The sequence below is a fragment of the Calidris pugnax genome, unplaced genomic scaffold (assembly GCF_001431845.1).
Source record: "Calidris pugnax isolate Ruff unplaced genomic scaffold, ASM143184v1 scaffold199, whole genome shotgun sequence".
NCBI lineage: Eukaryota > Metazoa > Chordata > Aves > Charadriiformes > Scolopacidae > Calidris > Calidris pugnax.
This window is the reverse complement of record NW_015090970.1, coordinates 185,149-318,165: the sequence shown is the minus strand read 5'-3', so window position 1 is coordinate 318,165 and position 133,017 is coordinate 185,149. Positions and strand designations below refer to the sequence as shown.

Below are 133,017 nucleotides of genomic sequence, written 5' to 3'. Positions count from 1 at the left end.
CTCCCTGGTCTCCTGCACGCTCAGCAATACTATTCCTGTCTCTCCCTGACGCTGATCACTCATCCCGCTCCCCAGTCTCTTATTTCTGGTCTATCCCTTTTTTGAGCTGACGTGACCGTCCCTCCTGTCGAGACACAAACCCCTCACGGAACAGAAATAAAAACCACCCGGCGCCGGGGAAGGTGAGTGACAAAGAGAATTGGAACAACAGCTGGGGACTAAGTGAATCTTTCCAAAAAACCCCGACTGATGCAGCAGGAAGCCAGTCAGAGACACAAACACAAAATGGAACCTCAGCACAAGAGTAAAGCTTATAGAAGCTGCAAAGACTTAACACCAACTCTGAGCCCACCCTGAGACTGCAGCAGCAGTGATGGTCCCACAACGGCTCCTCTTGGAAGGTCAAGAAACACGAGTGTCATTGCCCAGAAAACCCCATTACCATCACTGCCTTCCCATTTCCACTGCTTCCCTCCCTGCAAAGCTTCAAATACACGAGGAGAAACTTAAACGGAGTCTGGAGCAGCAGTAACCAACGTGCCCCCCTGCTCAGAGGGACAAGGTCAGGATGAGCACATGGGAAGAGGCAGCAGAGCCCTCCATCCTCACCCAACAATGGATGCACTGGGATGCACTGGAACGCTCTGGAGGATGAATCTGACACAGAAAAACCCATCTGAGGTGTCCTGATTCGGCCATTCCGAGAAACCCCCGCTGACAAGGAAGGGAACTGAGACCCCAGGAAATACCTCTGTGCTTCCCTGCAGCCAGAACAGGCAGAGACAACTGGTTTGGATGGGCCACAGGTGACCAAAAAACCCCTCAGTGTTCTGGGGGGAAAAAAGAAAAAGAAAGCCATTGCTCAGGGCTCAGCAGGGGCTGACTCAGACCGTCTGAGCCAAACTGCACTGGTCTTTGTGGTTTTAGATACCTAAGACACCTGCTCACAGCAGGAAAGCCACAAGGACCGTAAGCAAAGAGCAGATACAAGCTCCTAAGGGTGAAGAGGGATAAGGAGAACCTGCAGAGACCTGATTTTGGCTCCACAAAAGCCTCCTGGCTGGAACACTTGACTCAGCTCAGTGTAATTCACGCTGCAAAGCTTTTCAGATCGGTTTTATCAGACCCGATGACCCGTGGGGTCTGATGCTGGGGCTCTGCTTTAGGGCAGGACAACCTCAGCACCAGGAACACACTGAAAAACCCACCCCTAAGAGTCCCATTGACGCTGCCTTTTACTGGTGCTCATAAACTGCTGACTGGACATTCTGACTGGTTTCTGAAGGCGACGGAGCGCTGTGTCCCTGCTGTGATTGAGCAGAAATGACTCCAGGCTGTGGGACCTGCGTGGTCCACCCTGGCTGCACCCAGCATTTGCAAAGAGCAAATGAAATCCGAGTTTTTTTGCTACAAACTCAAGTCTTTCAGGGCTTGCTCTGCCAGAGAGCACCAGCCTGAGACCTGGCACACACTCACTTTCCTTTTATTTTAATTAAACACTAAGTGATGGTCCATTAATGCCCATTTTCAGCAGGGCAGTAGGAAAAGCTCTTGTTTCTTATTGATCCAAGGGTCTATTTTAATCTCTCTGTCTCGCTCTTCTTTTTCTTTAATATGAGCTCCAAGAGACAGCTCTGCAGCACGTTCAGCAGGGATGATGCACATGCTGGAAGGAGTAAATCATTGCAAGCAATATACTTACAGAAGAGGACTGTCACCAGGGCTCTAGATCTACACAGATATGATTCCTTACAGAGGATCAGGGTTAAAGCACAGAGGGAATCTCACCTGCAGAGCCCTCTATTATTAAAGGTGAGAGAGACATTGAGAAGGGAGACTAATCCATCCCTCCAGGACAGCCTACGGCCCGGGTTTCCTTACGGAGAGTGTCCAGGGTGTATTTCAGTGTTTGCTCCGAGGAGCAGTACCCACAGCAGCAGATTTGGCCAGGAGCAGCTCCAGCAGGATTCAGAGCTGACCCTGGTCCTACCACCCAGTGCCACCCCCTGCCCTGGGCAGGGACACCTCCCACCAGACCAGGTTGCTCCAAGCCCCCTCCAACCTGCCCTTGAACCCCTCCAGGGATGGGGCAGACACAGCTTCTCTGGGCAACCTGGGCCAGGCTCTCACCACCCTCACACCAAACAAGTTCTTCCCCACATCTCAGCTCCATCTCCCCTCTTTCAGGGTCAAACCCTTCCCCCTTGTCCTACGGCTCCCCTCCCTGATCAAGAGCAGGTGGATCTCAAGGCATTTCTGACATCATTTATATGCAAATCCTGCACCAACCCTTTTCACAGTTTAATAAATGCCTCCAAGCCCTCCTCCTGTCCCCTTCCTCTAACATAACTCTATTTCTGCTACATCCAAAGGTCAATCCTGAATTACTCTTTTTCTGCTCAAGCACAGCTGCTGGAAGGCCACCAAGCCCCAAGACCCCCTTGCCAGGGCCACCTGCAGACCCCAGACCACATCATGGCATGTCCCAACCCCTCCCTGCAGCTCCAGCCTGGTCACCTCAGTCCATGTCCCTCCCTCTCTCTGCAGGGGGACATCCTGCCAGGGCCACGAGGGGCACCTGGACCACCCCAGCCAACCTGGTGCTGCCACGTGAAGCTGTGGGTCCCAGCAGTGATGGGCCAGAGGGTCAGCTCAGAGCAGGGAGGATGGCACCGGGCAGAAGAAAGCCCTTCTCCAGGGCTTGGAGGGACCCAGCTCGTCCCAGTTCCCATTTCCACCACGCTGGGCAAAACCAGCTCGTTCATCAGTCTTAATTTGCAACGGCCTGGATGCCAGATCCCTCAGGGATGGGTTTGCAAAGCCCCTACGCCTCTGCACAAACCCAAACCAAGAGCCCCCTCCGTCCCCTGCAGCAGAACAAAGACTTTAAAGTAGATGTAACCATAATTTACATTCCAGAGGAAAAGGAAAAGCCTTTCTTGGTTTATAGAATTACCCAAGTGGCAAACCAGTTCCCAGGCCAGGAGAAATTCTTCATGTTGCAATGTGTTTTAATTATACCAAGAGAAGCAGTAACAGAATGAGAAATCAATTCCTTCTCCTAAATAAGATGGTTGCAAATTCCAAGTCAGTAACTGAACAGATGTAGAATTGAAATGGAAAAAGTAAATACCCTCGTAGGCGCCGAGAAAATTGTCTTACTGCTTCAACAAGTTCATCCACTGAGAAAGGGATATGTGGAGACTGCTCCCAGATCTCCTAAGAAGGAAACCACAACAAGTCCCATAACTTTTATTGTCACAACAGACACCTGGACGGACATGTCACTGCCCCATCTCTGTGCCCACAACCCCCCCCTCTCCTTTCCAGAGCAAATCCCACGTTGGAGCACAACGGAAGCCACAGCCCAAGAACTGTCACAGCTTTCCCTCCTCCTCTCTGAGCTTCCATCACTTCTGCAGGGTCCAAAGGAGAAGCCAACCCCTGGCTACCACCTTCTTCCACCGACTGCTCACATCCTTCCCGTTCTTGGCTCTGCCCTCAGCTTGGCCAACACCGACTCCCAGCACAACCGGAGCCATCCCAGGTCCATGGGGCTCTTCCCATAAAGCCAGACACCCCGTTGCCCTGGAGAGGAACCTCCATCACTAAAGAAACCCCCTTACACTGGCACGCTGACAGCACCACCCCACACCTTGGACTCCAAGGATGGTCCTTGGACCTCACTGCCCATCCTGACCTCCAAATCCATCCCTCCCGGGGCAGCAGGACAGTAACGCTTGGCTCACCCCGCACACACCGACCTCTCGGCTAAAGCAGGATGGGACCCAGCTCTGCCCACAGGGGAGACCCAAAAGACAAATCTGAGTTTGAATCTCAAATGTTGCTTTTGCTTTGACCTGTCATTTCTTGTTGGGGATGGTTCCAGAGGGATGGAGCAGCCTCGGGAAGGAGATGGCTTCATTCCTGACCAGCGTGGGAGCAAGGCTTTGTGGGGCACAGCCCCTCTGCTTTTACTGTTATTTAAAACATCTCTGGGTGGAAGGGGGAGCATGTATTTTAAAGTCACGTTTAGGATGTGGCAGATAAAGAATAGAGAATTATGAAGAAGCTGAAGATGACACCATCCTGGTGACCAGGGCATAACCAGGCAGCCACAAGTCGTTAAAACAAGGCGGCCATTACTTTAGACCTCACCCATGCACAGACGGTGTCTGCCTCTTGTGTTTGCATTAAATATTCACAATCAAATCAAATTACTAGATGGTTTCAAAGCCAGGGAGGTGGCTGGAGCCCGAAGAGCAGCGCTACATTCCACAGATCCACCCCATGCTCTCTCCAACCATTTAACGGACTCATCCCAACCCATCGTTAATCTGCCTGGTTTTCTGTCACCTCTTTATCTCTCTGTAGGTGACAACTCCAGATCCCTTTGCAATTTGCAGGGAGATCAACCCCCCACGCTGCCATCTCATCACCCCTTTATCTCTGGGAGGCCCCCGACGGGCACAATCCCCTTCCAGTCGTTAACGAGAGATTCCTGATTAAGAAAGTTGGGGGCTCCATCCATCTGGGTCCGTATATGGCGATACATACATCCACGGGGACGTGCAGATGGCAATCCTAGATTAATAGGTTACACAAGGGGTTTATCCCAGGCTTACTGAGGATAATAAACCCCTCTCAAAAAAAAAAAAAAAAAATCGTGGCCAAATGATTAAAACAAAAAGCCCCTCTTTTTCTTTAAATACATAACATTCTGCCTGAGCCGCATGTAAGGTGTTGTTCAGGAAATTGCTAAATGTTATTAATTCAGGTTTTGCTTCCACCAGACCCTCCTCCCAGCTCTTTCTGGCCAGGAGAGCCCAGCACTGCCCAGTAGAACCAGCAACGGCCCCACAGCACAGATGGGGACGGCACCCCGGTGTTTCTGTGGCCAAAGAACAACCCAGACTCATTCCAAATATACACATTTTGTCTTCTTTAGGGCAATAAATGCCCCGTTGAAGGCCGAGGAGGTGTCTTCCTATGTGTTAAGCCTCAGGAGAAGGAGGGTGGGGTGGCTCTGGTGCTGTCTCCTGGTCAGTGGAGGTGCCTGGAGGAGGCAGCACCAATGCCAATGGCTCCCATTCCATGGCCTGGGGACAACAGAGCTCCCAGGCTCCGCTTGAGCTCCTGAATTCCCAGGACTGACCATTAAAATACCTAGAAATCCCACTTTTAAAGACAGGGTGGGTAAAGAGGAGCTGTGAGACCATTCCAGAGCAGCTGGGATGGGACCGAGCAACTTCCTCCACTTCCCTCGGCCAAACCCAAACACCAACAAGGGACAGACACAGAAATCCAGTGGAAACACGCATTTGTGGTTCCTATTTTTAATTCAATCCCTTACAGCACCCTACCCCATTTCTGCCAGACACCAAAGGGACTTTTCTTAAGAAAACCTGACCATGGCTTCCTAACACCACTCATCACCGCACAACCGTATCAAGACACCTCAACAAGGCCAGATCTTTTGAAGGCATCTCCACCATGTTCCAAGCCCCACCAAGCTGTTATTCCAAACAGGACGGGCTGACACCTCCAGCGTTACTGTCAACATCTGGAAAAGCAGAAACACAAACAAGCGAGTCCTTCAAAAGGACATAGTGACACCAGGTTAAACAGCAGCAGAGACCTCCTGCTTGGTTTGTTAATCCATACAATCATTTTAAAATAGATAAAGCCAAAATAACATCTTCCATACCATTACATTTAACAGACAGAAGAGGACACAGCAGAGATTTATGTGTATTCTCCCAAAATGTGGGGGAGGAAGAGATGGTGAAGTTTCAGTATCACACACATCCATCTTCCCTTCCTCCCAAACACTACAATGAACTGAAGCTGGAGGAGCATTTGCCTCGGGGGTGAGGTGCAAATCCTTCCTACAGACCAGCCCGGAGCTGACAGTCGAGGCACACGGCAGCTCGCTGAACCACACAGCCAGAAATACAATGCAAATGGAAAAAAGAAATGCAAATGATAAAAAAAACCCCACTGTGTGCCCTGCAGATATTACCCAAGGGATATTTTTAGGAGAAGATGCTGAGGAGTTACCTCTGGAGAAGCAGTGCCAGCTTCCCATGAGCTGCAGGCAGGGTGAGGGGGGCTGTGCTCCTCCATCTCCTGGAGCCCCATTTTCCACCTGAGATTGCCCTGGGGGGTCCCTGGTTGCCATGTGGCCACCACCACCACCTCTGGGACAGAGCTAGATCTACATAAGCTTTTCCACCACCCCACCAAAACCCCATTACAGCTTCATGAAGCTGGTGCTCCGGCACTTCAAAATGCCTCAGGAGAAGATGGAGGGGGAAGAAGGGAGTGACACCAAAGTAAAGCGCGTTTGGAGGACTATTGCCAAGAAACAAACAGTACCTGGAGCTGCAGATCCACCACACAAACACGCCTGAGCTTCACCTGCTCCAGCTCACCTCCATCCATGGGGAAAAAGAAGCCTCTCCATGACGCTAAACCCCTGCCATGGTCCTGCCTGGCCACCCCTGCACCACCAAGTGAAGGACAAAGCAAGGACCTGGAGCAAAGCAGGAGCAGAAAGTGGCATCAGGTGTGTGATTGGGGCAGCAGAACAGCTGGGTGGGTCTAACGGCCCCTTCCTGGCCTCAAACAAAAGAATTAATGTGCTTCCCTGCTCTGAAAGAGAAAATCTGCTACAGCTGTCACACAAAAGAAAGGATCTTAAAAATGTTTAGGAACACAGTTCCCAGAAAACTGCACTTCCAAAATTAAAGGGAAACTGTTTGTTGACCCTCACATTCTCAGCTTTGGAGGCTGCTTTGTTCCAAAGATGCTCCTCAGGCTCCCAGACACTTTAACAACACTCACAGAAGTGTTTGTCTGGCAGGTGGAGATGTTCTGCTGTTCCCCAGGAAAGGAGGGACATTTCTGCTGAAGAACAGGGCTCAGAGGTGACGGGGCAATTACTGCAAACAATATTCATAACCAAGCTGAGAAAGTGCCAGAAGGGACTGATGAAATCCCATGGCCGTGGTGTGGCAGGAGGGGGTGTCTCCTTGTCCCCAAGGTCTGGTCGGCCAGGTTAAGCAGAGAGAAACCATCTGTGCCACCACCAAGGAAGGCAGGTGGGGCCTCATGACTCAGCAGATGATGCACCTCTGCTGGGAGTGGGGGCTGAGAGAGTTCAGCCTGGAGAAGAGAAGGCTCCAGGGAGACCTTGGAGCCCCTTCCAGTCCCTCAAAGGGTTCCAGGAAAGCTGGGGAGGGACTCTGGATCAGGGAGGGGAGCCCTAGGACGAGGGGGAAGGGTTTGACCCTGAAAGAGGGGAGATGGAGCTGAGATGTGGGGAAGAGCTTGTTTGGTGTGAGGGTGGTGAGAGCCTGGCCCAGGTTGGGCAGAGAAGCTGTGGCTGCCCCATCCCTGGAGGGGTTCAAGGGCAGGTTGGAGGGGGCTTGGAGCAACCTGGTGTGGTGGGAGGTGTCCCTGCCCAGGGCAGGGGGTTGGAATGAGATGATCTTTAAGGTCCCTTCCAATCTATACTATTCTATGATACGGGATTAGGTGAACTTGGGACAAGGTGTGTCCGAGAGAGCGGAGTTTCACCAGCGGAGGCAAAGCAGCCTTTAACCAAAACAATTGTAAAGAACGTGCTCACCTTTGGTGTGTTCCCTGCGGAGCAGAACGCTGTTCAGAGCACAGACACGTGCGTGGTTTTAGTATTTCCATGTGTTCAGCCCCCAGGGACCATTTGCAGACTCTCCCTGAGGGCTCGCTCAGCTCCGGGTGAGAGACAAACGGATCCAATGACTACGGCAGATCATCGGCGTTCCACAGGTATCATCTGGAAATAACAAATTTCACCTTTTTAAGCAAGAAAAAAAATGTTTCCACCATGTCTCGGCCTCAAACATCTCACTCCACACCTCCCAGTTCCACCCCATTGAATCCAACAACCTCCCCCCCTCCTGGGGGCTCTCAGACATGGACGGCAGGAGCAGTTTTTGCATTTGAGGACCTCACCTCTTAGCTACAGAGGAATTGTTTAGGTTGAAACCTAAAGATAAATCAAAACAAATTACTATTCCACCAGGAAAAGCTGATTCAAATTGCCGCACAATTTTTTATCTAAATAATGTCTAAATTCAAAAAAAGGGGGGGGGGAAACTAATTACATCTTTGTGTGGAAGATCATAAATCACATAATTACAATGGGAACCTCTGCATCTTTCCACCAGACTAAAAGCAGACTACACAAGTTCTTATCTCATTACTGTTTAATTAAGAATTATGTTTGAGCATCTTCTTTTTAATTATCACGGAGCCCAGATGACTTCTAATCTCTTTTTTTACCCAAAATGAGGGTGGGTGCGGTCCAAAATGGGCACTAATGAATTTACAGTTTATTCTTTTGGGAACTTTAATAAAATCACTCCACGTAGAAGATTAACACTGATAAAGTGAACTTCCAAAGAGAACATTTGGTTCCTTTCAATTACCATCACCCGACTGTCAGGAGCTCATAAGGAGGATGCTGAAGTGTTACTTTTTGGGGCAGGGATGAGAATTTTGAGGTAGGAGAGAAAAAATGGAATCCCTGCGAATCTCCCCAGAGCTCCAGGCCTGTGGCCATCCCTGCCCCCCGAGCACAGCCCCACGGGGGGCAGCAGCAGTGGGGGGAATTGGGGGGCAGCAGAAGCCCCCCTGCCTGCACATGGGCCCAGCTTCTTGCCCATTAGATGAAAAAAAATCAGATCCTCAAACAACACTTCATCCTGCACTCCAATCAAAAATCCTAATTAACATCCAAAGAGAAAAACCTCAGGATCCCTGTCTAGTTTTATTTTTTTTTTTGCTGGATAAATCCATTTATCAAAGCTGCAGGTGCTTCATGTCCATCTACACTAGACCAGGTACTCACAACAACCACGTCAGAGGCCGTGGGATTCCTCCAGCTCCTAAAAAACTCCAGTTCCCTCCTCTTAACATCAGGGAACAATTTTCTCCATAAAACACTTTCCCACCAGGAGTCTCTGTGCCCGGGGCCACCCTCAGCCCCGCCGAGGAGCAGCACCCCAGGTAAGGAGTTGCAAAGAGCACACCTAGATTATTTTTTTTTTAAACCAAACCCACCAGCGAACACCTTTTAATTCAATTGGTTGAATCGACACAGAGAGATTATTAGTTTTCAGTAAGATTTGATTCAATTAATTAGCCTGAAAATATCACCACAGCCAGGCAAGCAAAGAAAAACAGAGATAAATCCCTGCCATAGCGCTGCTTCATCTTTTAAAGGCAATTAACTCTTAGTTATTAGCTTTTAATTAGGGAATAATAATGACACCATTAATACAGTTTATTATACTTGTCAGCAGACAGCTGTTCCAAACAGATTTTATTATCAGATCTTGGCGGGTTTTGTCTGCGCCCGTGTCCGTGGGGGGGAGGCAGGTCCTTCTGCCCCCAGCCCCTTCCTGAGGAGGGACGTGGAGAAACCTCACCCCCCTCTGGACTCCAAAGCAGCCTTAGATAATGTGCAGGGATTTTACTTCTTTCTCTTTTTTTTTCTATTAAAAAAACCCATCTAAAATGGTTTCACTCTGGGAGCATTCTGGTGGTGGTGGGCTCCAGCCCTGGCTGATGGAGACATCAACTTTTCTATTAAAAAAACCCATCTAAAATGGTTTCACTCTGGGAGCATTCTGGTGGTGGTGGCTCCAGCCTCGACTGTGTTTGATGTCTCTCTGGTGGTGGTTCTCCTGCCCTTCCTGGGGGGGACACACGCTGGATGGGCACCAAGGTTGGTTCCACACCTCAGCTCAGAACATCTGAGAAGGCACCCGACTCGTGAAACATTCATTGTGCCAAAAAAACTCCCCTGTTTTCTTTCGTTTCCTTCTGAGCTTCTCCACCTCTTTATCCACCAGCGAACGTTTCCAGCCCAGCAGAGAAGATTTGGAAGCAAATAATCACTTTAAAGAAATTAAGCATTCCCAATAAGTTTACCCATTCATAATCTCATTTCATCCCACTGCCGGGCTCTGCGAGAAGGCAGCTGCGAAGGGGGGCAGAAATACCATGTAATACCCTTTCTTCTTGCCCCAAATTTACCCTGAAAAATGTAAACTTCAAATCATTCTGGAAGAGCAACCGCCGCCGCGCCAGCAGAGGGAAACTGCTGCCGGTTTTCATTGATGCTTTATGATTTCTTTGTCTTCTGCGTCACGAAAATAAAATATCCAGAAGGCTCATAATTACACGCGCTGCAAACGACATGTTCTCATTATTTTCACTGTCATCCCTTTTCACTGTGTCCCGGCCAGAGCTGCTGTATCTCCCCAACGGAGACTGCAAAGCCCTGAACTCTGCTTTATTATTCCTAGATCATAGACTCTTACTCCCAATGGGGTGTGCAGGATGCTGCTGTGATACAAAATACAAAAATATCATGCAAGAAATGTCCCTGATTTACTTTGGAGTTAATAAATCATGAAAACACTGAAATAAATAAAAATGTCGTGCTGGGTTCCACTACCTTGATTTTAAAGTTATTTTTTCCCTTGCTCTGGACTGGAGGAAGCCCCAGGGGAATCACCCAGAGCTTGGAGGAGCTCCTCAGCACCTTCCTCCTCCTCACCCACCACGGTGTGGTAAAGTCCCAAGGAAAGGAATTAACCTGGTGTTGGAATAAAGCAGCTGGAAGAATCTATTTGCAATTTTCTACGGGGAAGCAGAGAGCAGTTACATTGAAAGCAAGGCTGGGCGAAAGAAGAAACTTCCCCTCCTGAGAAGTGAGGAGGAGAGGGATGGGGGGGTCGTAACCATCCCCATCCAGCCCTAGGAGCCGAGGCAGAGGAGAGGGAGATGCTGTACCCACAGCAATGGCAGGATGAGGGTTGGTGGCATGGGGTGGCACGGGGACCAGCCCAGCCTGGCTCGCTCCCACCTCGGGGGGACCTCCCAGGACCTGGTTTAATTCCCATTTTCACCCCCGTGCTCACAGGGGTTTCGGTGCTGGGGGTGTCCTGCACATCCGTGTCCACACTCAGCTCCCAAACACCAGAGCTCCCCGGTCCCTCACACCGGTGTCAAAGCCTGAATATTTTAGGAGAAGCTGTTTTAGAGATTTTGGTGCAACTATAAAAACTTCTCAGCTGAGGGGGTTTTTTGTGCTCAGCTGTAGCCAGGCAGAGGTTGGAAAGAGGAAAACCAACAGAGAAATCGAATTTCATCAAACTTTGTCTCCCAGATCCATCTGACGCCTGGGATTACGAGATACTCCAATGCTGCTTTCCTCATACAGCAATAAACAGTTGAGATGAGGGTTGTAAGGGGACTGCAGTTGGTGCCCTGGTAGCACGAGCACTGCTGAGACCTTGTGGCAATTAGCCTTTAATTAAAAAGTACCACCATTTGAGGTTGCACAGCCGTGCCCGGAGGGCAGAGCTTCAGCCCAAGTCCCCTGAGGAGGACGGGTTCCTCTTGTTCTTCAGCGAGGAACATCCAAGAGTTGCCACCAAAAGGGATCCCCCAAGAGCTGGGGGGCAGGAGGGAATTAACCTCCCTGTGACCAGAGCTGTGCAGCATCTTCCTGTGGGTCCCACATTCCTTTCCCTTTCCCTTTGTGTCCCTCTCACCTTTCCCAGTGGGTCCCACGCACCTTCCCAGTGGTCCCAGGCTCAGCCTAGAAGAGGTCCCTGCCCTGTGGAGATCCAGGGGGTCCACGCACGGGTGGGTGTTCCCAGTGGGAACACAACACATCCACGGCAGGTGAATCTGTGGGGAGGAACAAATGACAGAGCAGTGAGTGTGTTTCCTTTCTCGATTCCAACGGGGGACACGGGAGGACAAGGTGGCTGTGGCCCCGGGACCAGCCTTGGGAGGGGAGCGACCCCCCGGTCCCCGCGTCAGTCTCGAGCCAGGGGATTAATTTCCAATTTTCCTGCTGCTCTTTATCAGAGAGGCAGCTCTGAAAGGCACAAATTTTCTCCCCCACAATGGACCTGTCACAATGACAATTATACTTAAGAGCGGCGGCTCAGCCGTGCCTTTGGGGCGGGGGGGGGCTGATTATGGCAGTAAATAGAAGCACATTAAAGAGGTGACGAGGCACTGACAGGCTGCATTCCCATTGGGAAAGGCCCGACCACGCTGTGGTCTCAACAAAAGACACCCAAGGGGACATTCCCTTTTATTGGGCTTTTCTTTTTTTGAGGGGGAGAGGCAGGAGCAGGAGGTTAAAAACCCTCTGGTCTGGGAGCAGGAGCAGCTGAGAGAGCCCAGGCTGCACAGGGAAGTGCGTAAGGAAAAACCCAGCGTGCCAGAGGAAATAGGTTAGTGCTTTGTTTCCCCTCTTTGCAGTCAATCACCTGCTGGAAGTGAAATATTGCAGCAATTCTAGCCCCGCGATAACGAGACAGGAGCTTTGGTCTCAGCACTTAAAGAGGAAAGCTTTTAAAAACATAAAACCAAGTCCAAAGCCAAGGGAAGCACCTACAAGTGTAAACAGCAGTGGGGTCGGGAGGCTGGATGTCAGGGTTCCCTTCCCAGCTTTATCACCCGCATTCCCATTGGGAAAGGCCCGACCACGCTGCGGTCTCGACAAAAGACACCCAAGGGGACGTTCCCTTTTATTGGGCTTTTTTTTTTTTTGAGGGGGAGAGGCAGGAGCAGGAGGTTAAAAACCCTCTGGTCTGGGAGCAGGAGCAGCTGAGAGAGCCCAGGCTGCACAGGGAAGTGCGTAAGGAAAAACCCAGCGTGCCAGAGGAAATAGGTTAGTGCTTTGTTTCCCCTCTTTGCAGTCAATCACCTGCTGGAAGTGAAATATTGCAGCAATTCTAGCCCCGCGATAACGAGACAGGAGCTTTGGTCTCAGCACTTAAAGAGGAAAGCTTTTAAAAACATAAAACCAAGTCCAAAGCCAAGGGAAGCACCTACAAGTGTAAACAGCAGTGGGGTCGGGAGGCTGGATGTCAGGGTTCCCTTCCCAGCTTTATCACCCTGTTTTTTGGGAAATCTCTGTGTGATTTTCAGATTAAAAAAAGGAGGTTCAGTGCAGGCACTGCAGCGAGGCCAGAGCTGGTGCCACCACGGAGACCCCACCACCCCAAACACCACCATGGGATGGGCTGGGGATGCATGTGAACACTGAGTTTTAGGCCCTCGGGTGTGAGCATCGACATCTCAATCCCAGCTATTAACGAGAGAGCCCAGGCTGCACAGGGAAGTGCGTAAGGAAAAACCCAGCGTGCCAGAGGAAATAGGTTAGTGCTTTGTTTCCCCTCTTTGCAGTCAATCACCTGCTGGAAGTGAAATATTGCAGCAATTCCAGCCCCGCGATAACGAGACAGGAGCTTTGGTCTCAGCACTTAAAGAGGAAAGCTTTTAAAAACATAAAACCAAGTCCAAAGCCAAGGGAAGCACCTACAAGTGTAAACAGCAGTGGGGTCGGGAGGCTGGATGTCAGGGTTCCCTTCCCAGCTTTATCACCCGTTTTTTGGGAAATCTCTGTGTGATTTTCAAATTAAAAAAAGGAGGTTCAGTGCAGCCACTGCAGCGAGGCCGGAGCTGCTGCCACCACGGAGACTCAGCCACCCCAAACACCACCATGGTGGGGCTGGAGATGCATGTGAACACTGGGTTTTAGGCCCTCGGGTGTGAGCATTGACATCTCAATCCCAGCTAGAAAAAAAAATAAAACCAACGAGGACATCTCTTACTACCAAGAAAAAACTGCAGAGAAATTAATTTGGGCAAAACAGACCAGGTCCCTGATTTGAGAATGTCACAGAAGTGAGAGAAATCAGAGGGTTTAACAAGGAGCCAATTGTCTACGCTCTGAAATAGTAAAAAAAAAAATGTTATGATGAATTGTTCCTATAAACCAGAAACATCCCCAAGCAGTGGGGTCTCACACCAACAGTTGCAGTTGGGCAGATTTTTCACTACACGCCGACAAAAATCTCACACTAATCACCCAGCGCGGGACACAAAGCTACTGGATTGCAGTGTTAATTCCATGTTATATCTGAATCCCAGATTAATCAGATGCACCACTTCTTCTTCAGCCCAGATATTCTCTAGTGACTCCAAGCTATTAAGATAAAAAAAAAAAAGGGGAAATAAACCTCAGCTCTAAGTGGAGACACGAGGAAACGGGACTGGCACAACAGCCCCTCTCCCCATTTCGTTGCTTCTCCACCTAGAAAATTGTCCAGTGACCCTTTTGTACCTACAATCAACTCGGATTTGATCTTCCTGGGCAGGCAGATGAATCCCTGCTATTCTAAACAGCAGCAGCATCTTGGCTTGTATCATGGGTAACTGACCATTCATTCCTAATCAAAGAAAATTTGCTGTGTTTTCGAGAGATGGCTCCGTTAAATGAAGCAGATGAGCAGTGGATCTGTCCATTTACTTATTTTTAAACCCTGATCTGGGGCACAGGGGAGGGGATCGCTCCCGCTTCGGAGACAGCTTGGCTACGAGCTCATTTGCTGGGGGATATTAGCAGCTGGCATCTGAAATGGCAAGGCGAGGGTATAGAGGTAAGCCAAAGTCAACGGGGCTGAAACACGGCCAAATTCTTATTTATTCCACAGGAAAAGTTGCTAAGCTGTGGCTGCTGTGTAATTCCCAACAATATTTGCACAGTGACCTTTACATTTCCCCTCTTGGAAACAAAAAAATTAATTGTTTTGCTCCTCTAATGCAGAATAAATAACTCGCAGTGATTTTCTATTGGCGTGCGAGTAAACCAAGCAGTTATCTCTTTCTGCTATCAAAGCTGCCAAATAATTCTAGTTCCATGTCTCCAACTCATTCCAGTCTTGCTATTTTGCCAAAGTTGCTTTGCTGGGGTGGTTCTTTGTGTGTGTGTGTGTCAGTGCAGTTGTTCATGAGACCAGAAGCAAGAGGGGTGACCCAAATGTGGGACCAGCAGTTGGAAACCCACAGGAATTCTTTCTGAGCGCTTCTCCTGGGATCTCAAATCATTTGTTCAGTCTTTATTCCTGTTGGCAAACTCAAGGAGCGCCAGCAGGTATCACAGAATCCCATGGGGTTGGAAGGGACCTCTGGAGATCATCTCCTCCAACCCCCTGCCAGAGCAGGTCCACCCAGAGCAGGTCCCACAGGAATGTGTCCAGGTGGGGTTTGAATGTCTCCAGAGAAGGAGACTCCACCACCTCTCTGGGCAGCCTCTGCCAGGGCTCTGCCACCCTCACAGCAAAGAAGTTCCTCCTCGTTTTAAGGTGGAACTACTTATGTTCAAGTTTGTGCCCATTCCCTCTTGTCCTGTCCCTGGGCACCACTGAGAAAAGACTGACCCCATCCTCCTGACACCCACCCTGTAAGCATTTATAGGTGTTGATCAGATCCCCCCTCAGCCTTCTCTTCTCCAGACTAAACAGACCCAAGTCCCTCAGCCTTTCCTCATCAGGGAGATGCTCCAGGCCCCTCATCATCTTTGTAGCCCTTTGTATCACCTGCATTAGGTGCTCTGAAGCAGAGACTGTTCAAATTTCACAGGGTTAAACTCATTGGCAAGGTCTCCTCATTAACCTGTAACAAGATCAAGGGACGAATTGTCCTCCCAACCCAAGAAACGGATGCCACAGGAACTAACGAGGGTCAGGAAAGCAAGTCAGGCTCTGTGTGTCCCAGGGAAGCAGCCACGAGGAGTCAGAGGAGGAGGAGGGTGGGAATAGCTGTGGGCAGGGGCTCTCACACCTACCTGGGGAGAGGGAGGGCTCCGGGGCTCGGCAGGTTCCCTGCAGACAGCGCTGCTCCTCGCTCTAATCCATCAAAGTACAATCCCGTGCCTGAAAAAGCTCTTCAACAACCCCGCGCTCCTTCCAACTTGGTCTTTGTGCAGGTCAGGACTTTGCAACCATTTAAATTATTTCAAAAAGGGTGTAAAAAGTTTATCAGCCCGCATTTAGCTATAGGCAGGGCAGGGAGAAGGAGCCCAAACAAGAAAAGGAAGGACTTGCCCACTGCAACACCAGCAGAGGAACAGGGAAGCAGCCACGAGGAGTCAGAGGAGGAGGAGGGTGGGAATAGCTGTGGGCAGGGGCTCTCACACCTACCTGGGGAGAGGGAGGGCTCCGGGGCTCGGCAGGTTCCCTGCAGACAGCGCTGCTCCTCGCTTCAATCCATCAAAGTACAATCCCGTGCCTGAAAAAGCTCTTCAACAACCCCGCGCTCCTTCCAACTTGGTCTTTGTGCAGGTCAGGACTTTGCAACCATTTAAATTATTTCAAAAAGGGTGTAAAAAGTTTATCAGCCCGCATTTAGCTATAGGCAGGGCAGGGAGAAGGAGCCCAAACAAGAAAAGGAAGAAGGACTTGCCCACTGCAGCACCAGCAGAAGATCCTACTGCAGGAAAGGCTTCACCTGATGCTGTGAAGAAAGTCAAGCCAGAAGGAGAATGGCCATAAGCAACGTGAGGATCTACCACCATGTTTCTCTGAGCCCTCAGTGGAATGGTGCCCACCACCACAGAGGACATGCCCCCATGAGAAATTCCACTCGTTGGCCTCAAATTGCTATTAAACTAAAACAGCAGGCCCAGGTTCAAAGCAAAGTTTAGTTTAAACCATAAGCTAAAACTCCCCGAGTAAACCAGTCCAACCACAACAAGGGCATTCTTCCAGAAGGGAATTGCACCTGTTTAATGAATAGTTTTATTAAACTGGTGCAATTTGTTCAAGCTGAAGGAGAACCACTGATGAAGAACTAATATGAACAGCGAGGGAAGAGGAAAAACGAAAAATCCCCACAGAATAACCTCAAGAAATAGAAGTTCTGCAAAACTGGCCAAAGCACAGATGTCTACAGCATGTGACAAGGTTTTTCCATCATCTGCTCTTTCCCTAAACTGAACAGTCGCAGAAATAAAGCAGAAAGGAAAGGCACAAGTACAGCAAAGCTCACTCCCTTGCCTGGAAGCCCATGATGTCCTCCCACGTACCAGCAGCGAAGCTGGAAGCCAGAAGGAGAGGCCACGAGTGGGGAAGCCACAAAACACCACGTGGCAACGTGCTGATGGAGATCTGCGCGGTGGAGATCTGCAGAAACCCATTTGCAAGAATTGTTTCAGTAGGACTAGAAGTTATCACAAGAAATCATCCAGAGTGAGGCAGACATCTACCCAAGCTTTTTTGGAAGTTGGGGTTGTCCAGTGAGTCCCACCACTCATTAGCCTCACCCCAGTCAACCCCCCTATTTTCAGTTTTCTAAATAATCTTGTTCTTTACAACGAAAAAAAAGGAATTATCTCCCCCATTTCTTCTCACCGAGCTCAGGATCCTTCTCCAACCAGACAAGGAGTTAATGAATCTCCATCCACTGCTCCCCTCTCCAGGCACACGGCCTCTGCTGGCCTCTGAGTCAGAATAAGCAGCCTGGTGATCCCCATCTTCTCATTGCTGCCAGCAATTATCACAAAATGACTTTATTGTGCATGTGACAGTTGGTGACACTGACTCAGGGAGTTTTATCAGCTTCTGTGCTACAGGTTTCAAAACATCTGCTCGCGGGAAGGCACCCTGCTGTTCTCCAGCCCGAGATCTGAGAAGCAACGAGGAGGAACCGCAGTCCTTCGCGCCAGACAAAGCATCACCTGTGGATGTCTGGTCCCTTCCGTGGCAACCAAGGTCTGCTACGGCCGAGCCCTACGCAAAGCAGGGCAAGAGGGATCACAGAATCACAGAATCACAGAGTCTTAGTGGTTGGAAGGGACCTCTGAGATCATCGAGTCCAACCACAAAAAAAAAAAAAACAAACCAAAAATCAAACCAAAACAGAACCAAATACAAAACACACCACACCAAACGCCCACCAAAAACACCTCACCCACCAACTAAACCCCACACTCAACACCTCACCATAAACCAATAACCTTGGGCACTAGAGCAGGCCCTGAAGAGCCATGTCTATACGTTTCTTAAATCCCTCCAGGGATGGTGACTCCACCACCTCCCTGGGCAGGCTGTTCCAGTGCCTGACCACCCTCTCAGTAAAGTAGTTCTTTCTAATATCTAATCTAAATCTCCCCTGCCCCAACTTCAGACCATTTCCTCTGGTCTTGTCGTTCGTCCTTTGGGAGAAGAGGCCAACCCCTGCCTCTCTACACCCTCCTTTCAGGGAGTTGTAGAGGGCAATGAGGTCTCCCCTCAGCCTCCTCTTCTCCAAACTCAACATGCCCAGTTCCCTCAGCCTCTCCTCATAGGACTTGTTCTCCAGGCCCCTCACCAGCTTGGTGGCTCTCCTCTGGACACGCTCCAGCCCTTCAATGTCCTTCCTGTAGTGAGGGGCCCAAAACTGAACACAGTACTCGAGGTGAGGCCTCACCAGTGAGGTGAGCTCTGTGACAGCAGGTCCCAGAGAAGGAACGTGCTGCACGGGGCCAGAGGAGGAGAAAGGGGTGGGACCCTCCAGAGGATGGAGCTGGCACAGGGAACATGGAAAAGCCAAAGGAGGAAACCCAACCATGCTTTAGCTCGGCTGCACGGGTTTGAGAGACACACACACGGACCTTCTCCAGGGACAAGAGAGAGGTGGGAAGAGGTTAATGAGTTGTCCTCATCTACAGCCTTTCATCCCTAGGCAACCTGGTCTAGTTGGGGGTGTCCCTGCTGACTGCGGGGGGGTCGGACTAGATCACAGAATCACAGAATCTTCTAGGTTGGAAGGGACCTTAAAGATCACCTTGTCCAACCATCAACCTCACTGACAAAAATAGACACCCACACAACAAACAAGGAGCATCATCACTAAACCAGACCTCCCAGCACTACATCAACCTGTCTTTTGAACACCTTCAGGGATGGGGCCTCAACCACCTCCCTGGGCAGCCCATTCCAAGGGCTGATAACCTAGATGACCTTGAAGGTCCCTTCCGACCCAGAAGATTCTATGATCCAGCCCCAAACCATACTCAGGCAAAGGAACGTGTCAGAAGCACCTCCAGCAGTTGAGGTGCTCCAAAAAGCACCGTCTCCCTGAGGGCTCCCTGGGCACAGCATCATTCCTATAACCCTACCCCATCTACATCCCAGAGCTGCAATCTCAGCCAGTCACTTGGGGAGGGGGGGTTGGGTGGCAACGTCTCTTCCACCCCACGAGGCTCTGCCAGAGCGAGGGAAGAGTCTGATCCCTGCCTTTTGATCACTGATCCAGGCAGTGACTTGGAAGGACGTTCTGTTTCTTAAGACTTATCTTTAAAATTATACTCGCTCTTATTCCAGCCCCGTAGCAGACCCTACATTCCAAGGTAAGCTCTGTGTGGGTGTAAATTCCAACTGACTTGGGATCAGCAGCTTCCTCCCACCGGTGCCATTCCTCAGATTACCTCAAGAAAAACTATTAAAACCGCAAAGGACTGGAAGTTGGAGATGTCTTTTCTTTCACATAATCTGCAGCATTAGCCTCATCCTGCACCGGCTGGAGAAAAGCATCAGGATGGGAAATGAAGGCGTTTAAACACGGGGTGGGGAAGATGCTATTTTAAGAGGTTCAATGTCAGCACGACCTCCAAGGGCTGGGAAGAAAGGTGACTGGAAGGCAACTGTGAGGCTACAAAGTGGACTCCAAAAAGGCAGGAGCAAACTGGTGATTTGAAAGAGAAAGGATTTTAGAGCCACCTCTGGCTCTTCAGCAACCACGGTTCTTGTGAACGAGTCGGTCAGAGCAAATCTCAGACCTCGGACAAAAACACACTGCAAGCTTGGTTCTTCATTTTGGTGCAACAACAGACCTTTTCTCCTGCACAGATAGCAGAGAGGAAGGACAGGACCACGCTCTTCTTCATCAGCCTCAGCTTCTCTTGGCTCAGTTTTACCAGCTCTACCAACCCGACCTGGGAGCCACCTTCTCCTGCGGTACAAAAGACTTTAAACTTAGAAATGAAGAGACTTCAACCCCCCAAAAAGTGTAATTCTGAAGTGCTCAACAGCCTTTAATTCATTATGAACCTAGAGGCAGAGAAAAAAAAAAATATGCAAAAAATACATCACATCCTTAATCTAGGGGGAGAAAAAAAGAAATTATTATTGGTATCGTACATAATCAGACACTTACAAATATATTTCACTGGAGGAAGGGGAGGGGAGGAATGTGCATTTCCTATTTCCTTTTCAATGCACAGAGGCCATGGACGTGGCCATTAGAGATAATCTGCACAAGTCATTCCTAAACCAAAAAAGAGGGATTTAAAAACCAAAACCAAAACCGGGGAACCCCTGCAACAAGGAAGGGCATTCTACAGTTCCAGGTTCACGTTTAAACATAACTCAGCATCTGAATATGGGGTGAGGAAACACACTTTTGTTTTTACAATATAAATAGTATTTTGAAAAGGTACTACATATGAATACAGTAATGGTGCTATTTCAGTCAGGATTTTAACATGCAGAGGAAATTCCCCGTTGCTCACAGCCACTCATCCCATCCCACCCTTCCCCTCCCACCTCCAAAAAAAATCCTCTGCTGTTTAAATTCTCTTTCAATTGTTTTAAATATTTCTCTTGTGGCCTGGCAACATTCTCATTTCTTTTATACAAGCAAGTTTTCTATTTCTATTAAATCATGTCTTAACCGACAGGAGACAGCTCTGTAGGAGTAACAACCGAGGCTTTTAAGAACCTTGCCAATTTTTTAAAACTTTTATTAGTCTCAGTTTGTTTTTATTCTTGGAGACATCTATTGAAAACGTCAAAAACTCCGAAATTAAAAAAAAAACAACCAAACCAACCCTGTTTCAAACATCTTACAAACACGCACGCGTGCACACACACACAGACACGCACGCCCCAAGAAAATAACCCGTAGCAGAGGCAGTAAGAAATCAAGGAGAACTCCAGTTCTCCCAAGGGAGAACAAAACCCAAAATGATAAAAAAAAAAAAGAAAAAAAAGATAGTTTTATTCTATCTCCACTCTTTCACTAGGACAGTTTAATACCCATCGAGTCTCTTAAGATGCTAATCTACCATCTGCTAGAGCACAAATCCTTCCCACTTATTCCCTTAAAGATCCAGCCACAGCCTTGCTTAAAAACCTCTCCGCAGAACAACGGCCGCCTTCCGCAGGGGCTTAAAAAAACCCAAAAAAACCAACTTAGAAAACTAAAAAAAAAATAAAAAAATTCTCTTTCTGTCCAGTAATTTCAGGGAATTAAGTGGGAAAGATTCTGTGCGGCGTCCTGGGCAGCTCTGCTCTCTCAGCCCAGCTTCTGCCCGGCCGAGGAGCGGAGGAGGCAGTGGGATGTGCCCCAGCCCAGCTCTGCTCTAGAGCCACCTTCTCCTTTCCCTCCCCCACAAAAAGGGATCGAGGTCCTCCAAAGAGAGCAGAAGACTTTCTAGTGACTTCAGCAGGGTTTGGGCTCAGGCTCTGTCACAAAACACTGCTCCATTAGCAGCTCTTCCACCGGAGGTGGTTTTTCGAGCGCTCAAGTGGGAGCTGCCCACTCAATACTCTAGGATTTGTTTTTGCCTTTAATGCTCGTTCAGTTCTCAGTGAACTGAGCCCAATCAAACGAAGGGCTTGAATTCCTCTTCCCCGGGAGTATCTCAAAGGCTCAGTCTTTACTTAAGTAAAGGATGTCACAACAATCAAAGACGTTTGGGGAATTTCTTCTTTAATAAGATAAAAGAAAAAAACATACAAACGCCTCCCAGGCTTCTGTCATGGAATGATTCTCACAACTGTAAGGAGCACAACTCAAAAAAAAAAAATAATAATAATAATTAAAAAACATAAAAAGGAGACAAAGAAAAGAAAAAGGTTCCTATGGGAGACATGCCAGAGAGCATCTACCAGAGAGCCAGAGTGATCCCTCCACGCTGCGGCGGGGAAGGGGGACGGCTCGTAAAGGAACTAACACAAGAAGCAGCAACAGAACACTTGCCAAAACCAGGTGGGGTATCAGAACTGAAAGCCATGCTGATTTTTTTAACTAGAAAGCAACTGTGATGGCAAAGATAGGGAAGGAAGACGACAAGAATGACCAAAAACTGGCCATTTCTTCCCTAAGTCTCTTCCTGGTGACATGGCAGAAACGCACACATCTATCACAGGTCTTTAAGAGAACTAACGGTAAGAAACATCCCAGCTACGAAACATTTCTTTCCCCATCTTCCCCAGCTTACAAAGATAGTGTTTCTTTACAAAAAAAAAAAAAAAAAAATAAGAACCCAGAACTTTCCAGGACATCTGCTCCTGTTCTCTCACTCCCCGCTGTAACACCAGTCACATTTCATCTGGGGAAGAGGGGGGAGGATTTTGTTTATTTTCTGGTTTAAAGCCATAATCTAGAAAAACGTTTTGTGGAAACTTTTGTTTTCCTATTTTTGTTTGCTTTTTTTTTTTAATAATGCTCATTTATAGAAAACTTCACAAAGGTGACGTCTATGTACAGAAAACACAATTCCAAAGGCTGCTTCAGTAGTCAATGTAATAGCACCTTTAAAGACAAAAAGAGTTTGACATATTTTTAAAAAGTCCTTTTGTCAACTGTTAACCCTTTCCAAGCCTCACCAAAAAAAAAGGAGCCAGCCACAAAGCTCTGTTAGGACAAACTCTTCCAAAGTCTCCACCTGAAACGCTGCCTAAAGGTTTCTCAAGCTCCCTACTCTATGGGTCAGCAAGGTCTGGCAAAGGAGAGGTAGCGTCGCAGCCAGACAGGGGTTTTCTTGCAGTTCAAACCAAGAGTAGACAAAAAGAATTCACAGCAGGCTATTGCACAAGGATGGTCTTCTCTTCCACAGAGACAGGGGTTTTCTTGCAGTTCAAACCAAGAGTAGACAAAAAGAATTCACAGCAGGCTATTGCACAAGGATGGTCTTCTCTTCCACAGTTTCCTGGTTGTTGTTTGTTTTTTTTTTTCCACAGGCTTGAAAAGGGTTAATTTAAATTTATTTTATTTTTTTTTTTTTAATTAATCCTGGTTAAAACATGTTGCTCTGAGTTCCAGGCTGGTACTGTGTCTGCAACAGGCTCTCCATAAAAGCCAAGTAATCTGGGTTTTGTCCGTATTCTTCGGGATTTCTTGAATTCCCCAGCCGGGGGCGTTTGGCTGGTCTCACCTCGTCTCCCGAAAATACATCTTCCTGAGGGGCCCCGGTGCTGAGGGACTGCAGGAGACACGAAAGAGCAATGGTTAGAGGGAGGAGAGGTACCAGGAGAACAGGGGAGCACACCCTGGAACAGGGCGAGCCAGTCAGCAACTCGCTTCAGAGCGTCGTTGTAGGAGAAGCCAACTCCAAAACATGCAAATTAAAAATTCTGGGCTTCTGAAACCAAACTGGAGGGAGAAACCCTTGAGTCGCCTTCCTTCTGATTCAGAATCTCTCTCACTTCAGCTCCTGCCTCGCCTGGTCTCTGTTTACTCCTACCCTCCTCTGCCTCTTCAGGTTATTCATTCCTAGGAGAAGGTACCGAGGAAACTGGGGCTTCCCTAACGCCTTTAAAAACCAGACCCAAAGAAAGCATTTGGGGATCACCATGTGCTCCTGGTCGTCCTGCTCTCACACTCTCAAATGAGATGCATTTCTTGGTAGAAATTATTCTCTCCTATGGCTTTGTTCCTTTGTTCTGCTGTTCTGCACTAAAGCTCCGGGAGCATCCTCTCCACCGAGCACGGACTAAGGCTTCTGGCAGCAGCCAGGACACGAGAAAAGCCAAAGCTTTCAACCAGACTTGAAACTTTTTTATTCACTTTCCAGCTGGAAATTCACTTTATTCACTTTCTCTGGAACTGTTACAAAGCCTGATGTCTCCGCTGCTGAGAATACATTTCCTTCCAACTCCTGCATTTCAGGGCTCCACTACATTGTCTGTATTATTAGATAAGCTTAAATAAACTGCTTGTGCAATTAAACAAACTATTGTGCACATCCTACAAATTAATTCTAGGGTGCTTCTTTGCCACTGTAAGTCTTTCAAGGATAACAAGGTAAATTATTAACCTCTAAAATTTATGCCATGAGGTCTTATTGAGATAAACAACCTCAAAGAAGATGGAGAAGCGCTTCAGAGCTACCTTACAGAAAGCATTTTATTAAGTGGCTTTTTGGGTAAAACCCTTGAAGATTTTTATGCAGCAGGAAACGACAGTTTCCTCTGAACTGTCATTGGTTCTCTTCCACGGACCTGCCCGTCACCAGGACATTTTTGACCCTGTGCATCTCACACTCCTGGTGTGGCCACGGGTTCACAGGGGCGGTGGATCCCAGGTTTAACGTGGCACTGCACTTCAAATATCCTTATTTGATATTTGGGAAGGATTTTGCCTTGTGAAAGAGACAGAAGCCCACAACCCTCTCCCAGGGTAACTCTGTGGACCGTGGTTGCCATAAGAAACTTTTAGAATGAAGAGGAAAACTGTATATTGTCCATTTGCGTAGAACCCAGTCTCATCATCTGTTTAAAGGAGATGGCTTTAAAGGTTAAAGCACCAGGTTTGAAAACACCCAGCAAGCCTGGAACTAAAAAAGCCAGGAAATAAATCCCTCATATTTTCTAGGCTCGGTAATTCCATTGTGTGCCATTAAAGACAGCCTGATCTTTTAGATTAAGAGCTTTATAGGTAAGAGCTATGTTCTAAATCTCCTATTTGGTGAGAAACAGGGGTTTCATCCATGTTGCTAATCGGTTCTCCAGAAACCACTTAGCTGTGGGCTGATTCACCTCCTCCTGATGAAAGGCAGCACTCAGACAGGACGGCAGGCCGTATAACTAAATTCATACGGTGTAAAATGAGATGAACATAATCTTTTAACCAGAGAAACCATAAGTCAGATCTGAACATGCGAAAGGGAAAAATCATTTCTACGCTTCTCAAGCGTTTACATCAAGGATTTCTTCTACTCTACATATTTTGTGAATGACGAGTGGTTTTACAGCCAGAGAAAGTGGAGGCTGCATTCACCTAATGCCTGGAGAACCCGCTCAGAGACCGCGAGTGCCGCGACCACAGCCACCCTGATACCCACCAGGCGAGACTTCACTCTCTTGGGAAGCTCTTCCTCCAAGGTATAAATATCCCCACGCTTTACCATCAGCTGGGAACCATCTTCAAACTCAACCTGTAGAGCAGGCAGAAGAGGAAATAAATATTTGCAGAACTTCTACAGTCCATTCCCCGACTGTGCCACGTATCGTGTCTTCATGGGAACGCCAAGGAAGAGTCAGGGGTCAGCTCAGAATCACAGAATCACATGGGGTTGGAAGAGACCTCTGGAGATCATCTCCTCCAACCCCCTGCCACAGCAGGGTCACCCAGAGCAGGTCCCACAGGAACGTGGCCAGGTGGGGTTTGAATGTCTCCAGAGAAGGAGACTCCACCACCTCCCTGGGCAGCCTCTGCCAGGGCTCTGCCACCCGCACAGCAAGGAAGTTCCTCTTCCTGTTTAGGTGGAACTTCCCATGTTCAAGTTTGTGCCCATTTCCTCTTGTCCTGTCCCTGGGCACCACTGAGAAAAGCCTGGCCCCATCCCCCTGACACCCAACCTTTAACTATTTAGAGGTGTTGATCAGAGCCCCCCTCAGTCTTCTCCAGACTAAAAAGCCCCAAGTCCCTCAGCTGTTCCTCATCAGAGAGATGCTCCAGGCCCCTCATCATCTTTGTAGCCCTTTGTTGTACCCTCTTCAGCAGTTCCCTGTCCTTCTTGAACCGGGAAGCCCAGAACTGGTCCCAGTGCTCCGGATGGGACCTCCCCAGGGCAGAGCAGAGGGGCAGGATGACCTCCCTCCACCTGCTGGCCGTGCTTTTCTTGATGCCCCCCAGGATGCCATTGGCCTTCTTGGCCACAAGGGCCCATTGCTGGCTCATGGGCATCCTGTTGGCCACCAGGACTCCCAGGTCTTTTTCCCATAGACGATCCCTGTCCTTGGCACTGCAGGTCTCTAGGATCCCTGTAGAATTGAGCTTTTTGAAAAGCCCTGAAGCATGTTAAGGATGCTGAACCCAAAAAGTGCTGCTCAGGCCCCCCTTGTCCTATCAGGCCCACGCCGGTCCACTCAGTGCTCCCGTGGATCCTAAAACATCTCTAATGCAGCTGGAGCTCCATGCCTGGGCTACACTCAAAGCACTAGAGATTTCTACTGATTTTTGATTCAAACCTGGAAAAAAAAGCAGCTTTTCACCTACAACAAAAGGCAGCCCTGTATTCAGGCAATATGGTAATACGCATTTCTTTCATCTTAAACAAAGCATTTTCACACGTCACAAGGAAACAACTCCAGCTACTAAAATACATTTGTATTTTAACAAGCAGAAACAGTCAGGCAGGTACAAAACCCGGTGGTGACTCCTTGCGTCAAACCTTTTTTGCTCTGATTGTGTCATGAATTATGCATCAGCTCTCACAGGAATGTTTATTCATGGAAACGTGCATCTAAAAATGTTAAAACTATTAAAAAGTTTTTAAAAGATTCTCCATTTCCTTTGCTCAAGACTTATTCTGGCTAACGCAGGAGGACATAGACCACGGCTTAATATGGGATGGCAGGTTCAGAATGGACAAATGCAGGAGAGGGAAAGCATCTGTGCTCAAACTCCTCCTGTGCCACCCGGGTCTTGCAGCCCATCATTTAAGTTCCAAATTAGCGATACGGGGTATATATCAGTACAAACACACATTGGAGTAAGTTAAAAGACAGTCATTTGAGCTCAATTTTAAAAAAAAAATATATACATCTAATCTTAGCACACAAAATACAGACTTAGAGATGCAAACTGGGGAGCTACTGCAAAATAAAGCAAGTTTCAAATGCAAAAGCTAATCCAGGCTGTCTTCCTGTGAACACACTTATTTCATAACAAAACTGTGTTTTTAAATATAATCCTATTCCAAAACAGATAAAAAGAGATGAACCAGAAGTACTGAAAAAGCATCTACGTAGGGAACCAACGTGGAAAGCTTTTCAGGCTGTTTTCCCCGTGGAGAAGAGCCTTCCATACAGACAACTGCATGATTTGAAAAACACAGACTCCTCACACATATTTTTCTGTCACGGGGCACTATCAGAGGAACAGCCTGTTTCAAATTATCCTACCTCTGAGAAATCAATGACAATTTCCTATCCTGTGATTAAAGAGGAAAGCGTGCATAACAATAGATCTTCATGGAACTATATATTGTACTTATTCCTAACCAGGGTCAGCTCAGACTGTGTCTCCTCTGAAGCAGTTAACACTCATTAGACACACCAAAAAGAGTGTTAACTGACAAGGAGGATTATTGTGCTTCACACACAGGTGTGAAACACTCCCTGTGGAAAGGACAGAAAGCAGAACCCCATTTCAAACTAATACAAGACATGGGACTTCCTCTGCCTTTTGACCTGGGGCATTAATTGCTTAAAAATAACAACTCTTTGTAAATTTCAGCATGTGTTTTTCAAAATGCTGTGCACAAAGTACGCTTCCCGAAGCACTATAATCTTCCAACTTCTTGCTACCATTTTAAAAGGATTTAATTCAATGAATGTACTGCATTTTATGAAACCTTCTGTGCTCAAGTCCTAACACTGTGTACCCAGGTTAAATCTTCCTTTACTGGCTATTACAACCTTCCACAAACAAAAATCCCAGATATGGAACAGACTCAAAGACCCCAAAAAAACCCCAAATGGCTGCTGTTTTTTCTCACCTTAAACCCAGAGATGATAAGAGTTTATGATACCAGAGATTGGAGGTTTCCAGTTCTTCCCACACGCTCCCACATGATGCTACTCCACAAAGCACCTTCCCATGACCAGAGGATTATTTTTTCCCCACCTTGAAGTAGTCTCCTGACCCAGAGGTACCCTAAATTCCTCTAAAAGTGTCGAGGAAAGTTGTAATTATTGACTCCTGGGGAACTGCAGATAACGAGCTCAGCCCCGGCCACAAGAGAGCAGTTTGAGTAGGTCACTTCTGACCCAAGTCAGATCTAAGCTACGAGGAAAAGGGCAAATTTATTTTATGTTTTAAAAGCAGATAGTCCAGACCTACATAGAATCATAGAATCATTGAGGTTGGAAGAGACCCTTGGGATCATCGAGTCCAACCATCTACTCTACTCTACAAAGTCCTCCCCTACACCATATCCCTCAGTACTGCATCTAAACGGCCCTTAAACACAGCCAGGGACGGTGACTCAACCACCATCCATGTTCTGCCACAGAAGATATTACCCTGATCCTACTGTATTCATTTCAGAAGGCAAATTCTCCCCTGATGACCAGAGCAGACACTCAAGACCAGTTCGCTATGCAACTGGGGCAACCATCAGACACACTGACATGAAGTCCGTGGGTCCTGTTCCATACTCACCTGGTAAATCTGACTGATCTGGGCTGCAATAAACTTGGCCTTGTAGACGATTCCGTCCGTCCACTGCAGCTGCACCAACTCGCCCTCGGGAGGGGGTCCCATCTGGATGCAGTCTCTGCTCTGAGGACACAGAGTGGAAGACATCAGCCAGTCAACGTGGGCAAAGCTCCCAACCAAAGAGATGCCTTAAAATCCCTGCTCAAGGAAGTTGCTACACAACACTATCACAAACTGTAAGGGATTTTCTGCATTTGTGATTAATTTCCGTCATCTCAAGCAAAGCCATTAACCAGTGAGAGAGCAGAAATAAACACCTGCACCTCCTTCTGGTGCCAGTACCCGCTTCTAGGAAATTTCTCATTACAAAACTTGAAGTATCAACAAATAAATATCAACAAAGCCAAGTGGGGCCCTTAAATCTGTTTCACACGGTGAATCACTGGCACAATCAGGAAGGGAACGCAGGAGCTGACGAGTCAGCCTCTTCCAGACATCCCTTCCATTAAGTGAATTCCCTATTTTGAAGCAGAAACGCTTACAGAGAACCACCCTCCCCCATGAATCACCCTTGCCGGTTGCAAAATAAGAGATTATTCAACCACAAAACAAATAAGATGCAACTTCAAACAAACATGGCTTTCTGTTAAGTCATCTGCGTACAGCAACATCCCATCTTTGTAAAGGACTGAAAAAATGAAATGAGATAATGTCATAAACAAGAAAAGTAAGGAAGAGCAGTGTTTTTCTATGCAAGCAGGAATTTTACCTTTTAAATTAATTTTTTTTTTTTAAGTTTTACTTTCCTGTTCTACCCCAAAGAGCGCAGAAGAGGAAAGCATGCACTATGCTTTGTACTCATCTCTAAGAGTAATAGTGTCCCCAGAGAGCTGCTTACAATAATGCTTTCTGGGTAAACGTTGTCACTGTATGAACCATCGTCAAAGTTCACTTCGTAGAAGGTCTGTGTAGTCATGCCAATGACTTTACATCTGTAGTAGAGTCCATTCCGGTTCTTTGTGATCACAGTCTGTCCGAGGGTCACTTCCCTTCGAAAGGGAATCTGTGTCGTGGAGAAAAGGGAATAATTCACAATTTGCCATCATAGAAGCTGCCCCAAAAATACAGGCACAGAGAAGCCATTCTCCACCAAAAAAAAGCCCCACAAAACAACCCAAAAAAACCCAACCCAAATCTAACAAAACCTACATTCTGGTTGGCTGCTTTGTGTTTGAAGCAAGTGATAGACACGACGTAGGGCCAGTCGTCGGGCTCCATGGGGACGCCGGCCGCGTGCGCGCAGGTGACGTGGAAGGAGGTGGAGCAGTGCTCGTAGGAGCACTGGATGCAGGCGCCCGACACCTTCTTCATCCGCTTCCGACAGTACACACATCTCTGAAAGGAAACGTGGGTCAGTGTTACACAGGCAGTCACAGGGGCTCTAACACACCCTACGGCACCACCACCCCACTGGGAGAGGTCTCTGTCACTGGTGTCCAGGGCCCAGGAGCCCCTGCAAGAACGGTGATGTTTTCTGCTGGAAGGACAAGCCCAGTTCCTCCAGAGTTGCCCATTTACTCCTGCCTGGACTCACTCGTAGTGCAGGAAACTACAGCAGATACTAATTTATCATCCCAAACTCAAATTGTACCTAAAGGGGCTACAGGAGAGATGGGGAGGGACTCTGGATCAGGGAGGGGAGCCATAGGACAAGGCGAAAGGGTTTGACACTGAAAGAGGGGATATTTAGATTAGATATTAGTAAGAAAATTTTCACTGTGAGGGTGGTGAGAGCCTGGCCCAGGTTGGCCAGAGAAGCTGTGGCTGCCCCATCCCTGGAGGGGTTCAAGGGCAGGTTGGAGGGGGCTTGGAGCAACGTGGTGTGGTGGGAGGTGTCCCTGCCCAGGGCAGGGGGTGGCACTGGGGGGGCTTTAAGGTCCCTTCCAACACAAACCAGTCTGTGATCCCATGATTCTATGGCACCAGTGGCTCAGCCCTCCAGACCCAGGCTGGGGACTGAAATCCAGTTTGTGCCTCTGTTCTCTTGGGGGGAGAGTAAGAGAAAGAGGGGGTGACACAAGCCACACACAGCAGTGTAATGAGGGAACAGCTACAACTCAACACTCCTCCTCCTCCTCAGACACACCAAACATCCCTGTGTTAATTCCAACCACAGCCGGGCCGTCACAGCTGCACTGCTAGAAAATAATGTTTTCCTTTTTTGAAAGAACAGAACACCAAGTAGCTGTGTAATAATTTGCTCTATTATATTTAATGGAACATTATACCTATTACCTCTAATAGAATATAATTTTATATAATGGAGCAAAAATATTGCATGTTTATTTTACACACAGAAATACATCAACCCGGCGTGCATGTCAGATTAGCTGCCAGAGTTCACTCAGTCACTGATTTGCAAATCGAGGAAATAAAAACATTGTACCAAACACCAGAATTAATGGGGGAAATAAAAAGTTATGAAATCTTTTTGGTATTTTTTTTAAACTTTTTAAAAGCGGATGCAGTTATGAGGCTAATCCAATCACTTTGGGGGGACAGGCAATCAACTACAATCCCAATCTAATCAAATTTAATTCGGACACTTGTGTAATATTCCCAGGGCACTATTTGGAAGCACCACTCTTAGCTTTTAATGTTTGAAGTCGAGGGAACGTGTCACTGAGCGATGGCAGCTGCTTCACCTTATCTGAGCCTTGGACAAGGCAAAGGGGGGGGAAAATTAATATCACACATGAGAAGAACACGCGTTTTACTTGTTAGAATGAATGGCTTGTATAAATAAAATCCTGAGAGATATTATATGCCCATGAATCTGACTATACAGCTATGTAATTTATTTATTGCAAAGGAATAACTTCCACATGTAAGGAGGAAGAGAGAAACAGTCACCGTTAGTGCCGTTTCCAAACCCCATTGCACTGTCCCTCCTGGTCCATCCACTCAGTGACACACGTCTCTCCTGCAGACACACTAAAAATGACAGATCCTTTTTCTTTCTGTAGTCTCTGATATCAAACAGAGCCTTTCTCCCCTTCCTTCGCTCCTCGTGGCCTCTCCTTTCCCTTGCTCCCGTGAAAGCACTGCTCGGGGTACACAACATTACAACATTACAGAAAACATGACCTAAATTTTAAGATCCGTATGAATTACTGCATCCCACGGGATTAGGAATGTAACATAAGCTGCCCGAGATCACACAATAAGCCAATACAACCCCCAGAAGTACAAAATACACTCTGCTTCCAGATCTGAGCTCTCTTAAAATTGTACCCTCAAAAATATGAGGAGTGGCATCACATCATAAACTGTCAGGTAAATGCAAAGTAAGATTTGCCACATTTCCACGTTGTATTCGTGTTACCACACCTAGGAGCCAGGGCCCCACTGCACTAACCACAACACACTGCCAAGACAAACAGAAGAGCAGTCCTTCTCCAAAGAGTGTTTCTCTTTTCCTTGGAAGGGAGATACATTTCTCCCCATTTCTGGGCAGCATCACCCCCCTCCCAGTGGGGCCGCCCCACGTGTGTATCAAATAAATCAAATTCACTTCCTCTGAACTAACTGAAGTCAGTATGTTTACACCAAAGATTAATTTGGCTTTTTTTACTTAAACTAACAAAAGCCAGGAAATTCAAAGCCAGAGCCTCAGTGTTGCCAGAATGTGGGGTTTTTTTTAGTATTTAATAAGCGATGCCTTTATCGCTCTGTAAACCATGTTCAAAAGCCAGATAAGCAGCACAGCAAAGTGCACAGCAGGAACAGGGCGCTGAAAGCAAGTCAATAGCAATGAGATCTCATTATTAAACTGTCAATAGCTAATTCTGCCGCCGGCGGGGCCAACCGCTGATATACAGGGTGCTCGATACTGCCTCCGGGGAGCATTCACCCTCCCCTATCAGGGATCTGCCTTTATTGATGCAAACGGGCTCCTTCCAAGGCAGAAGGAGCAGCATCACACCCCAGTGGCAAGAAAAACCCCCCATGCCAGGTGAAAGAGCTACACCAATGGAATATTCGGAGTAAATAAAATCAAAGGAGAAAGAAAAACGTGAGCTACAGCGAGACCGAAACGTAGAAGACGGTGGAAGGAGTGAAAATGTAGAAGATGTGGAAGTGTGGGAGATGGGATGGACGGAAGCACCGGTGCCAAGTGCTGTGCTAAAGCAGCACATGTAGATTTAAAGATATTTTCTGCATGAGGGGAGGCGGGAGGAAGGGAGAAGGTCTAAAGCACAGGAGAAAAATCTTCAGAATAAATGCCCACCGGAGAGTCAGGTCAGAGCGGAGCGTAAGGAATGGGCTGTCTCCTGCATGATGAACGCTGCAATTCATTTACTCCACTGAGGAATGACAGCTAATTATTCCAAATTTCCACGTCATAAATAATTTACGCGCGCAGGCCCGTAATACACCATTAATCAGGGAGCATGCAAACTGCATTCTTTAAAATGATGCAATACCCACAAATGGGCTGAAAAGCCTGTGCTTAAAAGGGGAGGCTGGTGCACGCTCAGAGAACAGGAGATACTTTTCAACAGATCATTGCAAGTCCTTCTTACCTCAGCTCTCTCACAGGAACTTCAACAGATCATTGCAAGTCCTTCTTACCTCAGCCCCCTCACAGGAACTTGAAATAATACAAACATATATATATATATATATCTAAATAAAGTAATCACAGATAACCCCAACCCCCTCTTTCCTTCATCAGCTTCATTGCTTCATTCATTCACTTCAGCTGTCCCCAACCTTCACATCATTCCTTCTCTCCTTTTCCGTATTTTCCAGTGACAAAGACCATCTCCCCAGTTTTCTCTGGTGCTGCATCAACCCCATCCCTGCCAAAGGCATCAGATCCAACAGCACCACCCTTCAGTCACCTTCAGTTCATCTCCTAAATGCAGCTGCTCACCTCCAAAAACCAGATACCACTTCAGCTCCTCCACTGACTCCTCACGTGGTCCATGAATTACATGCAAACTTCTATATAGAATCCTAAAACTCTCCACGATGGCTCATGAGTGTTTCTCCACATGATCTTACCCAACTTAAATCTCCTTTGTACTTCTTCACACACTCCTCCAATGCTATAAGCCACCACACCCTTTACATTCTGCCAGCCAAGTTAATATTTTTTTTAATCTTTACCTAGTTCATACCTATAAAACCTATTTCAATTTTAGTGCCAGATAATTTGTTTGCTTTCTTTCCTGTAGCAAATGCCACTCATAAAGCCACAATGTATGAGGTGACAAGACATGGATGGAGGGTGCATACGTACGTATGCACACACGCTCTAAAGGGGTTCACAAATATAGACCAACAGAGCAGAAAGATCTTTATAATCAGTGTAAATACAACACTATTTGCCTGATGACATTCTTGACCCCAGAGTAATTAGGCTGAAAGTCTACTTCTTACACCCCAGCAGCTGGGCTGGCTCTATAGGGCCACCAGGCATCTTACAGAGGCATCCCACTGCCACGGGCAACGCAAGACCAAGACCTGAATCTGTGTCCAAAGCTCCCTGGACCCAGCAACATGTCCTGCTGGCAGTGTCCTACAGCTCCTGGTGGAAATAAAACAGCATTACACCTCTAGAACAGTTCTGATGATGATGATGATGGAGTGTGCTTTCCAAGAGAAGTGCTTAAAGCCCATCTTTAGCAAGAATTGAGCTACAAGCCAGGCTCCTGCTAACTTTAAGGAGTAGATGCCTGTAAATCACATCATTAGACAGTGTAAGTCAAAGTACTTCATATAGAAACTCTTTACCTTTCCTCAGACATGAAGAAAATGTGAGGTGTGAAAGGAATACAGGGCTGAAGAGATAAAAAAAACCATGAAGTTTTGGTTCAGCTTTCCTCAGACATGAAGAAAATGTGAGGTGAAAGGAATACAGCGCTGAAGAGATCAACAAAACCATGGAGCTTTGGTTCAAGAAGAAAAGGGGAAGATGTTGTGGGTCTGTGCAGAGGCTGGGGATGGCTCCAGAGCAGAATGGAGCAACAGAGTTTTACACACATTATTGTCGCCCTGGCTCTCCAGAATGGTAAGGCAGGCACAGAAGAGTTAAAGAATTAAGTCATGTTTCCTTGTGAGGCTCCATTAAGCAATACAAGTGAGTCTTGTGTAAAAAGATTTTTAGTTCATCGTTACAAGTGTGGGTAATGAAGAGGATGCATGCTGGAAATGTCAGATGATCCATAAAGAACCACTGCTGCAAGATTTATCGCTCTCGCATCACACTGCTCCATCACTCCACCTGAATAATGAATGCTTTTTACGTTCACATTTGTGTACAAAACCCATTTGCACAACAGAGAAATAACTCTGGAAGCAGAGAGAGATTCTTCCTCATCTCTCACCGAGTGCCCACACAGTTAACGAACACATCAGCGCTCACCAATGCATCACCTTCCCCAGACCCACTCCCAACCATCTTCGGTCCGAAAAAAAGCAGCAAAAGCACAATTTATTTTGCATTAACACACTATAGTGATGGGGCATTAACTAACATTAAGATTAATTGCTCTGAGCTAATGAATCATCCATTACTAATCCCCTAGGATGAAGCTACGCAACTAAATAACACGCTGTAGCTGGACTTTTATTAAATTCCAGGCAGAGTCTCACCTTGCAGCCCTGGTCACAAAGAAATGTTGATTAATTTCTACAAGAGATTTCTTGATAGAAAAAGAGAAATATTGTAAAGAAAGATGAATCAAATTACAGATGAACACGGGTAGATTGAGATGAGATCTCGGGACGGAATTCTTTGCTGGGAGGGTGGTGAGAGCCTGGCCCAGGTTGGCCAGAGAAGCTGTGGCTGCCCCATCCCTGGAGGGGTTCAAGGGCAGGTTGGAGGGGGCTTGGAGCAACCTGGGCTGGTGGGAGGTGTCCCTGCCCAGGGCAGGGGGTTGGAATGAGATGATCTTTAAGGTCCCTTCCAACCCACACACCATTCTATGATTCTTTCTAGTTACCACATCTCTTCTTACTCCTGCCATGCAGGACTAATGAAGCTTTTGGGCAGTTCAGACCCGACTGCCAGGCAGGTGAGGGCCCCAGGCTCTGCCCAGGGTAAGAGCACACTCCTGGAGAGTAAAGACAGACCTGGTAATCACAACGTGTTTGTGTGTCAACGTACTGAGGCAGCACCTCAAAGACATCTGAATTTCACAGCTTCCTAGTGAAGTTGTTGGAAATAGAGTGATAACATCACCTCCAACCTCACCTACTTTACGATCCCACACACTTATTTTTCCCTCTAGTTAAAGCCTTTTTCTTTGGCTCTCGTTCACAAACATTCTCTAGAGGTAAAAGCCACCTACCAGTTTCCATCTCTGCTCGGGAATCGCGCTGATATCCACAGGATGACGCTCTATTACATTGAGAAAACGGGCCTCGGGCACAGCAATAGCACAGATTATATGGACCCACCTGGAAAAAAAAAAAGTTAAGAGAGAAATCAGTGCCTACCATTGTTTGAATTAAATACTCAAGAGGGCAGTTAACATTTCTCTGACTCCCTCAGTATCGAGGTATATTTATGGGTGTTGGCAGCCTTGGCAACATCACCGACTGGTTGTTAATCACCGTCGCACAAGGTAAATGTCTCTGCAACAAGAAGGATCAACCTGCTCGTGCATCTGATCTTGCACGATACTAAACATTCTCTGAAAAGACTTTTTTCTCTGAGAATGAACCAAATTTAAGAGCGTTCAGAGCCACATTACCGCTGCTACCGAAAAGCCTGGTGCAGGGTGTAAGACAGCAGAGTTATTCAAGCTCATCCTGCCAATTCAGTGAGGAGGAGTCACCTCCACAATGTCAAAACTACACTGGGCATCAAGACCAAATTCACAACACTAGAACATTAGGTGCAGTACAGAAGGACAAAACATCTAAGAACATCACTTACCGCCCATCAGTGGTCATCTGAAGAGCTCCTCCCCTGAGATTACAGAGGCAACATTCCTGTAGGAACAAAACTCCTTCAGAACTGGACCGAAAAGCTCTCTCAGACTCCCAAAACTTTCCCAAAACTGACACATCCGGGATGCAAAAGCAAACCCTCCCACCACCCATCTCTATTGAAGAATCTAATTAATTCCCACAGTAGGTGAGGTATAGGAACAAAACTCCTTCAGAACTGGACCGAAAAGCTCTCTCAGACTCCCAAAACTTTCCCAAAACTGACACATCCGGGATGCAAAAGCAAACCCTCCCACCACCCATCTCTATTGAAGAATCTAATTAATTCCCACAGTAGGTGAGGTAGATCCTTACCGCTGCCCACGCGTTGGCCGAGCACCGGGAGCAAGACCAGCTTTCATTCACCAAATCCGGACGTATTCCGTAACAGCCTGAAAGAAAAAAAACCAAATTGAGATCCTTGAGATTTGCTAACGTATCTGCAGTATCGACTTGCTGACTTGTCAATTCAGCAGCATCTTTGAAATCAGGTGTAGCACTTGAAGTCTAAAGTCTGGCTCAGAGAAAGGTCATAAGAAAAGTCATCCTTGGGAAGGGGATGAGGAATTTGGGACCAGAAGGTCTAAAAACAAACAAAACCACACAGAGGAAACCTTCAATATTTCCCCCCACCCTCTCTTTTGCAAGGATTACAACAGCAGTGCTTTGATTCTTCAGGCAAGAACTGGGCTCAAAAGTGATGCTACTACTGCTGGAATGAACCCACACATCAAAACAGCTCAGACCACCAAATTTTAGCACGACTGACCGAACCAGTCATCTTTGCTCAGTGGTATTATGAGGAAAGACAAACTCACTAATACTGCAAGGAAATTAAATACATGCATTTCCCATGTTTAACAGTATTTAATCTAATACTAATTTCTGGTTATACGAAGTGTTAGAAATATATGACTTTATAGAGCGTCAATGACTGCAATACGCAAGCACCAAATCCTCCCACGTACTTCTCCGCAGCACCAAAATAGCAAAGTGGTATTATACTCATTATAAAGACAGAGAAAGAAGACCAAAAAAAGCCCTTAAAATTCTGTAAAAGGCACTGAAGTTTGCCACTGAAGATAATAGGGACAAGACACACAAATACTTTGGAAAAATTGGATCTACGTGCTTCCCTCAAGCTTGCAAAGAGAGCCTGGAGCAAAAAAATTAAACATAGTGCAAGTTGCTGGGCAGCATCCTGCCTACACAGGGTTCATTCCATGACCTTCACCTATCCCAACAAAACTGAACCCAAAATTTCAGCTGGAGAGTCTCCAATTACTCAATTAAAAGAAGTTATTCAGAAAGCACCGAGATGGCCACAACAACCTGATTTATAAAAATCATCCACTTAAGCAGATAAACGCTATGTCAGAAGAAGTCAATAATATAGATCCAGAGCTGTCGGCCCCACCTGAAGTCTCTTTTCATCATACCACAAACCACGACAGCGGAGTCCGACCAGCCCAGGAAAGGGGCAGGGGCATCGAGTCTAAAACTGAGCTAGAAACTGAGCTGAAAGGGAACATAGACTCAAAAATGCTCAGAACGGCGTAGAACTGTCTGAAATTTCAGTATTGATTTCTTGGACCAGCCCAGGAAAGGGGCAGGGCATCGAGTCTAAAACTGAGCTGGAAACTGAGCTGAAAGGGAATATGGACTCAAAAATGCTCAGAACAGCATAGAACTGGCTGAAATTTCAGTATTGATTTCTTCCCTCAGGCCCAGAGGCAACTGGACTGTGGGATCTGAGGGGAGAAAGTCCAGACGAACACCAGATTGTCCTGAAACAGTGATTCTAATGGAACAAGAAAAGTACGCTCTTTTTATGGATTTTGTCAACGCCTTAAAAGCCCAGAAACCTTCACAAAAGCTTTCAGCTCGGCGCATCCTTGCTGCTGCCATAACCCAGCACAGCTGGGTGAGGGCCCCTCTCCACAACCAGGAGGCCTCCAACCAGTTTTACAGCGTGTTATCGGATTAACCAAAATATACCTCACCCCTCCAAACCCGAAATAAAAAAAGCAAATGGATTCTCCGCAGCAAAGTCAAAGGAATATCACAGTCTGGAAGCACAAGCAGAGACAAGGAAAGAACAAGAGGCTGGAGACCACACCAGACTAGATTTAGCTTCTACCCTACCCTCAAGGGTAGAGCACAGCAGAAATGGAAAGCTGAATTTCTGAGCCTGCAGGTGACCATCACCTTGGCCACATCCCTCTGTCCCTAAATACAATGTGGCCACTGAAACCATTTTGCTAGACTGGACTATTGAAGACAAATGGATGTACAAGATGCAGCATCTGGGTACAGCAGAGGGCTATGAAGACAATGAGAGGACCAGAACCTCTCTCTGATGAGGAACAGCTGAGGGACTTGGGGCTTTTTAGTCTGGAGAAGAGAAGACTGAGGGGGGATCTGATCAATACCTATAAATACTTAAAGGGTGGGTGTCAGGAGGATGGGGCCAGGCTTTTCTCAGTGGTGCCCAGGGACAGGACAAGAGGGAACGGGCACAAACTTGAACATGGGAAGCTCCATCTCAACATGAGGAGGAACTTCTTTCCTGTGAGGGAGGCAGAGCCCTGGAAGAGGCTGCCCAGAGAGGTGGTGGGGTCTCTGTCTCTGGAGAAATTCAAAACCTGCTTGGACATGACCTGTCCAACCTGCTCTGGGTGACCCTGCTCTGGCAGGGGGTTGGAGGAGATGATCTCCAGAGGTCCCTTCCAACCCCAAATCATTCTGTGATTCTGTGATCTCTGCTCTGATCGCTACAGAGATCACAATTTGTGGATTAAGAAAGCAATTTTATCCTCCTGCTCACTCTGTGGCACAGGCTCATTCTGGCCAGAAGTGCCCATCGCCGCGGATTCAGACCAGAACTAAAAGTTTCATTCCAGTTCTCCAGGAGGGACAGTCCCGCTGAGCCGCGCGCTGACCTGCCGACTAGAAAATTGGAACAACAGAAGTAATTCCAGCCGATGCAAGTCAAATAAGATTTCCCATCTGTCAAGATCAGAGAGCTGAACAGTAATTCGTCACATCCCCCAGTAGCAGTGCAAATGTTAACGAGATGCCGTCCAATCTCCAGCGAAGGTACACTCTGCCAGGATTAATCAGATCTGCTTTGAGATGTAACTATCAGGGAAACAAACAGACATATGTTCCCTTTGTAATCAAGTGCCGTTCCTACAAACAGGAACACGGGCACTAATAAAAAAATCTATCTCAGGAGCTACTCCCCCATCTCCGATGCACGCGAGAACAACACAGAGCAAGATTTGAACAAGCCAAAAGAGCGCGATCGGCTTCGTGATTTCTGCTTTAGACAAAAAAATGAAAGATAACAAAAAAAAGAGTCCTTTCTGTAGGACAGAAAAGAATCGGCCAACAAAATAAATGGTAAAAGGAATATTTGTATGTGTTTTTAAGATCAGTGACTGCCAAGATGGACTCGAATAAAAAGAGATATGAGTGCCAGAGAAGGAAAAAGTGGGAGTGACAGGTATAACCAGCACGTCAAGAAGGAATTCAAATATAGGCAATGTACAAAGAAATTTGTGAGATTCTCAATACCCAAACACTTTGGTGAAGGAGGAAACACTCACTAGCATGAACCTGCAGGCAGCACTTGGCACAGGATATCAAGGGACTGGTTCCATCCTCTCCAATGTAGGAATTTGAAGGAAGAGGCTCCGTGTTTTCTCCGCTCGAGGTAAAGCACATCTCCGGGATCAGAGGCTTGGTCTTTTGTCCGCACTTCGAAAGGTGGACAAAAGAGGTGGTCTCCCCGACAGAGACTGGGGCAGTTTCCTTATCCATCTGTAAGGACTTCAAAAGAAAATACCATCATATGAAATGGACTCTCCCCTGGTCATAGTTTTAACTTTAAAGTCACCCAACACCTGATACCAGACAATTTTAAATCCTGTCGTCTCCTCCCCCCGCCACTGCCTTTTGCTCCTCTCTCTCTTCCTTAGTCCTGCACTGGGATCTATAATTTATTCTGAAAGCTCAACAAAGCATTAGAATAATGAGAACTTTTCCCTGCTTTTCTTCTGTAAAAATCTAAATTCCTTAATTGCAGCTGTAAACACCAAGGAAAAAAAAAATAATTAATAAAAGCAAGACCTTCCCTCCCCCTCTGCCATCCTTTTTGGCATCTTTCCCTACTCTTTCTGCAAGAATTTCTCCAGAAGGGCATTTCAAGGTTTCTGGTAGCCAACCAGAGTTAAAACCAATGGATTAAACCAGCCCAGCTGCACCCAGTTCTCCTTACACCCATTATACACCAACACCCAGCTATCAGAACAGATATTTTATTTTCAGTCTCTATAATAAATCATGAGATTTTATTGAAGGGGGAGGTGGGTTCTGCTTTTCTCAGAAAAAGCTCCTGAGACATACATATATAGAGAGAGAGATATATATTTTTTTTTATATATTTATATATATATATGCATCTGCAGCACGTATTCCTAGTGGACACACAAAGCCAGATCTGGCTGTAGAAGGATGCAAGAACAAATCAATACACAACTGGGCAAATAACTAATTCATCTGATAAATCCTGCCTTTCTGCTCGTAACGTATCCCAAAGCATATTGGTGCTTTCCAAAAAATGATGTATGTGCTTACTCAGTAAATTTTTATTTTGCTGCTTGTTTGCATATCAGGATCAGGAATTACCTGGTTGTAGGGGTAGAAGAGGGTGCAGACAGCACAGTATGGCTCACTCAGGGCAGCAGCTGCGTTGAATTTTCTTTCAGCTGGGAAATTATGGACTTTATTCTTCCACTGGAGGGAAAGTAAAGATTTCAAAGCCTCCGGGTCGCTCATATCTTCCTCCCCAGAAAATGGAAATGTTTCTAGAAAGAAAAAAAACATTCCAAAACAAGGGACAGTCAGTAGAGGAGCAAGAGTCCGAAGAGAGCAGAGGCAAAACGCAGCAAGGCAGGGTTGAACAGCTAATGTTTCAGCAACAAATTCAATATATGAGAACATACAACTCATCTGTGGTTCTTCATATGCCTCAAATACTTCCTTTAATGGATATAACCAATTTATGGGTAGGACAGACAAGTTAGAAACACCCATCACCTAATGGAACTGGCCGTGAGGAAGAAGAAGGAAGAGAATCTGGATGTATTGCCCTCATAACTCTGACCACCTTCTGGGTGTGGAAACCTACAGCATCCTCTCAAAACGCCTGATGCAAGTGCAAGTTCCTCCCTCCAGCAGCCACATGCTCTGGAAGACGCACCTGCAGCTTGTGCTGGTTTGGTGAGCCCAGTTCCCAGTTCCCACTGGTCAGCAGCCAGTCTGTTCAGCCATCCCAGAGCACATCCAGTACCTGTTTCTGCAAACACAAGCCCTGGCCGTGAGACAGCCCAGGTTTCAGTGCTCATTTTGCTTTTCTGAGCTGCTTCACGGTTCCTTCCATCAAGCGGGCACCCCTAAGCCCTCCATTCGCATTCACCACCAGCTTCCCCTCTGCCAGAGCTCTGAGAGGTACCACTCCTGCTAATTAGTTTGCTAATTCTTTGTTTTTACAAAACCTTTAAAAGGCCCTTGGCATTTTATGATTAAACCACCGCAGACTCCATTAGTGTCAGTCCGGGGCTCCACGTACCATTCCTCATTAAGGAATTTTAAGTCACTACAAGCGTTAAAGACATTTTCCACGCCAGACTAAGTGGAAACCACTCATGTCATTGTCAATCTGCAAAGTTTCCAAAAGAGCAGCTTTGGCCAAGGGAACTCAGAAACATCTGAGTGGAACATTATCACCAGAGCTCAGCACATTAAACCCAACCGCTCGCTGCTTCACTGTTAATTACTGGAAACACGCCGTTAATGTTCTGCTCTCGACAAGCCCAAGCCTCCTCTCTATTCCTACCTCCCTTTTAAGATCTTCACACTCTTGGGTTACCAGAAATGCTAAAAAGAACTTGTAGTAAAACACTAATGGCTACGTTTACATCTCAGATTCTAAATGTTCCCCCCAACTAATCCAATATATATTTGCCAGAGAATGTGGGAAATGTTATAGAGTTTAAGGAATCAATCCTTTTTTTGAGATGATGAATGCTCTCTGTCAATCTCCGTCACGCTTCAGATGAGGGTTACTTCCTAAAAGGTGTCTTTTCTTCCTCTATTTTAATCTTGGTATCCAAAGGCTAACAATAACTCCTAACACCATGGCCTTTTCCCCAGCACTGCACAGGATCCTGCTGGGAAGGGAGAGAAGCAGAACAGCCAGGGGTGAGCAAGGATTTCCTTCTGTGGGGAAGGCACAGCCCATGACAGGAGGTGGTGGCCAGTTCCACCAGTATCCGCCCAGCACTGGGCCTCCTAACAAAACTGGTTTACAAGGATGTGTTCTACAATCAGAACTTCAGCTGCACATTCTTACACGTCCACACCTCGTGTAAAGCACAGGCAAAATTTAAAATATACCAGTGATCTCAGGTGTGCAGACTGACACTTTCAAGATGCCTCATTTTCAAAGCAGAGTCCAACCCTCACCTTTTGAAGAAATCAAGGACCTTTAACGACATTTTAAGACAGGAGCCAAAAAACAAACCACGTTTTCCTCCAAAGTTTAGCCAGAAGACAGGCAAGGATTTATGATACCAGTGAAATCAATGAAACCAGCACCATAATCCAGAGTGACAGATGGAGAGAAAAAAAGGGAATTTCGGTTGTGTGTTATCATCACCTTCGCTCATCCCAGGACGGATTGGAGGCGAGACACAGCACTGAGGATGGCTTCAACATTTCAAGCAAGTTATACACAAGCAGAAAAGGCTAACACTAACACAATGTGTCTCAGCTGAATCTTAGCACAGCATATGCATTCCCTTCATTTCCACGCTCCCTCTTCCTCGCGGCAGCCTCCAGACCATCCTTCCACATCAGCCCCGAAAAAGCGAGGAGCGCAGGGAGCTGCTGCTATTCCCTGGCGGGGAAGGGAAGAATCTGTTTGATCCCATTTTGCCCACCAGTGCTGTAAATCAGTCCCCAAGAAACACCAGCTTGCACAGAAAGTTGCTCCTGAGCCAGCCAAGTCCCCGTGCACCATCCAACAAGGCAAAACAGTGAAACGAATCCGTCTAATGAGGATCCTTCAGCACAAAGTTTGCTGCAAGGTCTCACACCAAAACATGAGAACTACTCTCAACGGCCTCTCAAAGCTTCTTTCCACATTACACATATGTGAGAACATCAAACGAAGCACCTCTGGTGAGGAAATTCTGTGGATGCACAGAATATCCCCTTCCTACACCAACTTTCTCTAAAACCAATGATATATTCTCTGAAGGAAAGCGAACACGAAAGACGTTGTCTTTTTGAATATAGAGTTGAAGGTTCCTTGAAAGCAGGGTATAAACCTTCTCACCACGGACTTTTCCATGTTCTGATGACTTTATAACGTGGGCATGTTGTGGTTTCACCCCAGCCAGCAGCTAGAACCACACAGTCACTCCTCACGCACCCTCTCCCCCCAAGAAGAGTGGGGGGAGAGGGAAAAAAGCAGGGGAAAGGGAGGGGAAAATACTTGTGGGTTGAGATAAAGACAGTTTAATAGAAATAAGAACAGAAAAGGAAAAATAACAGTAATAATAATGGCAATTCTCACCAGCCAGTGGATTGCCACCACCCCTGACCCACGGCCAGCCCCATTTATATACTGAGCAGGATGTCTATGGTATGGAATATTTCATTGGCCACTCCATCCTTTGGTCTACACTACTATGGGGAGCCGAAAAAAGTCCTTGAATAATGTAAATATCCCCTTTCACTGCAACCACCAGAAAGAAAATTAACTCTTTCCCAGCTGAAACCAGGACAGGGCAAGACCCAGAAGCAGTAAATTACACCACACAACAGAAGTGAGAAGTAAGAGCCTTCCTGGCCTTTTTTCCTTTTTTCCTAGAGTGTTATGGCATTCACAGTGACTGGAATGTGGGAAAAGAAAGAAAAAAAACCACAAAACAACCAGGATGTACAGTTAAGCACTGAGAGATTTTCTGCTTCTCATTTCTGGATCTGCCAAGAAAAGTTGGACCTCAACATTCCCAGGAATTCAAAAGCTCACCAAAAATTTACAATTAACTTTCTCTACACACATAGCAGCAGCCCTAACCTCCACCACTCTCCGAGGTGAACAGATCTCATCTGACTGCAATATCTAAGAAGGAGATTTTACTTTAAGATGTTATTTTCTGTGAACTAATTTTTTTTTCCCCTTTGCCCAAAACGCTGCCTCACTCCGCAGCCAGCAAAATATTTTTCTTGAGAGAAAAAAAGGGTGGGAGGTGAGAAGGGACACCTCCCACAGATGAATTTGATTTCCAGCTGGGTTATCAAAATGGGAACAGGCTGCATTGCTGCATTTTCTATTGGTTAAGTGTAACACAAAAAGTTTCAGGCCAGTTACGTTAACAATTTCAGCAATTTTTTCAGATCAGACCCAGACATACGAGCTCTCCCGACGCTCGCGCACTCACCCTCGTCGCTGGAGGTCTCCTGTTTAACCACTGACAACGGGGAGCGCGTTGGGGGTTTGCCCAGTGGGTGACGACGACTCTTTTTTATCTCCATCTTCATTTTTGAAAAAGCAGAAGCAGTCTGTAACAAAGGAGAACAAGCGGGATGGGAACCCCAAAATATCTTGGCAAGCAAAGGGGAGTACAGGGCAACTGAGATTATCTTTTGAAGACAGTAACGAGTTTGATTAATCAACTATCATCAGTGTAATGATGAAGTATGGACTAAACTGGGAGAAAACACCTAGTTTCTTCCAGTAAGAGTATTCTATGGCTCATACACACGACACTAGTCCACTGGAGCCTCAGGCACAACCCAGGACTCCTTTCCTTCCAACTTTGCTCCTCAACTTGATGCTTAAAACTAACAAATCTCACAGTCACCTCCCTGATCGTGCCTACCTGTAAATCACTGACCTCTGCAGCGACCCCCGTGTTTTCCGCTTCTGCGTTTTCCTCCTCCTTCACAGAGACTTCCATAGGGACAGTCTCCTCTTGCCAGCTTGGACTCTTCTGGGTGGCAAACTGCTCAAAGGCCTGCTGGCAGGACATGCGCTCCTTGTCAAACACCACCTTTTTGGTCCGTGGAACCACATAAAGCATGGGAATGATGGGCCGAGGTTTGAAGTCTTCTTCCTCCACCGGTGCCTCCGAGGGCTGGATGATGTTCAGGGGAGCTGGGGGCAGGCTCTTTTCTGCTGTGGAGGATGTGGGACCTGCTGGGGGTACTGGTGGCCGTGCTGTTGGTGCCTCGTCCTCTGCCAGTGGTTGCTGGGGGGGTGGTGGCGGTGGCAGCGGTGGCTGTTGGGGCAGAGGAGGCTGAGAAGCTTGGAGGTGGTGCTGGTGTTGATGGAAGAGGTGCTTCTTCTTCCTCTCGCCTTTGACTTTCGGAGGACGGGCCTTTACTTTGCTGTCACCTGTTTGAAGAAATTAGGTAACGTTTAGCTTCACAGGCCAAGATTTCTGGGCATTTCATATTTTTCGCCTTTCATCAAAAAGCTCCATTTTGGGGGCTAACTTATTACATCATGGCATTATTCTTCCCTTCAAACAGGCAGACCAAAGGCTGTAGACACATTCAGCTGTACCTCAGTGCTGACCTGGAGAAGCCCACTTTAGAAATAAAAGACTGGTGTCATTTCTATGGACTATTTAGTTCTTGACTGGAGCAGAAAGGCTGCCAAAATGAAGGTTGCCTGGAGGGAAAATATCTAAACCTCTAAGAAACTGGACAGTGTGCCAGAAAACATGTATTATATTACATGAGCCATGACTCTGTATTTCAAGTTTTCTCTATCAGCAGTCTCCAAAGCAGAGTGTGCAAACCCACCCACCGGGGTGCAGGAAGAAAATTGGTTTGTACCATAAAAAAGTAAAATAAAATACATCTTTAAAATAGTAGTTTATCTTTAGCTCATCCGTTTTTCAATTTCTGGCTTTGTGTATATTTTATAATGTTCGCAATATATTAGCACAGTAATACCTGTATAGATTGGGAAGTGTGCCCAAAAGTTTTGTGCTAATGAGGGGCACAATCAAAAAGGTTTGGAGACCACCGTTAAAGCTCTGGACCTGTCCCCTCCCTTTCAGACCACCGTTAAAGCTCTGGACCTGTCCCCCCCCTTTACTGCTTCCCCTGTTTGCAAGCACAGCCCTTATCTGTGTGTCAATGCATTCAACAGCCCTGGGAAATGAAGAATTGAACAAAGACACCTGAATCATTATTACCAAAAGATTTCAACTGGAAGGTCTTTTAAAAAGATGCCTTTACAACATAAATCAAGCAGAGCATTGAAGGAAGCCTGTTCCGGACACCGTGCCAGCGCTCGTTACTGAGATATCCTTTCCTAACACTTGCTCCATTTGTCCTTGTTCCTCCTACCTTACGGTCATTCATCTTATCTGCATGGTTCTGCAGGACTCTCACAAGGCTGTGACAACAAAAACACTTCAGGAACAGCTAGACATCTCAATATTTTTACCAGAGGCAGTAACGACCCATAAAAGTCTTCCCCACCGCTCATCCCAATATAACTCTGCTGAAGAATCCACACAGTGGGATTTTACAGCAGTAATTAAAATTCCTACTGGCCGCCGAGCGAGTGTCTCTAGGTTAGGGCAGGAGATGCCTTCACATCTTGCCTCCTTCCATCTCAAATGATGTATGTTCCCTTTGCCCGACTCTTCCCCCACTTCATGAATGAAGTTATCAGTTCACTGGGAGCAAAGTAAATAATGGCTGTTCCGCAGACAGACGCCAGCGCTCAATTTATTTCATAAGAGATTGTTTTTCACCCACAGATGCTATGACTGGATGACTCTGCTGCAAAAGGTCATTTTCCCACTATCAGGATGGGGAGGAAGGCTGATGGCAACAAAACAAAGACAGACTGTTCACCCTCTAATGATGCTTCACCAACCCCAACCTACTCAACCTCCTCCGTTAAGGACTAAACCAAAGCCAACCAGCCAGACCTGCACCCAGAAAATCAGATAAACCATCGCACGATGATGAAGAGCCTGCAGGAAGAAGGGTTTGAAAAAGTGAATAATCCCACAATGAAACAAAGTGCTAAAATCCCTGCTGAAATCTTCTAGGGGACACCTCAACCTCAACATTTCCCAGAAGTCTGCTCCGATGACTTTATTTACACAAATTTATAAAACAGGGAACAAGTCCAGCCCAAATAGTTCTTCTTGTACTTGTGCAGGCAGTCCCTCAGATAAACTGGTTTGTTCTATCACAGAGAAAGGAATATTGAATTTCCTTAGAGAAACAAACATATCGAATGAAAGGCAAATTGCATTTTTCCCCAGTTGCACAAAACCAGATCATATTTACTCTCTATACACTTGGAGAATTCTCTACCCAACAACAAAACAAATGCCATTCACCAGCTTTATTGACTTCTAAATGGGTAATTTGACAGCAGCTGGGGTGTAGAACTTTGTTTAAAAGTTTTTGCATTAAGATGGACAAACCAGTCTGCAAGCGAATCTATAAAATCAGAAGCCAGGAAAAAGAGAGGTAAAATCCCAAGTCCCTTGCTGGCTCTCACAAATACTTCCAGAAAGGGAAGGGATCTTTATGCAGAAATCAATAGGGTGGGTTAAAAGCAGAATGCCTATCCATGGTCCTTCTGCTGAAGAAGAAAGGCACAAGTAAGAGAGTCAGGGCACATGGAAAACTGCAGCACGACACTGGGTTTTCAAAGTGTGCAAACTTGCTAGAAATAATTTGAAATACAATAGGGAGCTCCCATAGGACTGTACATCGTAGCTTAGGGCAATGAAGTTATAAAAACTGCTATAGGAGCAGGGACTTCACCCAGGAAGGGAAGGGATCTTTATGCAGAAATCAATAGGGTGGGTTAAGAGCAGAATGCCTATCCATGGTCCTTCTGCTGAAGAAGAAAGGCACAAGTAAGAGAGTCAGGGCACATGGAAAACTGCAGCACGACACTGGGTTTTCAAAGTGTGCAAACTTGCTAGAAATAATTTGAAATACAATAGGGAGCTCCCATAGGACTGTACATTGCAGCTTAGGGCAATGAGGTTATAAAAGCTGCAAAGGGAGCAGGGACTTCACCCAGTAGAGCAATATCCCCTGGTATGGGGCAAGGACCAGAAGAGAGGACTTCAGTAATTTAGCCACAACTTTAGTTAAATAATTTGTACTGTCAACAGCTCAAAAAGCAACTGTAAATTAGACTTAATAATCACCAGAAGCACAAGCACATAGATAAGATGAAACTAAAGGCAGGAGAAAGCAGGAGAGTTTTGCCAGTGCATCTCTAATACAGCACCACATCACAGAATGATCTGGGGTTGGAAGGGACTCTGGAGATCATCTCCTGCCTGAAATGAAAACCTCACATGGCAAACGGTCACCTAAAAAATCAGTTATGCACCAATTTGCTCTTACACACAGCTTAAGGGCAGAGAAGTTTTTGGTTCTGGTTTGCTGGCATCTCGATCACAGCGTTACTTCACGTAATTATGTACTTTTTTACAATTGCAACACTCGAGAGGATACGTGGGACTGGCATTTAATGAAACGTGGTGGGAAATAACACACAGCTATTTTGCAGTTGGGCATTTCATCGCTTCTTCTCACGTTATTTAAAAAAATAAAGTAGAATCCTCCTGTAAGACACCTGGTTTGCAGCCCAAGGGCCAAGTCTGCAGGACTCAGAACATCAGCATCACAGGTGACACCTGCAGATCTCACGGGGTGTATTTATGCTGTTTATCACACCCAGAGCAGAGCTGAGCTTAAAGACTCCCCCCCTTTTAATTCCAAGTCCTAAGACAACCTGCTAAGAATGCTAAATGTATTAATAGTAACCTAATAAATTATGAATATGAAGCTGAGTCATAAAAACCAGAAGAAAACAACATAAGGTATCTGGGTCAGAAATCCTGAAAAACTCACATTATTAATACCTGGCTAGTCCAGCTCACCAAGCACAAGACCTACTTTGAAGCTACCAATGATTACTTTGAAATTCATTCTTCCTCCTTCTCTAGGTCATCTCTTCTGGTGTAAGTAGAAAATCAAGCCAAATCACAACCAGAGGAAGATGAAAAGGAAGTGAAGGAGGGGGAAGCTGAATTGCCATGAGCAGGGCCATCCAAACAGATGCTATTTTCTTTTTCAAGATGAAACTAAGACACTTGGGAGAGGTAACGCAGAGAGTAGGGTGGAGAAAACCAGAGAATTCAGTGCTCTTTAATTGCTGTATTGCATTAGGAAACTTGTGTATTTGCCAACAGTCACACTGAGCACCAGACCCTGCAGAAACTGCAAAGCAAATAGTCTAGTTCTCATGACACTTTCTGCAACGGTGCTGAAAACAAGTTTTTCCCTCTTGTGCTAACAGTTAAAGAGCTCTTAACATGTAGTCTAAGTATATGGTCTGGAACATATTTGGCCAGAACAGAGTTATTATTGTTTCTCTGCCATTCTAAGGATCTCGGATCCGTCCTTGTCACTTATCTCTTGTCTCCGAAGGGATATCAGCATTTTGGGCCATTTATTACAAGAATCGACTGTTAAACTTGTACAAGAGCTAAGAGCATACAATTTAACACACCGCTGACACTTTCAAGCTTAGAGCAATAGAAATTAACTGTCTGCTCTGTGCTGCTCCTGCTCGGTACAACAATGATCTTCAAACTCCTTATTTCCCCTGAAAAGAGAAAACACACCGTCTCGCTAAGAGAGACTCTGGGAACTGAACAAAGAGCTCAATTCTTTCCCCAGAGCTTTCCACAGATTTCCTTGAAGATCATTATCAAGGTTCTCTAAACAGTCGGCAGCCTCAGCTTTCTCCAAATGCTAAACAAATAATGGAAATGCACAATATATGAAAATGAATTCACTGGTGTTTATGAAATGCTGGAGAGTGCCTCAAAGAGAGAGTGCATCACAGAAACATCAGCTACTTAACCACGCACATTGGGGGGGGGAAGAAAAAAGCAGCTTACTCCCAGCAAGAATTGCAATCTTTCATACAGAGCCAAGGAAAAAAGAAGTATCACCAAAAAAAGCCTCCAGCAAGACAGCTGCGGTCAGGCCTTTGGGACTAACCACAGGCAGAAGAAACCATAAAGGACTGGGAGCTGTCATGGATTGGTATTAACTTCAGCCACGCAAAGAAAGCTGAAAAGCTTCCCTCCTAGAAAAGCAAACCTGGAACTTGCACTCCCACAGCAGCTGTGGATCCTACACAACCCCACGGCTGCCTCTATTCCCAGCCTCTGTAAGAAATGGGGAGGAAGGGAGGGAGGGAGAGAGGAAAGATTAATTGCACAAGGGAGTGCACAAATCATTCCTTTTCAGAGCGGGACACAAAATATATTTATTTGTTTCTCTATGAAATATTTAAAAATATTCCTCCCGTAATATATATTTTTACAAACCTGTAATAGTTTTGGCAGAAATTTCAAGCCCTGCCAAGAAAGCTATTTGGACTGAATCCTTAAAGAGAGGGGAAAATCAATTGCTGCTGTAAATGATGGTGTATTTCAGTGAGCACAGATTTAATATTGGGAAAGACTCCGCTGATATTTCAAGAGAAATAAACAACAGCAGACAAGTTATTTACAAATGTGTTTTAGAGAGATAGCTCGCCCCAGTTCTTCACTGAAGTGATGTGCCATCAGTGAAGCAGGGCCCTCACCTTCTCCCTCAATCCCTTTGCTTCTCTCCTCTTCCTCCAGATCTGCCCCTCTTTTCAGCTCCTCTTTTACTTTCACATCTTCTAAGGCAGTTTCGATAGCCATGACGTCCCCGAGAGACTTCTGATCCTCTGTTTTATGTCTTCTGGGCTGACTCCTTTTTCTGTGAGACCTAGAAGTACAGAAGTGTGATTTGACATAAAAGAGCAGCCTTCAATATAGAAAACGATCGCCGGCTTTAAAAAGCTGAACACAAAACAAAAGGATCTTCTTAGGAGAGCAAACACAAGGTAGCCAACAACAGCTACAGGGCAAACCGCGTATCTGAAAGGAAACAGATGAACCTGGCATGACACAACATTTAAGATTCATTCACAGAAGCCATTAATTGCCCCGAATTCTTGAAGAGCTTTTCCCCCACCATTACTAATGTAAGCTCACCAGTAATTTTAATTGTTTTTTAAATCTATTTCGCTTGCATTTCAAAATACAGATGAAAACTCGTTATAAATCTTCCTTTCATCCTCTCGCCTCCATTCTATCATTTCTTTTCATTCTGTACGTGCTTCCCTTTGGCAAAGGGCTGGAAGGCTGCAAAGCATCATCTTCCAGCTCTGAAATACTCCCCAGTGCTGCCAGTTTCTGAAAGCCCAGCAGAATGAACGCGTGGCGCATAATCAATAGGCAGTCTATGGCTTTTCAGCACTATAATTCATAGGGTCCAAGGCCTACGAAGAAGTCTAACCAAAACCAAAATGCATATTAATATGTTCAGACAACGCTGTTCTTTCTAAAGAGTCAACACCCCTAAGGCAAAGAGATTACAGGAGCCACGATGCAAAATAAAATGCAGATTCGGAGTCAGGGTAATGTCTTTTGGTTAGGAACTAAGCACCTACACAGCCACTCGCTCACCCCCCACATCTCACTGAGAACAGGGAGGGAAATGGGGAAGAAAAACCACCAGAAAGCTTTTAGGTCACGACAGAGACAGTTTAACAGGTGAAGGAAAGAAGAGAGATTAAAAAGAGAAAGAACCAAGCCTGGGAAATCCACTCACCGTCTCCCACGGGAGCCCAGGACCCAGCCAGTCTCCAAATAATGGCCACCTGGGAAGCCAAGCCCCTCTTCTTTCTCTTTACCCCAGTTTTTATTGCTCACTGTAACGTTTTATGGTACAGAACATCCCTTGGGCCACTTTTGGGTCAGTTGTCCATGGGGAAGAAAAACCGCCAGAAAGCTTTTAGGTTGGGACAGAGACAGTTTAACAGGTGAAGGAAAGAGGAGAGATTAAAAAGAGAAAGAACCAAGCCTGGGAAATCCACTCACCGTCTCCCACGGGAGCCCAGGGCCCAGCCAGTCTCCAAATAATGGCCACCTGGGAAGCCAAGCCCCTCTTCTTTCTCTTCACCCCAGTTTTTATTGCTCAGTGTAACGTTTTATGGTACAGAACATCCCTTGGGCCACTTTTGGGTCAGTTGTCCCAGCCAGTGTCCCCTCCCAGTCTCTCACCCACCACCAGGGAACTCACTGGGCAGACTGGGAAGAAGATCAAGCCTTGACACTGGGTGAGCATCACTCAGCAACAGCCAGAACCTCGGGGCCTTATCAGGACCTTTTATTTGTACCCACAGATCCTAAACACGGCCCCATGGGCTGCTACAAAGAAAGTTAACTCCATCCCAGCCAGACCCAGTACAAATTCTATTTTTTTTTTTTACAGGACCTATCAAATAGCTCCTTGAATGTTGGGTTTAAGTCTAACAAGCTCTCAGAAAACACTGACTCAGAGACCTGCAAGTTTTACACCATTTTTAGCACGCAGAGATCTTTTTTTTTTTGAAAACAGCGTTTTCCATATGGCCTCCCTGTTCCAGGCCTTTGCATCTACCATCACGTAACAAACTGTAAAACACAATCACACTGCACCCATCGGCCCAAACCACCAGAAAAGCTGAAATCCAGCTTCCCAGAAGAAGTTTCAGAGCCTCAGAAACTCAGCCGCTAATTAGATTTGGAGTCTAATGAAGTTAAGAGCCCTTAATCAGGTAACCAACAAAGAAGGATGGGGGGAAAAAAAAAAAAATCAACCTGAGATGAATGATTAATAGAAAAGAAAGTTGATCCATATGCAGAGTGATTTATAATTGCTAGACTCTAGCCATATGGTAGCCCTCCAAGCATCGATGTTAACTTTGCACCTGCAAGACATTCATTAGCAGGAACACAGAGCTCAACCCAGAAGGATCAACTTTTCTCTTCACCCATATCCAAAGTACACGCCACCTCCTCCGCGTGGGAAAAGCAAGGTGGGAGGAGAAGATAAACCTGTAAGACTTTTCCAGTGCAGCTGGAACTTTCCATAGGTGGTGAAAGCATCGGAGGAGAATCAAGTGTTACCAGCTATTTTTAGTAAAGTGTGTGTTTTATTCCTGTGGTGTAGAAATGTCAGGCAAAAATTAAATCACGGAGCTTTACTCACAGTAGATAAAAAAGATCTCTTTGCAGTGCTCTTCTCACTCTGAAGCTGTGGGGAAATGAAGAGAGGCAGAAAGCACATCATTTAAAGAAACTGTGCTTCCAGAACGACAAGCTGAAGGCTGTACATTTCCAGAGTGAAGATGTTCTGTATCTGACATAATTCGCCTACCAGAAATGGGCTTTTTGTGGACTACACTAAAACAGTCTCTTGCTGAAGCCATAAAGTAAACAAAGTTGAGTTTTTCAAGGTAACTAAGTATGAATGACCTCAGAAAAGAAATAACATATCTCCCTGCAGAGTTTAAAAGCTACATTTTCCAAGAGAGCTGGCAAAAAAGCGCAGTGTTTGTACTCTTTGAAGAACAGCCCACAAAGTGACTTAAATTAAGTAGACACAACTGTGAAGAGGTTTGGGCAGAGGTGAATCCCATTCTTCCACTGGAGTCCATCCTGCTGAGAAAAGTCAGTCTTCAAGTAAAATTACGTCTTTCCAAAACATAAGCACAGGAGAGAGACTACTGCTAAGCAGGATTCAACAGCTTCAAACCCTCTTTGGGATAATACCAAAATAATCTAAGAAACAAGGAATAGATAAGGGGGAAAAAAAAAGCATCTGGATCCTTTGCAATAGCTCAGGTTAAGAAAGAAGCTTCTCTGCTAAGCAGAGGAAAAATAATCCTCAGTGCTTATATAGTACCTTACACTGTGCAAATATTACATGTATCTAAGTAACCCTTAATAGCCATAGGCAGTAAAGAGATTCCCAGTTTCCAGATGTGGAAGGAAAAGATTCAGGGACTCCCTGGAGTTCCCAGTCATTGCCCATAGGGTGGGAATTGCACCTTCTGAGTCCGAGACTGCACTGCTTTTCCTGAAGCTGACTGTAGAAGGGTTAGTTGAAAGCATTTTAGAAACACACCCTCAGGAGTGGAAGATCAATTACCTGCCCCAATACCCATTTGTCACGGGTTTAGTGGGGAACACACTTTCCCATTTCAGCATTTGTAAAGTCAGAGACAAATCATTCCACGTGGAAAAGGCAAGACATGGGACCACCAGCCCAAGGCAACACTGGGTGACTGAAAACTCCTGGAAGACAATAAACACCAGTGCTGGAGAAAGACACTCTTACGAGTATGTCAGCTCTTTCTCTGCTACAATGCCTAAATAAATCAGCTATCATCAAATTATTAGGTCAACAGTTTTTAAACTGTTACTCAATTTCCCTATCAAAGATGGCTCCAGAAATTTGAAATCTATTTAAAGCTCTGTCCTGGATTTCAAAGAATTGCTATTGGAACTGAAATTACAAGCAGAATATTGCATCTGGATGAAGCGGCACAATTTCCAGAGACTTCCAACCCTCACACCAGAAATTCAACAAATACCAGGTGAGAGCAGGAGGAGGCAGGGCTGCGTGCTGCACTGCAAGTGCTTTGGGAAACAGGCAGAGCAGGAAGGAGAATGATGTAAAAAAGAAAGGTAAGGCAGCATATGGAAGGGCACACACTCTGCATATGCGTACGTTACAGCCCTTTGACAATTCAATTTCCTAGAATACAGAGCCTCTTTCTTCAGGTAAACTTGGTGAGGAAGGGAAGTTCTCCCATCAGCAGCCCATGTCTGAAACACTCTCCTTCCATTCCACTTTCTGAGAGCAGCGTTTTATTAACTACCTGCTTTGGTGACCAGTTGGCTTTATCCACAACCAGTTCATCATTACCCATTGCTACTAATTCAATAGATTAACAAAACCAGAACAGACGTGACCCAGCTGAGGTTTTCTAGTGATGCAAGAAGAGATCTCAGGAAACAACACAAAACCAAGATGAATTCTGCAAAACCTCAATGCCCGAGGGTTTTCCTTGCCCTTTTAAGGGAGCAGACATGAAAAAACCAAGCGAAAAAGGCACACACTTTCAGAGTTACTATTTTAAGAAACTCAACAGGAAAAAGAATGAAGTCATTTAAGTTGATGAGGGAAGTCACGTACCGGTGTTTGTTGTCCTCTTCCTCATCTCCTATCCTATAAAGCAAGATTCCAACAGTAAAAGGTTACATGCCAGATTTTTGATTCAAGCATGCTGTAACACACAAACCCCACAAACTTGTAGAAAATTAATACAGAGATCAAAGGAAGTACAGAAAGGCATGCATAAAATCCCTTTTGCAATTGATGGGGTGTTTTTTTTCCCTTCTGCTTTCTGATAAGTGAAGCTATAAATGTTTACTATAGATTTTTTGTCTTCCAGGATAAGAGATGAGACATGAGGGGGCACACAGTGTCCTACTTTCAGAAAATATGTGCTTCTGTAACATTTAAAGGCAGCAGAACAATAAGGGAACACATTACCCCAGAGAAATTACAAGAGGAATCGTAAAAAAAAAAAAAAAAAAGAAGAGTTTGAACTACCCGAAACTAAGAATTATAGTGTTTAAAATGTTAACAATTAAAATCAAACACAATGCTCAGACATAACGTTGGGTCGTTTTGCTTTCTCTTTACCTGCGAAGCAATTTAGCCTTCAACTCTGCCTTGGTCTCATTCCAGGCGTCGAGTTCAGGACTGGTCAGGGCAGTAGGTTTCATATGGTCCAGGACAGTATTGTCTTTTCCTTGTTTCCATAAATCGTAACGTTCTGGTTGCAGAACCCTCACAAAGACATCCATGGAAATCTTCACCATGTCCTTGCGGCAAGTACACTGCAGGAGAAGCAGACACCACATCAGACCACAGGAATGCCTTTACTTTTCATCAGCCAAATTTGCCTTTCTCCAGAGGCCAACCGACGCTCTACTGGTTTTGTCCGTAAGGCCTATGGTGGTTACTGGGGTAAAGGATTCACACCAGTGCATATGTGGGGATGGAAAGCATTGACTCCACTTGCTGTTGACAAAACCAGAGACAGCACAAGGTGCCACACTCTGAGAGAGCAGTTGAAGACTCTGTTCCCAAGAATCTCCTCCTCCCTCCAAGCCCACCCAGCTCTCTGACACCCAGCACACCCCCATCTCCTGTCTCACAGTCATTAGACAGTAATAACTTTGGCTGATGGAGGCCAGGTCCAAGTCTGATCTCAAACCTACGTTCCCTCCATCAGCCAGGCTCTCGTGGAGTTTCTCAGGCTAAAAAGAGATTATTAGTATCGCTTCATAACCGAAAAAAGGCCTTAAAGGAACAAAAGATTAACCTAGCAAATAAGGCAGTTAAACTTCAAAATTATACATCATGATGTTGCACGTAAATCCCTCAGAAGAGTGTAGAGAAATAAAAAAGGCTACAACAATAAGTACATTCTGCATCTAAACCACATATACCTGAGCCAAAGCAAACGTGCATTATTCATTTCAACTAACATATGCTCATTAAAATGAACCTCTGGAATTACATCCTTGTCATCATACGTGCCTACACAAAGACAAATTATGGGTGTTTTTACTTGGATATCCCTTTGCTCTGACAAAGCACAGAACTAACAGACCAAGTCCAGCAAGGGGATCCTCACCCAGATATTGGACAGAATGAAAATCCAGGTCTTTATCAAATTTAACCCAAAAGAAGGCAAGGGAATGAAAAGGATACTGTGATCGCTGAACATCTAGAACATCTCTCTGATGAGGAAAGGCTGAGGGACTTGGGGCTTTTCAGTCTGGAGAAGAGAAGGCTGAGGGGAGAGCTGATCAACACCGATAAATACTGAAAGGGTGGGTGTCAGGAGGATGGGGCCAGGCTTTTCTCAGTGGTGCCCAGGGACAGGACAAGAGGAAACGGGCACAAACGTGAACATGGGAAGTTCCATCTCAACATGAGAAGGAACTTCTTTCCTGTGAGGGTGGCAGAGCCCCGGAAGAGGCTGCCCAGGGAGGTGGTGGAGTCTCCTCTGGAGACATTCAAACCCTCCTGGACACGTTCCTGTGGGACCTGCTCTGGTGGACCTGCTCTGGCAGGGGGTTGGAGGAGATGATCTCCAGAGGTCCCTTCCAACCCCATAGCATTCTGGGATCACCAACCCCTGCCTGAGGCTGCAGGCACAGCTTTGCTGTTGTGTGTGGAAAGTTGAGCCCCTTTCAGCTCAGCTCTGAGGTGCAAAGCTTTGCTTGTATGGACTGGCACTAATTGCTTTTCAGCTTTGAGTGGAGGATGAGGTAATTAGTCACTTTGCAGGGCTTTTTTTGTTCACCTTCCCTCCACACCTTTTCAAAACTGTTCTATCCTTTCCTTTAGCATGAAATTAAACTTGTTTCTTCCCTTTCTTCTTCATTTTTCGCTGCTATTATTAAAAGATTTATGGCCCTAGTTAGGAAGCTGCTGAGAGAGAGTGGAGAGAGTCTTTCTGTGCTGTTCCTGGCCACCCCTCTTCCCTCCCAGCTCCTGATTTTCACTTTTTAGAGCGCGCTGGCTGCCTTCTGCTCTGCCTGGGAGAGCTGCAATAGCCTCAGTGTGCCGAGTGGGAAGGAGTATTTATGGACAGGTACTTTCAGGAAAACTCAATTCATTTAATACAAAATAGCACAGGACGGCAGGGCTGGAAATGCAATTTGGCCCCAGAGAGGCAGGAACACAGCTGGTCCCCGGGCTTCCCATTCCCAGCCAGGCAGGAGCTTCTCACCGGCACCTCCATCAAAACCAGCTCAAGGGATTTGTATTGAGCACATTTTCAATCACTTTTCCTACAGAAATTTTAAAAGCACCTGTGTGCTGCTACAAAGAGGAATACAGAAGAGCACCCCACAGCACACACCATCAATGAGCTATGGAGATTGATCTCCTCTGCCTTTACAAACTGGGAAAAATGGCTTAAAAGGGCATCAGTCCCTTCCTGATCCTACCCTGGACCCAACACGCTGCCCCACACAGATGTCGAGGCCTTCAAAGCAAGTAGAGTAAATCCCAAGTCAGATGGGTCTAAAGGTCTCCAGAACAGTCTCCAACCACCACCAGAGTCTCACAACAATGTAAAGTACACACAGATTATTCAGCGCTGGTGAGGCAACACCTTGAGTATCGTGTCTGGTTTTGGGCACCTCAATGCAAGAGGTGGGCAACAAGGATGGTGAAGGACCTGGAGAATAAATCTTATGAAGAGCGATTGAAGGAGCTGGGACTGTTTAGATGAGGAAGAGGAGGCCAAGGGGAGACCTCATCACTCTCTACAACTACTTGAAAGGACACTGTAGAGAGGCTGGTGCTGGTCTCTTCTCACAGGTAATTAGCAATAGAACAAGGGGGAATGGCTTTAAGCTGCAACAGGGTAGGGTTAGACTGGACATTAGGAAACAATTCTTCACAGAAAGAGTGGTCAGAAACAAGAATAGGCTACCCAGGGAGGTGGTTGAGTCACCATCCCTGAATGTGTTTGAGAGTCGTTTAGATGTGGTGTTGGGGGATATGGTGTAGGGGAGAACTTTGTAGAGTTGGGTTTATGGTTGGACTCGATGATCCCAAGGGTCTTTCCCAACACAAATGATTCTATGATTCTATCAGGAAACCACATCCCGAGCTCTCTGGATGCTGCTCAGAGGGATGCCACCAGGCTGCAATCTCCAGCGTACCACACCACCAGAAGCCAGCAGCAGCCAAGTTCCTTTCTTTACACAAATCTAACATGATGTATGTTTGTATTTCAATTTTAATTTAATTTTATTGCTTTCACATTAGTAAGCATGAATAATTTACAAAGCCTCTTTCCTTGGAGGCTTCTTCTGGACCATACAGTTATATTTCCTCAGCTGCTGCAGTTGTGTCACACTCGCATTCCCATCATGGCTGGGGTATTTTTCCATACCCTTCCCTCTGACACCTCTTAACGCAGCAGATGCTTCCATGAGGGGTGGGAGAGGGAGGAGAATACAGGCAGAGAAGGGCAAGAAATTTGCTCTGCAATCAATTACCTGCCCAATTCCATTAGAGCAGGACAAAAACAGCAAGCTTGTGTTTCCCTGTCAGTGATACCCATTTCCATGTACTGCCTCCCCTTCCAAATATGACCCAGAGTCCTATTTCTTTCAAAGTATTTAATTGTGGTCATAAACACACGTATTTCCTAGGAGATACTATTCCTACACCCCCACCTCTCTCTCCCCATCCCAATTTCTGCAGAAAATATCCTTCTGTATTCCGTTTTCCCCTCTCAAATTCCAACACTTCCATATACCATTATTATTAAACTTTATAGAAACACAAAAAATAAAATGAACATGTCTACGCTTAAGCACCCCCACTAAGGAGAGATATGAAACCTCGTTTTGTTTATGTGGGACAAAACTGAACCACGAAGCCCCGATCCAGGCACTCACAGGACTCCCACGTACCAACAGACTCAAGAAAGATTTAAGAGCAAAATGGCCACCCAAAGCACAGACCATGACTAAATGGTACCGCAAAGGATACGCCTCTCATGTCACAGTGACAGCTGAGAAATGTAAGGAACTCTGAGATCTAATCAAGTATCTTCATGTCCCTGCTCTGTCGTCACCCATTTGGCAGCCAGACCACGAGACCAAGCTGCCCGGGAAGAGCGATGGTGTCAGAGCAACAAAGAGCAGAATAAACCCCGGAATATTCATAACTGGGATCTCCACGGGTTGACTGCAAGTCCTTCAAATGGGGGTGGAAAAAAACCAAAACAAAAATCAAACCAATTTTAGAGTTCGCTCTTTGCCTTCAGATCTAGGTTTAGATTGAACATTAGGAAGGAATTCTTCACAGAGAGAGTGGTCGGGCATTGGAACAGGCTGCCCAGGGAGGGGGTGGAGTCCCCATCCCTGGCTGTGTTTAAGGGCCGTTTAGATGCAGTGCTGAGGGACATGGTGTAGGGGAGGACTTTGTAGAGTAGGGGAGATGGTTGGACTCGATGATCCCAAGGGTCTCTTCCAACCTCAATGATTCTATGATTCTATGATTCTATGATACAGAGGATCTGAGACCCAGAACAGCAACAAGCCAAGAGGAGCTTCCATATTCACCAAATCTGCAGGAACTTAATTGGTTCCATCTTCTGAGGGCTTTTCCTGGCCTTATCTCTCATTTTTCATAAGTTAATGACTCTGTTCGTCGTGTGGGATTAAGAACATGCGAACGCTTTTCAAACACACAAACCCACCATTCTTCCTCTAGTTATTATTTTATTATCTGCTACTCAAAGTTGGAGACTGCGGTAAAATATCTGACCACAGCAGGAGCCCTGTCCCATCCATCATAACTCCAAGACTGATAGTGGAAAATTTGTGGCTACTGAATGCATAACCGTTATCTTATTTGCAATTTTTTTTTTTAAATAAAAACACTAATAAGTCTATATAAAATAACAGCCAAGTAAAAAGACTGTCTCCTTGCAGTAATAAAATGAAATGATATATGGAAAAATGCAGCCTCATTCAACCTCAACCTTCAGCATCGTTTTTGTAAGGATATTTCCCTCACTTCCCAGCTATTAACACTAAACTGAACTCCATCTGTTCCATAACATAAAAAAAGTTAACGTAAAATAACCCTTCTCCTTATGTAGAAATAGTCACAAAAATGATATATGTCAATTGGCACCTCTGGTTCTCCTGGAAAAACCCCTCACGTTTAGATGAGATCCGGGCCCTCTGCGCCGTCGTGGAAGACTCTGCTGGGCTCCGCTGCGCCTCTACGGAAATTTAAATGTAAGAAACCCCAACACGCTCAAAGTTGAAGTTCTTGCAGCCATTATGCCATCATTAAATGCCAGACCAAAACCTTTTCTTAAAGTTTTTCTATCTGCTTTTTCATCACGACGAAGCCTAAAAGCAAGTTACTGGGAAAGAAAAATGGTGACACTCAAAAGGCAGCTGAGAAATTCTTGTATATTTTAGGAACAGGCAGCCAGCTCTCCTCAACTCCTCTCCATCAATTCCCTGGACAAGGTATAAAGTTTCAACTTCAGGGAGAAACACAAAATCCTCCCAGTATAATACTCTTAAATCCAATTTTTTACGGATTACAGATGTTTTACTCTAGATCTGGTTAATGCTCAGCCAGTACGACAGAACAAACCAGTCTGGGCTCCAGTTTGATTTTCGTTCCACTTGGCCCCTGGACATGTCCACACTGACAGCCAAGGTTTCAGACATCAACTGAAAGATCAGTGGCAGGAATTCCGCAAGTAAATGAAGAGTTAAACTTTGAGGAGAAGAAGAAGAAAAAAAGAAAATCTAAAATGGATAGTTTGTGTGTTTAATGGTTGGTAGTTGAAAGCTTGTGGGGAAGAAGATGAGTCTTGACCCCCTGTTTCTAGTGTAATTACCAGCATTGCCCTAAGTCTCAACAACAAACCAGTTCATTAGGAAACCCACTGGAAACCTTCTACAGAGTTTCATAAACAAAACAATTAGGCAGAGCTTTCCGAGGCCTCCCCCGGTCCCTGGCTGCAGGGCACGCTCTCTCCACGCTCCTGAACTCGCTTCGTAACCTTCCGTGTGGGTTTCTGTGGGTAGAAGAGTTGGGAACTCAGCTTTACCCCACTCTTCTCCATTCGTAACAAGGATTCTGGTTCAAGATGTAATATAAAATGCTATGTGACGTGCTTCAATTTAGGCAAATAAAATAATAACCCATCCCAACTGGCATCAGGCTTCTGCTGATGTGTCACATGGAGATTATTTCTTCTTTGTTTTTTCTTTTAGCAAAGCTATTTCGCAACCTCTGCCAGAATTCTGTTTTATCTTTGACTATTCTGTGGACTGCAGCTGTAAGGACACCGACGACTCCTGAATCTCTCTCAAATAACCCCAATCCTCATTGCTGCAACACAAACACCAGCACAGCGAGGGGCGGGGGGAGGATTGTCTCGGTGGGGGCCCAAGTTTCGTGTCTCAGATAAGGCTGGAAGAGCACAGAAGGGAATTCAGTGCCCTCAGCAGCACCCCAAGAAGGAGATTCAATGAAGAACCAGTCCTGTTTTGACAGACTCATTCCAGCACAAGGGATAAACAAAATAAGACTGTTATCCAGTGGCTACGATGGGGTGAACATCACTCTGAGGTTATCTCAGCATCGGTCTCTTCTCCCAAGTCACAGGCGATAAGACAAGAGGAAATGGCCTCAAGTTGCACCAGGGGAGGTTCAGATTGGATATTAGGAAAAATGTTGACACTGAAAGGGTTATTAAGCCTTGGAATGGGCTGCCCAGGGAAGGGGTTGAGGCACCATCCCTGGAGGGATTTAAAAGATGGGTTGACATAGTGCTTAGAGACATGGGTTAGTGATGGGTTTTATCAGAGTTAGGTTGAAGATTGGACTTAAAAGGTCACTTCCAATCTGGACAATTCTATGGTTCAAGGTATTACTTCTGCACTGTAAGACTTGGTCCACCAGCGAGCACTCTGGGTGGCAGAGAGCATGTTGTGTCAGCAGGTGACACATGAAGCAAGCTGTGAGCATGGACCGAGGTGGCTTGGGGAAGATCTACAGCTCCAAAGTGCCAGCCGCACGAGACAACTCCAGCTAAGCGACTAAAGTTATCCTTTTATCCCCCTGTTTGATCATCTGCTTTATTCATTTCTTTTAAAAAGCAAGGCGAATGCTGTGCTGGGTTACACACCTGGAAACCAACAGAGGAAGTTGTAAAATCCACCATCCCGTGTAGGACCAAGATCCACAGGCGGTTTGTAGAAACATGAATAATTACATTTGGTGGAACATGAAGTGTCAGTATCTAAAGTGACACGCCAAGATTTGCTTTCAACACACTATAAATTCTTTCCCCTGATAATAACGAGAATTCTTCAGTAACATTTTTCAAAAAGGATATGAAGCTGAAATATACTTTTTGAACCTCCAAACGCTACAACTTGGAACGAAGGGAGGGCTGGTGTATAAATAAAAGAGACGACATTGTATAGCAACCTGAAAGGAAATAGCGATAGAGACCCCTCTGCAAATGGGACACCAAATGAAATGCTTCTGTCTCTTCCCTGGAATGATTGAGACCCACCTGCAGGTATTTGGGAGGCAGCCAGAGAGCAGGGTGATTACAGAGCAGGAGCAGGGTCTGAATCCTGATGGCTGAGACTGGGAAGCCCCCAGCTCTGAGCCACCCCAGGAAAACCCTGAGACTGCTCATGCCACCAGGGAAGCCAGCTGGAGGAAAATTAGAAGTGTGACTATCAGGAAAGACAAATAATGAAGCAAAATGGAGTTGAAAAAAAATTAAAGAGGCTGTTGATAAGCAATCTACTCTCAATGCACAGTAATAAATAGCGGGCTTTATTTTTCAAGTGTTCTTCCTGCACAAAGCAAAGAGGTAGAAGGGTAAAAAACGCTGCCTACACTAAAGGAATCTCTGTGGAGGACATCAAAAAGGAAAGTACCTGATGAGAAAGCCTAATGTCAATTCACAGCTACTTTACGCTTTTACACCGCCTTTCAGAGCTCACCATTTCTGCAATTCTGGCACAGAATGCACTATTTAGTTATTTATTCTTAGGTGGAACATAAGACTGCTCTTCTTTTTGCAGTGTCTATGCCCCCATGTGTCACCCCTGAAGCAATCCCCATGGAGCAGCACCAGCTGGACAGGAAAGCACAATGCTAAGGCAGCTTTGAAGAGGGATTTTTGATGGCCTTGCCACACTGGCGTCCCAAAGCATGATGACCCTTAAGCCTGGGCTCTGACACATGAATGATTGGGGCCGGGAGACTTTATCAGGGACTCCTGGGTGACAGAGCAGCTGAACGGATAAGCTGCAGGGAGCACATTCTTCACATGGCTATTTACTGCGGCCACAAAGCACAGCACAACCTCCCCGCCATAAATCACGGGGTTAGCGAGGCAGGGAGAGAGCGGGGGACTCTGTCAGCCCGGCAGCATCGGGACTCACAGAATCCCAGAATCTTCTAGGTTGGAAGATCATCTTGTCCAACCCTCAACCTCACTGACAAAAACAGACACCCACACAACAAACAAGGAGCATCATCACTAACCCATACCTCCCAGCACTACATCAACCCGTCTTTTGAACACCTCCAGGGATGGGGCCTCAACCACCTCCCTGGGCAGCCCATTCCAATGCCTGAGAACCCTTTCAGGGAAAAAATTTTTCCTAATATCCAGCCTGAACCTCCCCTGGCGCAACTTGAGGCCATTTCCTCTCGTCCTGTCGCCTGTGACTTGAGAAAAGAGACCGCCCCCCACCTCTCTACACCCTCCTTTCAGGGAGTTGGAGAGAGCAATAAGGTCTCCCCTCAGCCTCTTCTTCTCCAGGCTGAATAACCCCAGTTCCCTCAGCCTCTCCTCATAAGACTTCCTCTCCAGACCCCTCACCATCTTTGTTGCCCTTCTCTGGATCCGCTCCAGCACCTCAATGTCTTTTTTATGGTAGGGGGCCCAAAACTGGACACAGTACTCGAGGTGAGGCCTCACCAGTGCCCAGTACAGGGGCACAATCACCTCTCGGGCCCTACTCGCCACGCTGTTCCTGATACAGGCCAGCACGGGCTGAGGGCAGTTTTCCATCCCAGGTTCCACCCCAGGCTCTTGGGAGACTCACCCTGAGCTGGCGAAGTCATTACTAAGCAGCATTCAAAGTCACAAACAGCATGCTCTACACCATGCAGTAATTAACCTCAAGTAAATTAGTAGCATAAAGTAGCCTCAGTAGCATAAAGAGGCCTAGTCTGTTTAAAAAAAAAAAAAAAAAATCTGTTTAAAAACCAACTGATCCTTCCCAGATCATTGCTCCAAGTGTTAGGCCAAAGACTGAGCAGAGAGGGAGGCTGAGCTGCCTGAAGTCATCTGCCCCCAGCTAGAAATGTCCCATTTGCTGTGAATCAGGTCCTGAACAGTTCATCATTACATTGTGAATTTAAAAACAGACTCTCGGATGCCTCTTCTCAAGGACAGGACATCCAGAAAGGACACACCAGATCACAGAATCACAGAAGGGTTCAGGATGTAAAAAAAAAAAAAAAAAATCTGTTTAAAAACCAACTGATCCTTCCCAGATCATTGCTCCAAGTGTTAGGCCAAAGACTGAGCAGAGAGGGAGGCTGAGCTGCCTGAAGTCATCTGCCCCCAGCTAGAAATGTCCCATTTGCTGTGAATCAGGTCCTGAACAGTTCATCATTACATTGTGAATTTAAAAACAGACTCTCGGATGCCTCTTCTCAAGGACAGGACATCCAGAAAGGACACACCAGATCACAGAATCACAGAAGGGTTCAGGATGGAAGGGACCTTAAAGCCCCCCGCCCAGTGCCACCCCCTGCCCTGGGCAGGGACACCTCCCACCACACCAGGTTGCTCCAAGCCCCCTCCAACCTGGCCTTGAACCCCTCCAGGGATGGGGCAGCCACAGCTTCTCTGGGCAACCTGGGCCAGGCTCTCACCACCCTCACAGCAAAGAACTTCTTCCCCACATCTCATCTCCATCTCCCCTCTTTCAGGGTCAAACCCTTCCCCCTCCTCCTATGGCTCCTCTCCCTCATCCAGAGTCCCTCCCCATCTCTCCTGGAGCCCCTTGAGGGACTGGAAGGGGCTCTAAGGTCTCCCTGGAGCCTTCTCTTCTCCAGGCTGAACCCCCCCAACTCTCTCAGCCTCCCAGCATCTCCATGGCCTCCTCTGGCCTCACTCCCACCACATTCCCACTGAGCGCCCATCCATCCACACAGATGTTCAGTCTTTGTGTCCAGCTCCAGCCAGGAATCCTGAGGAATCCCTGAAATCCTGGAAACCCCCAGGGTATATTTTTCCTGTTGACAGAAGTGTAATTGTTCTTTCTTCATTAACAAAAATGATGACAAGCAACCTCTCAATCCCTACTTCTGAAGGGAATTTCGGAACAAGGCTGATAAAAGGAAGCTCCAAGACAGTTCCAGAAAAATAACTGTCTCCTTTCCATCTGAGCATGAAAAACACTGTAAAAACTCCTCTTTACTGCACAGAATGTTGAGAGTAAGGCATTAGGGATGTTTACAAATAATAGAAGAAAATAAGCACCAAAAAAAGGTGGAAGATTTTGTACAAGAGCAATTTTGAATCTGACAAAAATAAACTAGGGAAATGCTATCCCACAATAGACTTTTTTTTATGTATTCTAAGCTTAAAAGGTCTTATTAGAGTCAGTTAAGGCCCACATGCAAAGTAATGCAAAAATACAATTCTGATTTCCCTTATTTCAAAGGCCAATTTTACAATATTACCAAATGGTTTCTGCAAAAAACCTCATGAATTTTATTTTCTTGGAAAATAAGGCCATCTTTTAAGAGAAAACCTACTAACATCTGCACAGTAAGAAGTAAGCTTCAATTTTACAAGGCAAATTATATGCTAGGCAACTTTAAATCACAAATACTCCAAATGTAAAGTTGAGATCTGTTATTCCAATATTATAACAAAAAAAACCCAACCCACATGTGAGGAGAGGGTTCAGAAGCAAAAAGGTGTGTAAAGGACTGAGATCCAAAAGGCATCTTTCTGGAAAATGGCTTTATATATCAGTAAAATCTCAAACTGAAGAGTCTTACTGGTCTTCCCCTTCTCCCAGTGCAATGACTGTGCAGCAGAGTGGGATGGAGCTGGGACAGAGCGGGGTCTGTGCAGGAGGAGAGGAAGGCTACGTATTTCAGAACAACAACAACAAAAAAGTAGGCTTTTGGGAAGGAAGGGCAACTCGACCCCATTTTATATTGAGATAGATAATTCCAGCACTATCTCTGGAGTAAACAGGAGATAAAATGAAGGTATGAAAGTGTCAAGCGATAGTACCCCAGACATTATCATCCAGGAGTGTCTGCTATTTAATATAAAGGAAAGTGCAAGAAATTGTTCCCCTCCCATTCACTTATTGCCAGTCCAGTTTGCTAAAGAAATAGAAAAGCCAACCTCTCAGGTACCCTTGAATTTCTTATAAAATTGTACACTCTGAAAGTGTCTTTTTGAATACCAGGAGACTTACTTAGAGGGCACCTCGACTTCAGGAAGGACCCTTTACTAAAACACTTGGGTTTGAAGGGGTTGTTTGGTCAAATACACAGCTAGTAAGACCCTCCGTCTGTTGGTTGCAGCCAAGAGTTTCCAGAAACAAAGCAAATCAAAACAGTAAAGCAGAAAAAAACCGCAGGCTCGTGTGGCAAAACAAAAAGGAGAAAAAAAAACCAAACTGATGCTAAGGAATGAAAATTATCATTCAGAGCCTTTCATTTTCCAAGCTTTCAACAACTAAACAGGACAAAACCCAACCAGGACAAAGAGTTAATGGAAGACAAATGACTGAAGAACTCCAACTATGGAGTACAATGGAAAGTATTTTTCCATAATTTTTTAGGCTCTGCCTATGCAGGTAAACATTAACTACAGTATATAGAAATAAAACCACCCTTACTGAAATGTATTATTTAACCAGTGATGTTCAGGTCTAAAGCAGAGTATTTGGGTTACAGCTGACTCCTGAAATATTGTGCCAGGATCTCCAAAGCTATAAAAAAACCCCTTTTAACTCATTCCTAAATCTCTTCCTTCACACAGTGCGACAGGCTGAGCCTCCTGTTAGTCAAATAGGACTGCATCTTAAAGAAGAAAAAAAAAAAAGCATTCCCTGCCAGAGTTTGATCTCTCCAAAGAATGCTGAAAGTAATTCCCATCAGGGATTTGGAAAGACCCAGTGACAACACACCAGGATCATCTACAGGAGCCCCATGATGAACTGAAGGTCTCTCTCCCACCCACAGACAAGGGGGACAGACCTGCTGTTCCTGCACAGCTTTTCTCACTCATGAGGAGGAAGGTAAACTGCAGTTGGCCTCAAAGTCACCTTGAGTGGAATGAAGTCAGCTGCAACACAAGGTTCCTCCAGGACAGATGGAGACATTTACATTGACAATAAATGGGATAACAGTTAAAGAGCTGTTAATTCTTACACTTCTGGGCACAATGTCCAGCTGTAGGCAAGACATCTATTTCCCAGTGGTACACCACCATATAATTAAAGATGTGAAGTAAAGGAGAATGTTATACCCTTCCTCTGAATCTGAGGAGATTGGCATTTGCAAAGAACAGAGAGCAATCAGTCCTGAGGATTTATACACATCACGAGAGATGACATGAATTTTGTCTGTCACAGACCAGCACTCTGCACTGAGGCTAGAGAAGCAATTATTAGAAGGATCAGCAAATCACACTTAGAGGGTGAGAACCTGCTGTAACTAAAAAGCTGGAACGAGACAGGGCAAACCTAAAGAGAGAAACCAAAGAATTCAGCTGAACGTTTGTGGTAACCCATGTGCCAAAAGCCACCAGCCCTCACACTGCCCACCCGAGTCTGTCTGTACAGACACTGGGGACAGCTGATACTGCTGAAGACACAAATTTATCTCTGTGTGTTGGCCCTCTGTTTAGTTAATAAAGATGTTCTGGTCAACATGTTCTTAAAATAAGAGGCTACTTGTCAGCAACGGTTACAACTTCCAGCTAAAGACGTGAAACCCAGCATCACACCTGAGGCACCGTCAGCAACGGTTACAACTTCCAGCTAAAGATGTGAAACCCAGCATCACACCCCAGGCACCACTATACACATATATATACACACATATACCCTTCCAGTTGCTTCACACTGATTGACAACTTCTATGCAGTTTGGAGACAGGCTACAAAACCTCTCTCTAGGTTCTCAAAAAGCTGGTTTATTCACTTGGGTATCCACCAAACCAATTTCCACCTGAATTTTTAAGCCCTTGTTAATGCTGGTTACAAGTTTACACAGATACAAGAGTATTTACCCACTATTAGTTTCCTCCAAAACTCCATTGCTTTTCCTTATTCTACAATTAGAGCAGAACCAGTGTCTAAGAAGTCGATCTTCAAGCTTCAGCCTGGTTATGATGTGTTTTTTACAGCCCCAGCAGGTTCTGCTGTGGTTAGTGGAACATCTCATCCATCTGGCAGGCAATTAACACGGCTCCAGCTCCCTTTCTCCAAGGTGAGCCATTACCTTCCCACACCAGCTCCCTCTTACCTTACACCACTGACATACATCGCTCTCAGTGAAGCTGAAGCCAAGTTTCAGCCCCAGGATAATGTCCAGGAGAACATTATAACTGGCTGATTTGAACCTTACCTTGTCACCAGTCTCCTGGGAACTGGTGGGCCAAGCCACGCTGCCAGTCCCAGGAAAGGAGGAGAATTCCCCCCCAGCCACCCGGCTCCGGCGCAGTGAGAGTGTGAACCCACAGTGTGCCCCCAGCACAGAGCTTCCCAGAACTTCATAAACAAGTATGTGACAAGAAAAAAAAAACAAAACAAACCTGCTTGATGTGGGCAAGGATAATCTAATTGTGCCTGAGAGCACAGAAATCAATATAGCTATTTTTAAAATTCACTAAACCCGCAGTAGTTAACCAAAAAAAATCACACACTCCAGAATGTCTCTCTCCACAAATTCTCTCTCCACAAACGCGCGGACGGCTGGAGTGTACACACTCAGCTGCTATTTCATTAAGTCCCTGTTTAACTTAAAATGAGATTTAAACAAACCTTTTGCCCTTCCAGTGTAACAGCATTCACACCTCATCTGGAACCTCATAGTAAGGTACCAAAGGGTTAATTAACACGTATGCAGTGTGTGGTTTAGGCGATATTAAATGGAAATCTCTGAACAGACAAGTGTCACCGAGTGCAATGGAAATAAATTGGGCGTCTCCTTCCACACTTCAACTTTCTCTCCCCAGCTCTGCTCACAGCTCTCTGTGCTGCTTGTTCAGTAATTTCACGCTACGCTGCTTAACAATGTAAGCACAGAGGCTCAATCTAAACCCGCACTTCCCAAATGTCACTTGTTTGTGAACACATGGCTGAACCCAAAATTGCTTTTAATATTAGAGCGGTGCCTGCTGGCACCGCTGTAGTTAAGGGTCTGTCAGAATTTCCATGATAAACCCCATTTTCTGGGGTGTAATACCATGACCATTCGCTACAGATAAACCTGCTGTACAAGGTCACAGCAGACAAACACGATTTTTAAAATTTTCAACCCAAGCTTGCTTGGTTATTTTTGCGTTTAAGACACTAAACTGTGATTCGCGGCCTCTTACGGTTCTAGGTTTTTCTTATCATCCCTTTAACTCCAGAACAAATTCAAATGCCACAGGGTCTGGTCTAAGGATGGGACACAACAAGGGAAACACCAAGGGAAGGTTCACTGCTCAAATACTGGTCGGGGACAGAGAGGACAAACACGTAACTTTTCAGCATGAGGATTTTTCTGTTGTGAGAGTAATTTCAGTGGCCATTACTAGCAATTTAGAGGTGTTAGCCCACTGGCACAGTGAGTTCGTGTATTTGATACTTCATGGCATACTTCATTTCTATATTTCATGGCCCAGCCATTAGCATGTCCATCAGAAGATCTTTTTACACCACTGGAGTTTCAGAAATGTAAGAAAAAAATCTATTCCTTTGTTTTGGAAAAGGAGAGAGCTCAAAAGGCCAAATATGTTGGCTAACAGTAGAGTCCTTTAAACTCTGGGCTGAATATTACTGAAAAAAATCAACAAGACAGACACTTCACCTTTCAGAACCCGATGGGCTGAGCTTGTTTTCCATGGGATGAGCTTCTCAGACGCCAATTATTGTGCCATCAGACAGTCAAAGCCTGCCTGCCTGCATGGCTGAGGGGGATAGAGAATACCAAAGAGGGGAAAAAAGCAGGAAAAAAGGTCCTGTGGGGTGACAACCATCTTCCTTTTCCAGTTGGGTTAATGATGTTCACTTATTAAAAATCAAAAATAGGAAGAAACAGCATGGGGTCTTTTTGTGATTCTACAAGATCCCTTGAAGCCTGCGGTGCCAGAAACAGCATGAGCCCCAGGAACAAAAAAGAGTGACTCGTGTTAGTCACAAAGCGGCCACTCAGGCTAATTAACACACAACATTGATTGCTACCAAATATAATTCTGTGCAGAAAGTTTCAGCTTGGCTCAAAAATGGCCGAAGGCACTACAGTGAAAAGGTGGTGGTTAAAGAGGGGGGTGTCAAGGCCCCCAGTGTCACCATTTGGTAATCGTCTACCTCTTACTGCTCTCAGAACATAAACCTTTGTAAAGGAAAAGCAGACACCACCAGCCCCCTTTGAACAGCTGGTTTTGTCCCAGATGCATTAGGATGCATTCCAAAAGTTACAGAGTCAAGTTGAGCTGACAGAAGAAAATAATCAAAGGAGATATTATAAATGCTATTCTAGAGTGAAAACTAAGTCTGCCTTTCTGGAAAGGAGCATCTGGGGCAATTTTCAAATGCTACCCCCTCTGTAATCACTTATTCCTTTTCCCGAAGACTGTGTGGAACTGATCCTCAATTTAAAAATTCACAGATCCTATGGAATCAGTTATGCTGAACGGTTTTACTTCTCTCTTACAAACAGAGAGTGCAGTATGTGAACTGTTGTGCAAACCATCACTGACTTGAGAACAAAAGAGAACACACAAAAAGTTTGCCCTAATGAGAAATAGCCATTTCAGCACAACTCTCCTCTTCAAACGTAACTGAGTGCACAGATTAGAGAAATTCATATATTTTCAGGTTATTACCACTGTCTTATTGCAGCTTGAAAGTATTTCCAGCTTATTCCTTCCCCTTCAGTATGTACCTAATGAATTGTATTCAGTTACATCACTCACCTTACTCACTGTGAAATGCAGTTTAGATGCATCAGAAAACTAATCCCAACTTACTAGTCCCCAGACAACCTCTTCACAAGGTGGACATTCCATCTAGCATTTGAGAACGTCACTGTTACACCCTCAAAACGACACGAATTATTAACAGGCACAAACCAGCAACGTGGCACAATGAAAAAGCACATCGTCAAATCAAAGGCACTTTCCATTTTGTTCCTCAGGTTACGTCTCTCATTTGTGTGTCCGTATTTCAGAAGTGGTTTGAAATGAGCCCTCATCCCAGCAGACACCTACCTGGGTTGCCATTTTTCCGTAGTCAATCCATCGCAAAGTGGCGAAGTTGGTAGACTCAGCACAGTTGAAGCCATGGTTGAAGCCGGCATGGTAACCGTAAGGAAACGTGATCATGAACTCTCCAGCTTCCTGGGTGATCTGAAAAACAAAAAAGGAAGAGACACCCCACACATCAGTTGATGTAGCAGCTTGAGAACAGAGAACTATAGAAAAAAATTCACTGGTTAAATCCCTCTCAACTGGAGGGTAGGCAGAACAGTCACTGCCAACTCTTGGCTAAATCTAGAGCAATTTCTTTTAAACTGTAGAAATACCCTGAAGTGTTTCTATTAAGGAAAAAAGGCAATACAATGGATGGGTCACAAGATCTGAACTATTTAGACTCACAGGCTCCAGTTACAAAAAGGGTCTCAGGCTGCAACATTCCAAAAGATCAATAAATCTTTAGAGGGTGACCACTTTAGCTCATGGCAAGTCCAAACCTACACTCCCACCACCACGCTGCTGGAGCCAAGACAACTGGATTTCCCCTCCAGAGTGCACTCTCATTGCAGGGTCCTACTGAAGTAGGTGTTACCTTTCACTGCATTTCTTTCCCAACTCACATTTATCAGTCTCTTACTCCCATTTGTTCACCCATAAGTCAAACAGCCTAAAAACTACAGCCCACCATTCATCTACTTAATTAAAATTAAAACAACACTAAGCATTACGGACATTATTAATATAAGGTTTAAAAACTCTGAAGATTACAGCTGTAATAAGAGGTCAATCAATGTGTGATGCTTCTGGTAAACCCTCTTTTTAAATCTTATGCAAAGAAGACATTGGGGAAAAAAGTAATTTAATTGTTAGAGATCATAAGAGCAACTTGCGGTGATACAGCGGGCTTGGAGCAACCCTTCCAGTCCAGCTCTTCAGCTGAGCAAGCCTTTGACAGCATCTCCCTTCTAGGGATTTAGGAAAGAGGCAAAATTCGCCCTTCCCTGTCTTTCCAACCCAGAAGCACTGACAGACCTTTCCAGGCAGTCACACACCAAGCAAATCCTTTGGGATTCCTTCCCACCAGCAGTAACTCAACAGAGCAGATCAGAGCCTGCAGAGATTTCAAAGAACCTGCACCTACGAACACAAGGATGGGTCCAAATAGGAAATCTTAGCAGACATTAGCAGAATAATACTTTTTTAAAAAGAGAATAAAAACTGGCGTGACAATCCAAGAGGTTTCTGCAGTATTTTGGGATGAGAGGTGCCGAGTCCAGTCTGTACCCAGCTCCACAGAACATCCTCTCATCCAGCCCCCTCCATAAATCAAAGGGGAGCAGGAGATGGCTAACTTCAGAAGACGGAAAGATTATGTTTCTGTCAGAAAATCTACATCCTGGTGTCTTCATTTCGAGCCCACAGTGTATGTCCTCCGTGTCACTGCTGTCAACATTATCCCTACAATAAATTAGAAAGCACTCAAGATGATGGATAGGCCATGCAGAAAAGTAATAACTATTGAAGGAAAGCCAGCACAAGCTGCCACTCATGGAGAAAGCCCGAAATTTACTGACTTCTGCAAGCTCTTGAAGAATAAATGGAGAAATCAATAGGAGATTACAGAAATACACATTTTTAATTATTAAAAAGCCCTAGTATTGATCTGTTTCTTTTTTTCCAGAAGTAAATACCATTATAGAGATTTATAAATGCGTGCCTATTCACTCCATTGAAATCTGCCAAGAATGTAGATGAAGGGATCCTATCTCTGTTTGTAAAGAAAAATGGCACGTTCTCTGTTTCCGAATAATAGCGATCCTCCTCCAAAAGCTACTATTTCAGGACAGGAGGTATTCACATACAGGCTGCTCCGACTAAAGAGATCTCCTCCTCCTTTTTACATATAAAAACATCCTTCCAGTGAGTGCCACAGAGGAGAGAGAAGCTGTCATAAAAAACATACTTCCCCCCCCCCCCCGACTCTGTAAATCTGGATTGGGAATGATATTTAAGTAACATGTTAATAATCCCCCTTCCTTTAAAATGGTTGGGTTTGACAGTGACATAGTCCTCTAGGTGTACACTGGTCTCTTCTACTTTTTGTAAAAATTAGGGAGACAAGAATCGGATTCTTAGCATTAAAATGCATATTTTTCTATATATACTTAGTACAAAGGAGACACCAGACATTAACCTGCAAAAAACCTTCATGCCACAAATCACGGTGGGAAGATTCATAGGGGGAAGCCCAGGTAAGCAGGAAAAGACTTTTAACCCAGCAATAAATTACCAACTCCCTAATTTAAAGCATTAGTGCCCATCCCCATCACCATACGGCCCAGCAAAGCTGACTTGGGATAAACTTGGGAGGAAAGTTTTCCTCCGTTGCCCTTTTACAAACTCCTTCAGCTCCTCTTAGTTGGTTATTGATCAGAAATCAATTAGTATGTAATTACTAGTCAATGCCACTTTCCTCAGACAGACGGAAAAGCAAACATACAGCAATGTATTACTCTGGAGAAAAATATTCACATCTACAACATTCAAACATTTGAAGTCCTGCAAGATTTTTCCCTGGCTTTGTGAGCCCCGGCAGAGCCTGGAGCAGGGCCCCAGTGAGCTGCTGGAATGAAATGGCAGAAATTAATTCCCATTTCCTATTCTCTTCCATTCTGAGGACGACTGCACGGCCCCAGAGGATCCCATGGCAAACTTCATTTAGAACAGCTAGTGTGTACCAACAGGTACTTTTTAAATTATTGTTTTCAACTTCTTTAGATAAGCAGTGCATGCTTTTTAGGCTCTGTTCAACCAATTACTGCACCATTTAGGGCTTCTGGTTAAAACAACTTCATCAGGAAAACACTGCAAGAAGTAGCAAGACAGAGTTCAACTGATACTGGAAGAGAAAGAAGCATAAAAAAGCCTCAAACTTCACAGTTTAGGACCATAAATAAAGATAAGGTCAGACAGATTTTTCAGGGGCTTGCACTGACTACAGTTTTTGCACTTTTTTCTGAATATGGTCGGGATAGAGAATGTCTTTTATCCTCTATCAAAAGTCATTTCTCAGGGGGGCACCTATGCATTAAACTGAGATACATCCCATATTCTAACCCACACATCCACTGCCCTGAAATTTGCAAAGCGAAAATCCTTACCCAAAAAAAAAAAAATCAGATCCCACAATTGGGCGTTTTCGTGTTATTTTCAAGCGTGTGTGGCAGGTAGCTGCGTTTTCACCCTTGGGAATTAGGTTCCACAGATTGAATTACAAGAAAAATGGTTTGTTGCTCTCTACGAACAATTTAATATCAAGCCTCATGTGCAAACGAGGCCGGGTCTGGCCACCCAGGTTGAACCATAAGCACCACGTTGCTCTGTGCAAGTCTCCCCTGCACTGACAGCAAGCTCATCTGACAAGCCAGATGATCACACTTCAAATTTCATTCATCATAGCCTTCCACTAGGAAAAATGAAAGTCTCTGGAGCAGTAAATTGAATGAATTCATAGTTTTTATGCTATAAAAAAGCCAGGATCTTTTACTTCCATCTCAAGGAATCACTAAGCTCATCAAATAGGTGCTGCGCTGTCTCAGGTGGACTAACCCTAGCAAAACCATGCTTAAAAAAAAGAAAAAGATCCGAATTTGAGAGTTTACTACGAAAAAGATGGCTATAATACCTACAGATGGTGGTGCAAAGGGGATGGGGAAGGATGGAATCAGTCAGAATCAAGGTTTCTTTGACACTTCCCCCTGGACATGAGTCCTGGTGCCTCCAGCCCAGTCCTGTTCCCCACATCCAGAGGCTCTGTGCCTACACAGCAGTTGTTGGACCAATTCTGCACAGACACTAAATCCATGGTAAGAATGCTAAGGCTGAAGAGATTTACTTCTTGCCAGAAGACTTTAAGAATAATCACATTAAAACGATCATACCAAACCAACATGACCTCTCATTTCACATAAGAGGACTTAGGAGATTCCTGGATCCGTACTGGCTTAGCCGAAAAGGAACCCTTACACAACAGAGAACCAGCACAGCTCACTCCAGCTTTACTGGTTCATACTGGATCCAGGAGAAAAAAAAAGCCTGCGTTCAAGAATGACCAGTGAGTTACGCTGCCTGTTGATAAGCCACAGCATCTATATTAGTTTGCCCCTCTCCACCTGGAGAGGGTCCCTAATTGAGAAGGGTAGCGCTAACGAAAGCTTTTATGAAGAGAAGCACTTCACAGTTTGAGTGTCTTGGCCAAACCACAAATCCTCATTTACAGGCAGCCACCTGCTATAAACCGATAGGATCCATTTAGCATAATAATGCATTTAGAAATTAAGCAAATTGCTCCCCAGTGGCTTGCAATAATCTTTTTCCTTAAAAGAGGGGTGCTGTGCTTCAGGCACCCCAACAACCAGCCAGTGTCTTCAACGTGTCTTTGGTACGTACCCGGTCGAAAGGAATGCCGTACTTCTTCAGGATCGAGGGCGAAATGAGGGTCATCTTGTGACGGAGGAAAGCATCACATCCCTGAGAGCTGCCTGGAAAAAATCCTGTGGAGACATTAAAAAGAGGAGCCTCACTATAGGAACATTCTATCCAATCATTATTTAAGCAGGGACAAGCCGACAAGATGAAAACCTGTCTCAATACTTTATAGGGCTCAAAACAATAGGCGGACAAGCGAGGGTGCAGTAATTAGCACATCCCTCATTGTTTAAAATACCAGATAAATTTCATGACAAAAACTTGCACATTGAGAACCTCAGGTTTCTATGTGTGGGAATAAGCAGCTTGGCCAAAATCTCAGTAAAACCCTAACAAATTAAGACACAGAACCTGCCTGTCTCAAGTTTGGGTGAGTACCCTGAGCCCTGAGCCACCCTTTGGCTCAACAGGGACAGGGAAAGAGTGACAAACACACAGCACCTTCTCCAAACACTGCTCTGTCCCTTCTATACCTTCTCTGGTGGGCAGCTTTCCTGGGAAAGGTATATAAAGTATAGGATTCCAGACCAACCTGCCCTATATATCACCCTCTAAAGGAAAAAAATAAGCATATTCAGTCAAAAGAAAGAAAGGAAACAACAGGTATCGGTCACAAGGAAGGTGGGACACTCCTTCACTGGCCACAATGGTCACTACTGGGTCTGGCAGAGACACCACGATCCCACCCAGCACCTCAGCACGATGGGGTGTGAAGTTCTACCAGAGTCATGAGATCCACGCCGAGCTATTCAAACAAACTACAAATCACTGAAAACACTAATGTCTTGGTAAAAACTGAAGAAACCTCTCCCTGTCAGCACTTTGCTCCCAGGAATGTCAGTTAAAGCGGCGTAACACCATTTTGCTCATGCCCACGTGTCCCACTCCAAGAGGGTGATTTAATAACAAATTATGTGTTTATAGGGATTGAAAAACATCGCCATTTAGGAAAATAAATAACCCAAGCTCTGGAAACAAAACTAATTGATGAGACATAATGGAAGGGGTTTCAGAAAGTGAAAAGGATTACTGGATTCCAGGTTTTCTTATATTTTTGTACTAAAAGCATTTCAATTAAAATTATGACTGTCTGCTACCCAGTCTGTCGTCCCTCTCTGCAGTTCCTCTTTTTAATGCACAGTTTAAGTGGCTCTCATTAAAGCTACTAATAAAGAAGCACATTTTAAGTGATTAGCACCAATAACATGGCAACACATTAACATTCTCTCCATGGGCTCCACCACTCTCCCAGTGAGCCCATTTACAGCTCAGCTATTCATTTTCCATATTAATTGCACACTCATTTCTCCACGGTAAACTCCTTCATGGTACAGACAAGGGGGGCACAGGACAGGGAGGACACCCCAGCAGTGACACCACTTTGCTGTGGCTTCAAAACGTCACCCAACCCAACTTTAAAAGGTACCAAGCAACAGAAAACTAAAATAAAGACGAGATGATCGATAAATTGCTTGTAATATATACATTGCCAACCATCGGTGTGTCTCAGAAATCGACCATCAGTAAAAATAATTTATAAACAGCAAGAGACTTCGTCTTACTGATGCCAGACTTTGGGGTGGTATTTCAGATTCTACAGAACGCAGGTCATCCGGATTTATTGATTTTTCTAACAGATGAAAAAGTAACTTCTAAAGCCTGGCCAATGACTAAACTGAACTGCAGCTTTGAAAGGCAACATTTCCGAGCAGCAATTTTCAATATTATTTGTATTTAGGAAACATGGCTCTCAGTGTGCAGGAAAACAATACTGCCATGCCCTAGGACATTTATGCCCATTTATTCTACATTTATCCTACACAACAGTTGCTCCCTTTTTTATTCAAGTAGGCACAGTCACTAGAATGTCAGACTGCCAGCAAGCAGTGCCATTATTATGAATTTCCTTACTTTCTGGAAAAACACGACAGAACTTTTTTTCATTTTGCATCACAATGCACTCTTCCAGATTTTCCTGCCTGTTTCTGCTGCACTAACCTCACCAACAGATTTAAATCATTAAAGTATGCTTCACTGAAGATGAAGCACATAGATTTTGAGTTAATTATTCTGGGACAGGAGCTTTTTTTAGCTGGGCAGGCCTGGAACATTTGCAAGTGAACAAAAATAGCAACAAAAAAACCAAACGCAGCATCAACAAATTAAAAAAAATATATATTTCTGTGGTCAGATATCTTCCCTGAAGCTTCCAGTGTGACCACCTGGAAATGAGCAAAAATGCCAAGGATGGGATGCAAAGTCTGTGCTCCTGCTGGGGCAGGTGACTCTTTCTTGATGACCTTGGCTGGGAGGTGGGCAAGGACTCGAGACACAAGGCAAGGACTCGAGACACAAGGCAAGGACTCAACCACAACGTTTTTGGCAGCTCTTTGTAAAGCCAAGAATTTACAGCCAGCCTGCTGAGAGGTGGAAGTTTATCACAGGTCCAGCCAGCCCTGCTCTTTGGAGGATGAGGCTAGAATGAAAGGGAAGCCACCAAACACAGTGGGTGTCGTTACAGAGTGAAGTGAGACCCCCACCAGCCATTCTCCATGAACGCTGTTGCTGAATTTCTAAGCACTTTCCACTTAAGACTGAACGTAATCAATGCTAATACTGGATATGTAATATTTATAGTATAGGAAGAAAGAATAGTTCCTACCACCCTTTTTTCTGCAGATTGCAGGGGACGGGGTGTCAGGAGGACCCCCAGGCTCCACTTGGCACTGCTGGAGCAATGGTCACCCCCTCACAGTGACACTCCTTCTGTTACACACCGAGATGAACGACAAGGCCCTTATTAAACCCATTTCCCTGCCATGGAAGCATTTGGTCTCAATCCCTCAAAATTCAAGGTGTTTTCTATCATAAAGCATTTGGTCTCAATCCCTCAAAATTCAACGTGTTTTCTATCACAGAATGCTTAGATTGGAAGGGACCTTGAAGTCCACCCAGTGCCACCCCCTGCCCTGGGCAGGGACACCTCCCACCACACCAGGTTGCTCCAAGCCCCCTCCAACCTGCCCTTGAACCCCTCCAGGGATGGGGCAGCCCCAGCTTCTCTGGGCAACCTGGGCCAGGCTCTCACCACCCTCACAGTGAAAATTTTCTTACTAATATCTAATCTAAATATCCTCTCTTTCAGTGTCAAACCCTTCCCCCTCATCCTATGGCTCCCCTCCCTGATCCAGAGTCCCTCCCCATCTCTCCTGGAGCCCCTTTAGGTACAATTTGAGTTTGGGCCACGCTGCATCAGAAGACAGAGGCTTTGAGAAAAGAGTCGTAGTAGTAGGAGAGTTCACTGACAAGTTTTCTGACTCTGAAGCTCTTACAACAATGAACCTCTTGCAAGATTAAATAACGGCCAGTTCAATGTTGATTCTTTATCAATATGTTTAAAAACCAACCAAGAACACACCCACGTGTCTGCCCAAAGCTCACCTTTCGCCAGGCGTTCCAGCCTCTTGCCGTGTTCCGGAGGTATGGCGTACCTGGGAGAAAGGTAACACAAAAGAAAAGAAAAAGAAAAATCACTATAACCTGAAAACAGTGAAAGAAAAAAGCGGCTAGAAACAAGTGTGGGAATAACTTTTAGCCCAGCAAACTTACAATTAACATCTGGAAATACAACCAACATCTTAGAAGTCTGGAAGGTATCAATAACACATAATTACAATACATGGAAGAAAGCCAGTATTTTAATAAAATTCCTTCGACATGTTATATGATGTGTGGTATTTTTCCTGCTATTTTTTAAATCGGTATCACAGAAGGAAAATCGAGAAGACAAAGTGATGAGACAGCACTGGAAACCCCAGAAATAAATCAGTGCAGGGAAGAGCGGGCATGTTTTCCGCTGGAAAGAGATCTGCAAAATAAAACCATGAGGTTTGTGCTAAAGATTGAGAGGCAAAAAACTTCAGATGGGCTGAAAAGGTGTGATGGAGGGTCTGTGTACATTGAAAAAAAATGCAGAAAAAGGCTTCTAATAGTTGCAGAAAAAGTGCTGTGTGTGATGTTTATTTAAAAAACAAACAGAAAAGTTTTAAACAGTTGGTTTTCTTCTCCAAAAGTTGTTCCTTATCTTCCTGCTTCGATGTTAGACCACCTCAGTATTCACCAAAGCAAAAATCGGGCGATGAAGACTTTATGTATTCAGGTTCTAAGGAGGTAACTAAATGCCATGATACACTTAAACATGTTTAACAGGACGACACACATAACAATGTCAATGGAATTTGGTAAATTATTGTTTACATACTGCAGCGAATTAAATGCCTCTCTCATACCATTTTTTATAACAGTGAATTTTGAAAATTTACATTTGCAAGAATGACATTTATTGCCAGCTATAACTTCTGTTCCATGTGAATAATAAAAAATGCATTATTTTTGTTATTTCCAATAAAGATGTCAAAACCATCGCGCCTCATTATAACAAGCTGAGAACAGGATATTGTTGCAGGCAACTGCACAATCTCAACAACAGGTAAATAGTATTGCTCTAATTATCACAAATATCTCAAAATACACCTGATTTTACAGGACTTTCCATCAACCCCTTTGCTCAGTTTCTCAATTTTTAAGTCTAAAGTTTATCTACAATGTAAAGAGAAATAACAGAAGTTATATCTCATATTGGTTTTGTACAAAACCGAAATTTACCTGGTGTGGTCTGGCAGGTTAGAAAAGATGATAAAGGACAGAAATCATACATAGGATGCTTCAAGATTTAGACATTAAGCCGATTTAAATTGATGGCTTAAAAAAAAAAAAATCTAAATGAAAACAGTATGTAGCACCTAATCTTGTAAAATAATAAATATCGCAATGGGCTCCCAACATTCTCCAACCAAAGTTTGACAGTGCCTTAAATTGCATAATTATCAAACAATTCAATTTCATTTGTCTGGGACAAAGCTAGTGGCTTTCCTTTTACAAAGACCATTCATCACTTACATAAACGTGATAAAACTAATCCCGATCCAAAGCTCCTTTGTGGGATTAATGTCCCTTAAAACAGGGAAATGAGACATTCCATTCCTTCTGGGAAAAACGCTGAAGGATTGGGAAAGAACTAATTTATGGCTACAAGGCTGCCGATGATTAATGTAATATCCCCCGTCTACAATGCAACCTTCACTTAATTAGTGCCTGTAATTGGGAGTTGTAAAGATAAGATTAATTGAATCTTGAGGATGTTAAAAGTTTAATACATTGGAACATGGTTATTGTGTTATCTGAAACTGCAGACTGCAAAAAGCCAAGCGGAGCTCTTTAGAGAGAGGTCCATGGAGAGACAAAGAAAAAGGACTTGCTTGGAGAGAAACCAGCAGGAGAGGAGGAATTTCCAGCCTGTAGAAAAGAACTATATGTAATAATATACAAATCAGAAAACCCTACCACAGAACAGCCTCTTGGTAATAGCTGACTCCAATTATAGAAATTAACTTTTTTTTGTTTGGGTCAGTCTTTTAGGAAGCAGAGCCCGTGACATCCTTATACGTTTATTCTTAGGAATTCACAAAATTAACTGCAGGAGAGAATTAAAAGTGGGTCAAATTTTGCTTTTAAGTTACACTCCCAAATCTGACTGATTTACATAAAGATAGGCAGTAAGGAAAGAATTTGGGCTGCTATTTAAAACGAGTAAGAGAAACAGAAGGCTCCTGCAAGGACGGCACAGATTGAGCCAGCTCTATTTCGACAGAAAATGATTGATTATAAGGTAGAATAACAACGGAGGCGACACGGAAAGATTAGAAATTGCTGCAATCAAAGGAGGACTGTTATTGAGCACGGAAACATCCACCAAGGGCTGGCTTTTGTGTACGACCTTATGGTACCATCCTCCTGCTCTCACCATGACAAACGGCCGGGCGCTTCGTGGGGATGAAACTCCAAAAGAAAGAGAGAAAGAGAGAGAGGGAACCCCCAAAACACCGTCGTTCCGTAGGATTTCTTACCCCACCTCTCACACCCACGGCCGGGGCTCGGAGCAACAGCAAAACATCCTCAATTCCAGAGACAACTGACAAGATTATGCATGGTAAAGCATATCCAATAATTTCTTTCTCTCCAATAATTTCTTTTCTCTCTTCTCTTTCTCAAAGTCCTGTGCATGACTTTGAATATTTTAAGATTTTTTTTTCCGTCCCAAATAATATGGTTATTTTCCTTTACTAACCCAGCCTAAATACTGAATGTAGTAGGTTTCCTCTAGAAAAATACCCCCAAACTCCACCCTATTAAAATCTTTTAAAAAACACTAATCAAAACACATGTAAAACTGCTTCCCTTTTCTGCCCCATTCAGATCAGAGCACAAATACATTCCATGAAGACAAAAATAATAAAAAAGAAAATCTCAAAAATAAGCAAAATATCACTTTTATATCAAAATAGACTACAATATGCCCGGATTGGGCTGTTGAGACTGAGAACTGCCTGATGCTTTTCACCCCTGCTGAGGGAAGCAGTTTGGTGACATCCCTTTGCCCCAGCAGGAATGAATTAGGTGCAGACAAGGACTCACTTCGATCCGACCCCGAGCAGACACTTCCTTTTAACCACAGCAAAGACAGAGCAAGGATTTTCCACAGCCCCAAACAACCTAAACTAAAGAGAAGTGATGGTGGCAGCATAAATATGTTACCAGCCCTTCTTAAGAACCAACTTTTTATAGACTACTTCTGCTTCAGAGAAACCATCTGCAGCAGCCCCCAGAAAACACATCAGCGCCCAAAACGCTGACCTTCAAGCGCAGAATCTGTCTCTCCTGGTTCAACCTGGTTCCCCAACAAAAGTGAAGTTTTACTTAAATAGTGCTCAACCAGCAACTGTTTTTAAATATATCGAACTGTCAAGAAACTGGGCTTGCAAACACACCGAGAGACTAATGTCCCAAGGACGTACGGCCCAGGGTCAGCCTTGCAGTGGGTGACCAAGACAAAGGGCTGAGTTTAAGCTGAAAAGCTGCCACTCAGCAATTTTTGGGATTACACTGTGAATAACATCTCTGGCTGCTTCGCCAGGGAACACAAGATTTACACAAGAGGGGGAAAAAAATTCAAGATATAAAAGAGTTCTAGCTATACGACTCAAATGTCATCTTACCCCGAAGTCAACAATCTGAAAGTAATATATTGATCCTGTTAAATTACCTTTTCCTACTCTTTCTACCAAAACAAGAGAAGGGCCCTGAAATGGATTAAGTATCACTTTTACAGATTCAGAACTTACTGTTCTATGTGAAAGACTTTCAGCTTCCCAACTTGTTTCGCAAAACCTAATCCATGCATTTCTGATCTCTACTTCTGCAGAGTTTTTTCTGAGTTCTTGAGTATCCTGCAAAACGGATTCTGGTGATAATTACTAGACATGGGGGTCACGGGGCCAGAGGCATCTGCCCCAAAGCTACAATGGGTGAGACAAATCATTTCCCTACAGTCATAGTTTCCTTTTGGTACCATAAGTTTAACCGGACAGTCCCTTTTTCACCCTGAACACAAAAGAAAGATCCTTCCTATTTGCCATAAAGGATGCCATTAATAGTGTAATTTTCTTGGTGTTTTGTTTATTCCCCTGGAATGGCTTGATGGATGCGGATAATTATCAGACTATAAAAGCCAGCAAATGTGCTATTTTCTATCGCTCTAAATCATCAAACAAATAAAGTGTGAAACAGCATTTTTGAATACAATTTTCCCCTCTAATGGCTTAGAATTATTATCAGGAACAATGAAAATAAATAAGCAAATGTCTTGTGAGTTAAGAATTAAATGAGTGTGTCAGTAAAAAAGAGCAGACAGATCATCCCAGGATACAAGGACCAGTTCAGAAGATGTTAAGAGATGACATAACGGGGAAGTCACTATGGCAGGGACAGTTTCCAGCATCAGGTGCTCTTCAGGGACTTTCCAGCCCAGCTCAGACTCTGTCTCCTCACCACTGCTTCTTCAAAGAGGGTGCAATTCCATTTTGTCACTGTCTTGGCCACTGAAAGCTATTAAGAACTTTATCCATAACGAAGGCGGTCCTCTACTGGTTTCTCTCCATTTAAGAAGAAATTCTTTACTTTGGAAGACTTTCTTTGCTGGGAGGGTGGTGAGAGCCTGGCCCAGGTTGGCCAGAGAAGCTGTGGCTGCCCCAGCCCTGGAGGGGTTCTAGGTGAGGTTGGAGGGGGCTTGGAGCAACCTGGGCTGGTGGGAGGTGTCCCTGCCCAGGGCAGCGGGTGGCCCTGGGTGGCCTTTAAGGTCCCTTCCAATCTAAGCATTCTATGACAGAAAACACCTTGAATTTTGAGGGATTGCAACCAAATGCTTCCATGGCAGGGAAATGGGTTTAAGCTCTAAGGTCCTTTCCAACCCAAAGATTCTACAATAACTGTCTTCCCCTGAAGCCATCACCTGCTTTGGCAGAGGACCAGACCGTCCTGTCCCTTAGCTCAACCTCCCCCCAAAGCTTCCAAGACCTTTTCTTCCTACAGTTGTCACACACACATGAGTTTTTGATAGTTCCAACACCTTTCCTCCCCACCTCATTACGCATCAGCCTCTCCCTGCACCCACACAGAGCAATTAAGCAATGATTAGGTTACTAAATCTCTTGCACCCACACTCTACTAGAGACTGGCCACCACGGGCAGGAGGATCGACCACAAGGCTTTGGAAATGTCACTTCAGTCCGATTCATGGGAGAAGGTAAGAAAGTTAATTTCACAGTGCCTGCACAAGGTCTGGCCAAACAGGACCCACGCAGTTTAACAGGCTATAATTACTGAAATAAGGAACAGAAACAAAAAGAGAACAGCACATTTAAAATGCCTAAGACCATGTGTCGAGCTGGGGGTTAGTTGTCTGTCTTCAAAGCAGATTTATTTGTGCCAAGAATATTGACCCTTTGAAGATGCAAATGCCAACCTACTCTCAGTCATGACAGGCAGAATAAAAAGCTATTATTTCAATCTCTGTAAGACAAAGTGTGCCCATAAGCACATAATCTGAACCCTGACCCTTCAACCCATCTTTAGCCCCCGTGGCAGCAGTGATGCCTCCGAAGAAAACCCCTTAGTCCATCAAGAATATTTATCACCCAATAAAAGCCATTAAGAACCACCACTCCATACAGGGTAGTCCCTCATTTGCAAAATTCATACCCTGCTTCAAAGGCCTAATTTTTCCACAAGGTAAAACCCGTTATGATACTACATCTCCTAGCAGTGTCAGAGCAAAACTCAGAGCAACAAAAGTAGGTTTTTCCACATTATTTTGAGCTGTTTTGCAGCCTATGTGAAAAAAAAAAAAAAGGGCATATCAACAAGAAGAATGGATCGTTCCTCCGTCGATAGCGCTGTCATCTCCCTCCCTCTCATGGTCACCTTTCCTCCATGTTTCACCTCCCTTCATCCCTCTCTCCTTCCCAGTTTGTTAAAAGACAAGAAATCAACTCCCTTTCTTCTTCTCCTCATCAATAGCTGAGGCTCCCCCGCAGTGAATTTGCTGTGAAGTATCCAGTTTCCCTTCTCAAGATCACTGTTGGGAAAGGAAAAAATCTCCGGCCTCCCTCCTCCATCCCCTCCTGTTGTGGCTCCTTCACATCAAGAACGCAAACACGTGCTCCGGAGATAAGATCACACATGGATCAGAGAGCTCCTTGTTCCTGGGAAAGAACCTTTATCGAGTGTCTGCAGTTTTATCTTTAATGGATCATTTTACAGGACAATAGATGATGGAATTCAGTATCTTTAACCAGCAGTGTCAATGATTTCAAATAATGACATTTTTATTGAAATACACATAGGGAGAAAGATAAACACAGAGGCTGGGGAGTATCTGCTCAGAAAGCCATAATAAGGAGTAAATAGGTAATGACAGAACAAGATTACAACCACACAAACACACCAAATCAACCTGTCTTCTAAAGCTCGGAGAAAAATGAGCTCCTGGTGCCTCCAGCCCAGTCCTGTTCCCCACATACAGAGGCTCTGTGCCTACACAGCAGCTGTTGGACCAATTCTGCACAGACACTAAATCCATGGTAAGAATGCTAAGGCTGAGGAGATTTACTTCTTGCCAGAAGACTTTAAGAATAATCACATTAAAACGATCATACCAAACCAACATGACCTCTCATTTCACATAAGAGGACTTAGGAGATTCCTGGATCCGTACTGGCTTAGCCGAAAAGGAACGCTTACGCAACAGAGAACCAGCACAGCTCACTCCAGCTTTACTGGTTCATACTGGATCCAGGAGAAAAAAAAAGCCTGCGTTCAAGAATGACCAGTGAGTTACGCTGCCTGTTGATAAGCCACAGCATCTATATTAGTTTGCCCCTCTCCACCTGGAGAGGGTCCCTAATTGAGAAGGGTAGCGCTAACGAAAGCTTTTATGAAGAGAAGCACTTCACAGTTTGAGTGTCTTGGCCAAACCACAAATCCTCATTTACAGGCAGCCACCTGCTATAAACCGATAGGATCCATTTAGCATAATAATGCATTTAGAAATTAAGCAAATTGCTCCCCAGTGGCTTGCAATAATCTTTTTCCTTAAAAGAGGGGTGCTGTGCTTCAGGCACCCCAACAACCAGCCAGTGTCTTCAACGTGTCTTTGGTACGTACCCGGTCGAAAGGAATGCCGTACTTCTTCAGGATCGAGGGCGAAATGAGGGTCATCTTGTGACGGAGGAAAGCATCACATCCCTGAGAGCTGCCTGGAAAAAATCCTGTGGAGACATTAAAAAGAGGAGCCTCACTATAGGAACATTCTATCCAATCATTATTTAAGCAGGGACAAGCTGTCAAGATGAAAACCTGCCTCAATACTTTATAGGGATCAAAACAATAGGTGGACAAGCGAGGGTGCAGTAATTAGCACATCCCTCATTGTTTAAAATACCAGATAAATTTCATGACAAAAACTTGCACATTGAGAACCTCAGGTTTCTATGTGTGGGAATAAGCAGCTTGGCCAAAATCTCAGTAAAACCCTAACAAATTAAGACACAGAACCTGCCTGTCTCAAGTTTGCGTGAGTACCCTGAGCCCTGAGCCACCCTTTGGCTCAACAGGGACAGGGAAAGAGTGACAAACACACAGCACCTTCTCCAAACACTGCTCTGTCCCTTCTATACCTTCTCTGGTGGGCAGCTTTCCTGGGAAAGGTATATAAAGTATAGGATTCCAGACCAACCTGCCCTATATATCACCCTCTAAAGGAAAAAAATAAGCATATTCAGTCAAAAGAAAGAAAGGAAACAACAGGTATCGGTCACAAGGAAGGTGGGACACTCCTTCACTGGCCACAATGGTCACTACTGGGTCTGGCAGAGACACCACGATCCCACCCAGCACCTCAGCAGGATGGGGTGTGAAGTTCTACCAGAGTCATGAGATCCACGCCGAGCTATTCAAACAAACTACAAATCACTGAAAACACTAATGTCTTGGTAAAAACTGAAGAAACCTCTCCCTGTCAGCACTTTGCTCCCAGGAATGTCAGTTAAAGCGGCGTAACACCATTTTGCTCATGCCCACGTGTCCCACTCCAAGAGGGTGATTTAATAACAAATTATGTGTTTATAGGGATTGAAAAACATCGCCATTTAGGAAAATAAATAACCCAAGCTCTGGAAACAAAACTAATTGATGAGACATAATGGAAGGGGTTTCAGAAAGTGAAAAGGATTACTGGATTCCAGGTTTTCTTATATTTTTGTACTAAAAGCATTTCAATTAAAATTATGACTGTCTGCTACCCAGTCTGTCGTCCCTCTCTGCAGTTCCTCTTTTTAATGCACAGTTTAAGTGGCTCTCATTAAAGCTACTAATAAAGAAGCACATTTTAAGTGATTAGCACCAATAACATGGCAACACATTAACATTCTCTCCATGGGCTCCACCACTCTCCCAGTGAGCCCATTTACAGCTCAGCTATTCATTTTCCATATTAATTGCACACTCATTTCTCCACGGTAAACTCCTTCATGGTACAGACAAGGGGGGCACAGGACAGGGAGGACACCCCAGCAGTGACACCACTTTGCTGTGGCTTCAAAACGTCACCCAACCCAACTTTAAAAGGTACCAAGCAACAGAAAACTAAAATAAAGACGAGATGATCGATAAATTGCTTGTAATATATACATTGCCAACCATCGGTGTGTCTCAGAAATCGACCATCAGTAAAAATAATTTATAAACAGCAAGAGACTTCGTCTTACTGATGCCAGACTTTGGGGTGGTATTTCAGATTCTACAGAACGCAGGTCATCCGGATTTATTGATTTTTCTAACAGATGAAAAAGTAACTTCTAAAGCCTGGCCAATGACTAAACTGAACTGCAGCTTTGAAAGGCAACATTTCCGAGCAGCAATTTTCAATATTATTTGTATTTAGGAAACATGGCTCTCAGTGTGCAGGAAAACAATACTGCCATGCCCTAGGACATTTATGCCCATTTATTCTACATTTATCCTACACAACAGTTGCTCCCTTTTTTATTCAAGTAGGCACAGTCACTAGAATGTCAGACTGCCAGCAAGCAGTGCCATTATTATGAATTTCCTTACTTTCTGGAAAAACACGACAGAACTTTTTTTCATTTTGCATCACAATGCACTCTTCCAGATTTTCCTGCCTGTTTCTGCTGCACTAACCTCACCAACAGATTTAAATCATTAAAGTATGCTTCACTGAAGATGAAGCACATAGATTTTGAGTTAATTATTCTGGGACAGGAGCTTTTTTTAGCTGGGCAGGCCTGGAACATTTGCAAGTGAACAAAAATAGCAACAAAAAAACCAAACGCAGCATCAACAAATTAAAAAAAATATATATTTCTGTGGTCAGATATCTTCCCTGAAGCTTCCAGTGTGACCACCTGGAAATGAGCAAAAATGCCAAGGATGGGATGCAAAGTCTGTGCTCCTGCTGGGGCAGGTGACTCTTTCTTGATGACCTTGGCTGGGAGGTGGGCAAGGACTTGAGACACAAGGCAAGGACTCGAGACACAAGGCAAGGACTCAACCACAACGTTTTTGGCAGCTCTTTGTAAAGCCAAGAATTTACAGCCAGCCTGCTGAGAGGTGGAAGTTTATCACAGGTCCAGCCAGCCCTGCTCTTTGGAGGATGAGGCTAGAATGAAAGGGAAGCCACCAAACACAGTGGGTGTCGTTACAGAGTGAAGTGAGACCCCCACCAGCCATTCTCCATGAACGCTGTTGCTGAATTTCTAAGCACTTTCCACTTAAGACTGAACGTAATCAATGCTAATACTGGATATGTAATATTTATAGTATAGGAAGAAAGAATAGTTCCTACCACCCTTTTTTCTGCAGATTGCAGGGGACGGGGTGTCAGGAGGACCCCCAGGCTCCACTTGGCACTGCTGGAGCAATGGTCACCCCCTCACAGTGACACTCCTTCTGTTACACACCGAGATGAACGACAAGGCCCTTATTAAACCCATTTCCCTGCCATGGAAGCATTTGGTCTCAATCCCTCAAAATTCAAGGTGTTTTCTATCATAGAATGCTTAGATTGGAAGGGACCTTAAAGCCCATCCAGTGCCACCCCCTGCCCTGGGCAGGGACACCTCCCACCACACCAGGTTGCTCCAAGCCCCCTCCAACCTGCCCTTGAACCCCTCCAGGGATGGGGCAGCCCCAGCTTCTCTGGGCAACCTGGGCCAGGTCTCACCACCCTCACAGTGAAAATTTTCTTACTAATATCTAATCTAAATATCCCCTCTTTCAGTGTCAAACCCTTTCCCCTTGTCCTATGGCTCCCCTCCCTGATCCAGAGTCCCTCCCCATCTCTCCTGGAGCCCCTTTAGGTACAATTTGAGTTTGGGCCACGCTGCATCAGAAGACAGAGGCTTTGAGAAAAGAGTCGTAGTAGTAGGAGAGTTCACTGACAAGTTTTCTGACTCTGAAGCTCTTACAACAATGAACCTCTTGCAAGATTAAATAACGGCCAGTTCAATGTTGATTCTTTATCAATATGTTTAAAAACCAACCAAGAACACACCCACGTGTCTGCCCAAAGCTCACCTTTCGCCAGGCGTTCCAGCCTCTTGCCGTGTTCCGGAGGTATGGCGTACCTGGGAGAAAGGTAACACAAAAGAAAAGAAAAAGAAAAATCACTATAACCTGAAAACAGTGAAAGAAAAAAGCGGCTAGAAACAAGTGTGGGAATAACTTTTAGCCCAGCAAACTTACAATTAACATCTGGAAATACAACCAACATCTTAGAAGTCTGGAAGGTATCAATAACACATAATTACAATACATGGAAGAAAGCCAGTATTTTAATAAAATTCCTTCGACATGTTATATGATGTGTGGTATTTTTCCTGCTATTTTTTAAATCGGTATCACAGAAGGAAAATCGAGAAGACAAAGTGATGAGACAGCACTGGAAACCCCAGAAATAAATCAGTGCAGGGAAGAGCGGGCATGTTTTCTGCTGGAAAGAGATCTGCAAAATAAAACCATGAGGTTTGTGCTAAAGATTGAGAGGCAAAAAACTTCAGATGGGCTGAAAAGGTGTGATGGAGGGTCTGTGTACATTGAAAAAAAATGCAGAAAAAGGCTTCTAATAGTTGCAGAAAAAGTGCTGTGTGTGATGTTTATTTAAAAAACAAACAGAAAAGTTTTAAACGGTTGGTTTTCTTCTCCAAAAGTTGTTCCTTATCTTCCTGCTTCGATGTTAGACCACCTCAGTATTCACCAAAGCAAAAATCGGGCGATGAAGACTTTATGTATTCAGGTTCTAAGGAGGTAACTAAATGCCATGATACACTTAAACATGTTTAACAGGACGACACACATAACAATGTCAATGGAATTTGGTAAATTATTGTTTACATACTGCAGCGAATTAAATGCCTCTCTCATACCATTTTTTATAACAGTGAATTTTGAAAATTTACATTTGCAAGAATGACATTTATTGCCAGCTATAACTTCTGTTCCATGTGAATAATAAAAAATGCATTATTTTTGTTATTTCCAATAAAGATGTCAAAACCATCGCGCCTCATTATAACAAGCTGAGAACAGGATATTGTTGCAGGCAACTGCACAATCTCAACAACAGGTAAATAGTATTGCTCTACTTATCACAAATATCTCAAAATACACCTGATTTTACAGGACTTTCCATCAACCCCTTTGCTCAGTTTCTCAATTTTTAAGTCTAAAGTTTATCTACAATGTAAAGAGAAATAACAGAAGTTATATCTCATATTGGTTTTGTACAAAACCAAAATTTACCTGGTGTGGTCTGGCAGGTTAGAAAAGATGATAAAGGACAGAAATCATACATAGGATGCTTCAAGATTTAGACATTAAGCCGATTTAAATTGATGGCTTAAAAAAAAAAAAATCTAAATGAAAACAGTATGTAGCACCTAATCTTGTAAAATAATAAATATCGCAATGGGCTCCCAACATTCTCCAACCAAAGTTTGACAGTGCCTTAAATTGCATAATTATCAAACAATTCAATTTCATTTGTCTGGGACAAAGCTAGTGGCTTTCCTTTTACAAAGACCATTCATCACTTACATAAACGTGATAAAACTAATCCCGATCCAAAGCTCCTTTGTGGGATTAATGTCCCTTAAAACAGGGAAATGAGACATTCCATTCCTTCTGGGAAAAACGCTGAAGGATTGGGAAAGAACTAATTTATGGCTACAAGGCTGCCGATGATTAATGTAATATCCCCCGTCTACAATGCAACCTTCACTTAATTAGTGCCTGTAATTGGGAGTTGTAAAGATAAGATTAATTGAATCTTGAGGATGTTAAAAGTTTAATACATTGGAACATGGTTATTGTGTTATCTGAAACTGCAGACTGCAAAAAGCCAAGCGGAGCTCTTTAGAGAGAGGTCCACGGAGAGACAAAGAAAAAGGACTTGCTTGGAGAGAAACCAGCAGGAGAGGAGGAATTTCCAGCCTGTAGAAAAGAACTATATGTAATAATATACAAATCAGAAAACCCTACCACAGAACAGCCTCTTGGTAATAGCTGACTCCAATTATAGAAATTAACTTTTTTTTGTTTGGGTCAGTCTTTTAGGAAGCAGAGCCCGTGACATCCTTATACGTTTATTCTTAGGAATTCACAAAATTAACTGCAGGAGAGAATTAAAAGTGGGTCAAATTTTGCTTTTAAGTTACACTCCCAAATCTGACTGATTTACATAAAGATAGGCAGCAAGGAAAGAATTTGGGCTGCTATTTAAAACGAGTAAGAGAAACAGAAGGCTCCTGCAAGGACGGCACAGATTGAGCCAGCTCTATTTCGACAGAAAATGATTGATTATAAGGTAGAATAACAACGGAGGCGACACGGAAAGATTAGAAATTGCTGCAATCAAAGGAGGACTGTTATTGAGCACGGAAACATCCACCAAGGGCTGGCTTTTGTGTACGACCTTATGGTACCATCCTCCTGCTCTCACCATGACAAACGGCCGGGCACTTTGTGGGGACGAAACTCCAAGAGAAAGAGAGAAAGAGAGAGAGGGAACCCACAAAACACTGTCATTCTGTAGGATTTCTTACCCCACCTCTCGCACCCACGGCCGGGGCTCGGAGCAACAGCAAAACATCCTCAATTCCAGAGACAACTGACAAGATTATGCATGGTAAAGCATATCCAATAATTTCTTTTCTCTTTCTCAAAGTCATGTGCATGACTTTGAATATTTTAAGATTATTTTTTTTTCCGTCCCAAATAATATGGTTATTTTCCTTTACTAACCCAGCCTAAATACTGAATGTAGTAGGTTTCCTCTAGAAAAATACCCCCAAACTCCACCCTATTAAAATCTTTTAAAAAACACTGATCAAAACACATGTAAAACTGCTTCCCTTCTCTGCCCCATTCAGCTCATAGCACAAATACATTCCACGAAGACAAAGGAAGATTAAAAAAAAAAAATCTCAAAAATAAGCAAAATATCACTTTTATATCAAAATAGACTACAATATGCCCGGATTGGGCTGTTGAGACTGAGAACTGCCTGATGCTTTTCACCCCTGCTGAGGGAAGCAGTTTGGTGACATCCCTTTGCCCCAGCAGGAATGAATTAGGTGCAGACAAGGACTCACTTCGATCCGACCCCGAGCAGACACTTCCTTTTAACCACAGCAAAGACAGAGCAAGGATTTTCCACAGCCCCAAACAACCTAAGAGAAGTGATGGTGGCAGCATAAATACGTTACCAGCCTTTCTTAAGAACTAACTTTTTATAGACTACTTCTGCTTCAGAGAAACCATCTGCAGCAGCCCCCAGAAAACACATCAGCGCCCAAAACGCTGACCTTCAAGCGCAGAATCTGTCTCTCCTGGTTCAACCTGGTTCCCCAATAAAAGTGAAGTTTTACTTAAATAGTGCTCAACCAGCAACTGTTTTTAAATATATCGAACTGTCAAGAAACTGGGCTTGCAAACACACCGAGAGACTAATGTCCCAAGGACGTACGGCCCAGGGTCAGCCTTGCAGTGGGTGACCAAGACAAAGGGCTGAGTTTAAGCTGAAAAGCTGCCACTCAGCAATTTTTGGGATTACACTGTGAATAACGTCTCTGGCTGCTTCGCCAGGGAACACAAGATTTACACAAGAGGGGGAAAAAAATTCAAGATATAAAAGAGTTCTAGCTATACGGCTCAAATGTCATCTTACCCCGAAGTCAACAATCTGAAAGTAATATATTGATCCTGTTAAATTACCTTTTCCTACTCTTTCTACCAAAACAAGAGAAGGGCCCTGAAATGGATTAAGTATCACTTTTACAGATTCAGAACTTACTGTTCTATGTGAAAGACTTTCAGCTTCCCAACTTGTTTCGCAAAACCTAATCCATGCATTTCTGATCTCTACTTCTGCAGAGTTTTTTCTGAGTTCTTGAGTATCCTGCAAAACGGATTCTGGTCATAATTACTAGACATGGGGGTCACGGGGCCAGAGGCATCTGCCCCAAAGCTACAATGGGTGAGACAAATCATTTCCCTACAGTCATAGTTTCCTTTTGGTACCATAAGTTTAACCGGACAGTCCCTTTTTCACCCTGAACACAAAAGAAAGATCCTTCCTATTTGCCATAAAGGATGCCATTAATAGTGTAATTTTCTTGGTGTTTTGTTTATTCCCCTGGAATGGCTTGATGGATGCGGATAATTATCAGACTATAAAAGCCAGCAAATGTGCTATTTTCTATCGCTCTAAATCATCAAACAAATAAAGTGTGAAACAGCATTTTTGAATACAATTTTCCCCTCTAATGGCTTAGAATTATTATCAGGAACAATGAAAATAAATAAGCAAATGTCTTGTGAGTTAAGAATTAAATGAGTGTGTCAGTAAAAAAGAGCAGACAGATCATCCCAGGATACAAGGACCAGTTCAGAAGATGTTAAGAGATGACATAACGGGGAAGTCACTATGGCAGGGACAGTTTCCAGCATCAGGTGCTCTTCAGGGACTTTCCAGCCCAGCTCAGACTCTGTCTCCTCACCACTGCTTCTTCAAAGAGGGTGCAATTCCATTTTGTCACTGTCTTGGCCACTGAAAGCTATTAAGAACTTTATCCATAACGAAGGCGGTCCTCTACTGGTTTCTCTCCATTTAAGAAGAAATTCTTTACTTTGGAAGACTTTCTTTGCTGGGAGGGTGGTGAGAGCCTGGCCCAGGTTGGCCAGAGAAGCTGTGGCTGCCCCAGCCCTGGAGGGGTTCTAGGTGAGGTTGGAGGGGGCTTGGAGCAACCTGGGCTGGTGGGAGGTGTCCCTGCCCAGGGCAGCGGGTGGCCCTGGGTGGCCTTTAAGGTCCCTTCCAATCTAAGCATTCTATGACAGAAAACACCTTGAATTTTGAGGGATTGCAACCAAATGCTTCCATGGCAGGGAAATGGGTTTAAGCTCTAAGGTCCTTTCCAACCCAAAGATTCTACAATAACTGTCTTCCCCTGAAGCCATCACCTGCTTTGGCAGAGGACCAGACCGTCCTGTCCCTTAGCTCAACCTCCCCCCAAAGCTTCCAAGACCTTTTCTTCCTACAGTTGTCACACACACATGAGTTTTTGATAGTTCCAACACCTTTCCTCCCCACCTCATTACGCATCAGCCTCTCCCTGCACCCACACAGAGCAATTAAGCAATGATTAGGTTACTAAATCTCTTGCACCCACACTCTACTAGAGACTGGCCACCACGGGCAGGAGGATCGACCACAAGGCTTTGGAAATGTCACTTCAGTCCGATTCATGGGAGAAGGTAAGAAAGTTAATTTCACAGTGCCTGCACAAGGTCTGGCCAAACAGGACCCACGCAGTTTAACAGGCTATAATTACTGAAATAAGGAACAGAAACAAAAAGAGAACAGCACATTTAAAATGCCTAAGACCATGTGTCGAGCTGGGGGTTAGTTGTCTGTCTTCAAAGCAGATTTATTTGTGCCAAGAATATTGACCCTTTGAAGATGCAAATGCCAACCTACTCTCAGTCATGACAGGCAGAATAAAAAGCTATTATTTCAATCTCTGTAAGACAAAGTGTGCCCATAAGCACATAATCTGAACCCTGACCCTTCAACCCATCTTTAGCCCCCGTGGCAGCAGTGATGCCTCCGAAGAAAACCCCTTAGTCCATCAAGAATATTTATCACCCAATAAAAGCCATTAAGAACCACCACTCCATACAGGGTAGTCCCTCATTTGCAAAATTCATACCCTGCTTCAAAGGCCTAATTTTTCCACAAGGTAAAACCCGTTATGATACTACATCTCCTAGCAGTGTCAGAGCAAAACTCAGAGCAACAAAAGTAGGTTTTTCCACATTATTTTGAGCTGTTTTGCAGCCTATGTGAAAAAAAAAAAAAAGGCCACGCTGCATCAGAAGACAGAGGCTTTGAGAAAAGAGTCGTAGTAGTAGGAGAGTTCACTGACAAGTTTTCTGACTCTGAAGCTCTTACAACAATGAACCTCTTGCAAGATTAAATAACGGCCAGTTCAATGTTGATTCTTTATCAATATGTTTAAAAACCAACCAAGAACACACCCATGTGTCAATCCAAAGCTCACCTTTCGCCAGGCGTTCCAGCCTCTTGCCGTGTTCCGGAGGTATGGCGTACCTGGGAGAAAGGTAACACAAAAGAAAAGAAAAAGAAAAATCACTATAACCTGAAAACAGTCAAAGAAAAAAGCGGCTAGAAACAAGTGTGGGAATAACTTTTAGCCCAGCAAACTTACAATTAACATCTGGAAATACAACCAACATCTTAGAAGTCTGGAAGGTATCAATAACACATAATTACAATACATGGAAGAAAGCCAGTATTTTAATAAAATTCCTTCGACATGTTATATGATGTGTGGTATTTTTCCTGCTATTTTTTAAATCGGTATCACAGAAGGAAAATCGAGAAGACAAAGTGATGAGACAGCACTGGAAACCCCAGAAATAAATCAGTGCAGGGAAGAGCGGGCATGTTTTCTGCTGGAAAGAGATCTGCAAAATAAAACCATGAGGTTTGTGCTAAAGATTGAGAGGCAAAAAACTTCAGATGGGCTGAAAAGGTGTGATGGAGGGTCTGTGTACATTGAAAAAAAATGCAGAAAAAGGCTTCTAATAGTTGCAGAAAAAGTGTTGTGCGTGATGTTTAGTTAAAAAACAAACAGAAAAGTTTTAAACAGTTGGTTTTCTTCTCCAAAAGTTGTTCCTTATCTTCCTGCTTCGATGTTAGACCACCTCAGTATTCACCAAAGCAAAAATCGGGCGATGAAGACTTTATGTATTCAGGTTCTAAGGAGGTAACTAAATGCCATGATACACTTAAACATGTTTAACAGGACGACACACATAACAATGTCAATGGAATTTGGTAAATTATTGTTTACATACTGCAGCGAATTAAATGCCTCTCTCATACCATTTTTTATAACAGTGAATTTTGAAAATTTACATTTGCAAGAATGACATTTATTGCCAGCTATAACTTCTGTTCCATGTGAATAATAAAAAATGCATTATTTTTGTTATTTCCAATAAAGATGTCAAAACCATCGCGCCTCATTATAACAAGCTGAGAACAGGATATTGTTGCAGGCAACTGCACAATCTCAACAACAGGTAAATAGTATTGCTCTAATTATCACAAATATCTCAAAATACACCTGATTTTACAGGACTTTCCATCAACCCCTTTGCTCAGTTTCTCAATTTTTAAGTCTAAAGTTTATCTACAATGTAAAGAGAAATAACAGAAGTTATATCTCATATTGGTTTTGTACAAAACCGAAATTTACCTGGTGTGGTCTGGCAGGTTAGAAAAGATGATAAAGGACAGAAATCATACATAGGATGCTTCAAGATTTAGACATTAAGCCGATTTAAATTGATGGCTTAAAAAAAAAAAAATCTAAATGAAAACAGTATGTAGCACCTAATCTTGTAAAATAATAAATATCGCAATGGGCTCCCAACATTCTCCAACCAAAGTTTGACAGTGCCTTAAATTGCATAATTATCAAACAATTCAATTTCATTTGTCTGGGACAAAGCTAGTGGCTTTCCTTTTACAAAGACCATTCATCACTTACATAAACGTGATAAAACTAATCCCGATCCAAAGCTCCTTTGTGGGATTAATGTCCCTTAAAACAGGGAAATGAGACATTCCATTCCTTCTGGGAAAAACGCTGAAGGATTGGGAAAGAACTAATTTATGGCTACAAGGCTGCCGATGATTAATGTAATATCCCCCGTCTACAATGCAACCTTCACTTAATTAGTGCCTGTAATTGGGAGTTGTAAAGATAAGATTAATTGAATCTTGAGGATGTTAAAAGTTTAATACATTGGAACATGGTTATTGTGTTATCTGAAACTGCAGACTGCAAAAAGCCAAGCGGAGCTCTTTAGAGAGAGGTCCATGGAGAGACAAAGAAAAAGGACTTGCTTGGAGAGAAACCAGCAGGAGAGGAGGAATTTCCAGCCTGTAGAAAAGAACTATATGTAATAATATACAAATCAGAAAACCCTACCACAGAACAGCCTCTTGGTAATAGCTGACTCCAATTATAGAAATTAACTTTTTTTTGTTTGGGTCAGTCTTTTAGGAAGCAGAGCCCGTGACATCCTTATACGTTTATTCTTAGGAATTCACAAAATTAACTGCAGGAGAGAATTAAAAGTGGGTCAAATTTTGCTTTTAAGTTACACTCCCAAATCTGACTGATTTACATAAAGATAGGCAGTAAGGAAAGAATTTGGGCTGCTATTTAAAACGAGTAAGAGAAACAGAAGGCTCCTGCAAGGACGGCACAGATTGAGCCAGCTCTATTTCGACAGAAAATGATTGATTATAAGGTAGAATAACAACGGAGGCGACACGGAAAGATTAGAAATTGCTGCAATCAAAGGAGGACTGTTATTGAGCACGGAAACATCCACCAAGGGCTGGCTTTTGTGTACGACCTTATGGTACCATCCTCCTGCTCTCACCATGACAAACGGCCGGGCGCTTCGTGGGGATGAAACTCCAAAAGAAAGAGAGAAAGAGAGAGAGGGAACCCCCAAAACACCGTCGTTCCGTAGGATTTCTTACCCCACCTCTCACACCCACGGCCGGGGCTCGGAGCAACAGCAAAACATCCTCAATTCCAGAGACAACTGACAAGATTATGCATGGTAAAGCATATCCAATAATTTCTTTCTCTCCAATAATTTCTTTTCTCTCTTCTCTTTCTCAAAGTCCTGTGCATGACTTTGAATATTTTAAGATTTTTTTTTCCGTCCCAAATAATATGGTTATTTTCCTTTACTAACCCAGCCTAAATACTGAATGTAGTAGGTTTCCTCTAGAAAAATACCCCCAAACTCCACCCTATTAAAATCTTTTAAAAAACACTAATCAAAACACATGTAAAACTGCTTCCCTTTTCTGCCCCATTCAGATCAGAGCACAAATACATTCCATGAAGACAAAAATAATAAAAAAGTCCACCCTATTAAAATCTTTTAAAAAACACTGATCAAAACACATGTAAAACTGCTTCCCTTCTCTGCCCCATTCAGCTCATAGCACAAATACATTCCACGAAGACAAAGGAAGATTAAAAAAAAAAAATCTCAAAAATAAGCAAAATATCACTTTTATATCAAAATAGACTACAATATGCCCGGATTGGGCTGTTGAGACTGAGAACTGCCTGATGCTTTTCACCCCTGCTGAGGGAAGCAGTTTGGTGACATCCCTTTGCCCCAGCAGGAATGAATTAGGTGCAGACAAGGACTCACTTCGATCCGACCCCGAGCAGACACTTCCTTTTAACCACAGCAAAGACAGAGCAAGGATTTTCCACAGCCCCAAACAACCTAAACTAAAGAGAAGTGATGGTGGCAGCATAAATATGTTACCAGCCCTTCTTAAGAACCAACTTTTTATAGACTACTTCTGCTTCAGAGAAACCATCTGCAGCAGCCCCCAGAAAACACATCAGCGCCCAAAACGCTGACCTTCAAGCGCAGAATCTGTCTCTCCTGGTTCAACCTGGTTCCCCAACAAAAGTGAAGTTTTACTTAAATAGTGCTCAACCAGCAACTGTTTTTAAATATATCGAACTGTCAAGAAACTGGGCTTGCAAACACACCGAGAGACTAATGTCCCAAGGACGTACGGCCCAGGGTCAGCCTTGCAGTGGGTGACCAAGACAAAGGGCTGAGTTTAAGCTGAAAAGCTGCCACTCAGCAATTTTTGGGATTACACTGTGAATAACATCTCTGGCTGCTTCGCCAGGGAACACAAGATTTACACAAGAGGGGGAAAAAAATTCAAGATATAAAAGAGTTCTAGCTATACGACTCAAATGTCATCTTACCCCGAAGTCAACAATCTGAAAGTAATATATTGATCCTGTTAAATTACCTTTTCCTACTCTTTCTACCAAAACAAGAGAAGGGCCCTGAAATGGATTAAGTATCACTTTTACAGATTCAGAACTTACTGTTCTATGTGAAAGACTTTCAGCTTCCCAACTTATTTTGCAAAACCTAATCCATGCATTTCTGATCTCTACTTCTGCAGAGTTTTTTCTGAGTTCTTGAGTATCCTGCAAAACGGATTCTGGTCATAATTACTAGACATGGGGGTCACGGGGCCAGAGGCATCTGCCCCAAAGCTACAATGGGTGAGACAAATCATTTCCCTACAGTCATAGTTTCCTTTTGGTACCATAAGTTTAACCGGACAGTCCCTTTTTCACCCTGAACACAAAAGAAAGATCCTTCCTATTTGCCATAAAGGATGCCATTAATAGTGTAATTTTCTTGGTGTTTTGTTTATTCCCCTGGAATGGCTTGATGGATGCGGATAATTATCAGACTATAAAAGCCAGCAAATGTGCTATTTTCTATCGCTCTAAATCATCAAACAAATAAAGTGTGAAACAGCATTTTTGAATACAATTTTCCCCTCTAATGGCTTAGAATTATTATCAGGAACAATGAAAATAAATAAGCAAATGTCTTGTGAGTTAAGAATTAAATGAGTGTGTCAGTAAAAAAGAGCAGACAGATCATCCCAGGATACAAGGACCAGTTCAGAAGATGTTAAGAGATGACATAACGGGGAAGTCACTACGGCAGGGACAGTTTCCAGCATCAGGTGCTCTTCAGGGACTTTCCAGCCCAGCTCAGACTCTGTCTCCTCAACCACTGCTTCTTCAAAGAGGGTGCAATTCCATTTTGTCACTGTCTTGGCCACTGAAAGCTATTAAGAACTTTATCCGTAACGAAGGCGGTCCTCTACTGGTTTCTCTCCATTTAAGAAGAAATTCTTTACTTTGGAAGACTTTCTTTGCTGGGAGGGTGGTGAGAGCCTGGCCCAGGTTGGCCAGAGAAGCTGGGGCTGCCCCATCCCTGGAGGGGTTCAAGGGCAGGTTGGAGGGGGCTTGGAGCAACCTGGTGTGGTGGGAGGTGTCCCTGCCCAGGGCAGGGGGTGGCACTGGATGGGCTTTAAGGTCCCTTCCAAACTAAGCATTCTGTGATAGAAAACACATTGACTTTAGAGGGATTGAGACCAAATGCTTCCATGGCAGGGAAATGGGTTTAAGCTCTAAGATCCTTTCCAACCCAAAGATTCTACAATAACTGTCTTCCCCTGAAGCCATCACCTGCTTTGGCAGAGGACCAGACCGTCCTGTCCCTTAGCTCAACCTCCCCCCAAAGCTTCCAAGACCTTTTCTTCCTACAGTTGTCACACACACATGAGTTTTTGATAGTTCCAACACCTTTCCTCCCCACCTCATTACGCATCAGCCTCTCCCTGCACCCACACAGAGCAATTAAGCAATGATTAGGTTACTAAATCTCTTGCACCCACACTCTACTAGAGACTGGCCACCACGGGCAGGAGGATCGACCACAAGGCTTTGGAAATGTCACTTCAGTCCGATTCATGGGAGAAGGTAAGAAAGTTAATTTCACAGTGCCTGCACAAGGTCTGGCCAAACAGGACCCACGCAGTTTAACAGGCTATAATTACCGAAATAAGGAACAGAAACAAAAAGAGAACAGCACATTTAAAATGCCTAAGACCATGTGTCGAGCTGGGGGTTAGTTGTCTGTCTTCAAAGCAGATTTATTTGTGCCAAGAATATTGACCCTTTGAAGATGCAAATGCCAACCTACTCTCAGTCATGACAGGCAGAATAAAAAGCTATTATTTCAATCTCTGTAAGACAAAGTGTGCCCATAAGCACATAATCTGAACCCTGACCCTTCAACCCATCTTTAGCCCCCGTGGCAGCAGTGATGCCTCCGAAGAAAACCCCTTAGTCCATCAAGAATATTTATCACCCAATAAAAGCCATTAAGAACCACCACTCCATACAGGGTAGTCCCTCATTTGCAAAATTCATACCCTGCTTCAAAGGCCTAATTTTTCCACAAGGTAAAACCTGTTATGATACTACATCTCCTAGCAGTGTCAGAGCAAAACTCAGAGCAACAAAAGTAGGTTTTTCCACATTATTTTGAGCTGTTTTGCAGCCTATGTGAAAAAAAAAAAAAAAGGGCATATCAACAAGAAGAATGGATCGTTCCTCCGTCGATAGCGCTGTCATCTCCCTCCCTCTCATGGTCACCTTTCCTCCATGTTTCACCTCCCTTCATCCCTCTCTCCTTCCCAGTTTGTTAAAAGACAAGAAATCAACTCCCTTTCTTCTTCTCCTCATCAATAGCTGAGGCTCCCCCGCAGTGAATTTGCTGTGAAGTATCCAGTTTCCCTTCTCAAGATCACTGTTGGGAAAGGAAAAAATCTCCGGCCTCCCTCCTCCATCCCCTCCTGTTGTGGCTCCTTCACATCAAGAACGCAAACACGTGCTCCGGAGATAAGATCACACATGGATCAGAGAGCTCCTTGTTCCTGGGAAAGAACCTTTATCGAGTGTCTGCAGTTTTATCTTTAATGGATCATTTTACAGGACAATAGATGATGGAATTCAGTATCTTTAACCAGCAGTGTCAATGATTTCAAATAATGACATTTTTATTGAAATACACATAGGGAGAAAGATAAACACAGAGGCTGGGGAGTATCTGCTCAGAAAGCCATAATAAGGAGTAAATAGGTAATGACAGAACAAGATTACAACCACACAAACACACCAAATCAACCTGTCTTCTAAAGCTCGGAGAAAAATGAGCTCTGCAGACAGCTGCTCAAGCACAAGCCTTTGGGAACCGGCACAGGAAGAAAAGCAGGACAAAACCCACTCCGAAAGGACCTGAATACCAGTAAGTACTCCCAGCACTTACACCACGGAGCCCATTTCACTCAGTAAAAACCTCTTCTCCATGTGCGTAGCTGCCTAATTATCAACCCCATTCCCAAACACAATGCGAAGAAATGACAAGCAATTTTGCTGCCGAGAGAACAGTAAGGAAGATGAGAAACTTCCTCCTTCCCTTAGGAAACTAAACTGTGTGCAATTACAGACCCACAGGTTGTTTTTCCAGTAACACTGGGCAGAATATCTCTTGTCACTCTGGAGCTGGGATCCAATCCTTATGGATTGACTGTTGATGATAAAGAGTCAAACCTAATTTGTACCTATTACATTAACCCTTAAAGTTGCCATGAGCTAGAAATAGTGTTAAAGAGGCATTAGTTTCAAGAAATGACATTAGGCAGCAGCTTTTAAAAACTCAGATTTTAAAGCCATATCAATTTTCAAGAGAAACACCTGAACTTTTAAATACAAGACTTACTCAAAACAACCGAGCAATTGGCTACTTTCACATTGTTTCACTAACCCAAAACTCAATGAATACAAAAAGGGAGATTTTTTTTCCCCAGAACTCAAATGGAATTTTTAAATACTATTTGAAAACAGAGAGTTTAAAACGAACAACCATCTGCTCTTGGAAGGCCTGTCAATGCACCAGCCCAGGAAAAGCTTCAGAGCAACAAATGCCAGGCACAAAGAACAAAATTACAAATCACATTGGAGCGACTCTCCTTCCACATGAATAAAATAAACCCAGAGTCTGTGGCTGCACTCAGTGAATGAGCAGTGGAAATGGGGTATTTTACTAAGAAAAAGGTGTTTTGGGAAAAACATTAGAAAATCATTTATTCATTCAGTTTGGCCAAGAAGATAATTACTATACAATTCAACAGAGATGAATGACTACAATATTCATTCCCTTACCATTGTCTCTTATTTGTTTTGAAGGCCCTGTTCACATCAGACTTACTTCCCCAAACTGGTAATCACATTATTAATTACTGGTTGCTTTTTGTAGTGGATACCGCGCTAATATAAAGAAAAACAAAGATTATGCTTCAAAGACCTGCCCTTCTAAAAAAAATACCTCAATGCAAGTCAAGAAACAAGGAGAAGAGCCATAACCAGGGGAGATCACAGATGTTCCTGTCTTGCACCAAAGTGGCCTGGGAGAGCTGCCTCCTTTACGGGGCACAGGGACACGGACGCTCCTGCTCACGGCTCTTGGAAATAAATACAAGTAATTGCCTACAGTAGAACAAAAGAAATCAGCTCACTTGCCATGAAAGATACCTTTGGATTAGGAAACCCCTTGTGCTAGAGGTGCAACACCTCTACACACACACACTTTTCTTTTTTTGAGGGAAAAAAAACCCCATTCCAAAGGTTTAATACTCCTCATCCATCACACTGGATTGTTTCAAACTCCAACTCCTCCTTTGAAGCCGGGCGCCTCTGCTCTTGTCGGCATCAAAGCCACAAGTGTTAGAGCTAAGATTTGATAAAGATCAGTGACACAGTTTGTAAAGTTTCCTTTATTTCTTCTATTTGATCTCCTTTGTCACGTTGATTGGCCAGTTGGAAATGAAGGGGATAGAAACCCAGCACATGTACCACTCAGAACATTAACTAGTTAACAATCGCACAGCGCTCCGACGAGGCCGAGTGCTATTTAAGTACCGTCATTACCACAGGCTTCTGTTATTTTAAACTACACTTGTGCTGCACTTGGCATCACCCAACCTCAATTTTCTCTGCTGAGTAAAGAAAAAAAATCCCCGCTGGTTTCTGCCAACGTGTTAACAAAATGTGAATAAAGACAAAGCTCTGCGGCACCACCGTTGGTTCCTTCTGGTCCTTCAGCGCCATGCCAAGCCGGAATTTGCGAGCTTGTTCTCCCACAGGGCCCAAGTCAGATCAGGCTGAAAGAGTTATATGAAGCATGGAAACACATCTCCCTCCCATCTCGTCTCAGTGGCAGAGTGCACTCTTCAAAAGCCTCAGTTATTAAAACCAATCTGTGATCCTGTCAGACTTCCACAGATCTTCATTTCAAATCAGGCCTGAGCTTTGAGCAGACACTTTCAAAACGCAAGAATGAGTTGCAGCAAGAGCCTCCTTGGATCAAAGACGTGCTTCTCTCAATCCAGACTGGGGCTACTGAGCTGTGATGAATTATTAGTGCCGGCGGAAACAGCAGAACATGCATTAAACACTGGCACTGGAGCAGGAGCCCACTCGAAGACGCTGCTTTAAAGACGAGGATGGGGTCATAGATCAGAGAAGATGCCCAGAGAAGCTGTGGCTGCCCCATCCCTGGAGGGGTTCAAGGCCAGGCTGGATGAAGCTTTGAGCAACCTGGGCTGGTGGGAGATGTCCCTGCCCAGGGCAGGGGGGCTGGAACTCTATGATCTTTAAGGTCCCTTCCAACCCAAACCATTCTATGATCAGCATCGTCATCTCCCAAGAATCTTATGGAAAGGTACAAAGATGAACCACAGATGGGAAGGATCTTCTCTTCACTCAGGTACAAGTCACAAATGAACCCCAACCTCTAAGAGTTTATAATTTCAATAAACTAACTAAATAGGCCCAATGAAGATGGGCATAAACTGCACAGACTGAAAACTAAAATTGGGTACTAACACCCTGTCTTCTGCGGTGGATTTAGACAAGAATAAGAAACAGAAAGAGAAGAGGGCTTTGGAGGGGGAAGCCCATGCACAGCACAGAGCTGAGAGGAAGGAGGAGGGAGATGGAGGTCATCTCATCTGCTCTTAGACAGCAACACTCCCTCCTCAGACAAGTTCCATAGTTGATCCCATCAGTCCAAGAGTCTGGCTTGATCTTCATGGCCCGTTCTCTTGGCGTTAGATAAGGGTAACTGAAGAAAGGCAACACAGAAGTCCTACCTCTCCACAACACCAGGCCTCCTCTGCATCAGAAGAATTATCTTTTAATAACCTGCCTGCAACAGCATAATAAAACACAACAAAAATCTAAGTCTATTAAAAAGAAAAATCTCCACTATTCCAATTGCAGGCACCTGATTGGGAAGATAACCCACATAACACAAGTTAGAGATCATAACTCTTCATATAGTTTGGTCTGAAGACCTAACCACATTAAAACCCTTCCAGTCACCCAAGATCCAGTCTCTGTACAATCCGCCAATCCCTTGGATTTTTAAAACAGACACTGCTCCCTCTGGAAGAGATTTACACCATCCTTCACCCACAGCACCATCTCCAGGACGAACGGTGCCCTCAGACTGAGGGGAGCCTGGAGAAAAGCTGGTTTGAATATTAGTAGTATTAGTGTGGCTTGTATTGATTAACTAATGACTGCGGTATATGAAGCTTGAAAGGCTGTATTAATAACTCACTGCTGCACTGCTCTCATTTATCAGTGAATTACAGGGGGATGCAACTCTGCATCTCAATATATCACCGCTTTCACCATTCTCAGAGCAAATCAACATGCACAGGGACTCTCGGTGCTGAAAGCCTGTTCCAAAGCAGCTCTCACCTAACGGCTTTGGAAGAGGTAGGAGAGCGAAAAGCTCTTCTGCCTGGCCATACTTTATCTCACTTTCCTTTTATTTCTTTTAATGAATATCACTGTTCCTTCCCCTATCCCTTTTATCAACAGAAAAGGGTCTTGCTTTGCCAAATCTGTCCGAGAGCAAATGGTGTTGCAGTTAATCTATAAATCAACCATCACCATAAATTCTACTCTTTCGCCATCCAAAACTGCAGAGCTGTAAAACAGATTACATGGGATAGCAGAGGCAGGAAGGAAATTTGTGAGCTGCAAGGAGCCCATCACGGCCAAATGGCCTTCCCCTGCCCCTCCTTTCTCCCCCACTCCACCCCAACAAGCCTGTAAATCTCTGCTGTCAGGAGCAGAACACGCAAACAGCAAATACGGGCACGCATTTAAGAACAAGGCAACCTCACACCCTTTGTGTAGAAGGCTGGGGCAGACCTTGGGGATTGGAGGGAAGAAGGGCTGTAGAATCTTCTTCCCAATTCCCTAATGCCAAGAACTAGGAAAAGTAAAACTCAGGGACAAAAAAAAAATTCTCTCTATGGAGCAAAAGGGAAAGTCACAGTGAAACAAATTCAGAGCCCTCAGTTCCCTCAAGGGCAAAACACTAATCTAGTTTTAAGAAACTCACAGGATCTCCAGGGTGCAAAGGTTACTGAGATCCCAATAATCAAGACTTATAATCACATCTGATCAATTCAGCAACTCAACTGCCTTATGCAATGCCCCTCGAGGGGACATAAATAGTTAGAAGGCAGTAAATGATGCAAGGGACGAGGGCCTTTCCCCCCTGCTGCCATACAATTCAGTATCAAACATTAAACCCAGCTGCTTTAAATGAGATTACATCAAGTTCACAACAAACTGCAGCATATGTGAGAGTGTGTTAAGGCAGAGGGATGGTGCAGAATTCCACAGGGGGGAATGGGGATACGGGCCCGCCATCCTACACTGAAAATGGAGAAGGAGAAAAGCTGGAAGAGTTAAGCTCCACGACTGTATTAGGTCACTCTCCTTCTCCAAGATAGTTTTCCAGGGATTAACATTTTCTATCCTGGGGGGAGGGCAGGACAAGAGTTCTAAGACAGCTGCAATGCTCCCGAAGACAACAATGAAAAATAAAATCAGCAGCAAGATCCTCCGCACTTGTGGATCTGCAGCTGCTTTAGTGTATTCTTTTAGCCAAGAATGAAGAGGGCTCCTTCTCCAATCCTCTCCTGGGGGAACAATCAAGTCTTGCTTTAAATCTCCCCACCATAACGCTGTTAGAGAGGTTTCCCTATCGATGGCGGCGTCAGTAACAGATACTACAAATGTATTCAACTGTAGAAGGTACAGAAGCAAGTCCTCCCGTGGACTTGTGCTCCCCAGCTCCTCCAGAACAACTTACCCCACCCTGGAAACCTCGACAGACACCTGGAGGAGAGAAAGCAGAAATTCTAAAATACTTTAACCAACAAAGTTCTGGGGTAACTATGGACTTTTGAGTAAGCGGTCTTTAAGATTTTCACAGAAGAGAATTCCAGAAGTGCTTTTTAAAATGTAATTGTATCTGCGGCCAGTGCTTTCAACTAATCATATTATTTTAAAGTTCCTTTGGTAATTTGTCCTTAATTCCACATAAACTGCTGTTCTGGCATAAAGTGTACTTTGTGATATCAAAGTCAAACAGATTAGGCATGATCCACTTTCAGCAAGGGAATGTTTTGGAGAGGAGACCATGTAACTTAAAAGCTAAAGCTGGCTCCCTATTTTAATTAAAGGGGATTAAACATCCATCATGATAAGGAAACAGGGACATTTTATAAAATCAATTACCATCCTCAGTGTCACTCTGGTTTAACACCTGCAGTTTTGGAGAGAGAATACAGTGTAACATCCCATTAGTACTTACAGGAGGTATATTAAATATTGTTGCTCTTACAGCAAGATCAGCCACAAAATATCTGAGAAAAATAACCTTATTACCAACGTCAGGTGTTACAGTGTTGACAAGAGGGACACATCACACCTCCAAAGTATACCCAGCAAACTCACATTCTTGAGATTCAAAGTTTCTATCAGCACTTCCCCACCCCAGGAAGCCCTCGAGGTAAGGATTGCACATTTTTACAGGGATGAAACGAAGTGATGGTGCAGCAACTCTGTGTTTAAAAAAATACGCTTTTTTGAAATTGCAAGGGCTGAGACACACACGTTCCTCAATAAAATGCCATAATCACCATGAAGTATGAGGCTTGGCATTCAGTTTTGTTGCTTCTGTCATTATAAAAGTCAGTCTTCTGTTCGCATCGTTTGACAATATGCTCTATTTTAGATCTCAGCGAATGAATGTATCAGGTAATTATACATAATATGTATAATTGATACAGTAAAAACTCCTACCACAAGGTTTAATATGGGGCTGCAAAATGAAATACATTCAAACTTATGAAAAAACCGAGGACAGACTATGAAAAGGTTGTAATTAAACTACTAATGGGAGAGGGCCATTTTATTGTAGTTTGAGAAACAAGCAAGTGCTGAGCCCAGCAGCTCCCAGCCCCAGCTGCTCCACGGGGGTCACGCAGCAGCTCTGGCTCCCAGTGTCTCCAGTGGGAAGCCCCTGCAGCTCCTGTGCCACCTCCTCTGCCCAAAAGGCTCATTTCCCAGTTAAAAACAACAATGGTGTGGCTGCAACACGGACCAGATGCATCCACCCAAGAAATGGCACAGCAGAAACCATGATCATTTTCAATGGGAGGCACACGTGACCCAAAAGGGACAGGGATTCACTCTTCCTGGTGCCACAAGACAGAATTTAAGAAATAAATGGGTTGCAATCTACACGCATAGATAAATAATTTAATGAGACTGGAAGCAGGAAAAAAAAAACCTGTCTTCCATTACCCCCTTTCCTCTCCCTCATCGCTGGGTGACCCTTTACTGCTCAAGAACCTCACTTATGGCTGAACAATTTCTTAACCTGCCTCCTCGGTGACACAGCTCCGTGTAGAGACACCTCGTGTCGCTGCAGCCTGTTCTGCTCTGCTGATGGAACAGAAACAGGATGAGAAAGTGTTGGCAGCAGCACTTCTCTGCAGTGACAGAGACTCACATTAATCAAGGAGTTGTATGACCCAGCAGATGCTCATTAGGTCGTACAGAGAAGCCATCTTCAGTTGTTGAGTCACAGACATTTATTTTAACTGTAATCCTAACAGTCCCCAAAGCACCTGTTTTGTAACAGGTAGAACCCCAAAATTCCAAAGACAGAAATGAAAGACACAAAAGGAACAGAACTTCAGTAACTGCCCTCCCTGACCCATGAGACAGAGTCCTTTCTCAGCTTATCTTTGTCCACCGAGGTGGCTTCTCACTGAACATTTCATCCAGACCCCCCACGAAGGTACTTCACCTCTTCCAAAGCAAATAAACACAGAGATTTCTTGCAGAACCCACTCGAATGAGGTCTGGGAAGCAAATCAGCTGGTTCCTTTCCCACCTTGCCTTCGTAAGGGAACAGAGCTGGTGGCTTCTCACCACTCCTACATGCAAAGCAAAGCAGGGCTTTAGCTGCACAGCCTGGATTCAAGTAGCCTCAGGTAATTTATGGGAGACAAGATGAAAGAGTTATGGTCTTTAAACAGAAAATTTTGAAGCGGAATACTATCAATATACATGGTCCCTGGTTTCACTATATAAATATCTCTGACAACCAAACGATAACTCTGCCTCTTATTTTAGAGCTCTACCCCAAACTGGTAGACTTCCTAACTCTCCACACTCCTGCTATTCCCCGAGGTGCTTCTAAGACGATCACTGTCAGAGTCAAAGAGTCTATAAAAAGGATGAAGGAAGCTGGGAAATTTCCACAGAGGTGGTGCCAGAAAAACAGAACCAAGATTTTAGCCATCTTTGAGTAAAGCCAGGCTGCACCAGTGGAATTTCATCACTGAAGGCCAAGAGCTCCCCCAGCTGAGCTCTGGGACGACTGCAATCCCAACCACAAAATGGGTGATTTCCTGGGTGCCTGGAAAGTTCCAGGTCTGCTCCAAGGGATATGATTTACTCCTCAGAAGCCAATGCTTGTTCACAAAAGAGCTTGAGAACTCATTAACAGAAGCTGTCACAGTGAGGAACAAAGGAGAAATGACTTGGGCAAGTGGCATACTCTTGCCTGATGCTTAAGGGAACAGCAGGGAGCCCGGCCAAAGCAGCAGTGGCATCCTGTCACAATACATCCAGGTTTGTGTTACACACTGTCATCTGTACAAGAAAACTCAGCTGAATGGGAAAACGTTTTGCCCAAAACATGGTCTGTCCTCAAAATTCTCATTTTCCCTCAACCGTGTAAGGTTTATAGAACTAGTTACTATAAAAGAACTACACAAACACTCAATGGCTGGATAAAAATCCTCCCCTCCTTTTTAAGTGGGGTAAAAGTAACTTCAAAAAAAAACCACCAACCATAAAAAAAAACCCCAAACCAAAACCCAACCAGATGCAGAGCATGTTCCTGTTCTGATTTTTAACCACCAACACCTGGGCTCCTTTCCAAGAAGATTTTATGATTTCTCTTCTCTATTCCAATAATAAACAGTGAACTTTTCAACAGCTAAAACCCCTCTTAGGGGAATATTAGATGTTCCCCAGCATCTCCCCAACATCCTGAGAAGATCTGACAGAAATAAAAACTACCAAGAACTTCTAAGATCTAATATTTGCCAGATGCAATTTTCCAGCTAGAATTTCCACTTCTTTCCCATTCTTAACCTTCACAAAGGTGTTTCAGGTTTTGCTGTTTAGAGGTTTGTTTTGTTTGTTTCTCTTCTATGCAATGCGCTAATATTTGCCAGATGCAATTTTCCAGCTACAATTTCCATTTCTTTCCCATTCTTAATTCTGTGATTCACAAAGGTGTTTTGGGTTTTGCTGTTTAGAGGTTTGTTTTTTGTTTCTCTTCTGTGCAATCCATATTTCCCACCCAAACAACAACAAACATAGGGACATAAGGAAAAAACACTGTTTAGTAAAAGATGAGGCAACAGCTTCATATCAACAAACATAGGGACATAAGGAAAAAACACCGTTTAGTAAAAGATGGGGCACAGCTTCATACAGTGAGTTTATCGTCCTTAGGATATAAACAGCATGTGGATATCCACATACTGTATCTACAGTATTAATTCCCCCATTAAAAAAAAAATATATTCCCAAACCACCAAAAAAACCCCAAAAAGCATCAAACCCAAACCCCAGTGTGAAGCTCCTAAAATGAATGCAAGGAGACAAACAGTTTAGGTCAGGCCTCCATGTATACTTCATTTAGCATCTATTCTTCAACTTTTGCTCACAATGTGAAAGTTTGTGGAACAGCCATGACTTCCCTGCTGTAACCAGCTTCTCTTTTCAAGGTAATCTGTTCTTATTTCTACTTTTTGAAAGCGATAACCCTCTATTCTGGGCCGGGAACATAAAGCAAGCAGAAGAGAGATGAGGCAGAACCGATTAGCGGTTCATTAACGCTGAAAGGAGCGGTCAGACACAGAGGTGATCTAAGGCAAACCTCAGGTGTGTTGCTCCTACAACCCTCAGAGCAGCCACCTCTCCTGTGCCAAACCCACCGCTAAGGAGAGACCGACTCTGCTGGTGGTAGGAGAGGAGAGCAGAGGAGAGGAGGCGCTTTCCTGTGCTGGTGGCACCATCTGCTGGAGATGGGGACAGAATAAAAACGGGTTGGAGGAACTGCTTCTGAAGATGAAGGGAAACATTGACAGTATCTCAAATGAGAACATGTCACATTTCATTCCTAATCCACAGATCTGTTTCTCCAGATCAAGCTTGTTTAACAGAGGCATCGTAGGAGATTCTGCACAATCCTTATGTGTCTGCCTGAAAGAGGGAGGCTAAGAACCAAGTATGTTGGAAAACAGATTTTCTGACACATTGGAGAGATTAAAAAAATTCCCAGTAAGACTGTAGCTGAATGTTACAGATTCAGCCCCTCCTTTCACTCCTTTTTGAGACTGTACCAGAACTCTACATCCCTTCATTACAGCCCCTCTGCTCTTGGTGGCTTTTCTGTGCCCGCAGGCACTACCAGCCCGGAGATACTCGGTGTCACCAGGGACTCATATTGCAGAGACATGGGAGGATCTTGTCTGCTACTGCCAGGGCACAATGACAGCAGCTTCACAGTGACATTTAAGCTCTAATATGCACGTAAATGTCAATATTTATTAGTCACATCAAGATCTTCAATAAAGCTCTTCTGGGTTGCTAAGCCTCTCTGGTTATACTTTTAAATTGGAGGCTTGAGAAAAAAGAAGACTGGTTCTCAGTAACTTATTCCAGATTTCCTAGCTTCTTAATTATACCCTTATCTATTGATTATTTTTGTGGAAAGTTATTTCCTGTCAGTCTACGGATCAACAGTGCTGAAAAACGCTTATTGTTATTCTAAGAATCAACCATGGAAAAGTAACCCTTTGACCTAACCTTTTCCCTGGAGCTGTAAGAATATTTACATATTTAAATAACAGAAAATTTAAAGTAATAGATGTTTCCTGCCTACAGCATTATGCAAGAATAACAGCCTTTCACTATTAAAGTGCACCTGAAGCATCCACACATTCCCATCCCCATTTGCTCTTCCAGATTAGTGGGAGTGCTCTCCTGTGCACCAGTTTTCAAAAAGCCCCAAGTGTTGAAATCTGGTTTTAATTGCAGTATCAACAAGTCTCCCTAATTCTGCTGCTGTTCTAGAAAGTCAAGAATTTGACCTCTGAGCAAGACAGCATGAAAGAAAGTAAAATTGCTTTCTAATGTAGAGTAGGAGAGGAGGAAAAAAATGAGAAGTGAGCGATTAGGTAAACCTGATGGAATTAGGCACACCTGAAGAAAAGGATATTGTAGTGGTTTCAAAGTAGAGGACAAAGGTACGTACCCACCATCTACGAGTACTCTGACACTTACCAGGATTTTGGCTCCCCAAAATGCAGGTAGTTGATACTGTAGAGATCCATGTCCTCTGTGTGCCAAGCAAACGTCGTCTTCCACATCCCAAAGTAGAGGTAGGGAGTGTTCACACCTTCTATGATAATGCCACATTCGTGTTCCACCATGTCCAAAAGGGTGTTCAGGTTTCCAATGTTCCATTCTTCCACATCCTGTAATTCAAAAAGAAATGTTTTGTACTAGAACATATCACAATTTGCTATAGCAGAATAACAGCCTGCAGCTTCCTTTCAATGCCTCAAAATGTGGATGTCCTACTGTTATCTGCATTAATGTAATTCCACCTGCTTCCAGAAAGCTTACTTTTAACCTTCATCAATAACCATGAAAAAGATGCATTACCCCTGCTTTGTGGCAACGGGATTGATTACTGGCTTCTCACTAAATGTGCTCGCTGAAGAGGCACTTGTACTATGTGATACCCTGCCATTAAGCAACTGTAACAAGGTAAACTAAGGGTAAAATACACTTCTCTCAATGACATATTCCATCCAGACGTTCTTCACCTGATGAACACGTATCAGCCCAGAAACACTAGACTTCACTGGGGCCCAAGCGGCAGAAGCTGCTACATCAGCTCAGTGCTTCAGGTAAAGAACAGGACAGAGGGTTTTGTTACTATCAATATTTAAACAGAAAGAGCAATAAAAAGAAGTTCTAAATCCAATAGTTGGTTTTCTCCAGCGTGAAACAGAAAGAGCCACATAAAGTGGTGCAAATCTTTAACCTTGAGATTGCCTGAAGAGTAACAGAGTCTCCAAAAAAAGATGTGTCTGCTCCTCCCCGCAGTAACTGCAGGACAGCGAAGCTCAAGCTGCTCCATCCTGAAACTTTCTGAATCAACCCAAAAAAAACCAACCCTGGGGGCAGGGAGGAAGCAGCTGAGAAGCGAGAGGAAAAGGAGAGCAAAAAGAGAATGTTCTTCACGACTCTGACAGCCCAGTGCTCGCAGTAATGTCCTTAATGGGACAATAGGAAATGTTCTTGAAGTCTGACTGGTAATTCCATTATTTCATTTCTGCTTATAGGAACTTGGAAGGAAACTGAAGGAAACCCACTGTATATTCAGTGTATCACAGAAGCTATGTCTCCTAAAGCTTGTGTTTGTGCCTGGGCACATCACCTTCCCTGATCACACCACTGCCAAAAATGTGATACTCCCATCAAAGCACCAAATACTACAGATAACTTTGATGTCCCTGGCTGTGAAAGCCTCGGATATCTCTGTTAACTCCAATTAATTAAACCATACTGATAATAAAAGGGCACTTTTACATTAACACACAGTTTATACTCCAGACAATCGGACAACACTCCAAAAAAAAAGCCACTTTCCACTCAAAAGAAAACCTCTGAGGAAGGGCAGTGCTTTAGATTAGCTGCCTGAGCAGAGGAAGAAGATAAGAAGCCTTTTTAATTTACAGCAAAAGAAACCACAACAGAATTACTTAAAGCACAGGATGCAATTTCAGCAAGGGAAAGAGCTTAAACCATTTGAAATGTAAAATAATTTAGCACGCAGGTGCATTGTACCCTAATAAAGCTGCCTACAAAGTTAAAAATCCAAAGGCAAATAGTTTAGTTGTGTTAAGAATCCAAAAAAAGTCTATTTGATGAAGCACCCGATTCTGGCTCTCTCAAGTGCTTCAGCAGAAATCTTTAAAAAAAAAAAAAAGAAAAGAAAAAAAAAAAAAAAGAAAAGAAAAAAAAAAAAAAAGAAAAGAAAAAAAAAAAAAAAGAAAAGAAAAAAAAAAAAAAAGAAAAGAAAAAAAAAAAAAAAGAAAAGAAAAAAAAAAAAAAAGAAAAGAAAAAAAAAAAAAAAGAAAAGAGAAAAAAAAAATCAAACCCTACTATGATAGAGATCTGGATCAGCAGCTTACTTTTTATTTACATTACGTATACTTGGGCACACCATTATGAGACCAGTCCAGTTTTGTTTAACAACCTTTTCTGCAAGCTATATACAATGTCTGGCCACACACTTTGTAAAGAACTCATTTAAATCACCTTTTTTTTTTTAATTTCTCTACTAAATCTAAGCTTTTCACAGCTTCCAGTGACTCTATTCTCCTGAATCTCCAGGGAAGGTGGGACATTTAGTCACACTTTGGTAGTAAGGGAAAAATAAATTCGTCTTTTTTTTTAAGGTTGCTAAATCAAATAAATCCTGAATTACTGTTCCTTAATGAGAACAGAGGAATAAGGAAGTCAGTATCCGTATTTAGAATAAATAAGAGAGGAGCATTTCACTTACAGCATCATACAGTGAGCCACTGATATCAGCCCCATAAATTGGCGAGACAAACGTGAGATTCTTCCAGTACTTGCGCTCCAAGTCTTCAAAATCTTGATGGCGCGGAGTACAATACCTGATAAGAACAGGGAGAAGATAAGGCTGTAAGTCCTAAGGAACACTCACTGCAGACTGATAAACGACTGAAAAGGTGCATTTCAAAACAGACACACTCAGGATGTTACTGGAGGCGTGTTTCATTTTTAATTCTACTCAGATTTGTATAATTTACCACCTTTTAAATCTTTCTACCAAACCTCTCGGTGCATATTGACACAGGGGATGTGTGCTTCTGTGAAGCACCAGGCTCCCATCCTGAGGATGCAAGAGGCAGAGTTATTGCACTTGTGGATATGCTGAATCAGCAATATTTCACAGTTGTTTTCGTGAGGCCAGTATTGCTTGTAGCAGTTGGCTTGTCCCAGCCACCTGAGTGCTCAGCAGAGCTTCCAGTCACTTCAGAAGACACTCATGTTATTAATGTTGGCTCAGACACCCCAAGACACCTGTATTTCTGCCTCAGCAATGGAACACGTTTTCCAGAACAACCACTAATACACAGAGAGTTCTTCTCTGAGTCCCAAACCATTCTTTCCAGGCAGATTCTTAGCCAAATACTGACTTCAAAGAATCTTCCTATGCCAACTCCCAGGAAAAAAAATAAATCTAAGATACACCAAAAGCCATCAAGTTACAAACTTGTTTGAGATTCTGGATGTAAGCTTTCAAGAAAAAGCAGTTTCCTCCAAAATGCTTTCTATTTAACAAGACTGTGTTTTCTTTTCAGCTTGTTTCTAGAAAGAAAGGCTTTCCACACACCTCCCCCGTTCCCAGTGTAAGCCCATCACCTAACACCAACATACTTCTCACTGTTAGCCAGACGCCGGTACTCTCCCACAGTCATGGGTTTCTTCTGTATATTATACTGGGTGAATAACCCCGACTGCCCAGTAACCACCTGCTGGATGGGAGCTGGGATAACCATGTCATCTATGTCATCGTAGGTTTTTCGGGGCTTCCATTCCTTGGGAGGAATCACCTGGAATTGGAAAAAAGAAAACCAAACTTTACGTTCACAAGAGGCAAACACGAGTCCTACTGAAGAAACAAACCCCGTTGAAGCAGGAGGTATCTCACCCTGCTCCTGAGGTTATCAGAGAACAGCAGCAGCTCAAATAACATGGGACGTGACACCCGTTCTGCAGGGAGGCAGGACGAGCTGATGTGGTCAGGGGGCCACCGCTAGCAGTCCCTTCAGTACAGGGTCACAGAAGGCAGCCAGTGATAATAAACAGAGATCCAGTTATGCCAAGGAACGACACTGCCTGCCAGAAGGACTGCACATGCTCTCCCTCCAGAACGGTGTTCCTCTCACCTACATGCCACAAAGCTGCATGAAGACTCAGTATGTTGCATCCCTACAACTCCATAAGCTTTTACAGTAGTCCAAGCTACTACTCCATCACTTATATCAGGGTTTTCTTGGGGTTTGGTGTTTCTTTTGTTTGTTTGTTTGGGGTTTTTGAAACTACAAAGGCTTGAAATCCTGTTGTGTTATTGCTGTTGATGTTTCTTTATTTGTAGGTGACACATCGGGGACCAACTCCTTCAATGAAGAGGGGTGAGGGGTAGAAAAGAACAAAAGAAACCAGTGGGGAACTCATCCAGAGCTCTTTCCTCACTCTTGGAGACTGTGCAAAACAACTGCTGCAAAGCAGTAATGAAGCTAGAAGAAAAAGCTGCAATTTTAAACAAAAGAGCTGCCAACAATTCTAGGCTCAAAATCAGAGAACAATCAGTGGGCATGTGGAATGAAAAAATAAAGTATCTGCTATCTAATTTGGTGTAAGGATCAACCAAAAAAAGTTATGGGAAGTGGAGGGCAAGTTATTGATTTTCATGGGTGTGGTTCCTCCGGGATATGATGAGCTCCACTTCCATTACAGGGCTCTGAACTGCAGTTGCAACACAGACACAAAAATTAACTTGAAACGCTCAGATTTAGTCCTACAAGTAGCGTAATTTCTTTACAACATCTGGAATTCACCAACAACCTTTATTAAAATAATCTACCCTAGTGGACTCATGGAATGTAATTGCCAGTACACTTGAGCAGTCAAGAAAACATTTCAGAAAGAGCTTTATCAATACCCAGCTCTATTTAGAACTGTAATAAAAACAGAAATTGACCTATGTTTTGGAAGAAATAATTATTTCATGCCTAACAGCTTTATCTCTCTGCTGTATTTTATTAAGTTCTGCTAAATACCATACATAACAACTACCTTGTCAGAACAATTCTCTCCCTCAGCCTGTGGTGCAACATGACACAGTCACAGAAAGACTTGTTAATCACTTAGTCCTGCATTTTCAAAGCAGTTGTATGTCAAGTACTGGAATTTAGAAACTTCACATGAAGGGTTCTCATAACGTTTCGGCCCTTTCAGTGTAAAGATGCAGATGGGAAGGAAGCAGAAAGATGTTTTAGAGCTGGCTGGAGAACTGGTTCCTAAAGGTCAAAAGGGCTTTTGGGTATTTTGGGAATCACACACGCACAGAGGACATGTTTACAGACCTAGATTCAAGCCAGCATAATGTGGTAGCCCAGAATATAAAAAAAAGCAAGAGTAAAAAGTCTGCCCACATTCATATAGATATTATTTAGCCCCTCTCCCCAAACAAAATCTATTTAGACTCCAAAAGCTTGATCCTTTACCCTGCACTCTGGGGGAGCTGAAAACCTCGTGCCTCCAGCCCTTAAGGACCACGGCTACCACTCTCTGTATCCTCAGCAACAGAATGAGGACACAGAAATACCCTTAATCCATCCCTGCGAGGGCTGGGAACATCTTTGTTTCCCAGTCAGGGATCAGGACAAGACAGCCTGAAATAAAGCCTTCTTTCACTCTTACCCAAAGCCTGTAACTCCTCTGCCTTTCCTCTCTCATTCAACCAAAACAGAGATTGCAAGTGCAATTTTCAAACGCATGCTCTGGGCTACATGAAAGCAAAGTACTTCTGAGTGATGTAACTTCACAGAGACCTTACGCAGAGCAGAGCCTGGGGAAGGCAGCCTGTGGGATGGGACAGGACACCTTCAGCTGCCTCAGCCGGGGCAACTCACCTTGGCCAGCCCTGCTCGGTGAGCTCCTTGCGATTCCATGTAAGCAATGTACTTCCCAAAGTCCCGAAACTCCTCAAGGGTGGGACGAAAGGTCATGATCTTACAGCCAGGGTTCTGCTCCGACCCCATATTTCTAACACGGCGGGCGCGCCTGAAGAGGGGAAACAAAACGGGAGACAGAAAGAAGTCAGAAAAATAAAATATTGCTTAAAAACCTTTGGTTTCTTTCTACTTGCTTTAATGAATTTCACAGAAAGGCATGGATATATTTTTCATTTCTCTCCCCTGTCTCCCCAAGAAGTATTTTTAAGTACCATCCTCTAACACGGATATGAAGAGCTTCTGATCAAAAATCCACTTAGGTGATTTGTCAGCAGGGTCAAGTATCAGGGAACTCCCTCCACCGGTACCATCCCAGAGATGGGACAGAGCCTAAATACAGAGCTCAGGGTGAGCACTGTCCCCTCCATTCATCAAAGCTGGAGCTCAGCAGAACAGCAGTCACCGGTACCTAGGTTCAAAAACCAACAGCTTCATTCAACATTTGGGTTTTTTTTCATGTGCTAGACTACATTAAAAATTATAAAATTACGGTTTTTTTAAATCTAATTTCATTACACTTTGTATTTGCAATGTGCATAGACAAAATGAAGGGCCAGACAATTCCTAAAAGAAACATAGATGCACAATTTCAAAACATCTTTCAATGTGAAAAGCAAAATTCTCAATTTACTTCAAAATTTGCACAGAAAAAAAAATTCAGAACAATTCAGTATGAAACTACAGTTTTTAAAATGGACCTTTGTAGGATTACGCTGGAAACTTTTAAGGCAAATAAAATGTTTGAATGGTATTTCAGCTGCAAACGTAACTACAAAAACATTCTCCATGTCAGAAAAGCAGCCACAGCACATACAATATGCTGAAGCTATCAGGAGAGGGCAGTACGGGGCTTTTAAGGAATAAAAGGTGCAGCAACATTGTCAAATGTAAATTCTAAATCACAAACAGAGTATGTTCAGATTTAAATGGATTTCAAACTAGCCAAAAAGTGTTCCAGGTGCTACTAAAAGTCTGTGTTAGGAAAAACAAAACTAACCAGAGAAATACTGTTATATCAGTGTTTCAAGAGTGAGCAGGACACAAAACTCACACTTCTCCAAAGGGACAGGAGATACTTTCATCTGCTCCTACAATTAAAACCAGCATCACGCACTAATTTGGCCACTCAACACCCAGCTCACCTGAGCACCAAGGTTTCCTTTACAATTTCCATTGGGTAAAACAGGGGTTTTTTTCCATTCCACAATCAAATGAAGAGTTTTGACTTGAAATTTTAGAAAATAGAAATTTTTAGAAATGTTCAGAGTAGCTTTTATGTAAAATTTATTTCAACACAGTCATCTGCAAGTCTCAGCCCTTCCCCAAGGCAGTCCCTAAAGGAATTTCACGCATAAAATCGCAGCCTCTCACGTGCTCATCCCGTCCTCCAGCATCTGCCCCGTGCCTCCTCAAAGGTTCCTCTGCCCTAAATTAGAGGTGACATCCAAAGAGCTCTTCCCAAGCCAGAGGTGCAATAACACTCCATAACAAAACCCCAATATCGCACATTATCCCCGAGCAAAATCACTCCTTTCACTCCGACAGATATTTCTAACAACTGCATTTCCAGCAGAAACTGTTGCAATCTTAAAACAAAAAGGCCCTTTACCTTTAACCAACCCCTCGGCCTTGCTGGAAGAGATTTCCAACCTCGCCACACAGCAGAATAAATTTGCTACGTTTCAGGGTCAGCACTTTAAGATAAGAAAAATACTCAATCTATACCCACAAGAACAATTTACTACACAAATGTTTTGCAGAAATACAGGAAAGGAAACAGTTTCTCCCGTCCCCATGCTGAACCACGGGAGCTGATAAACTCAGGGCATCCATCTGCCAGAGGCGTCTCCAAAATTGCTGAAGAAAACATGTTCACCAGGAAAATACCGCTGATCCTGGGGAAGAGTTGGAAGAAAAGTGCCTGTTGAGAAGGGGGACGGGGACAGAAACCATCCCCAAACTTTTATTCCAATGCAATCCTACCGAGAATACTTTGGCTATTTTTAACCCGGGTCGAGAAATGCCAGGGAGGTTCAGCGGCGCAGGGAGCCCCGAGTCGGGCTCTGAGCAGCACCGGCCCATCAGGGCATCTGGCTCGGGGAAAGGAACTTGAATTCCATCCTGAGGAGGATCCCTGCCAGCACCATCTGCTCCAGGGATGCCTTCCCAGTATCCGCAGCTTTACCCACAACCAGGGAAAAAAACCATAAAATAGTCAAAGCCAGGTTTTATCCCGTCTTTTCCTCAAGACAACTTCCAGCAATCCCGATTTTTATTCTGTGAACTGGGAGCGAATAGTCAAAGTACATGTTACAACAAGGGGGTGGGATCAAAAACTACCTCATGCAAAGCTGAATTAATTAATTAAAGGGTCTACCTGCCTCAAGCTGGGCACGCTGGAACTCTGCAGTGCACAGAGAGCAAAGCACAGCAGATTTTCCCATGTTAAATCCCATCTCTCTATTCTAAGGAACATCTTAACACACACCCTAGATAATGTTTGCTGCAATGTACATTCGTCCAACTAAACTAATTAAGTTATTACAAAAAAATAGCCACAGAGCACACGTGAAGGGAGAATCAGTGTCCAAAGCCCCTGCCTGTACGTGCTGCCTCCCAGGGAGATGAGAGAGAGAGCAAAAGCTTTGGGAGAAAAGGGTTTCTTTCTTACCCACTTTGCACACAGCAGCACTAACGTATTTTGGATAAACAGCGGCAGTATTTACTGTCAACTCCTTCCCAGCTCCAGGTATCACAGAGGACAGGGGACAAGTGACAGGAGCCCGGCTCCCCTTGTGGGAGACACCTCGATGAAAGCTCAGTGACGAGCTCAGCAGCAGCACTGGGGGTTTCACAGCAGAATCCCACTATTCCGAAAACACTGAAAGCATTTTGCTTCCACGCAGGGCTCCGGGTGGGTGGTAACGACATGAACAAACTCTTCTCTCTTCACTACTAACAGTGAAAAGGATGATTTTGCAGAAAGAGCCTAAGCCCCCTATTAGTGCTTGAAAAGAAGTATTAGGGTATTTTTCTCAGCTGGGTGCATTCTGTTCCTTTGTAAGAGAGAGTAACGACCTGAAATATTATAAAATACCTTCTAATTTGCAACCTTGCTAAGGAAACACTAGAACTTGTCACTAGAGGGGTGATCTCAGTGGACACAAAGAATGGGGTTTTTTATTACAACAACTTTTACATGAGACTTTTCCCTCTAAAATTGATGTGAACTAAAGATACTTTTGTGACTGAAATCCCATACCTGTTGATTGAAAAGAGAAAAAGCCCAAGAAACCCAGCCAAGATCAGCTGCTTGTGCTGCTGAAAGGACTTCCAGGACGGGGAATCCTTTCTCCAGGGAAAGGCTTGGGACTTTCAAGCAGTTCCCCACTGCTCCCCTGCTATTGATCTTGGAAGAGAGGATAATTCCAACTCGTTCTCCTCTGCTTTTGAGTCAAGGGGTGACTTTGACTGAAGGAAGCGACTATTAACAAATGAGCCTTCCTTTAGGCACCAGCACTGGAGATAAACCCAGCACGTACACCCAGGGCACAGGTCTGCAAACCAGTCCTGCCGGTCTGCTATAAACCCTCCGTTATCAATCCGGATTTGCACAGTGAAAACAGGGCAGAATTTCTGACAGAAGACTCACTTTGTTTATACAATAACACTAGAAGACCATCTTTAATCTTGCTAAAAAAATAAAAATAAAAAAGCTCTCTGAGATCATCAGTTTCTTTGACAAACCAGAAGGCGTTTACCTTCAGAGCCCTTTAAAGAAGGCACCAGGTCTAAAGGTAAACTCGTCCCCGAGTGCTATACGTCCCTGCTGCCGCGTACATTGCACCGCACACAACTGGCAAAACCACTTTGGACCAACTTGCTGTCTCTCCAAAGGTGCAGTTCTCCACCATCAGCCCCAGAAAAACTCCCACTAGCTTTTTCCTTCGAAGCTAGATAACCAAAATTCAAAAAGAGGAAGGAAAAGGCGCTTCGGAACATATGCCTGGAGCAAAAAAGGAGAAAGTAGGCGTTCAAAATCTGGTAGACAAAACCATTGCATGGAAGCCACAGGAAGTAGAAAATAACTTTGTGAGAAGAGGATACATGGGACCCACAGCAACTCTGCAAGATTTCACTTGGGTTGTGTTGGAAGGGGCTGAAAAGACACAGGGAAATCTCCTCCCGAGCGCACCCCACGACCTGCTGCCGACTGCGAGCAGAAGATACATGGTTCTCCTGCGCTCACGGGTGGTGGGCACACACACTGGCACCAGTATCGCACCCCGCCGGAGGAAAGAGAACCACAGCCATCAAAATCTCACAGAATAAACAAAGCGCTGGCCACGGTTTAAAGCAGGAGGAAATTTCACCGCGGTACCGACTTGGAGAGCTACCGTGCTCCCGTTCACGGCCATTTGTTCCTCTCCTCTGCCAAATATGATGATTTGTGGTGCCACGGTGCAAGATGATCGGGGAGACGGCTCTGGTTACATGGCTGGGCTTTAAGACAAGCGTGTGGCTGCTGTGGTGGGACTTTCACAGCAATGGTGCACAGCCACCATCTCAAACCACTGCCTCAGCACGCGATAAAGCGAGGTTCAATTTGTCCAGTTCTAGGCTCCCCAGTCCAAAAAGGACAAGGAACTGCTGGAGAGGGGACAGCAGAGGGCTACAAAGATGATGAGGGAACTAGAACATCTCTCTGATGAGGAAAGGCTGAGGGACTTGGGTATTTTCAATCTGGAGAAGAGAAAGCTGAGGGGGGATCTGATCAACACCTATAAATACCGAAAGGGTGGGTGTCAGGAGGATGGGGCCAGGCTTTTTTCTTGGTGCCCAGGGACAGGACAAGAGGGAATGGGCACAAACTTGAACATGGGAAGTTCCACCTAAACCTGAGGAGGAACTTCTTTCCTGTGAGGGTGGCAGAGCCCTGGCAGAGGCTGCCTGGAGAGGTGGTGGGGTCTCCTTCTCCGGAGACATTCAAACTCCCCTGGACACGTTCCTGTGGGACCTGCTCTGGGTGCACCTGGTCTGGCAGGGGGTTGGAGGAGATGATCTCCAGAGGTCCCTTCCAACCCCATATCATTCTGGGATTCTGTGACTCAAAGAGCTGAAACAGTTACACGAAAAGTCTTATTGGATTAAACTTTTCTACAAGGCACACTTATAACAAATTCTCCTCCTACAACAGACTCTTTCCCCAAACAGGAGAGCTTATTGTCTCCCACCTAAATTGGTGTTTGTACACGTCTAAAAATGGATCGAGGGTTACCAGGGCTCTTCAATCGAATTGCCCTTTTACTACAGAACACTGAACCTACTAACTCTTAATCGAATCAATGCAGACAACAAACATCACTGTGCTTGTAACACCAGTAAAACCGCTGTTAGCGGTTAAGAAAATTAAGTTCCACAGCTCATTACACTAGGTAAGGACTGTGAATTATACACCCTTGCAGGAGACCGTCTAAGGACAACGCATGCCAAAGCAAGGCAGGAAAGTGTAATAAGTCCCAGATACCGAGAAGGAAAAAAAGAGGAGATGTAATGAGAATATCTAAATGAGGCACATCTAAATAGCTTAGATAATTGAAGACATAAAAAAGATGTATCCAGTGCAAAGCACAGAAATCATTAATATATAACAAATTATTCATTTCAATGCTGAAAACAGCAGCTCGCTCTTTGGGGAAGGAATTCTGAGTGCATTCTACTCCTGAGTGGAGGAAGCTGCTACCAGGCAAATAATTTACTGTTTTAATACTTTAGAAAGATAAAGAGAGATGTCGTATCTTAAGCAAGGTTTTTAAATCATAACAACAAAATCTTAAAACCTCCCTTGCCCTCCATTTTTCATTATAACCCTCTGGATGTGTCGGAGCACAATCAAAGCCTGGCAGCACCACGTAAAACAACGGGAAATCAAATATCAATGGAAACAAATTCTCTAATCTTGTTTCAACACCCAAATTGTTCAACCTTCTGTCTTCTTGCCTTACTGGGCAATTTCCCTTGAAAACTCATGTCTATTGATCCAAATACACCCATTAAAACTCCACGGCCCTTTCAATAATAACTAGAAAAAGAGAGGTTTGACTCATCATAGGATTCCTCCTCCCAGGGCAGGCTGGCTGGCTTATTAAGAATTCCTCGTTACCTGGACTCGGTGCCCACCAACCAACATGACCTGCTTTACTTCACCATCATTATGAGGAAATGCTGAGGGGCTTGGGTCTTCTTAGTCTGGAGAAGAGAATACTGAGGGGGAATCTGATCAACACCAATAAATACTGAAAGGGTGGGTGTCAGGAGGATGGGGCCAGTCTTTTCTCAGTGGTGCCCAGGGACAGGACAAGAGGAAATGGCCACAAACTTGAACATGGGAAGTTCCCCCTAAACATAAGGATGATCTCCAGAGGTCCCTTCCAACCCCATTGCATTCTGTGATCATTAAGAATCGAGCTACCATGCATTTACCACTGTGCACTCTCCAGAAACTCCTGCAGAACGTTGAAGAAGTCCATCCTTACCTCAGGAATTACCTCAGGGTGCCCTGTCTCTGCAGCTGGACCCAGAGCTGTTCCTTCAAGATAGCGGGACATCTTTGTTTTCCCCACAGGAGGGGGCAAATCATTAACACAACTACTTCTGTCAGTGCTTGAAAACTGAAAAATGATCAAGTTTAAGACCTTTGTGCAGGTTATCTCATCGTCCTCAATTAAACTGTCAATCAGGTTGGGTTTATGCCCATTCCCAGGGAGACGGGGTGAAGCCAGGCACTGGTGGAGGAGGCAGAGAAGCCTCCCTCGCCGGCAGCAACACACCATTCTCAGCAAAACCAAACCCACGTTGTGGAGCCGATGAGGTAACCAAGAGGACGAGGAACTGGGATTCACAGGCCTGTTCTGAAGTTTTTACCTCCCTCTGCTCCATCAGAAGGGCTCCCAGAAAGGCCATGGGGAACCTTCTGAGGATCCACAGCCCCAGGCTCCGGCCTCCAACGAGGCCTGGTCCGAGCCTCCCTTCAGGGTTAGAAAACAGGAAATTTGCCTAACTCTACTTCAAAGCCCTGGCAAAATTGACATTATTTTTTTTCCTTGACACTAAATTTATCTGATTATCAACTGAAAATACTGTAAAGGTACCAAATGAAACCAAACCCAACAAAATACAGATTATAAGAGTGCCTGAATTAACTTCTTGTTCTGACTCAGCATTTCTGAGGCGCTTCTGATACATTAAGAACCTCATTCATGAAAAAATTCTTTAAATTTACTCTTAACTCATTATTTGACTACAGAGTCCTGCGCACAAATATTCATGGAAACCTCATGTGTTTATTTGAAATGGCATTTTTTTGATGAATTAGGCTGGAACACAGAGGGCAGATTCTTCTATTTCCATCTACTTCCTTTTTCTCAGTAAGCCAACTAATTATGCCCAAATTTACATCCAGATTCTCACGATCAGACGCTATCAAAAGTTACTTAGCAGAACAAAAGGTAAACTTTTGCAAAAAACAATTAACTGTATAAAATTGGCAATAATATATCACTACTTTTAGAGAACAGTTAAGTGTTGTGAGCATAGCCAAGACAACTTTCCTTTTCTTTTTTTTCACCTTTATTCCTGAGAATCAGATTACAGCATTTAGACTCAAAAAAAAAGTGTAAATTTGTAAGTTTGCAGTTCGTTGTGGTGTTGCTTAGCCTAGTTTTTAATGACTGTACCATTACGGCAAGAATTTTGAACTAACACCTCTCCGTCAAAATTATTTATATATTCAACTTGTGACATTTTTAACCTCCAAATTGCCTTGAGTTTTGTATATCCTTCATAAGGTCTAAGTAAACATAAAAGAGGAAAGATTTAAGGAAGAGGAACAGGACACAAATATTCCCATAGAGGCACAGCAGGACCCACCAGCCGAGCGGGTGAAGATCTACAGTGCTTGGGATTTGACAAATTAGAGTATCTTCTATTAAATTTTACACTCCACAAGGCTTTTCCACAATTCCTGTACTTGAAATCGAGCAGCATATGTAGCTCATTAAAGTAAAATAAAATTTTCCCTCAAAACATCCTCGTAGCCATATACATATACAGTTACTCATACATTTTTTCCAAACTGCAGCAAAATTATTTAGTCACAAACAGCATTTAAAAGCTGAAAAAGTGTTTAGATTTAAGAGCAATAAATCTGTAACAAATTAAAACAGTTCATTATGACTTGAAGCGACGTAGTCAACATGGAAAAGGTTATTCCTGACTAAATTCAGAATTGGTACCAAACTGCCTCCCTCCTCAAATTTAATTCAAAGTCCTCCTCAAACTCAAAAATGTTACTGGACAGGCAAGAGAAACTCATACTGAAACCACACAAATCAGTGAACTGCTACTACAGAAGCAGAATCTACAACCAGGTATCTTAAACTTCAATTTGCTGGATGACACACATTCACTGTCTTTTATTATCTTCACTATGTTTACTGCAAGGCTACAAATTTTTTTATTTATTTTTTTTTTTAATAAAAAGGCATTTAATCTGAACTGGTTCTTCTCAGCAGCTCTACTGTGACTTGGATCTTTGATGCCAGGAACATAAAACTACTTTGGGTTCACTCTGATAGAACGTGAAGAACAGTATTTAGGAGCTCAGCATTTCAAACTGTAACACCACAGCCAAGGGAGAAAAACCTCCTGCCCAGACTACTTGGATCTTTGATGCCAGGAACATAAAACTACTTTGGGTTCACTCTGATAGAACGTGAAGAACAGTATTTAGGAGCTCAGCATTTCAAACTGTAACACCACAGCCAAGGGAGAAAAACCTCCTGCCCAGACTTGGAGTAAATGAGGGAAAAAAAAAAAAAAAGTACCTCTTTTTAATGAATTTTTGTTCAGTCTGAACAAGAATTCAAAGTCTTTACCCACAACACCTGAATTCAAACCTTAAAATACTGTGAAGTAACCCAGAGTCTGGTATTTTTATCAGGAAGTGTCTGCGTTTTAGAAAACTTGATTATTGCACCGCTTTGTACAAAAAAGCAAATCCTACATCAGATTAATACCTTAATGAGCACTAATCCCCAACAGTCTTCCTTCAACAAACCTGCCAGAACTACAAGCCTGCAGCGACATTCTCCGTCACTTGCTCAACTTCTCTGGGTCACCGCAGGTGTTTGTAACACAGGATTTCAACAAACGGTTGTTGTAAGTGCTTTGCGACTATTTTGCCAAGGTGAAAAATCAAAATCTTGGTTGCATTTTTTTTTTTTTTTTGCAGAAGGTGCTTTAGGTGCTGCCCGGAGTGGGTGTGACACACTGACCCACATTCCAGCAGTAAGAGCAGTGGCATTGCCAGAAACCAATCTCCGAGAGGGAGAACCAGGAGGAGGAGGAAGACCAGGACCAAGAGGAGGAGGAAGAACAAGACCAAGAGCATAACACATCTCAGAGGGCTCCGGCAGTGCCCTTCAGCAGGAACCACAACCCTCAGATACACCTGGAAACAACATCCCATCCGCACCCAGAGAAGCGGAAGAAACACCACAGTCTCCTGCTGGGCATTTCATACCCATTTCAGACCTTTTAACCAAAACTACAACTAAAACGAGTGTCAGTTTAAAACCTCAATTAAAGCAAAACCCAGGAGAAAACCAAACTACTTTCCCCATCAGCTTCAAGGTAGCATCGGACAATTTTAATCTCTCCCAGCTCAATTTTATCCAGTTTTTCTCTCTGGAAGCTCCAGCTCCAAACCTTAACACAAACACCACAGTCAAAGCTGTACCACTTGTTTTGCCAAGGCAGAACTGAGAACAAATAGGGCAAACTTCATATAAACTTTTATCTATAACAAAAAAACACCCCACAGAGGCTCACCAAAATTCTCTCTGGAAGCTCCAGCTCCAAACCTTAACACAAACACCACAGTCAAAGCTGTACCACTTGTTTTGCCAAGGCAGAACTGAGAACAAATAGGGCAAACTTCATATAAACTTTTTATCTACAACAAAAAAAAAACCCACAGAGGCTCACCAAAATCCCCCCCCAAATCCTCCCCACTGCTCTGAACACAGGGAATATCAGAACACCTTGGGAAATCATCTTAAAACACCACCAACTTCCAAACTGTCTTCTTTGGCCATATTCAAATACAGTATTTTTAGCAAAGAGGCTTAGGAAATCCTATATTTTCCAAGCAATTAGGAATTGTGGCTTGTCCATGAGCCTTCTAAAACAGCAAATTAAAAAAATAAAGGATTAAGTAGCAGATCATTTCTGCCCTGATTGGGGCAGGCACAGACTAAGTAGGGATCTCATACAGCACAAAAATATTACAACTGAATACAAATGCCTTCTCTCACATTAACAGCCATCCAGTAAAGCCATAATTGAGGAACTGCTTAATTTATAAAAGAGAATAATTTACTCCATGAAAATATAAATGAAAGCAAGCACCTTAATTAAGCCATGGTAATAAGTGGCTTTATCCCGAAGCTGTGACAAGACAGAACATATTTGGTCCAAACCAAAGATTTTTTTTTACAAAATCCTACTAAAAAATAATCAGTACGCCGAGAATGGAAAACCACCTTGGTCATCTCACATTGAGAAGGAGAACATGACATGAACATCACCAAACCTATGTACAATGACATGATTTTTGCCAATATTTTGCCATACTCAAGGATTCCAGTTTCCTAGTGCATCAATTGGACAAAACCATCTATTGATTCTTAAAAAGACGACAAAGAATTAGTTCAGACAGCGCCTCACGCAGCCACAGAGAATCCTGATGGCATCCAAACACATTAAGCGAATCCCTCGCTCGCAGTGACATATTTAGCTGTCATCCATCTTCGATATTAACAGATGCTTTATTGCAAGTAACACGGCGCAGGCAGCAGCCAGCGGACAGACAGGAACAGGCGCTGCAAATCCTTTTCACCAGCACATGGTGAAACGCTAAAAAGTGAGTGGGAAAGGGTGGAAAATTCACCGGTTCTATGTTCAGATCTAGATGGCCCAGAACGAATTAAAAAAAGAAATCAAGTTTCTAATTCTTAGGACTGCGAAGAGATTTTCATAACGCATTAACCGACAACCTGCAGCCAGACAGGGCCATTATTTCTACTTAGGTGTGAACTTCCCTATTCATCGAAATTAGATTAATTGAAGGCTAATTACAGCTACCTGAATGCCAACACATTGGTTATTGTATTACAGCTGGGCATCCTAGTAGAAAATAAGAATACACAACTCCGGATAGGACAGCCCATGTAGTTAACATGCTTATCCAGCACGGCTGGACAAACTGGTTTTCCCAACTCATCTACAATTCTGGAGACCTCTTATATGGAAACAGCTCCAAGTTTTCAGAAGTTGTCTATATTTTTGATAAATTAAAATGCTGAGCACCTGCAGATCTGTGAAACAATCACTCCACGTTATCTCTTAAAGGACAGGAGCTGATGGTATTGCTAGAAAGAGTTTTCACTTCATTTTGCTCCAACAGGTCGGTTTAAGAGGCCAGAAGTAGTTTCCAGCACCGTGTTTGCGTCAGCCCAATAACGGGGGAGATTCTCCCTGAAAGCACATTTCACTATCAACTTCTCACCAAAAGCCCATGAAATCTCTCGTTAACGTAAGAGAAAAGCCCGTATTCACCCTCAAATCAAACTTTGAACGTGAGGCTCTGTTTTTTTCACCCATGTATTCTAAACTGATGGACAAAACTAACTTCTAATGCAGAAGACCTTGTACATTCTGGTCTTACTTGATCCATTAAGTGAATTCTCTCTTTTCAAGGAGCAAAAAAAAAGAGAGAATAACATAACGCGAAGCCTTGGACAGCATTTTACCATCAAAAGATGTTTCAGTGAGTGTCTTATACGTGAAGAGGAGCTCTGCAACGACGAATCAAATATATCCACCTACATACACTTTGCATAGGAGTAACTCCTACTGCTAATGAGAAAGAACCAGCCGCCGACTCCTTTTGGCACTGGAGGAGTCAGTTTACCTGCCTCGGCTTCTTCCACTTATTACAGGGGAAGCTAAGAATTAGGAACTTGCTGTCAAAAAGCAATTACCCCTACATACTCCAACAGTTATGTCTATAATTGCCAAAATGTAACTGTAAGTTTTAAGTTCTAGCCTTAAGATTTCAAGCAATTACATGAATTTTAACAAAACAAGACAAGGAAACAGAAGTTTATAAGAAAGAAGTGGCTTATTACATTTGAAAATGGGAAAAAACGCCACTATTAGGTTTCTGAGGAACAGAGTTCCTTAAAATTGACTCCTTTTGCTTAAAGGGAAACTTAACTTTGGAAGGGTCAAGCTTCATATAACAGGATTATGCCTTTCCACTGCCCCAGCACAAAGACAACCGAGTCACATCGCAAAACTCCAACGTTCTTGGCTTTAACGGCAACACGGACCCAGTTTGCACCCCTGAAGAGCATCCATTCTCTACAGCAGCTTTTATCAAAGAGTCTAACAGTTAAAAGACGTGTTTAAAACCAAATCTAATTGGTGACTTTAACCCTTTAGTCCAAAACAGACTTTCTGCAATACTCCAGCTCAGCTGTACACACCGTCATCAGGAACGAGAATCAAAGCCGGCTCTAAAGGAAAGCCAAGTGCCACCTTCAGCCGAAGGGTTTCCTGAATCGTTTCCCTTCCACCACAAACTACATCCCAAAAGAGCCTAATACATCTTCTATTTCTTTCTTAAACAAAGGGCAAACCCAGCAGCTAAAACCCAGGGCAAGTCACCAAAGCGTAACCGGACAAACGGTCGCTGCAGCCCACAATTGTTCGGGAGCTCAGAGAAGGGTTTGGGTTGGAAGGGACCTTCAAGACCAACCAGTTCCAACCCCCCAAAAGCCACGGGCAGGGACACCTGAGCTCTCACTTTGTCACTTGTGAATTGGCTCAGAAGACAAGGGTCATCTCCCTTTTTCAGCCCCCAACGTTCATGTCGCTTGGGCAAGGGGCGAGAGGAAGGACCTCTGTGTATAACCGGGGGGGTTTCTAGTCACGTCGGGCTTATTAGGAAAAAAATAGAGAAAAATCCTAGTTTTGGCCCTCGATTTTGACAGTGAGGGCGAAAAAAAAAAAACAAAAAGAGGGGAAAAAAAAGCAAAAGGCCGGTGTCATGTTCTCGCCTGGAGGTTCCCCCCCGGGGCTGCTGCCCCCACCGGCAGCTTCGA

At 44.2% G+C, this 133,017-nt stretch overlaps 1 protein-coding gene across 1 annotated transcript; it reads right to left on the bottom strand.

Annotated features, from left to right (window-relative positions):
* Positions 1-22,851: 22,851 nt before the first annotated feature.
* On the bottom strand, positions 22,852-119,835 carry KDM4B (lysine (K)-specific demethylase 4B). The gene is made up of 22 exons (XM_014952881.1): positions 119,687-119,835; positions 117,426-117,601; positions 116,524-116,638; positions 114,228-114,421; positions 97,014-97,063; positions 87,541-87,644; positions 72,448-72,585; positions 56,023-56,219; positions 55,510-55,542; positions 51,038-51,207; positions 45,270-45,769; positions 44,814-44,934; positions 40,990-41,168; positions 39,909-40,131; positions 36,613-36,689; positions 36,245-36,300; positions 35,655-35,763; positions 29,503-29,688; positions 29,192-29,356; positions 28,297-28,416; positions 24,971-25,063; positions 22,852-23,110 (listed from the first exon to the last, which is right to left on the bottom strand). Exons 1-22 carry the CDS (start codon positions 119,813-119,815, stop codon positions 22,925-22,927), a joined length of 3,321 nt encoding a protein of 1,106 aa, XP_014808367.1. The 5' UTR covers positions 119,816-119,835; the 3' UTR covers positions 22,852-22,924.
* Between the last annotated feature and the right edge of the window lie 13,182 nt (positions 119,836-133,017).

Coding starts and splice junctions, on each gene's coding strand:
- KDM4B (XM_014952881.1), bottom strand. CDS start 119,815: ATGGGGTCGGAGCAGAACCCTGGCTGTAAGATCATGACCTTTCGTCCC. Junction 114,422..116,523: donor GTGGCTCACTGTATGATGCT/GTAAGTGAAATG, acceptor TTTGAATTACAG/GATGTGGAAGAATGGAACAT. Junction 97,064..114,227: donor TTTGGGGAGCCAAAATCCTG/GTAAGTGTCAGA, acceptor CCTTTCTCCCAG/GTACGCCATACCTCCGGAAC.